This window comes from Thalassophryne amazonica, chromosome 2, assembly GCF_902500255.1.
Source record: "Thalassophryne amazonica chromosome 2, fThaAma1.1, whole genome shotgun sequence".
In the NCBI taxonomy this organism is placed as follows: domain Eukaryota; kingdom Metazoa; phylum Chordata; class Actinopteri; order Batrachoidiformes; family Batrachoididae; genus Thalassophryne; species Thalassophryne amazonica.
The window spans coordinates 13,374,444-13,505,842 of NC_047104.1; the positions used below are offsets into that span (position 1 = coordinate 13,374,444).

At 40.4% G+C, this 131,399-nt stretch overlaps 3 protein-coding genes and 2 long non-coding RNA genes across 5 annotated transcripts; 1 reads left to right on the top strand and 4 right to left on the bottom strand.

The window, feature by feature from the left end:
- The first annotated feature begins 4,536 nt into the window (after window positions 1–4,536).
- Window positions 4,537–41,569, top strand: zgc:153993 (uncharacterized protein LOC767645 homolog). The gene is made up of 6 exons (XM_034183773.1): window positions 4,537–4,731; window positions 17,545–17,593; window positions 25,696–25,857; window positions 27,819–27,951; window positions 33,013–33,117; window positions 41,306–41,569. Exons 1-6 carry the CDS (start codon window positions 4,674–4,676, stop codon window positions 41,402–41,404), a joined length of 606 nt encoding a protein of 201 aa, XP_034039664.1. The 5' UTR covers window positions 4,537–4,673; the 3' UTR covers window positions 41,405–41,569.
- A 2,831-nt stretch (window positions 41,570–44,400) lies between these two features.
- Window positions 44,401–65,951, bottom strand: LOC117522388 (fibroblast growth factor 19-like). Its single transcript, XM_034183784.1, has 3 exons — window positions 64,737–65,951; window positions 64,512–64,615; window positions 44,401–50,142 (listed from the first exon to the last, which is right to left on the bottom strand). Exons 1-3 carry the CDS (start codon window positions 64,945–64,947, stop codon window positions 49,816–49,818), a joined length of 642 nt encoding a protein of 213 aa, XP_034039675.1. The 5' UTR covers window positions 64,948–65,951; the 3' UTR covers window positions 44,401–49,815.
- LOC117522398 lies at window positions 50,266–63,410 on the bottom strand. Its single transcript, XR_004564212.1, has 2 exons — window positions 63,287–63,410; window positions 50,266–50,615 (listed from the first exon to the last, which is right to left on the bottom strand). It is a non-coding gene; the product is annotated as an uncharacterized LOC117522398 (long non-coding RNA).
- A 14,003-nt stretch (window positions 65,952–79,954) lies between the features above and the next one.
- LOC117501790 (fibroblast growth factor 19-like) lies at window positions 79,955–95,365 on the bottom strand. Its single transcript, XM_034160754.1, has 3 exons — window positions 94,926–95,365; window positions 94,701–94,804; window positions 79,955–80,375 (listed from the first exon to the last, which is right to left on the bottom strand). The coding sequence occupies exons 1-3, from the start codon at window positions 95,134–95,136 to the stop codon at window positions 80,049–80,051; spliced, it is 642 nt and encodes a 213-aa protein (XP_034016645.1). The 5' UTR covers window positions 95,137–95,365; the 3' UTR covers window positions 79,955–80,048.
- Window positions 80,499–93,601, bottom strand: LOC117501801. Its single transcript, XR_004558090.1, has 2 exons — window positions 93,478–93,601; window positions 80,499–80,848 (listed from the first exon to the last, which is right to left on the bottom strand). It is a non-coding gene; the product is annotated as an uncharacterized LOC117501801 (long non-coding RNA).
- Window positions 95,366–131,399: the final 36,034 nt, after the last annotated feature.

A 131,399-nucleotide genomic window follows, 5' to 3' on the forward strand; every position in this document is an offset into this window, starting at 1 on the left:
TTTAAGCCTAATCTTAAAAGTAGAGAGGGTGTCTGTCTCCCTGATCTGAATTGGGAGCTGGTTTCACAGGAGAGGAGCCTGAAAGCTGAAGGCTCTGCCTCCCATTCTACTCTTACAAACCCTAGGAACTACAAGTAAGCCTGCAGTCTGAGAGCGAAGTGCTCTATTGGGGTGATATGGTACTACGAGGTCCCTAAGATAAGATGGGACCTGATTATTCAAAACCTTATAAGTAAGAAGAAGAATTTTAAATTCTATTCTAGAATTAACAGGAAGCCAATGAAGAGAGGCCAATATGGGTGAGATATGCTCTCTCCTTCTAGTCCCCGTCAGTACTCTAGCTGCAGCATTTTGAATTAACTGAAGGCTTTTTAGGGAACTTTTAGGACAACCTGATAATAATGAATTACAATAGTCCAGCCTAGAGGAAATAAATGCATGAATTAGTTTTTTCAGCATCACTCTGAGACAAGACCTTTCTGATTTTAGAGATATTGCGTAAATGCAAAAAAGCAGTCCTACATATTTGTTTAATATGCGCTTTGAATGACATATCCTGATCAAAAATGACTCCAAGATTTCTCACAGTATTACTAGAGGTCAGGGTAATGCCATCCAGAGTAAGGATCTGGTTAGACACCATGTTTCTAAGATTTGTGGGGCCAAGTACAATAACTTCAGTTTTATCTGAGTTTAAAAGCAGGAAATTAGAGGTCATCCATGTCTTTATGTCTGTAAGACAATCCTGCAGTTTAGCTAATTGGTGTGTGTCCTCTGGCTTCATGGATAGATAAAGCTGGGTATCATCTGCGTAACAATGAAAATTTAAGCAATACCGTCTAATAATACTGCCTAAGGGAAGCATGTATAAAGTGAATAAAATTGGTCCTAGCACAGAACCTTGGCAACCTTGACACTCTTGGCAATTTCTGGAATCGGGTTGACACATATGTTGGAAAGTATAGGTAACATCAGTTTGACCTCTGTGAGGCTGAAGTCCATTGCTGCAAGGATCACTGGACATACCATAAGGTGTTGACTGGCACTGCCATGCAGCCTTTTCGAACCTAACATATCACAGATCACAGACATGACACAAAACTAAAGTCATTTCAAATGGCAACTTTCTGGCTTTAAGAAACACTATAAGAAATCAGGAAAAAAATTGTGGCAGTCAGTAATGGTTACTTTTTAGACCAAGCAGAGGGAAAAAAATATGGACTCACTCAATTCTGATGAATAAATTATGGAATCACCCTGTAAATTTTCATCCCCAAAAGTAACACCTGCATCAAATCAGATCTGCTCGTTAGTCTGCATCTATAAAGGAGTGATCACACCTTGGAGAGCTGTTGCACCAAGTGGACTGACATGAATCATGGCTCCAACACGAGAGATGTCAATTGAAACAAAGGAGAGGATTATCAAACTCTTAAAAGAGGGTAAATCACGCAATGTTGCAAAAGATGTTGGTTGTTCACAGTCAGCTGTGTCTAAACTCTGGACCAAATACAAACAACATGGGAAAGTTGTTAAAGGCAAACATACTGGTAGATCAAGGAAGACATCAAAGCATCAAGACAGAAAACTTAAAGCAATATGTCTCAAAAATCGAAAATGCACAACAAAACAAATGAGGAACGAATGGGAGGAAACTGGAGTCAACGTCTGTAACCGAACTGTAAGAAACCACCTAAAGGAAGTGGGATTTACATACAGAAAAGCTAAACGAAAGCCATCATTAACACCTAAACAGAAAAAAACAAGGTTACAATGGGCTAAGAAAAAGCAGTCGTGGACTGTGGATGACTGGATGAAAGTCATATTCAGTGATGAATCTTGAATCTGCATTGGGCAAGGTGATGATGCTGGAACTTTTGTTTGGTGCCGTTCCAATGAGATTTATAAAGATGACTGCCTGAAGAGAACATGTAAATTTCCACAGTCATTGATGATATGGGGCTGCATGTCAGGTAAAGGCACTGGGGAGATGGCTGTCATTACATCATCAATAAATGCACAAGTTTACGTTGATATTTTGGACACTTTTCTTATCCCATCAATTGAAAGGATGTTTGGGGATGATGAAATCATTTTTCAAGATGATAATGCATCTTGCCATAGAGCAAAAACTGTGAAAACATTCCTTGCAAAAAGACACATAGGGTCAATGTCATGGCCTGCAAATAGTCCGGATCGTAATCCAATTGAAAATCTTTGGTGGAAGTTAAAGAAAATGGTCCATGACAAGGCTCCAACCTGCAAAGCTGATCTGGCAACAACAATCAGAGAAAGTTGGAGCCAGATTGATGAAGAGTAGTGTTTGTCACTCATTAAGTCCATGCCTCAGAGACTGCAAGCTGTTATAAAAGCCAGAGGTGGTGCAACAAAATACTAGTGATATGTTGGAGCGTTCTTTTGTTTTTCATGATTCCATAATTTTTTCCTCAGAACTGAGTGATTCCATATTTTTTTCCCCTCTGCTTGGTCTAAAAAAAGCAGAAAAAATATATATATTTTCATTTATATCGCGCCAAATCACAACAGAGTTGCCTCAAAGTGCTTCACACAGGTAAGGTCTAACCTTACCAACCCCCAGAGCAACAGTGGTAAGGAAAAATTCCCTCTGAGGAAGAAACTTCAAGCAGACCAGACTCAAAGGGGTGACCCTCTGCTTGGGCCATGCTACAAACATAAATTACAGAACAATTCACAGAACAATTCACGGACGAATATACAATGAATGCTATTGGCACACAGGACAGGAGGATCGCCAACAGGAATACAACTCCCATCTCTGGATGGAGCTGCACCTTAAACAGAGAAAAAACAGAATCAGGCATCAGAAAGACAAAAAATACTGTATAATTTGCCAGCATTAAACAACAAGAAAAACAGAGAAATACTAAGGTGATCGCCGGCCACTAGCCCTAAACTTCACTAAAAGACCCAGAATTTAGGTAAAGTTGAGGCTGCAGCCCGCTCCAATTACTAATAAATGAATTAAAAGAGTAAAAAGCGTAAAACAAAACTGTACCAGTATGCTAGCCATATGAAAGGGAAAATAAGTGTGTCTTAAGTCTGGACTTGAAAATCTCCACAGAATCTGACTGTTTTATTGATGCAGGGAGATCATTCCACAGAACAGGGGCATGATAAGAGAAAGCTCTGTGACCCGCAGACTTCTTATTCACCTTAGGGACACAAAGTAGTCCTGCACCCTGAGAACGTAAAGCCCGGGCTGGTACGTAAGGTTTAATTAGGTCAGCTAGGTAGGGAGGTGCCACCCCATGAATAATTTTATAGGTTAGTAGCAGAACCTTAAAATCTGATCTCACTGGGACAGGAAGCCAGTGAAAGGATGCCAAAATGGGTGTAATGTGGTCGAACTTTCTGCTTCGTGTCAAAAGTCTGGCTGCAGCATTTTGAACCAGTTGGAGACCCCTAATGCTAGACTGCAGTAAACCAGAAAATAGAACATTGCAGTCGTCCAATCTAGAAGTGATAAATGCATGGATCAGGGTCTCATTTACTTCATTTATATAGTGCCAAATCACAACAAAGTTGCTTCAAGGTGCTTCACACAAGTAAGGCCTAGCCTTACCAACCCCTAGAGCAAGCACAAAGGCAACAGTGGTTAGGAAAAACTCCTTCTGATGATTTGAGGAAGAGACCACACGCAGACCAGACTCAAAGGGGTGACCCACCGCTTGGGCTACGCTACCGACACAATTAGCAATACAAATATACAGGACATTTTGGAAATCCATGCTGGTCCACAGAGCGGAAGGCTTGCAGAAGAAGACACCCACTCCCACCTCTGGATGGAGCTGCACCCCAGACACAGGCGGCAGAAAGACAACAAATACAGTATAATTTGTCAGCATTAAGCAACAAGAAAAACAGAAGAAATATAAGGTGATCATCGGCCACTAGCTCTAAGTGGTGTTTCTGAGTAGACTTTCTACACCCAAAGCGATCAAAGGGAATAATGTGATTATTAACCATCAGATGACAAAGTAAAACCTCTTAAATCATTCTAAAGTCACTTTTAAGCAGAAAGGAGGCAGTTTTAAGCAGTAACGAGGCAATAATCTGTGAATCACTACTGACTCTCAGAAATAACACATGCACAGCAAAGGTGGGGGAGCGATTTTTTTGGGGGGACTGTTCGGTTTGTGACAATAAAAAAATGAATAGTCAACTACTGCACGGAAGAATTAACAACATCTTGTGGAGGAATCTTAAATAATACAGATTTTTGTACTTATCCTGAATTTTGTTGGTATGACGACACTTTAAGCCAATTTCCTCCTCACAGTTTGAGAAATAAGTGCCCTGGAGTTTTACGATATTCGCTGATTCAATTTAATGAATACAAATCCAAAATTCCCATGATCTGACTTCTTTAGCTCCTGATCTAAGTTCTTCAAAGGCAAAAAGAAACGGAATAACCTGGTTGTGACGTCACGTGTGCGGAGGAAGAGACGGGGCGTGTCCTGACCGGTATCGGCAGTCTCTGCGCGCTTCCGTGTCACTTCCGTGTTCTGGCGTCCGTCGGAGAGTTTTGTGTGCGTCTACGACAGAAACTTTATGTGACGACGCTCTAAATGATCGTATTCAGTGTGTAGTAACTTAATTTATCTCCGAGTTCGGAGTTAGCGGCTGAACTGATGGCGGACGGTCGAGGAGCAGAGAAAGAAGAGGAGCAGGGCGCTGTGGGAGGAGAAGGTCGGAAAACACGCAACAAACTACTTCACAACTACCGACAAAACCTCACAAACAAACGCCTCCCGACGAATAACCCCACTGCATTGATAAAAGTTTCACCAAAACTTAACTGCGTCAGTTATTCCACTTCTTTTCACCACAGAACACTTAAAAATAAATAAATAATGTCGGTAGAAGTTGTAGAATGTGTGAAGTTCGGTTCGGCTTCTGGCGAAGATTCCAGCGCCGAATTCCTTAAGTCTGATTCCTTTTATTCCCACTTCGGGGAATGTTTAGGAAAATGTCTCTTCACCTTCCATCAGCACGCGTTATCAAGTTAAAACGAGTTGAAACGCAAGTTTTTGTCTTTGCCCTGAAAACTAATTTGCCTGACACCAAGTTCATAAGTAATTGGACAAACGAGTGCGCCATGAATTATGGGTAATCTGCTGCTGGATCTCTGACAATAACTTAAAGGCAAAATCATGATATAACATTCTAATATGGAACTGATTGAGCAGTGGTCTCCCTTTTCCTAATCTGTTTAACCATTTTCTAATATGGAACTGATTGAGCAGTGGTCTCCCTTTTCCTAATCTGTTTAACCATTATAATATCACAGTTAAAGCCACCTCTGAGTTTTTACAAGATTTTGTGGGATTTAAATCCTCAATAGGATTTGATTCCAGTAATTTCCACATAAATTCAGCATTATTTCATAATAAAAGATGGAGGAAGCAATAGAAGGGTTTGCTGCTGTTGTTTACATCCACCTTTCCTGCGCATGCACACATAGAGCTGTAGGCAAAAAAACTCCAGACTCCAAGCAGATGCGGTGAGAAAACAAACGGGAAGATGACTTCAGACTACTTGTCAACTCTTGATCCCGAAGATACACAGTGATATTGTAAGAAATTAAATCTTACAGACAGTGACCATGAAGGTTTTCAAGTTTTTGGAGGCGTACAATTATTTTATCAGTGGTTACGTGAGGGAGTGCCATGATCAGCCTGCTGCTGCAGACGATGTTTGCCTGAGCTCTTTCTACTGTCTGGTCCCTTCTCTGTGAGTGCAGCAGCAGGACGTGCTTTGAAGTTGAGGAACTTTTTAAAGCAGTCCAAAAAGACACTCGTGCACAGTCCGGCTGGTGTGAGCATCCGTGCGTCCGGCTGTAGCAGTTCTGCAAGGTTGAAAAAAATGATGGAGAAAAACAATGAGCCAAAGGTTTCTCTTTGACCAAACAAAAAGCCACCACAAGGAAGTGGCTGCTTTAATAATACACTTGAGCTCAAAAGTTTACATACCCTGGCGGGTATGTAAACTTTTGAGTTTGGAACTTTTTGTTTTTTTTGGCCATTTTTCAGAGAATATGAATGATAACACAAAAACTTTTTTTCACTCATGGTTAGTGGTTGGGTGAAGCCATTTATTGTCAAACAACCAGGTTTATTCTTTTTAAATCATAATGACAACACAAACTACCCAAATGACCCTGATCAAAAGTTTACATACCCCCGTTCTTAATAACATGTATTGCCCCCTTTAACATCAATGACAGCTTGGAGTCTTTTGTGGTAGTTTTGGACGAGGCTCTCTGGTGGTGAAGCTGCCACTGAATATGTCTTGGACTTTATGTACATTAATTACAAAGAAATACAAACAATATGGCACTCTATGGTAAATCTGCATGGAATAGACAGTTCTCAAAAACTGAGTGACTGTGCAAGAAGGAGAAGAGTGAGGAAAGCCACCAAGACAACCCAGGAGAAGTTATGGGCTTATGTGGCTGTGATTGGAGAAATTGTGCACAGTGCAAGCTGTGCATTTTGCATCACTACTCTTAGCTTTAGGGGTGCCGGAAAAAATCGATTCACGTCCAAATCGCGGTTCTTATTTATTGCGATTCTGAATTGATCCAAAATGTCCAAGAATCGATTTTTAAGAAGCGTTTTTTTTTTTTTTTTTTTTTTACATTTTCTTGCTTACTCGCTGCGTGTACCGTTTGTCAGGCAATGGCCTCCGTACTACAGTGTCCCCGTGAGGGGAGGGTTCGGCGTGCTTCAAACATTCGTGAGCTGCACCTTCGCATGGCGGATGAAGAGCTGCTTCAGCCAGCACCGTCTTTGCTGAAGGCAAATGTTTGGGCGCATTTTGGATTTTATTATTTGCTGCGTAAGAAGGAGCTTGACATGACTTATGCAGTGTGCAAAATGAAAGTCAAGTACTTCGGAAACATTTCAAATCCGCAGGCCCACATGCTACGCCATCACCCGGAGCTAAAAGAAGTGGAGCAGCGGTATCTGCCGACTACTGACCAGCGCTTCGCTAAACTGCCAGCCAACGAGCGAAGCAGATAAGTAAATTTGCATCTAGAATCACTTGATTAACCTTGTAAAGATTGCATTTTCTTAAACATAAACATTTTTTAAGTAATATAACTATTTCTCAGAGCTCTTTCAATCGAAAATCGATTCTGAATCGAAGTCACCCCAAGAATCGGAATCAAATTGAATTGTGAGTTGTACGATTCACATCCCTACTTAGCTTCATAGTGGAGTAGAGCAGAGAAGGATTTTCTTTCACCAAAGCAGATCAAATCCAGGCTTGCATCTCAGATGTACCTTCTGGCAGTTTGTAGCTAAACTTTCAGGTCTTCTTTTTAAGAAAATCCTCCTCTATACCACTTCATGAAGATGGATAACTGGTGATACAAAATGCATATGCAATTTGTAGGGGGGGACTGTTCAGTCTGCAACATCGGCTACAGAAAGCAACACTGCGTAGCCGTTTAACGACTATGCCTTTATAATGTAATGTTATAATGTAATATAATAGCCAAAGTAAGTCCTCTTACACTCAGGGAAGAATATCCACTTCAGTTTTTTTTTTTTTTTTTTTTTAGCTGTTGCTTGATGTGCAGATACAGTGGACCAAATACGGGTCCATCCTCAAGCACACGTCACAGTCCATAATTACAGTTACACATTTTTCACATTATTTTATGTACAGTTCAGTCAGCTCAGTGCTAGTTGCCCTCTTGTAACTAACAAGGCTATTCAAACAGGGTGCTATTCTATTACAATCACTCACTGTCCAAAAAAGTCCAAAAACTGGATAAAATCTGACTTGCCTCCTAACAGGCTCGCTTATAAAGTACAAACCTGGCAACCCACCCAAAAACGAAAGAAAAGGTGCTCCTGCTTTGGCTTCAAATTTTTGCCCCGATGGAGCACAATCCAGCCTTTGGTGGATTCTGCTTTTGTACTCAGTCATGATTACAGTCACCTGTCAGTGATGAAAGTTTTCTGGAAATTCCCGGAAATCCGATTTAAACGTTTCTGGGTTATTTTTGATAGCATACATTAGAATCCATTAATTCTCCACACCCAAGCAGTAGGTGGCAGTAATGCACCATTTTGGTTTGTAAACCATCAGTAAACTCGGAAGAAGAAGGGTCATTTTTGTTTTCCTGGCGTGCATCGGATTTAGTCTATGGTCTGTATTTGCAAAACACCACAGTGGAGATTAAGTATCACGTTTTCAGGTCCTGATGAGCGAATGCGAGACGTCGTTGCAGATTTTAAAATGAGATCTGCGTCATGTTGAAACTACAAAGGAAATGGATGAAATGTTGTTCTGCTGCAGGAAAACAGTTTAAACTTTATCATGAATAAATTCAAATGGGGCTGGTTCGACCAAAGGGGCTAAAACGCTGACCCAACTTTTTTTTAGTCATTATTTATCTGGAAACATTAACAGTCTCGGTACGTCGTTGATTTTATTATATCATGGTTTTGATGGAATTCTTTGTCAGTTGATGTTATTCAAGTTAATTCACACAAATCAGGCTGTCTTTGGGATGAATTTACTTCAAACTGTCTCCATGCAAACGTGATTTGATAGCCTGCTAAATCTGCATTTTATCTGTTACATGGGTGTGAAATATTCATGTGGAGGAAAATATAAAAATTTAACACTCTCGTAGAAGTCAGATATTGATGTGAAAAACGTTTGTGCATCATTTTGCAACACTGCGGTTGTGAGTATCCCAGCAATGCTGACATCAGTTGTGGATGGAAAAATCCCTTTTTGCGTTTCCCATTTACAGAAGTGAATAAGAATCTAAACCCAAATCAGTGTTCCTGAGAACTAAAAGTTATATTGGTGACTTCACTTAATGAACAGTAGATGCAGCTTTAGAGACACTATCGGTTGTTATAAAAGCGCAAATTGCTGAAGTCAAATTCTTTGATAAATGTAGAGAGAGAACAGTAACTGTCCAATGTGAGTATGTGGTTTTCCTTAATAGTAATAAAACCGTATTCTAATGTATTCGATGTGACAGACTGTGGATTATACACTCAACAAAAATATAAACGCAACACTTTTGGTTTTGCTCCCATTTTGTATGAGATGAACTCAAAGATCTAAAACTTTTTCCACATACACAATATCACTGTTTCCCTCAAATATTGTTCACAAACCAGTCTAAATCTATGATAGTGAGCACTTCTCCTTTGCTGAGATAATCCATCCCACCTCACAGGTGTGCCATATCAGGATGCTGATTAGACACCATGATTAGTGCACAGGTGTGCCTTAGACTTCCCACAATAAAAGGCCACTCTGAAAGGTGCAGTTTCAAGAATTACAGTGTTTTTGTATTTTCTACCCCATGTGAACTTTTTTGTGATTTGGGGTTGTGTTTATGGAAATATGTATGTTTAAATATGACAGACACAAAACAATACTGACAAAACAGCAGTATAGAGTTGGTTGTGTGACATTATGCAGCACTTTTTCTTTGGAGAAACTGTTAGGAATTGATTTGATTATAGGGGACTAAGTTCACCTGCATTGATGTTATGGGTCTAAATTGTTATTTATTTATTTATTTTATTTAGGTCTAACACATGAGTAAAGGCACTTAAACATGGCTAGCGTTTGACCATGTCAAACATTCTGTATAAGACATGGTCCAGATGTCCTTTAGTCATTGAATTGAATGTTTGTGTTACTGTAACTTCAGTGTAATGCCACGTTCACACCGGACGCCACGCAACGCCACAAATCCGCATCCCTCACCTGGCGATGGACGTGCCACCATCGCCTGGTGTGTCGCTTTGCTTTTGCTGCGAAAATTCGCCCCAATGTGTCATCAAATAGGAGGAGCTTCCATTCCGCTCGCCGTCAAGTCAACATGTTGATCACACGGAGCGAGTTGTTGTGCTCTTTTTGTTGTGGAAAGCTGACAAACGTCGCCAGCAGCACCATCCCTGGGTTCACAACATCCTCAATGAGATGTTCCCAATTCGGGGAGTTTCATTATTTGCTGCAGGAGCTGCGTCTGGATGACGGCCGCTTTCAGCGGTGCTTCTGCCTCTCTAGGACCCAGTTTGAGGACCTCCTGTCCCGTTTGCACGCGCACATGTGAACAATAAAAAAAAACAAAAAAAAAAAACTGGCTGCTGCCACTGCTGCAGTGCTGCTGCTCACTCTCCCCTCAAACGATGTGATAATTGTGTTATAAACCAGTCATTTCTTTTATTATACATCTGTGTAGTTAATAAATAAAATAATCTTCACGGACGATTCGTTCATGCACGCATGTGAAAAAAAAAAACTGGCTGCTGCCGCTTCTGCTCGCTCGCCCCTCAAACTCTGTGATAATTGTGTTATAAACCAGTCATCATTTGTTTTATTATATATCTGTGTAGTTAATAAATAAAATAATCTTCACGGACGATTCGTTCATGCGCGCACATTAAAAAAAAAATTGGCTGCTGCCGCTGCTGCAGTGCTGCTACTCGCTCTCCCCTCAAACTCTGTGATAATTGTGTTATAAACCAGTCATTTGTTTTATTATACATCTGTGTAGTTAATAAATAATCTTCATGGACGATTCGTTCATGCGTGCACGTGGAAAAAAAAAAAAAAACTGGGTGCTGCCGCTGCTGCTCGCTCTCCCCTCAAACTCGGTCATAATTGTAAAATAAAGGACAAAAGGGACATAAGTCCTGCTCACAGGCTGGCTGCCAGAGACAGGACATGTCCATATCAAGTATAAACTCCAGACATCTCCACGTCACTACATACCCAGTACCTGATTGGTAATCGCGACGCGACAAAATGAAAAAGTTCAGATTTTTCAACTTGGGGAGGAGGGCAACGCGAAGTGATATTGCGCCACAAATGCGGCAGTCGCTCAAAATCGCTTCATTTGCATCCTTAGTGTCTCATTGTGTGGCTTGGACTTTTGTGTTGCCACAATCTGTCCTTCCATAGGGATTACATGGCAACCTGTTGCCTCCGTTGCTCGCGTGTCATCCGGTGTGAACGCGGCATAAGATATCATGAAACATTGCCACCAAGCTAGGGAACCAGGGACAAAAATTGTTCATGGATTTCTGGTAGTTGTTTCTAAATATTGACCAAAATAAAATTGTATAAATCTGTAGCCAAGTCCATGTGGTGCTTGATGATACAAGCAGTGAAGTCACCTTTAGTTACAGTTGTTTGCTTTTGTGCATGTATAGTAAGTGCATCCAAAACAGTATGAAGCATTTATGGCATTCCTGATGACGTTAGCATGCTCCCTCATAAACAGGATCATAAAAGTGCACATTTTAGTTTCAGGGACAACAAAGGATTCCACCTTGGCTCCACCTTGTGTTGTCCAATCCTGAAAAACAAAACCAGCATGAGATCTGACGCCAGACGCAGACAGTGCACAGGGCGATGAGTCAGTGGGGGAATTGCCGCTGACCTCATTGTGAAGATGATGTCACTCACAGACTGAAAGTGAAACTCGAAGGGGGTTGGGGTATTGCTCAGTATTTGAATGAGCCCATTCAAATGATTTTTGTGTGTGTTCTGTGGTTAACAGTGCAGTTAGTATTTGTATGGTATCATAGGAAATGCATGGTTAATAACCTGACAGAGGAGCTGTGGTGCAGCTTTCAGTCACAGGACAAAGACAGCGTGGCTCAGACACACACCTGACCTGCAGGTTTTCCTTCAGTAGCAGTAGGATACTCTTTGGAGCTGCAGAGCCCCACAGTGCTCAGTGTGACATCTTATTTGTGTCATTCAGCACAAACTCCTCCCCTCAGATTGTCATGAAATTTTGAATATATGTGAGTTTTGACCCCCAAACCTCAAATCTAAGCGTTGAGGTCAACTGGACGAAGGGTTTCTGAGATGGTGACTTTTATTTATTTATTTTTGTACATTTTGAGGAAGAAAAAGACACATTTTCCTTTTAAAACAAAGACCTTTCTCTACCCACTCCACCCTGCCTGCACTCTCTTCTTCACCTCTTTACCACACTAGTGCAGGCAGGGTGGAGTGGGTGGAGAAAGGTGGCAGGAGTGATTTGTAACTGAAGAATATCAGCAAGCGTGAAGGGCAAAGTTTACGAGACAGTAGTGAGACCAGCTATGTTGTAAGGTTTAGAGACAGTGGCACGAAGAAAAACACAGGAGGCAGAATTGGAGGTGGCGGAGCTGAAGATGTTGAGATTCTCTTTGGGAGTGACGAGAATGGACAAGATTAGGAATGAACATATCGGTGGGACAGCTCAGGTTGGACGGTTTGGAGACAAAGTCAGAGAGGCGAGATTGAGATGGTTTGGACATGTGCAGAGGAGGGACCCAGGGTATATAGGGAGAAGGATGCTGAGGATGGAGCCACCAGGCAGGAGGAGAAGAGGGAGGCCAAAGAGGAGGTTTATGGATGTGTTGAGGGAGGACATGCAGGTGGTTGGTGTGACAGAGGAAGATACAGAGGACGGGGTGAGATGGAAACGATTGATCTCCTGTGGCGCCCCCTAACGGGAACAGCCAAAAGACAAAGAAGAAGAATCAGCTACAGAATGCATTTTGTCTGCACATGTGTAGTGTAGGCCTAATTAATTTTGCATAATTTTTAAGAATAAAAATGGATTCATCTCATCTCAGCCACCTGATATTCATCACTCACAGGTGACAGCAGGTGTCTGTTCATTTTGGCCAAAGGAAGACAAAACACAGAAGAGCTTAGTTGTTTGGAATTATAGTAAAATTCACCAAACATCGTATAACTCGGGTATTCACACTCACCAGACAAAAGCAAATGTCCCACTGCTTTTGTATAGTTTCCATGTAATAAACACCACATATACCGGACAAAACATCCCCTCCAGTCGCAATGCATTTCCATTAAAGAACCCTCACATTTATCGGACAGTGCAGTCTGGACGTGCCCAGTAACAGAGGTACAAAATAAAGTTCAGCACTGACACTTGCCGATGCAAGGAAAGTGGGTACCATATTTCTGTCATTAAAAGGACAGCGTCTATTTTTTCAAACCATGTTCAGACCCGGCACCTAAATGAGGCAGACCGTAATTCAAGGCCAGTGATTATTAACAAAATGCTGCTTGCACTGTAATATGTTGTTTCACACACATCCCTGGGTGTACTGTACAGTCTGGATGTGCCCAGTCGCAACAGAGGTATGAAATGAAGTTCGGCACTGACACTCGCCAATTTGAGGAAAGTGGTACCGTATTTCCTTGATTTTCAAACCATGTTCAGACCCGGGACCTAAAGCCCCTTTCACACTGGGGCTGATCCCAGTTGTGTCGTGCGTCGTTATGACGCCGCTGCATGGAAGCAACCTAGTGCCGAGACGATGCAGCTCAGCGCCACAACAGTGCGAGGGGCGCAAACAAAAATAAAACATGTTTACATTTTTTTTGCGTCCTCTGCTCGACGCAGAATTAAGTGGTTTCAGCACAAGTCAGAGCAATTTATGATTCCTGCTGTGTTCCATTGTTCTCTGTGTGGAGCTGTCTGGTGAAGAGAGGCACTGTGAAGCAGCTGCAGCTTCTTCTCTCACAAATGTGAGAGAAGAAGAGAAGACTCCCCTCAGCTCCAACCTCCCCTCAGCCCCAACCAGTCCCAGCAGAAGACTGCCCCTCCCTGAGCCTGGTTCTGCTGGAGGTTTCTTCCTTGTTAAAAGGGAGTTTTTCCTTCCCACTGTCGCCAATTGCTTGCTCATAGGGGGTCGTTTTGACCGTTGGGGTTTTTCTGTAATTATTGTATGGCTTTTGCCTTACAATATAAAGTGCCTTGGAACAACTGTTTGTTGTGATTTGGCGCTACATAAATAAAATTGATTTGATTTGAAATGTGTTTAAATAAAATCCATCAAAGTCCTGCTCACAGACTGATTGCCAGAGACATCCAGTAAAAAGTCCGGACATCTCCAGTCCACTCACGGATGATTCGTTCACACGCGCGCATGTGAACAGTTAAAAGAAAGAAAAAAACTGTCTGGCTGCAGGCAGTTAGTTCCTTGTTCTTCCCTCAAACTCTCTCATCACTGTTAAAAACTCAAAACTTTCCTTTTTGAAAAAGCTTATAGTTAAGGCTGGATCAGGTGACCCTGAACCATCCCTTAGTTATGCTGCTATAGACTTCGACTGTTGGGGGGTTTCCCATGATGCACCCAGTGTTTCTTTTTATTCACCTCTTTTTGCTCTGTATGCACCACTCTGCTTTTAATCATTGGTGATTGATCTCTCTTCCACAGCATGTCTTTTTCCTGATTCTCTCCCCTCAGCCCCAACCAGTCCCAGCAGAAGACTGCCCCTCCCTGAGCCTGGTTCTGCTGGAGGTTTCTTCCTGTTAAAAGGGAGTTTTTCCTTCGCCAAGTGCTTGCTCATAGGGGGTCGTTTGACTGTTGGGGTTTTTCTGTAATTATTGTATGGCTTTTGCTTTACAATATAAAGCGCCTTGGGGCAACTGTTTGTTGTGATTTGGCGCTATATAAATAAAATTGATTTGATTTGTTAAAAAAAAGACAAAAAAGGACAGTCAAAGGACAAAAAAAAAGTCCTGCTCACAGACTGATTGCCAGAGACAGGACATGTCAACATCAACTATAACTCCAGACATATCCACATTTACTCACGGACGGTTCATACGCGTGCATGCATCTCGCGGTCTATCTCCAGTTGGAGCTGTTCTCGCCTGCACTCGCGCGCTGAATGAGCTGGAGAAAGCATTTGGAGCCGTCTAAAAAGGTAATTATTTGTCATGTTTACATTGTCATGGCTTGGTAAAACAGTTGCATGTTCATTCCTTCTTGGGTGCAGCTGTAAAAGTATGTTTATGACAGCTTTAACATCTCATTATAATTGCTCAGATGAGCTGCACTCTGATATGGTGCGCTGATGCAACCACTCACACTGCAGTAGTGTTCAGAATAATAGTAGTGCTATGTGACTAAAAAGATTAATCCAGGTTTTGAGTATATTTCTTATTGTTACATGGGAAACAAGGTACCAGTAGATTCAGCAGAGTCTCACAAATCCAACAAGACCAAGCATTCATGATATGCACACAGTTAAGGCTATGAAATTGGGCTATTAGTAAAAAAAAAGTAGAAAAGGGAGTGTTCACAATAATAGTAGTGTGGCATTCAGTCAGTGAGTTTGTCAATTTTGTGGAACAAACAGGTGTGAATCAGGTGTCCCCTATTTAAGGATGAGGCCAGCACCTGTTGAACATGCTTTTCTCTTTGAAAGCCTGAGGAAAATTGGACGTTCAGGACATTGTTCAGAAGAACAGCGTAGTTTGATTAAAAAGTTGATTGGAGAGGGGAAAACTTATACGCAGGTGCAAAAAATTATAGGCTGTTCATCTACAATGATCTCCAATGCTTTAAAATGGACAAAAAAAAAAAAACAGAGACGTGTGGAAGAAAATGGAAAACAACCATCAAAATGGATAGAATAACCAGAATGGCAAAGGCTCACCCATTGATCAGCTCCAGGATGATCAAAGACAGTCTGGAGTTACCTGTAAGAGCTGTGACAGTTAGAAGATGCCTGTGTGAAGCTAATTTATTTGCAAGAACCCCCCACAAAGTACCTTCGTTAAATAAAAGACGTGCAGAAGAGGTTACAATTTGCCAAAGAACACATCAACTGGCCTAAAGAGAAATGGAGGAATATTTTGTGGACTGATGAGAGTAAAATTGTTCTTTTTGGGTCCAAGGGCCACAGACAGTTTGTGAGATGACCCCCACACTCGGAATTCAAGCCACAGTTCACAGTGAAGACAGTGAAGCATGGTGGTGCAAGCAACATGATATGGGCATGTTTCTCCTACTATGGTGTTGGGCCTATATATTGCATACCAAGTATCATGGATCAGTTTGGATAAGTCAGAATACTTGAAGAGGTCATGTTGCCTTATGCTGAAGAGGACATGCCCTTCAAATAGGTGTTTCAAAAGACAGTGACCCCAAGCACACTAGTAAACAAGCAAAATCTTGGTTCCAAACCAACAAAATTAATGCCTTGCAGATGTGAAGAAATCATGAAAAATTGTGGTTATACAACTAAATACTAGTTTAATGATTCACAGGATTGGTAAAAAGCAGTTTGAACATAATAGTTTTGAGTTTGTGGCGTCAACAGCAGATGCTACTATTATTGTGAACACCCCCTTTTCTACTTTTTTTTTTACTAATAGCCCAATTTTATAGCCTTAAGAGTGTGCATATCATGAATGCTTGGTCTTGTTGGATTTGTGAGACTCTACTGAATCTACTGGTACCTTGGTTCCCATGTAACAATAAGAAATATACTCAAAACCTGGATTAATCGTTTTAGTCACATAGCACTACTATTATTCTGAACACTACTGTACTTCTTTACTTGACAAGCTGCACATAGTGTTGGTGAGTAGATTGCACAATGTTGCAAGACATTTATGCATGAAAGATTTTTTTGGAACATTTCAAAATTCTCTTTGCACAATTGCATTCAGTCTATACCTGTTAAAGATGAGTTTATGCTTGTGCATGACACAGGGTGTGCAAGTGCGTGCATCAAAGTCGTGCAAGTGTCAGGGGGCCTGTAGTTGCATGTAGTGAGGTACTGAGTTTCCGGGATCAGGTGGGTTTTGTGGGGGAGCATCCCATTGTCTTCTCATTTATCACTGTTGGACTATCAGTTGCCGTTTCAGGGAGTGTGTGCTATCAGAGTGGTTGGGTGACATAAGCAGATACTGTCAAAATCTTTCACAGTACTTCTTTTTTGACAAGCTTTCCAGTCTTGTAACTGGTACCTTTAGGTGTTATTCTGCTCCACTTTATGCATCAGACCTGTTCATTGAAGACCATCTAACATTGAGGTGACTTTAGTGTTTGGACAAATGAATGATTCTTTAACATGGTATTGAACTGGCACCGCAGTTAATGTGATACATGAAAACACTCATTTGTCTCTACCACATCAAAATTTGATTTAGCTTTGTAGCATTTGGTGTGTAAACCTGACTGGATTATTATTATTTTTTTTGTTGTTTAAGGAAGTTTTTTGATAAAATAGAAACACACAATGAGTTTGTTTGTGGTAGAGATTGCTGAGAGAACTTGGTTCCAGGTGTTTGCAGTAGACAACTGAGCTGTGCTGACTCCTGAAGCATAAGTCCTATATAGACCCTGAGGTCCATTGGTGCTGGTGTTTATCCCCGGATACTGAAGCAGATCAGAGTCTTATGACTCCCCTTAGACGGGACACTAGAACATCACAGGTTTCTTACTGCTACCAAGCCTAGTATCCATTTACAGCTCAGTGGACTGGTACAGTGCATATGGCGCATCTACAAACAGGTGGCATGAAAGGGAATAGGAAAGGGAAGTCTGTATGGTCACATAGACTAACAAAGACACACACACACATGCAACCTTACAACACAACAATAATGATAATGGTAAAATTAATGTTTTGCTGCCTGTAACCTGAAAATTATAATGATCAGTGTCATCACTATTTCAGATGTTATTGATGATCCCATCCTAGAAGAAGGAGCAGTGGTCCTCAGAGGGTAAGTTAATTAAAGAAACATATTTTTGCCTCTTTGGTTTGTTTGTTTGCTTGTGAAGAACCTGGAGAACCACAATTTTTCATATCGTTGTGCAACTTTTACTGAAAATATTTTCCATGTGGTTTCATGCAACAAAGGCCACGGACTGTGACTTTACTGTGAATTTTGTCATAGTGGTCGAAGGTACTGTTGTGGCCAGATGTTTACATGCACTCATCATGGACACGAATGTCATGGTAATTTTAGGCTTTAATGATGTTTTTGAAATTTTCTTTGGCCAGGGTGGAATACAGCATACATCATTAATGATTTAAAAAAAAAAAAAAAAAAAAAAAAAAATATATATATATATATATATATATATATATATATATGTGTGTGTGTGAGAATTGGATGCACAAGTTGGAACTCATTTTGGAGCTTCTCTAATCCACACAGTGTCAAAATTATACATACAGGCTCAAATAGAATAGAATAATTCTTTATTGTCCACCGAGGTGGAAAATTGTCTTCATTTCACCAGCACAAGAAACAGACAACACTAAAATACAAAAATACAAACATCATCATACATAAAAACATATAATAGACAATAAAAACAAAAAATATATAGTAAAATACATAGGAATAAAAGAAGTAAAATAAAATCTATTAAATAAAACATAGAAGTAGAGCAGTTCAGGTTATATCTGTGGGTCGGTCACTTTGTTGAGTTCATAATGGCGATGGCATTTGGTATAAAGGATTTTTTTTTAAAAGAACCTTTGGCCAGAGGGGCCAGACTTCAGGAGCTCAAACTGACAGGACAGAGGATGAGCTGTCTGCCGGGACGCTCTTTGCCTTGAGGCTTCATTTAAAGCTGTAGTACATACGCCAGACCTGTATATGGCGCTGTAATGCTCCCACAAAAAAAAACAGAAGAAAACCATAGCGCTAATCAATGTAGCAGGTGATGCTACAAGTTTACAAAGCCACACGCTGAGTAAAATAAAGACTTTTAAGAGAAAGGGTCCACGCGGATCGTCTGAAACGGACTTATTCTGCATTTAAAGTGAAGCAGTGTGTTTTTTATATATATATATATATATATATATATATATATATATATATATATATATATATATATATATATATATATATATATATATATATATATATATATATATATATATATATATATATATATATATATATATATATATATATATTAGATTGTCCACAATAAAAGGCCACTCTGAAAGGTGCAGTTTTATCACACAGCACAATGCCACAGATGTTGCAAGATTTGAGGGAGCGTGCAATTGGCATGCTGACAGCAGGAATGTCAACCAGAGCTGTTGCTCGTGTATTGAATGTTCATTTCTCTACCATAAGCCGTCTCCAAAGGCGTTTCAGAGAATTGGCAGTACATCCAACCAGCCTCACAACCGCAGACCACGTGTAACCACACCAGCCCAGCACCTCCACATCCAGCATGTTCACCTCCAAGATCGTCTGAGACCAGCCACTCGGACAGCTGCTGAAACAATCGGTTTGCATAACCAAAGAATTTCTGCACAAACTGTCAGAAACCGTCTCAGGGAAGCTCATCTGCATGCTCGTCGTCCTCATCGGGGTCTCGACCTGACTCCAGTTCGTCGTCGTAACCGACTTGAGTGGGCAAATGCTCACATTCGCTGGCGTTTGGCACGTTGGAGAGGTGTTCTCTTCACGGATGAATCCCGGTTCACACTGTCCAGGGCAGATGGCAGACAGCGTGTGTGGCGTCGTGTGGGTGAGCGGTTTTCTGATGTCAATGTTGTGGATCGAGTGGCCCATGGTGGCGGTGGGGTTATGGTATGGGCAGGCGTCTGTTATGGACGAAGAACACAGGTGCATTTTATTGATGGCATTTTGAATGCACAGAGATACCGTGACGAGATCCTGAGGCCCATTGTTGTGCCATACATCCAAGAACATCACCTCATGTTGCAGCAGGATAATGCACGGCCCCATGTTGCAAGGATCTGTACACAATTCTTGGAAGCTGAAAATGTCCCAGTTCTTGCATGGCCGGCATACTCACCGGACATGTCACCCATTGAGCATGTTTGGGATGCTCTGGACCAGCGTATACGACAGCGTGTACCAGTTCCTGCCAATATCCAGCAACTTAGCACAGCCATTGAAGAGGAGTGGACCAACATTCCACAGGCCACAATTGACAACCTGATCAACTCTATGTGAAGGAGATGTGTTGCACTGCATGAGGCAAATGGTGGTCACACCAGACACTGACTGGTATCCCCCCCCAATAAAACAAAACTGCACCTTTCAGAGTGGCCTTTTATTGTGGGCAGTCTAAGGCACACCTGTGCACTAATCATGGTGTCTAATCAGCATCTTGGTATGGCACACCTGTGAGGTGGGATGGATTATCTCAGCAAAGGAGAAGTGCTCACTGTCACAGATTTAGACTGGTTTGTGAACAATATTTGAGGGAAATGGTGATATTGTGTATGTGGAAAAAGTTTTAGATCTTTGAGTTCATCTCATACAAAATGGGAGCAAAACCAAAAGTGTTGCGTTTATATTTTTGAGTGTATATATATATATATATATATATATATATATATATATGTATTTTTTTTTTTTAAACACGGTTTGCTCCACTGGCTGCTCTCCACCTCTGCAGATGAAGCGAATGAATGTGCACTTTAAGTGAATCATGTTTAATGATTAAAAAAGCCTTTATTCAGATTTGGTAAGACTTTTTATCAACAGGCAGCTTTTGTGGAAACATTGCAGTCCACAGCCATTTTTCAAAGGCTGTCTTATTCGCCAAGTATCCACAGAAAACAAGGAATTTGACTTTGGCTTGAGATGCTCTCTGTACGGCATGTATAAATATACACTAAACACTGAATAAATCACAGTAATAAAAAGTGCAACTGAAATGTGCAGTAGGAAAAAAAAGTATGTCCTGTCTGCAGACTGAAGATTTCACAGACTGTCTGCTTATGGTTTGGCAAAGCTCTAAAACTCTTAATGTGAAAAAATAAACAATTACCTGGGAAAACAAAGAGAGGAAACATCCTAAACTTAAAAATCTGCATGATGGCACAGCAACATTGTGCCATTGCTTAGGGAGAGCCCTGCCACTACTGATATTGTTTAAAAACACAAAAGTACTTTTTTATCCGATTACTCGATTAGTCAATAAAATAATTGATAGCAAAAAATATTTGATAGCTGCAGCCCTAATATATATATATATATATATATATATATATATATATATATATATATATATACACACACACACACTGGTGCTAAATGCTCTATGTGTCTTTTAACATAACAAGGCCTATTAAATCCTGACCTGGACTGACCAATAGTCAGAACAATGGGAAAGTCCAAGGAACTGAAAATCCAAGAAGGATAATTATAGATTTACACACATTGGGAAGGTCTCTTGTAGCCATTTCTAATCAATTGCAGATTCCAGGATCATCATTTCAAACAATTGTACATAAGAACAAGTTAGTCGGATGTGTCATCACCAGTGTCTTTGTCGTCAGGGAAGCAAGTTTTACATCGCCATGGACTGAGTGCAGAGCAAGAAGGTAGCCCCTGTTCCAAAATTGTCAGATGAGGCAAAAATTGAGCTATTTGTTAATAAGAAAGCAAATCAAATCGTGGCAAGTACCGTGGCCTTTCCTTTCTGTCTGCTGCTGAAAAGATACTGGTACACATCATTCCCAGCCACCTGATCTCTGCTGTCTTCAAAGAAAACCTGCCCAAGGCTCACAGTGGCTTCCGCCCACTTTGCAGCACTGTGGACATTTTTTTTAAAGGTCCAATAAAAATGTAAGGAACAGAACCTAGATCTACATGTGACCTTCATTGATCTGACCAAGGATAGGCATCTGACACATTGGAAATCAGAAAGGGTTTGAAACTAGTGTATTTTGGCTGTGGCGCACTTTAACCTCTTCTTTACCTGTGTTCTCAATCAGTGAGCTTGTGTAGTTGAAGTACAGAGCAGATGGGTTGGGCCTTACCATCTGCTTTGACCAAACAAAATTCCTGTACCAGTCCACCCGGCTGTCTGCTGGTCCTTGCCACTACATTTCCATTGAGGAAACCGAACTGAAGACTGTAGAGGAGTTCCCATACCTCAGTATTACCACCTCCAGATTGTTCCCTCAACAAGGAGATCAACATCAAGATCTGCAAAGGAATCCAAGCGCTCAGTAGGGCTGTCACAATTATTACAATATTCGTCAATTGCGACTATTTTTCATATTCACGATTATTTTTCATATTCGTGATTACCGTGAATGATTTATTTTATCCACAAAGCGTAAAACGACTCAGAATCTGACGTCATTGTGCTGCAGCCTCGCTCTCGTCTTAAGGCGGGACAATAACAAGGAGGCTGACAGGAGGAGGAGGAGGAGGCCGATTAAAACAGTGCCGTCTTCTTCAAAAGCCGTCTAAAATGCGGAGCTGTTGGTGTGTCTGTGCTTGTGTGTGCGCGCGCGTGCGGAGTTAACAGGCTGCAGACTGCGAGGGAGGGGGTGGGTGAGGGAGATTCCTGAATGCAGGCGCGACACGTTCAGTGCGCAGCGAGCGCTGAGCAGAGAGAGGATTTTAACCCGAGTGAACATGTTAGCAAAACGAAAACGTGAAGCTGCCTTTACTTCTCTCTGAACTTTCTCTAAAGGTGTGATTCTGCCGTTACCGTCCTGTTCACACCATGTGCGCGTCGTATGCTGAATTTATGAGATCATGAGATGAAATAAACGGTCAAATATCTTTAAAAACATATTTAAAAAATGAGAATATATGAATGAACTGAACCACAAAAAAAAAAAAAAAACCCTGACATGGAGAAGCTGTGGTGATGTTCAGATGCACAGATCACAAAAAGCAGGTGAGACCTCTGAACTTTAACAGCTGTTACTTTCCAAAGGTATTTATTTGTTCAATATGGGCTTAATGTAGTGTTTAAGCACAAAACGTGACTGATAAGGAGAAACAATTTCAGAAATGCAACAGAAACAACCACAATTCAGAAAAAGTTGGGACTGTATGTAAAATGAAGATAAAAATAAAAATGTTCCACCATTCCCAGTTTCTCCACTCACAGAATCCAAACGGTCTTCCAGAGTTGTGTAATTATACTACAATAGTAGAATATAAAGAAGGGAAAAAAGAAAAAAAAAAATAGACAATATATTCGTCAATCGCAATTATTTGTCTGACAATTAATCGTCTCCAGAAATTCCTAGTCGTGACAGCCCTAGCGCTCAGTACATTGCGATCTTGAGTACTGAGCCAGCACAGTATACTGCTATCAACCAAATTGAAACTGCATGAGGCTGTTCTTATCTCTTACCATCTTATCTCTTACCATCTATATGGTTGTGAGACCTGGACTTTGTATCCAAAACTGATCAAACTGCTGGAGTGTTTCCATGTGCACTGCTTGCACAAAATCCTCTTCATATAATGGCAGGACAACATCAGAAGCATTGAGATCTTTGACAGGGCTGAAACCACAAGTGTAGAAGTAAATCGTCTTAAAGGCTCAACCTTGATGGTTTGGACATGTGATTTGAATAGATGACTGCAGAATCCCCAAGTACCTACTTTACAGTGAACTCTGCCTTTTCAAAAGAAACACAGAGAGAAAGAAACAAAAATTTCAAAGACCAGTTGAAGGTAAACATTGCACATGCTGGCATCCTCACTAAACAGAAGAGCATGCACCGAACTGGGTGAGCTGGTGTAGTACTCTGGTGCAACACATGGTAAATGGACTGCATTTATATAACGCTTTTCCATCTGCATCAGACGCTCAAAGCGCTTTACAATAATGCCTCGCATTCACGCCGATGTTAGGGTGCTGCCATACAAGGCGCTCACTACACACTGGGAGCAACTAGGGGATTAAGGACCTTGCCCAAGGCCCCTTAGTGATTTTCCAGTCAGGCAGGGATTTGAACCAAGGATCCTCTGGTCGCAAGCCCAACACTTAACCACTAGACCATCACCTCCCCTTACACATGTATGTAAACTTTAAAAGCGATACCACCAAAGTATCACTGAGGCCTGTGAGAGAAATAAGATAACATCAGTAGCTAATAAACCCAGGCACACTGTGGATGGTCACGCAGATCAAAACTGGTACTCCAAAGTAGGGGGTCGACCAGTTATTGACTTGGCCGGTTATCGGCACCGATGTTGCAGATATTGGTATCGGCCATTTATAAGGGCCGATATGACAGCTTATTTTTGCAGCACTGCATGTAGCAACTCACTGGTTGCCAGATCCCGCCTTCACGCGCTCTGCCTATCCCATCAGTCATAGGACGTGAGGTGTGGTACACCCTAGACAGGGCGCCAGTCTGTAACAGGACCACATAGAGACAGACAAATGAGAACAATGTACAAAAATATCAAATTAAAGAACAGAGGAGGAAAAAAATTAAATGGATTCATGTTTTATTGTTGCACAATCAGTGTTCATCTGCATCAGATGGTGTCCAACATGTTGTCCAGCACACATTTGTCAGTCTACCTTATTTTTGGAATTTAAAAGTCCTTATGTTCAGTAATGGCACACACTGTGGTGTCCACATGTGCTGCTGACGTCCTGTCCATTGTTAAACACACCCCAATGAAATGGTGTATTCAAAAGCTGAGTTCCACATGCAGAAGAAAACTGCATATTGAGACTTGACCCACCACTAATTGCCAAAAATAAATGTTTCTGGGATTCTCCTCTGATATACCCCAGGAATAGCATATTCAAAATAGAGAACAATAGAAGGGGTGGAAGGGCCCAAAATATGCCAGATATGTTCATTAGGTGTGCGCATGAAAGGAACCAGTCAAACAACTGGGAATACAAATATAAATTCAGTGTTAGAAATACTAACTTGAAATTGGGTGTCCTTTTGGATAATTAGCTGATTATGTAATCATAATTAAGCTAATTAAATATCACCATTATTGAAAAGAACCCCTGTTTTACCATATTGCTTAGAACTTTGGAGAAATACATATAAGTGTCAAATTCAGGCGGTGTTCAAATAACACATGTAAGAATCGTAAAGAGGTTGTAATTATGCATATATGGCTTAAACAAAAAGAACACCTCATACCAGATAAGACAAAGCTGGAGCGAGATAATCTCAGTCACCGAAACACTTTTTGAAGCTCTATGGTCTTTCATTCAACAACTTCAGTCGTAACTTCTGGATCCATTGCATTAGAGTAGCCAGAACCTTTGCAGTCTCCTCAAACAAATGTAGACTCAAGGCCATGCCTGCGACAAGTGCATTTCAAAGTACTGTGTCCAGTTTTATGGTTCAATTTCAATTTAATCAGTTTATAAAGCGCCAGATCACAACAAAAGCCATCTCAAGGCACCTCACACAGAACAATTCAACATAAAAATGAAATAATTAAAAATAAAAAAAAAATAAAATACATAATTAAAAACAGAAGAAAAAGAATAAAACGGATAAAAAAAATATTCATAAGAAAGTGAATCACTTCTACAGAATGGTGTTTTTGCATCCCCTCTGCAGGCTGACAATTTTTGGATGCACAATGGACTCTCAAAGGATGCTGTCCTGTGTAAGGGAACCTTTAGTAGTAGCACTGATGTAAAATACATGTCTGTAGTAAGCAGCAGAGTCACCCTGATGTCAGTATGTATGTTTTTAACCACTTCTGCTCGGTTTCTAATAAGCTTGTAGTGTATCACAATGCACCTCATGGTCAGACATCCCACGCCGAGTGAAGCTGAAGTATTCATGTGCTAGTCACACTCATAACTCAGAAAAGGACACACACACAGACTGAGCGCAATGTTATGTTGTCCTAAAGGTCATAGTGTGGAAACCTTGTACCGTATATGACTACACATATCAATTTTGGAATCAATCAGACAGATGTTCTTGACATTGTTCAGCAATGATATAATTTACAGAGTTCAAAGTGTTTGAAGTGGCTCTGTTGTATAACTCATGACTGATAGATGGGTCAAAGGTTCATAGGTTGAGGAAACCTAGCATGTGACATCTCTTTTTGGGTTTATCTGTCAGGTATGTCATTGGGCGTATAAATACAGAGGACCCAGACCGATACGTGACATCTGAAGACCTAGGAGGAAGGCCAAATGAACAACAAGAACCTCAAGTGAAACAAGTGGTGGAACAGCTGCTCAAGATCGCAGAAGACCTGAACCGAAGTGTTGAACTCCAGCAGTAAGTGTTTGCTCACACTCCTGTTTCTCTGACTCTGATGTGCACCGGTGATCTCTAACCATGTGTTATATGGTCTGATTGATATATCTGATTGCAGCGTCAATTTCCTTTTGTAAGCTAATCAGCCAAGATGTGGTTCTCAAACTGGTCCTCAAAGACCACCGAACCTACACATTTTCCATCTCTTCCTGCACTACCATGACCTGATTAACTTATTCATGTGTCTGTTAGTACGTGATTGGTTGCACAGAAATAATTAATCCGAAATGTCAAGGATAAAATGCACACACAGTTGTCACTCAGCTCATTCAGTTCATTGAGTGTGCGCCATAACATGGACCACCGAGGCAGAGTATTGTGTCTGCTAAAGAGGACTCTCATTTATCTTGACAGTGCTATAGAAGCAAAGTTATTATTATTATTATTATTATTACCCTCTCACCAGACAGTGTAGCCATTTGATGTGATAAACACAGGTCTTCTTATTATTTTCTTTTCTTTTTAATTACTTATTATTATATTAATTATTATGGTGTTGACAAAAGCTACTTTTTTATTTAGTGCTATAGTTCTTTAAAAAATACATAAAGGGAAAGAAAAATTATATTTGAAGAGTTTAGATGCAAAGTCCAAACGCAGAAATTTTTACTTGAGAACAGCATGCTGATTAGGTCACAATTAGTATCCAAAATACAAAAGAATTTGAACACATTTACATTTTTACAGATGTATACGTATGTATAACATTTTGCAGCCCCACCCCCCAAACAAACAAAAAAAAAAAACAGTGACTTTAGTGACTTTACACCTCTGAGTTGCATTTTATTTTTTGGTCGTTGGAAATGTGCTGTGCTTTTTTGCGTCAATCCATCCAGTAACCATGCAACCATGACATCTACCAGAAATATCCTGTTGCTGCCATTATTAAACAAATGGAATTGGCTATGAAACCGGTAACCACCTAAATAGTCTCTGGGACTATGTAGCCGATCATCGGGCATGCAGCCTATATGATGGCATATGGCTATTTAGCCGGGAGACTTAATAGAGGTAATGTATGGGATGTTATTATTTCAAATTGTCAGTTGGTGCACATTTGTAAGAGAAGTCACTCAAAATTGTCAAATATTACTGGATTATTATTCATTGTATTATTTGGATATTATATGGTCCATATTTTGAGTGAAATGTACATAATGGTCAAATCCCACACTTGGGTAACAATGGTAAGTGTGTGTGGTGTTAAGAAGGGACAGTGGGTACTCCTATATTTTTACTTTTATCTCCTCCCCATGATCATTAATCATTTCATACATGGAGATATGAAAAGGTATTATCAAGTAATGATGTGGTGTATTGATAATGGTCCATTGGGATGTAATATCCAAATAATATAATGAATAATAATCCAGTAATATTTTAAGTAACTTTCCTTATAAATATGCACCAACGCACAATTTGCAATGATAACATCCCATACATTACCTCGAATACGTTTACCGGTTAAATCGCCATACACTGACATATAGGCTGCATGACCGGTAACCAGCTAAATAGTATTTAGCTGGTTACCTGTTACATAGCCACTTCCTAAACAAATAGTTTTTAGTAAAGACATTTTACAATCAGAACATTTCTAATAATTCTGAACAGAAATGAACAGTGAAGTAAAATCAATAATCTGCTTCAGCTGGAACTCCAGTCAAGGTGGTCCATCAAACTTCAATGTAACACATATGCTAGTCCTTTTATACTTTGATCAGAGTTCCCATCAGCAAGATCCACTTCAGTGTCATTGTTTACTGATGAATTGTAATCAGATTTTAAACATGCAAAATGTGTAGGAATGAAAGTTGTGTTTGCCACATTCCTGCTTTATGTCAGTCCAGTTACACGAGTCTGCTTTGAGCACCATAAGTATGTTAGAGATGGAACAAGATCTGTTTGTACTTTCTTGTCAGGCTGATCAATGCAGTTCAACCCAACTGTGCTCAGGACATCTTCATGAAAGTGGCCAGGAGCATCTTTGCTGATGGTATCAACTGGGGTCGAGTCGTGGCTCTCTTTCATCTGGCCTACAGACTCATATACAGGGTAACCCATTGATTACTTGTTTTAGTGATCATCACAGAGACCACTGATCTCAAGAAAGGTCAAATAGTTCTCAAATTAGGAAGTTAAATGCTTCCTCTCACTCTCTCTGTTAAATTGAAACTATTTGGTAGGGATGTTCATAGTTGTGTAAGATGTTGTGCAAGAGCTGTTATGGTGTTTTATGTTTGTTTCATTTAGGATGATCCTCTTGTTTGCTGTTTGTTTCACATATCGTCCACAGCTTCATAGGTCTTACAAGATTTTAGACTTGTACGGTGGTTTTTCAGCACATATTTCAGCTATGTTTCTTAGTTAACCTACTTTTTGCATTATCTTGAGGACTTTTTCCATCAAAGTGAAACTTAAAATACAAAGTCATCACACTGAGACCTCAGTGGAAGCATTACACATACGTTTGCTTACTGCTGTCTGCAGTGGAGGAACATATAGCAGATTTGGCCACAACATGATGTATATGCAAAGCTGCTGGCTTTCATTTGTGTCAGTTTAGGTTTTTTGTGAGTAAGAGCACAGTTGGAATATCGTATGTGGCTTGCATGGACAAATAGTACTTCGCAGAACATTATTACATAATGGAGAAAAAGAGGAAAGGGGTGCTATCAGAGTGCAAAATAACTTTAAAAGTGGCATATATGGAACAACAAGTGTCACATTTTGAGGGAAACTCCTCTCTATGCGAGTCGTTCTGTCTTATTGCTGATTCTGTTTAAATGTATTTGACCGCATTTGCTGAAATACCAAGTCTCTGCCATTGCCGTTCGAAATATGCTCCTGTAGTGGAGGTCACACAAACTGGACATGTGTCTAAGCACCACAAGCACCTCTAAGTTTTCCAGACAATTCTAAATTGCAAATGTCTGTGTTCTTTTTATGAGTAGAGCAGCTGGTCAGACAGTTCCTTCTGTCTAATTCAGCCAGTCAGTCAGAGCATTGGTTTGGATGGAGAGGTCAGTGTCTGCAGGGGCAACAGAACCGGTCATCCATAAGGAAAATTATGTGCTGTCTGTTCAGCTTCCTTGTGGATACAAGCTGCCAATGGGTGTTGCCCATTGGTCTAGTCCCCAGCGGTGTAGGTTTATGTTGAAGTGACCAATGCCTATGCAAAAAGGGCTTGACATTGCCATTTGCCCACTGGCCCGGTGGCAATTTGGCCCACTTTTGGGCCACTACGGGTCAGTATAATTGATAAAATCATGGCCCACTCAGCCACTACAAATATTTGCAAAATTCTGTTGTTTTTGTAATTTGTTCCAGCGGCAAAGTCAAATTTCTTCAATGAGTCTGCCATGTTTGTTTTTGTCTCGCGCCACACTCCTGCAGAGTTTCGCACATGCTCCGTGTTCATGGTTTAACATCATGGTTTAGGGGACGGATACAAATAGCTATCTCAGAGATTTCAGCTGTCAGTTTCCACTGTGATGAACATAGTGAGGAAATGGAAGACCACAGGCACAGTACTAGTTAAGGCCCGAAGTGGCAGGCCAAGAAAAATCTCAGATAAGCTATAAAGTGAAGGATGGTGAGAACAGTCATAATCAACCTGCAGACCTACTCCAAAGACCTACAACATGATCTTGCTGCAGATAGTGTCTCTGTGCATCGTTCAGCTATACAGCGCACTTTGCACAAAGTGATGCTGTATGATGCTGTAATGCAGAAGAAGGGTTTTCTGCATACATGCCACAAACAGTCACTTGAGGTATGCTAAAGCACATTTGGGCAAGCCAGCTTCATTTTGGAATAAGGTGCTGTGGAGTTATGAAACTAAAATTATTTAGACATAAGGGGTGATATGCATGGCTGAAAAAGAACACAGCATTCCAAGAAAAACATTTGCTACCTACAGTAAAATTTGGAGGTGGTTCCATCATGCTGTGGGGCTGTGTGGTCAGTGCAGGTACTGGGAATCCTGTTCAAGTTGAGGGTCACATGGATTCCAGTCAATATCAGCAGATTCTTCAGAACACTGTTCAAGAATCAGTGACAAAGTTGACGTTGCGCCAGGGCTGGATCTTTCAACAAGACAACGACCCTAAACACTGCTCAAAATCTACTAAGGCATTCATGCAGAGGAACAAGTACAACGTTCTGGAATGGCCATCTCAGTCCCCAGACCTGAATATTATTGAAAATCTGTGATGTGATTTTAAGCGGGCTGTCCATGCTTGAAAACCAACAAACCTGACTGAACTGGAGATGTTTTGTAAAGAGGAATGATCCAAAATACCTTCAGCCAGAATCCAGACTCTCATTGGAAGCTATAGGAAGCGTTTAGAGGCTGTTATTTCAGCAAAAGGAGGGTCTACTAAATATTGATGGGTTTTTTTTTTTCTGTTGGGGTGTTCAAATTTATGCACCTGCCTGATTTTATTTAAAGAATTATTGCACACTTTCTGTAAATCCTATAAACTTCATTTCTCTTCTCAAATATCACTGTGTTCGTCTGCTATATCATACATTTAGCTGAAATTGCTGAACAACCAATGATTTATAAAGGAAAATCATGGAAATCATCAGGAGTGCCCAAACTTTGACTTACAAGTGTGTGTGTGTATTGTGATTGTGTACAGTGGTGATGGCCGAGTGGCTAGTGCACTTGGTTTCAGTACAGAATGTTCCTGCAGAAGGTTTGTATATTGCAAACACAGGCCGTGCAGGCTGCCATACCAACACACACAACAGGAAAAATAAGGTTGTCATTAGTATCAGGACTGTGACTGTGCACCGGTTAACCATTTAGAATTAATATGATGTTCTCAGCTTGGCTGATAAATAAATACATATTTTACTTTTGAAACTCACCTCCTGTAAAGATGTCCTCCTGTCTCACTTGTCTCAGTGCTCATCACAATGACAGCTGGCTGTGTTTTTCTGTATCCGGGGTACGCGCTCACTGGCTCGCCCCGTGGTTTATATACTTAATGAAGTAAAATATTATCAGGATTCCAGTGGCCTCCAAAAGGTTTTTTCGTTTAGAACCCATGAGCTCTGCTTAACAATCTTTCACATCAGTCCCGCTCGAAATGGCCGCTACACTTTGGAGAAGCTCACAACAGGTGGATCCTTCAGTTTCACCGTGCTTACCCACAGCCCGAGCCCTTCCTTATTTTTCAGCGGTAGCGCATGATAGCTAACATTATTTCTTCTGTATCCCTCATTACTACAGCCGGGAGCCACGCAAAAACACCTATTTTTTTGCTAAAAAGCTCTCTGACTGTTTTGTTGCGAGCACGTAAAATCCACGGGGGGAGACGACAGCGCGCTATCTTGGTGTACATATAGTGATGTCATAAACTGTCTGACCAATCACATGCGTTCTGTATAAATTTTTATTTTATCAATTTATTAATCATCAAAAACAACCAAAAAAGAAAGGTGGGAAATATATGCTTTTAGTATGTTTTAGCATATAAGATGACAATTAAATTTAGGCTAGTCCTCCTTTAAAACTAGACCTGAAAGTTCAGCTACAATTTGCCAGAAGGTGTATAAGATGAAAGCCTAGGTTTGATGTTTTGATGAAAGAATTAAGTACTTTTATTTTTTATAGATTTTATAGCCTTACTTTTATAGACTTAAAGAGAAAAGACAGCATTCTCTCTCTGTCTGTCTCTGTCTCTCTCTCTGTCTGTCTCTCTTCAATTTTCAATTTCAATGAAGCTTTACGAGGTCTGTTAGAAAACTATCCGACCTTTTTAATTTTTTTTAAAAACTATATGGATTTGAATCATGTGCGCTTGCATCAGCCAAGCTTGAACCTTCGTGCGAAATGGCTGAGCGGTTGGAGCAGCGCTGAATCAAATTTTTCCAGAAACTATGAGAGACAGCCAGGTGGAAACAATTCGGAAGATTCAGACGGCTTTCGGTGAGGATACTCTGGGCATCACACAGATTAAGGACCATTACAACCGGATTAAAGACGGCCCACAGTGACGGAGGGGGCGCCGCGTTCTGAGCGGCCATCGACAGGCTGAAACGACCAGATCATTTCCAAAGTGAAGGCTGTGTTGATCCGGGATGTCGTCTGACTACCAGAGAAATTGCAGAAGAGTTGGACATCAGCACATTTGTGGCAGATTCCACTGTTACAAGAGATTTTGTAATGAAAGACGTGCAGAGGAATTCGCGCGTCGGGACGGAGCCGCAGTGGCGCGCAACAAAAAGCACGTCCATGTTGGAAACCATTTGGAAGATTCAGACGGCTTTCGGTGGCTTTTCAGTCGAGTGAGTATCCGCGGAATTGTGTAACAGCTGGGCATGTCACAACTTGTCCTGTGAGACTTCCAACACGGACGTGCTTTTTGTTGCGCGCCATTGCGGCTCCGTCCCGATGCGCGAATTCCTCTGCACGTCTTTCATTACAAAATCTCCTGTAACAGTGGAATGTGCCGCAGAAGTGCTGATGTCCAACTCTTCTGCAATTTCTCTGGTAGTCAGACGACATCCCGGATCAACACAGAGTTCACTTTGAAAATGATCTGGTTGTTTTAGCCTATCGATGGCCGCTCGGAGCGTCCTCCGCCGCTGTGGGCCATCCTTAATCTGTGTGACGCCCAGAGTATCCTCACCGAAAGCCGTCTGAATCTTCCGAATGGTTTCCACCTGGCTGTCTCTCACAGTTTCTGGAAAAATTGGATTCAGCGCTGCTCCAATCGCTCAACCATTTTTCTGACAATAAAAATCCGACGAGGGGGGTGGACCAGTGCTCACTCAAAGCCTGCCTACAGGCGAATGACGCAACCGACAGGTGTGAAAAAAAACACGCATGCGCACGAAGGTTCAAGCTTGGCTGATGCAAGCGCACATGATTCAAATCCATGTAGTTTTTTAAAAGAATAAAAAGGTCGGATAGTTTTCTAACAGACCTCGTATTGATATGGGAGACATGTTTACATTGTCAAAGCATGTGTTAAGAGTAAAAATTAAGGAACAGTTCAAGATTTTAAAGATTTTCCTTTAACATTGTGCTCGAGCATACATAACGTCAGTAACTGTGACATTATCTAAAGTTGTTCTCGTGTGTGTTGTCTCGTCTCCAAGGCACTGACCACCAACCATTTAGAAAACATCCAAATTGTCATCAGCTGGGTCCTGCAGGTCATCAAAGATCAACTCTACAACTGGATCATACAGCAGGGAGGCTGGGTGAGTGAAGTAGTACACAGAGAGGTCTTTTAATAAATAGGGTTGGGTGTCTCATCTGACCTCCTGATTACAGGTAACATGACTATTGTATACGTTTTCAAGTATTTTGTTTTACACAAACAAATGGACACAGAAAATGTGTGGTGGAGTAAAAGGTTTTAACAAAGATAAATGATGCGGCCAGATTCAGCAGCTGAAATGGTGCTGGGTGTCAGTACACACATCTGTTGAGACACTTGCGCGTGTGACGCGTGTGTAGTCTGTTTCAGGCGTGAGGCGTTACATATGTAGCAAAATCTCGTCTGAGTTTTCTTGTTTGGACCTGATTTTACTAGTTAGTTTGGGGTTTTGTGTGTATCTTTATGCACGTGCACACGTGTGAGAGATTCCACAGCTCTCACTATGTAACAAACCCATCTGGAATCCATTTTAAGAGTTCAGACCCAAACAGTTTTGCAAAAATGCATTTTAAATCTTATTTCTTACCAAGAAAAACTCCAGTAGATGTGCACACCACAGCCTGTGCAGTTACATAACATGAGCAGTGGTGGGCACAGCTAACCAAAAAGTTAGCTTCGATAACTGGTAATCAGCTAACTGAAAAGTTAACTTTTTTAGCACAAAGCCGATAAACTGCCTAAAAACTTATTGGAAGCTACAGATAACCGATAACTTTCAATTTTGCCTCAAACACGCTCTCAGCTACTAAGAAGCTGATTTTGAGTTTAAACACCGCCAAAGCTTCTAACAGAACCAATGGTGATCACAAACCCAAACAGCCAATGAGCCAACGTTTCTGTCTTTGTGCGCTCTGCCACCTGCTGTAGGAAAGTGTCATTTATGCTGACAGGATACAGTGGTCCAGCGATGAGGCAGAGGTCTTGAAATGGAAAGCAGGTTTGAATTATGGTTTTGCTTTAAAAATAAAATTATTCCGGATAGAATAACTACATTAATGTCAACTCTTAAAATGTACAAAGTGATATATAACACATCTGTTAATTTTAAAATAATGCACTAATTCTGAAGTTTTGAACATTAACACACAGAAGCCCAAAGGGATTATGGGTAAACTAAGCCTCCGCTCATACTGATTGGTTGATTCATTCATTCTAAGTAAAAACCAACACAAGTGAATCATTGTAACATGTTGGTGTTTACAAATAAATGTGCTTTTGTAAAATGTCATTTCTTTAATTTGTATAAAAAATGAAAGAAATTTTCAAGATCCCGCTAGACAGCGCCTAAGTGCACACGTGATGACATCACAACTCTATCCAGTTAGGGAGACAAGGTTTCTTGCAATAACAAGAACTGTCAAAAAATGTTCTCGTGTGCGGTTGGATTTGTGTGGCAATAGGAATTGCTGTTGGAATTCTTGAATAGCCATGTCAGTAGCACAAAGAAATCAAATAATCACGAAAACACACGGTGCGGTGTCATAATGCATCAGTCGCTGTTGCTATGTGAGGCATCATAACATCCAATCGGTTAGTGCAGGGGTGTCCAAACTACGGCCCGCGGGCCAACTGCGGCCCGCGGTTCAGTTTTTATTGGCCCGCAGCAAATTCTGAAAATATAATTAAATATGGCCCACACAAGAAGCTTGAGGTCAACTTTGTTGCACTTCTCAGTCACTTCTCCATCTAGCCAGCCACAGAAACGAAATTAAGCGAAGAAAACTTTTACAGCACCGAAGAAGAAGAACACAAAATATTAAGTGAATGTAGAAGATTTCAAACACGGTGGGAAAACGAGTATTTTTTCAAAGAAATCAACGGAAAGTGTGTCTGTTTGATTTGTAACGAAGATGTTGCTGTGATGAAAGAGTATAATGTCCGTCGGCACTATGAGACCAAACATCAGAGCTACACATCGTACACCGGTGCCGAACGAACACAGAAAGTCAAGCAAATGGCAGCTAGCCTGCAAGCTCAACAGCAGTTTTTTTTTCGTGCTAACAAAATACAGGAAAACGCCACAACAGCAAGTTATGAAGTCGCTAAACTTATTGCCCAGCACGGCAAACCGTTTTCAGACGGTGATTTCATAAAGCAGTGCCTCATCAAAGTCACAGAAATAATGTGCCCAGAAAAAGTGCCGGATTTCAACAATGTGAGCTTATCCAGAAATACAGTGGTGCGGAGAATCGAGGACTTGTCCGCTAACTTCAAACTTCTGCTGAGAGATAAAGCTTGTGCTTTTGATTTTTACTCGATAGCATGCGATGAGAGCACAGATGCCACAGACACCGCGCAACTGTTAATTTTTTTGCGGGGAGTAGATGATCATTTTTGCTGTACGGAGGAGCTGCTTGATATGATGAGCCTAAAAGGCACAACGACAGGAAAAGATATTTTTGAAGCTGTGTCAGAGGCAGTTAAAAAGATGGGGCTTAAATGGGACAAGCTCTGTGGAGTAACAACTGATGGAGCTCCGGCCATGGCGGGTGAGCGCAAAGGAATGGCATCGATAGTGTGCGCCAAGGTAAAAGAGAGCGGAGGTGAGGCTGTTAGGATGCACTGTATAATCCACCAAGAAGCACTGTGTGCCAAGACTGTCCAGCTGGGTGATGTGATGAACACTGTTGTAAAAACTGTCAACATAATTCGAGCTAGAGGACTGTACCACAGAGAATTTCAGGCTTTCCTATCTGATGTGGATGCTGAATACGGGGATGTACTCTACCACTCTGATGTGCGCTGGCTCAGCCGCGGCTTTGTGCTGCACCGGTTTTATTCGCTGAGATCAGAAATCGACCAGTTTTTAAAAGAGAAGGGCCAACCTCTTCATGAACTAAGTGACCCTCTGTGGCTGGCAGACCTGGCATTTTTAGTTGATCTTACACATCATCTGAATTCACTGAACAAGAACCTACAAGGCAGAGAACAGCTGGTGCCACACCTGTATGCGCACATGAAAGCCTTCTGCGTAAAGCTCCGCCTGTTTGCGACACAACTACGAGGCTTTAATGCTGCACACTTCCCTGCGCTGTCTGAAATCAAGTCTGCTTTTCCAAAGGCCGACCTTTCTGCTAAAAAGGAGAAATATGTGTCTGTGATTGCATCTCTCATGACAGAATTCAACCAGCGTTTCCAAGATTTTTCTGTCATTGAAAAACAAATCAAGCTGTTCTCGACCCCCTTCCTGGTGGAAGCAGAAGAAGTGGAAGAGAGTCTGCAGTTAGAACTGATTGAAATGCAATGTGATGATTCTCTGAAGAGTCAACATCAGCTTCTCTCCCTCCCTGAATTCTATCAGAGTTTGGATAATGCCAAGTTTCCTCTGATGAGACACCACGCAAAAAGAATGATGAGCCTGTTCGGCTCAACATACATATGTGAACAAACATTTTCTCTGTTAAATCAGAACAAAAGCAGACTGAGAACCAGAATGACTGATAGCCTTCTCTGTGAAGTCCTTTGTGTCTCAACCACCAAACTTTCTCCTGACATGTCAGCCATCCTTCAATCCAAAGGACAGCATCACTGCTCCCACTGACTGCAATGTTCTTCACGTTATAGGTGAGTTAGAAATACACACAGTATTCATGTGTCAATATGTCACCTAGTGTGTGGCCTGGCCCTTTGTTTATTTTTCTGTATTTGGCCCTCACTAAAAAAAGTTTGGACACCCCTGGGTTAGTGGCTCAGTGCGGTGTCATAGCTGATCAATCAGTCACTCCATGAGGTGTCATAACATCCAATTGGTTAGTGGCTCGGTGTGGTGTCATAACAGATCAATCAGTCGCTCTGTGAGGCGTCATAACATGCAATTGGTTAGTGGCTCGGTGCGGTGTCGTAACTGATCAATCAGTTGCTCCATGAGGCATCATATAACATCCAGCCTGGTTCACATGGCAAGATAATTAGGCCAATATCGGACCCGATCTTCCCCTTCCGACAATCTTAAGGACGCCCCGACAATCGTGATGACGCTAAATATAATCTTATCAGATATTGCATCAGTTGCTGTCGCTATGTGAGGCGTCATAACATCCAATCAGTTAGCTGCTCGGTGCGGTGTCATAACTGATGAATCAGTCGCTCCGTGAGGCGTCATAACATCCAATCGGTTAGTGGCTCAGTGCGGTGTCATAACTGATCAATCAGTCGCTCCATGAGGTGTCATAACATCCAATCAGTTAGCTGCTCGGTGCGGTGTCATAACTGATGAATCAGTCGCTCCGTGAGGCGTCATAACATCCAATCGGTTAGTGGCTCAGTGCGGTGTCATAACTGATCAATCAGTCGCTCTGTGAGGCGTCATAACATCCAATCGGTTAGTGGCTCGGTGTGGTGTCATAACAGATCAATCAGTCGCTCTGTGAGGTGTCATAACATCCAATCGGTTAGTGGCTCGGTGTGGTGTCATAACAGATCAATCAGTCGCTCTGTGAGGCGTCATAACATGCAATTGGTTAGTGGCTCGGTGCAGTGTCGTAACAGATCAATCAGTCGCTCCGTGAGGCGTCATAACATCCAATCGGTTAGTGGCTCAGTGCGGTGTCATAACTGATCAATCAGTCGCTCCATGAGGTGTCATAACATCCAATCGGTTAGTGGCTCAGTGCGGTGTCATAGCTGATCAATCAGTCGCTCTGTGAGGCGTCATAACATCCAATCGGTTAGTGCTCGGTGTGGTGTCATAACAGATCAATCAGTCGCTCTGTGAGGTGTCATAACATCCAATCGGTTAGTGGCTCGGTGTGGTGTCATAACAGATCAATCAGTCGCTCTGTGAGGCATCATAACATGCAATTGGTTAGTGGCTCAGTGCGGTGTCATAGCTGATCAATCAGTCGCTCTGTGAGGCGTCATAACATGCAATTGGTTAGTGGCTCGGTGCAGTGTCGTAACTGATCAATCAGTTGCTCCATGAGGCGTCATATAACATCCATCCTGGTTCACACGGCAAGATAATTAGGCCAGTATCGGACCCGATCTTCCCCTTCCGACAATCTTAAGGACGCCCCGACAATTGTGATGATGCTAAATATAATCTTATCAGATATTGCATCAGTCGCTGTCGCTATGTGAGGCGTCATAACATCCAATCGGTTAGCTGCTCGGTGCGGTGTCATAACTGATGAATCAGTCGCTCCATGAGGCGTGTTAACATGCAGTCAGTTAGTGGCTCGGTGCGGTGTCATAACTGATCAATCAGTCGCTCCGTGAGGTGTCATAACATCCAGCCTGGTTCACATGGCAAGATAATTAGGCCAATATCGGACCCCATCTTCCCCTTCCGACAATCTTAAGGATGCCCCGACAATCGTGATGATGCTAAATATAATCTTATCAGATATTCCTGCTGTGTGTGGTGTGTTAAGAACGATGTGAGGAGCTAAATGTGACATGCAGCCAATCAGAAAACGAGGTGTCTGACCTGGGAATGTTCTTGTCTGTTTGTGTGTGTTGTTTTTACCGTGTGGCCGACACCACACACTGTACAACTAAACCTGTCAGATCTATGATTTTTTTTTTATCTCCACGTGTGTGGTCTCTCAGGTTATGGAAACCTACAGATAATTTTAAAATCCTGTGTTCTGTCGAGATGAGGTGCGCCGTCGAGATGAGGTGTGTGGCACCTCCGCTCGACAGATAAGTCTGTCGAAATGAGGTGCGTCGTCGAGATGAGGTTCCTCGCGTAACTGCATATGTGTGCACTGAAAAAATTACTTGACGAAGTTCGCTTATTTTGATGGGCAAGTAAATGTATAAATTGCTCATCCGAACGTAGTAATGTATAAAATCTACTCACTATAAAACGATAAGTATTTTTAACCTGGAATTAGCTTATTTCGACAGGCAAAATATACATATACTTACATTTATGCTCCTAACATAAAATACAGAAAATGTTTTACTTACTAGGCTATAAATACACTGAATACAATAAAAAAAAAAAAAAAAAACTTTGATGGAAAAAACAAGAACAAAAAAAAAATGCACATGCGCAGTTGCATGTCGAGAGAGTTACATCATCTCCCCATGTGCAGTTGCGCGAAGCACCTCATCTCGACGGGTGACGTCTTCAAGTCCGGGGTAGAGCGATGTGCGCATGCATGCGCAGTAGCGTGACACACCTCATCTCGATGTTCACCTCATCTCGACGGGACACCTGCAGTCGACAACACTGTGATATAACTGGTCGCCAGTAGATTGCAGTGTTCTATGCATTTTGATGCCAGTTATATCACGGCCTGAATCACAATTTAACAGACCTTTCGGCTTTGAGAAGCAACCCGGACTGCTTCTGGCATTTTTACATAAAACAAACACAATAACAACGTCTGTAAACCCAGAGAATATATTCACAACAGTTTTAGGCATAATATACAAAGAGTTTAATGCTGTTGTCCGTGTGGAGCCTGATCAGAGTGTCTCAGATGCATTTCTCCTGTTGTGGACTTTTACCCAGAATGTACTGCGCACACACCATGTCCACACTAAAACCTTTGAAATTAGTCCAATACTTTAAAACTAAACTATATATCTGATATTTTCACTTTATAAAACTTCAGACGTGATGTTAATTGAAATAACTTGTCCGAAATTGGTTTGGTAAAAATTGTAACCATAAGTTAAAACTGTATGCCTCTGGATGACTTGTGTGATATTGCCAGCGTATCACTATGGGGTCAAAAGAAATGAGCTTTTTTTCTTTTCTATGACCAGTTCTCTTTTGCCTGCAAAGGATAGAGCGGTTTCTTATAGAACTGTCTCTGTTTGTAGAGGATAGAACTGTGCATCTAGTACAAAAAGCTACATCTACAAAAATGTTGGCAGACTAAAAATTATCGGACCAAAACTTACTGGAAGATAATTGGTCCGATGATGGTTTTCAAAGTTATCTGAAAAGCTAATCCGATAATGAAAACATTATCTTTGATAATTAACAGATTAGCGGAACTGTGCCCACCACTGAACATGAGTTCCTGTCCGTTGTTAAACTTGCCCTCAGGCAGGTCCTGTTACAAAATGAGTTCCACATACAGAAAAAAAGTGTTTTTTGACAGATGAGACTCCAGAAAATACATATACTTGTGTGAAGTGCCTTGAGGCAAGTTTGTTGTGATTTGGCGCTATATAAATGAAAATAAATTGAATTGAAATTGAATTTACAGTATGTATTTATTCAAATGAAGAAAATAATTTAAATTATCAACTAAATAATTGTCCTTTTTGAGTCTGTATAGGTAGTGCTTTGTGTAATGTCTGTGGTGGTGTTGCAGGTTGTGGGCTCAGTGTTGGATTGTTGAGGTTGTAATATGTATTATAAAACACCTAAATAGATCCTTGTCATTTGATTGCTGGTTTGAATGTCATGTGATTTTGATAACGATATTGATCACCATTTGCCATATTTTCCATTTACTGTGCCATTTTGGTTCCATACGTTATGCACTACTGCACGCTGCGACAACCTTGACATGGCGACGCCGCTTAGTTTAAAAACAAATATGGCAGAGTTTGTTTTGGTCACAGACGACGATTTGAACGAGCTTATTGACAGTGCTCATTCTTCTAACACAAGTGCCCCCTCGCCCCAATAAAAAAAAAAAAAAAGACAAATCCAGTACACTGTAAGCTGTCTGGAGGCATTTGCTGGGACATTGCTAGCTGAAGTAGAAGTGCTGTCAGATGAAGAGCTCAACAAATTTCTGCCGCGATTTTTCGCTGGACTGAGGAAAGCAGACGGCAGTCTGTACACAAACAATTTAGAATTGGATTGTTTTTGAACTATCTGACTGTTGAGAACAATTTTGGATTGCTATTTAAAGTTTGTGTTGGACTGTTTGGAACCTCTTGACCTTAAAGGATCAATGATGCACACCACAATGTAAGCCCCTTTTCTCTTATTTATAAATTAATAAAATATCAAATGATGAGGATCTCTTTTAGGTGTTATATAAAACAAATAATGAATGTTTTTTTCCATTTGTTTAATGGAAAGAATATTTCTTGAGGTGAAAGATGGAATGCTCCATTCAACAAGGCTCAGCCAAACATTAGACAGTGGAACAACAATGGAACATTTCATCTTTCACCTCATGAAATATTCTTAATATTGCATTCATTATTTGTATACTATTCCACAGTTCTTCTCAAAGGGCAGCAGACATCGACTTGTGTAGAGAAACAAAGACCTGCTGGTCCTAACTTGGCTCTCTCACTCTTCGTAGGAGGGCGTTGTACGGAGTTTTTCTCACTGGCGGACAGCAGCCGTTGTGGCATCGGTGGTGCTGGTAGCGACCTTCGTTTACTACAGGAGGCTGCGTTGAGTCCAGTGGATGTCACTGGTCTGCCTTCAGGATAAACACAGCCAGACAGTTTTCTTTTATTCACGATAACCACTTCCCACCATCTTCCTAAATGAGTGGAGGTGAAGAGCTTGTATGTAGAGGAGGAGAACTTCCTGTCATCTCAGGTTCCTGAGAAGGGAAAAAAGCAGTTCCAGCCAACTATCTCTCCACCTTCACCTGCTGCCTTTACCTTCTGTGGAGTTCAAAGACTCAAGGACTTGAAGGTGACGTAGTCTGACATGATCTCAGGTGCCCCCTGTTGGTGTTTGCCAGCAGCATTAGTTGTTTACCTTTAATTTAGTCTGAAATAATAAACTGTAGATGTCTTCAAATATGGCCATAATGCCAGATGCCCGGCCCGGTCCAGCTGTCAGGTTCACACATTAGTCTGTATTGGTTCTGGTTGGGTTTTTGCTTAAATGTGGATTTTTATACAGAATGTCCACTACCTGTTATTTTCTTTGTCACTGCAGACACCGCCTCTTATGGCTTTAACTGTTCAAAAGTTTTTATTTTATGACATCATAAATAAAAAGCAATCAGTTTATATTTTTAACTTTGTAAAAAAAGAGCTCATTAATCGCAGTGAAAATACATTTATGAAATCTAAACATATCAAACATGTATGGTTTGATATTTTATTATATAAAATATCAAACCATACATGTGTTCAGATTCTTGAACTGAAATAATCACTTTTACAGATGGATACCAGAAAAAAAAAAGCGTCATATTTTACCCCTTTAGTGCCCGCCCTCAAATGAGTCTGTGCTGCCAAATTTGATTCTGGTTCAGTTAATCATGAAGAATTGTTAAGGGAGTGACGGTGTCGTGGTGAATCTCTCTAAAACAGGCTACTTTAGAAACCAAGTGAGGGAAGTCACCAAGACACCCGTGATACCTCTGAAAGGGTTACATGTTTCAGTGGCTGTGATTAGAGACGCAGTTTGATGCTTCATCAGTCGCAGCCACTGAAGCATTTAACACTTTCACAGCCATCATGGATGTCTTGGTGGCTTCCCTCACTCAGTCACAGCCAAATAGTTGTTAAAAAGAAAATGAGAAGTGTGTGAGAGAGACATGAGGCTGCATGGGCTAACAACCCCCCCCCCCCCCCCCCCCCCCCCCTTAGAACACATCAGGTGGCATTAAAGGCGAGCAGAGCATGCACAATCTGTCTAATTTTAATTTTATTCTTGTGGCCATTACAGTAGAATCACAGCCGTTTGTAGCAGCAGAAATTAAACTGTAACAGGGCAACGCAGTAACTCTGCAGTATTAATCACACAAATGATAAATTCAACAGCATTAATGTGGACACAGGAAACGCTGGTTCTGATTAAAGAATCATCATTTAGTGAAGGCAGAGGTTAATTTTCCGCTGAGAGTTTGTCACTGACCGTCGTCAGGGTCAGCCAACGTCTACTTTGTCCACTCTGCTGCATCAAGACACAACTTTCATCATCCTCATTGAAATGAATCACACATCTGATTCGTCGTCCATTGGACATATTTGAATGCAGTAAAATATTTTTTTTTAATTTGTATCAGTGAAAAATGAGTTATTGATTTGATGTCACAAAACAATATTTTATTCTGGGTTTTGTGTGTGTGTGTGTGTGTGTGTGTGTGTGTGTGTGTGTGTGTGTGTGTGTGTGTGTGTGTGTGTGTGTGTGTGTGTGTGTGTGTGTGTGTGTGTGTGTGTTACTTTTTTGGGGCATTGTATAAAATTCTTGAACAGGCTAAGAGCTTTTATTTTTTCTTCTTTGACTTGTAGAAGATGTCACAACATGGCCATATGTGTTATTATGGATGTGTTTTTAGTAGAGCCCGACCGATATAGATTTTTTGAGGCCGATGCCGATAACTAGATACTATTATTTTTTTAAATGAATAAAATGTTCTTTTTTGGACCCTTAACAAAAAAGGTATGAGCTAAAAGCTGAAGCTTTGTCCTCATATTGATTAACTTTATAACAGAAGAATTTTCAAGTAAAAAAAAAAAAATGCAATTGGAGCAGTTAGAGGGCTATTCAAACGGGCCAACTAATAAGATATCACTCCTGAAAATGATCTTTGCCATATCATGTGAGGTAAATCTGCCCTACGATTGGATTTTGGAAAACCATGTGATGGAGAACCAATTCCAATTGGACACTCACATTGCGCACATCGTCACACATCTTCTATGAGGAGTACCAAGATGGCCAACGGAGTTAACTTTTCAGCAAAAAAAAAAAAAAAAGTTTCTATCTCATATCATTAAAAAGTTATTTACAATTTAGTAAAGCTTGGTCCCAGCCGTCGTATGCGACGGCATCGGCCCCAGAGGGTTAATGTAGAACGGCAGTAATTCCCAGAACCCTTCCGGACGACCAGTGAATCTGAATGTTTCAACCTCTTAGCAGTAAACAAAACTTTTTCATGCTAGAAATAAGGTCTACATAACGTGGGCTTAATAAAAAGCGTGACAGACGCAATGAAGCACATTTGACACATTACTACATAAACTGAGTTAATCAAACTAAGTTGAACTGAAACAGGAGAAATGTGGGGTGAATGTAATTGCAAAGTTATTACAAACAACATCCTTATAAACTTACTTGTATGCTTTTGTCAGCTGATTAGTGCAGTGTGAAGGCAAACTGCTGGGGCCGGTGATGAACACATTTATGCAGGGGTGTAAGCAGATCTTAGTTGAATTGAGTCAGAGCTCCATCTACTGGACAAATGGTGCAAGGACATTTTACATTGCCGACAAACATTATTTCAGTAACTGTTCTGTTTGAGAAATTATCCGCATTCTATCGGCAAAATTTCGGCCGATAGTGAGTACTTTGAAAAGGGCTTATATCGTCCGATAATATCGGCCAGCCGATATATCGGTCGGGCTCTAGTTTTTAGTCTACGCCAGCTTCATTATTTACATTTTGTTAGCTCTAGCAGTACTTTGAAGGTTTTTTCCTTCGGCGTGGCCGCACATTCGGCTTCAGTATCACCTGTGCAAACCACTAAATGCCCAAGTACCAAGAGGTAGGAGGGCTGCTGCTGCAAAAATGTTCCAGACAAGTGAAGGTTTTAGAATGCATGAACACAAAACACAAAAATGGAAGCGATTGTACGGTGCACAAGACGGTACGGTGCCACCAAGACATCTGTGACAACTGAAAGCATCTCAAACCCACAAATTAAAGTTGTCACTCTGCACTCTGAGCTCATAGTGTTTGCTTAGTGAGTTTGGAAATGAAAGAAACTGGCAAACTGATTTCAAGCTATGCGTGACTACAAAGCTCCACACAGAGACACAATAAGAAGGGACTATGTTCTTAGCAGTCCTGTCCATAGGTCTGTGTAGATGTCGTGAACACTGTAGTCTCTCCAGCGGTTTTTACGTATGCATATAAGGAAGATATCTTAAGAACTCCTCATCCGATTGACCAAACTGCTCTCTGTGCTGTCTGCGCACTTTTGAACTGATTTTAAAACCTAACCAAAGGCAACCAGAAAGTAACCCTTTGTGCTCTTGCTTGATTTAGTGTATTTCTGAGTGAAAACAGTCTGTCTTACTGCCAACCACACCTGCTCCTAATCCATCATCAGTCTATCAGCAGGTGGCCGTCAGGTCTACGGAACATTATGTAACCAAAACAATGTAACCAGATTTTAAATCAGTAGGGACATGTGACCATGTCTCACATCTAAAAACGCTAACGTCCTGGAGTGATGGATTTGTACTGTTTCTCGGTTGTTTCTTGTAACTTAATTTTTTTTTCCTTCCTCACAACTGAATGTTTGAGCATGCCCAATATGTGGAAATTGGTCACCGTATACATTGTTATTGGATAACCATCTTGTCTGTGTGTGTATGTTTAAAACCTTAATTTTAGTATTCGAGTGTGAGCAGGAGATGTGACTTAGTAGCTGTTGTTGCATTAGTCTGAACTTTGCCGTTTGTGATGTTTAGCAGGTTTGTCTCATCTCGCATTCATGTTTAATGTTCTCAGCTGGCAAATTTAATGTCCACTGTTGAGAGACGCTGACGGTATACACGGTCCTGCACTGGAGTACAGGCAACCCTGTTTTTGAAGTACAAAATTTCAAATATGTTGTCGGGGTGGGGGGGAGATTACAAAGTGTCCAGCTTTGTATCATCAGATTTTTTAATGAGGGGATGAAGGGGATGGATACATGAACACTTCCAAGTAGCTAAATATGTCTTGCACTAAATTTCCATCCATTTAAAAGAAAATACAAACCATAAGATATGTATGTCTGAAGGAGGCAGTTCTCAAAAGTGATTCGAGGAGAGTAGTGAGGGAAGCCACCAAGACAACCCTGAATGAGCTGTGATTGGAGGGACTTCAGTACAAAGTGTGTCTGTTACATCACCCGATGTAGAGCTTCATGTTCGAGTGGAACACAAGAGGACAAAAAAGTTGGATCAGTTCTAGGCTCAAGTCTCCCATGTGCCTTCTGGCAAACCGGTTGAAATTTCACATCTTAGTAAGTTTTGTCATTTTAAGTATTCTTTAATTTGTATTCCTGGTGGTATTAAATTGTGTACTTTGAGTTTCGGGGAGCCGGTCATTGTGAGCAGGACCATCTGCGGTAGAACGGTTTGACGCTGTCGTGTTTGGGATGCAGCGAGCTGTAGGTGTAGAGAAACTAACGAGTGTGACCGCAATACATTTATAAGCAGTTTTGTCCGTATTTGTGTGGACAGTCTGAGCTCATTCATGTAAACGCAGCAATAACTTCACAGTGCACAACTCCGCAGGCATTGCCAGCCCGTTCAGTTTTCTACATTATTTTAACTGTCTCACTTTCCACCAGTCATCTGTAGCTGGAACATATGGTTGGAGCTTTAAACATCTACAAAGTATGTGCTGCTGCAACAAATCGTTTTAATTTTTTTTTTAATTACCTGTCATTTTGGGTACAAGGTTTTGTGATATTTATGCATCAAAGGTGTTTAGTTGAAAGTACAAGAAAATAAACTACTTTATAGGGACGATGGACGTGATTTCTATAAATTTTTTGTGTGATCAGATGTATGTTTGAGTCTGGGGATGGTTTGTAGTTTACAGAAAAAATTAAGGAGAAACCTTTAAGAGGGAAATCACTCTGCCTGCTGGTTGGTATTTTAACTGTGATCTGATCTTTTTTTATATTGACATGTTATTAAAGCTGATTTTATGAATAAATTTTGACTACATTGACTGGTCACGTGTGTTTATTTTGAGAATTTTTCACCTTTTTTTTTAACCTGTCATATGATCTCAGACCGAGTTAAAAAAACAAACTTCCTCTGTCCAAGTAAAATCATGTTTAATCCACGAGAGGTCGCTGTGCTGTACACATAAAGGCATTCACAGATCATGTCTAAGACCAGCATCTTTTTTTTATCACCTCTGACAGTTTAAGAAATGTATGAACTAAAATCTATGCTCTATTATTTAGTGAAAATGGCATTTAAAGTCTTAAACTTTGTCAGTCAAACTTATTTTTAATCACATAATTTAAAGAAGGTGGCACCTGGAGAGTGCAAACCGCCACCAAGGACACAAATTCTGGAAAAAATGACCTGCTCAAAGGAACACTTTCAAAGTGCTTCAAATCTCAATGGTGGTGGGGGATGTTATGCTGGCTGTCTTTCCTGACATGGACTAGGTAATGTGTTGGGGACGAATGGACCGAAACATAATGTCCTGGAGGTGTTCTGTTGGATTTAGATCAGGTGAGCATGGGGGATCAGTCACTGGTATCTGTTCCTTCATCCTCCAGGAACTTACACACTCTTGCCGCATTGCCCTGCACCAGGAGGAACCCAGGACCCGCTGCACCAGCATAAGGTCTGACAATAGGTGCAAGGATTTCATCTCAATACCTAATAGCAGTCAGCGTTTTGTGTAGCCTGTAGAGGTCTGTCCAGCCTTCCAGGCACCCACCACCAAACCAAACCGGTCGTGCTAAATGATGTTCCAGGCAGCATAACGTTGTCCGTGGCCTCTCCAGACTCTTTCACGTCTGTCACATGGGCTCAGGTTGAACCTGCTCTCATCTCTGAAAAGGACGGCGCCACTGGTGGACCTGCCAATGCTGGTGTTCTATGGCATTCGAGCTCCATGGTGCCAGCTAGTGAGAACGGCCCACTACAGGACGCTGGGCCCTCAGACCACCCCCTATGATTTTTTTTTTTTTTTTTTTTGGTCCGAGACATTCACACCAGTGGCCTGCTGGGAATTTGTAGCGCTGCAGCAGTGTTCATCCTGTTCCTCCTTGCACAAAGGAACAGATACCCATCCTGTTGATTGGTTAAGGACCTTCTACCGCCCTGTCTAGCTGTCCTATAGTAACTGGCTGTCTCTTGGAATCTCCTCTGTGAGCTTGGGGCTGTGCTGGGAGACACAGCAAAACTTCTGCCAATGGCACGTATTGCTGTGCCATCCTGGAGGAGTAGGACTACCTGTCTGACCTGTGTAAGCTCCATGTACGGCACCATGCTACCAGCAGAGACCCTGACCCTATCGAAATGCAAACTAGTGAAAAATCAATCAGAAAAGTTGAGGGTGGTAAAAATGTCAATGGCCTCCACCTATAAAACTGTTCCAGCTGCTCCCATTTCAAGGAAGCCACTGTGCCACTCCACTCATGGTGGAGTGGCACAGAGAATGGTTTTGTTTAAAAGATGTGAAATTTCAGCTACAGGTTCTGTTTTCTTATGAACAGATTCTTCTCTGTTCCACTCCACCATGAAATTGAGAATAGTGATGTGACAGACTGGTGCACCGTAAAGAATTTCTCCAGTCACAGCCACAAGCCTATAACTTCTTCAGCTGCCTCTGTGTCTTGGTAGCTTCCCTCACTCGTCTCCTTTTTTTGCATTTTGTATTTCTAATGATTGGTGTAAATTAAGTTCAACACATTCAGTTAATTGGAAGTGTTTATGTAGCCATCCCCTGAGTTGTCTCAAGAAAACTGGCTATAAAAGTGATGATTCTTATAAAAATGATACTTGCACTTTTTACTAAATGCGATGATCATTTTTCATACATATTACTTTTACATTCATTTTCAGAGCCCATTACAGGCTCTGAAAATGAGGCAGTGTGTACAAAAATAACTAATTCCAAAATGCTAAATGTGATATTTTGGTTCGTCCCCTTGAGCTAAAACAAAGTCAGCACTACAAATACATCTTGATTGTATCTTTTTGACTTTATGCTGGCAGTGTACAGGATTTTTTTTTAAAAGTCACTGTCCATGTACTTATGGACCTGACTGTATATATCAGAAGAGAATCAGACTTCAGTGAAACACGTGAGATTGAGGTGTTTTCAGTGGTGGTGCCAGGAAATTTTTGTTGGGGGGGCTCCACAAAATGTCATTGAAATGAACAATATATAGTAAATTGCTTTATAAATACCAAGGTGATACCTCTAAAATGTGGTATCAATGCGCACACACACAACATTTAGAATGATTGCATTCATCACTTGTTATGCAATATTGAGAAATTCTCAGCGTAAAACTGCAGTTGAGATCCACAAATATGTCAGTCGCTATTCACATTTTTGGCAGATTTATTGGGGGGGGCTTAAGCCCCCCCTTGGCACTACCACTGGGTGTTTTTAATGGCTGATGTCAGTGTGGTGTATTTTGTTGCCATATCGTTGACATTTTATCCATTATATAATTTTTTTTTCCAAGAACAGAAATGGCGCAGTTGTTGCACAATCTGCACTTTAAAATGAATGATATTGCATTGAAATTAATTGTAGTTACTGAATGTTGAATCTTATACAGCTACTTCAAAAAAAAAAAAAAATCACTCTGTGTCAAAGATGAAAGTTTTTTACTTTATATGTATAAATGCAGACATAAACTGCTCTATTTTGTTCACCAAATAAATCCAACAGTACTTTGTTAGTAGTCAAGAAAACCTTTGCAAGGTGAGTTTACTGAAGAATATTTTTGTAAATGAATCCAGATCCTCCAGCAGGTCTTTTTAAATTCTCTTCCCTCACATCATCTCTGCGTCCAAACATTCTTCTTGTGTTCAATGAACACTGTATCAAAATGTCTGTTTTTTTTTCCCTCCATCCTGCAGAGGGTCCAAGTATTGTTTTTCCATTTTATCATTCCTCCACTCATACGCTGCTCACCCTCGTCCAGTCAAACAGCTTGCTGGAGCAGCATTCTGGAGCAGGAAAAACTGTTCCAGGTTTGCAGCACGCTCCATGTGCAGTTCATCCCTGGCTTGAGCTGAACAGGTTCTGGTCTAGTAGAGCTGTAGATCTGCCACATGCAGACCGGAGTGCATGGTTTCATGCCTCAGACAAAGAACCAGGGTCCAAATGGTTCCAGGTGTGTCTGGTGCTGCTGCTGTCTCATCTCTTGTTAAAACTTGGACTTTGAATGATCTGCGAGAGTTTTCCAAAGGAGTCCAACATGTCCACAGCTTCTTCATTATACACCTGTGCTGTGGTTGGCTCAGGCTGCTGTTGGACCTCCAGTCCAGGGGTTGAACCCAGATCCAAGGTGCTGATCCTGGGGAGGAACTGTGCCAGAGCTGGAACATCCTGGTCTCGGCCCTGCAGCCTCTGCCGGTGGCTCCCCAGACTCAGCAGGACTCCGTATTTGACAGAGCTGTAGGTGTTGTAGCCATCAGGTAAGATTTGCTCTCTGAAGGTGCACTCGTCCGTGTTGTAGGAGGACTGTGGAAGGCAGGAGGGACAAATGCATCAAACACTCTGCAGAGCTGCTGAACAAAGCAGCACACTACATGTTAACCACCTTTATTTTATTTTGGTTGTGAATTTTTTTTTCTTGTAATTCAGCATTTGTATCACGTGACAGAACTTTCTTGCAGTGCTGCTGTATTCAGTGAGGACACACCATCAGCTCTCTGTGGACTCATTTGGTCAAAGTGCCCCAGCTGGAGCTCCTCCAGAGTACTTTTTCAAGTAGGTCATGTCAGTTCAGGTCTGGCAGCATGGATCTGTGCAGTGTATCACCACAGCCACAAAACCGTATGAACTAAACCAATACATTTGCATCACTTTTAACCAAAATTGAAGCAACATTAATTTTTGACCCCTGTACAAACTGAAACTGACCTTTGTCACCATTCTTGCTGTTTTTACCTCATAAATCCATAACATTCAGACATAGACAGTCCAAACTATACCTTTTTAGAGTCTTTAGGATCAGACAATTTATCAATATGATTGGAGCATTTTTCAATTTTTATTTTGTAAAATGGCTGCCATGGGTGACATACTGAAAACTCATGAGTTAAGATCCAGTTTTATTTGGAAGACCTTTGGCTATAAGTGTCCCAAATTCTATGCTTTATCACAAAATGCCCAATTGATATGGAAGTCTGACCTAAGCTGCACCACGATAAAGTTTTCATGAATCTTGGGTCGCTGCAATCATCTGGACATGATATGAAGACACTGCCACCCAGTGGACGTGTTTGTGCACATGCAAGACCAGCCGTGCATGACTGCAAATGTCATAAAAAACATTAAAGGGGTAAATCACTTTATAGCTGTCATTTACAGTAAGATATGGTTCAGTGACACCACACGGCTGTTCCAAGCAGACTCTCTTCTGCTAGAAATAAAGTTTTAAAAGATTTCACAGACTGCTGAGTCACCTAAAAATAACCAAAGCAGAGCAATAGAGAGCCTAAAGCCTTGTTTGAGTGTGTAAAGTTTGAATATTTGCACCAGATGGAGATCGTAGCCGCTTACCCAGCAGAAAAGTCCAGGGGAGTTGTTTGTTGTTACAGGGATCAGATTAGAGTCAAACTCCAAGCGTAATCCTGGACCGTGGAATTAAAATGGCAGTGTTTGGATTGGGATGGCGTGCCCACAGATAACGGCCTCTTTCATCAAACAAACATACGTAAATGGTTCGCTGTAAGTTGTTCGTGAGCTGTTTGCCTTGGCCACAAAGAGCCGGGCTCAGGTCAAGGTTGTTGCTCTCGCTGCCAGGTCTTTTCATTCAGGTTTTCACTTTGCAAACATCCTGTCCTGCACCGCACCGGACAAAGGTTGGTGAACCGACTGACTGCTTGGGTGAATGACTGAGTGGAATCACTAAAGTGGCTGATAACGCACGAAAAACGTATGTTGGCCACGTGTGTGTGTGTAAAAATCTTTTGCATAATCTTTTGGGTGTCATAGCCAATAGCCAATATATGTGTTCAAACAAAACACTCAGAAAAACATCACTGCAATGTTCAACATCTTTAAACTTTTGCGGCTTTTTATTTACGGTAGTAATCATGACGAGTCTGCATGTAATGTTTTCAATAATTTGTGACTTTGGTCTATCAACTGGTAGAACTAAAATAGCCAAAAACATATAAATGCAGACCATATTATGGAATTAGTTTATATAAATAATTATGAATTATTGTAAAAATTGTGAAAATTTTTTCACAAATCATTTTTTCTTCCTTTTCTATTCAACCTGCAGACTGACCTCCTTGAACACCTTGCGGTCTATTTTACGAGATTGTGAAGAATTCTTTTGCTCAATACCTATGTTTCTAATCCAAATCTGTTTGAGATTTACTTAATGTGCAATGTTTTTATGACCAAGTTGATTGTATTTTATTTATCACCAACATTCTCATGTTGATGTTAACCTGTCCACTATGATGTGTGCTGCTGCCTTTCTTGGCCAGGTCATCTTTGTAAAAGGTTTCGATCTCAACAGAATTCTACCTGGTTAAATAAAGGCTATTATTATCATTATTTTTGTTATTATTATTATTATATGTACTGGTTATAAAAAAAAATACACCCAACCATCAGTTGTTGCACATGACTTGCAAACTCAAACAAAATCCTGCTTCTTTACAACAATCTTTAAAAAATGGTATTTTATTTAATCTAGAAAACAAATCTCTACAATATGATCTAAATTTAGTAAAATATAAAATAATTCAGTGTGTAAGTATGTAATGAAACACAACTAAATCATTTTTTGTGGCCAGATGAGATTTTGAGATACAAGGTAAGTTTCAAAATGTTTAGTTATTTAAATCATTTAAAAAATGTGTGTGTGTGTGTGTGTGTGTGTGTGTGTGTAGAGATGTGTGAGGGAAGCCACCAAATATACACTCAACAAAAATATAAACGCAACACTTTTGGTTTTGCTCCCATTTTGTATGAGATGAACTCAAAGATCTAAAACTTTTTCCACATACACAATATCACTATTTCCCTCAAATATTGTTCACAAACCAGTCTAAATCTGTGATAGTGAGCACTTCTCCTTTGCTGAGATAATCCATCCCACCTCACAGGTGTGCCATATCAAGATGCTGATTAGACACCATGATTAGTGCACAGGTGTGCCTTAGACTGTCCACAATAAAAGGCCACTCTGAAAGGTGCAGTTTTATCACACAGCACAATGCCACAGATGTCGCAAGATTTGAGGGAGCGTGCAATTGGCATGCTGACAGCAGGAATGTCATCCAGAGCTGTTGCTCGCGTATTGAATGTTCATTTCTCTACCATAAGCCGTCTCCAAAGGCGTTTCAGAGAATTTGGCAGTACATCCAACCAGCCTCACAACTGCAGACCATGTGTAACCACACCAGCCCAGGACCTCCACATCCAGCATGTTCACCTCCAAGATCGTCTGAGACCAGCCACTCAGACTGCTGCTGAAACAATCGGTTTGCATAACCAAAGAATTTCTGCACAAACTGTCAGAAACCGTCTCAGGGAAGCTCATCTGCATGCTCGTCGTCCTCATCGGGGTCTCGACCTGACTCCAGTTCATCGTCGTAACCGACTTGAGTGGGCAAATGCTCACATTCGCTGGTGTTTGGCACGTTGGAGAGGAGTTCTCGTCACGGATGATGCGAAGGAGATGTGTTACACTGCATGAGGCAAATGGTGGTCACACCAGATACTGACTGGTATCCCCCCCCCCAATAAAACAAAACTGCACTTTTCAGAGTGGCCTTTTATTGTGGGCAGTCTAAGGCACACCTGTGCACTAATCATGGTGTCTAATCAGCATCTTGATATGGCACACCTGTGAGGTGGGATGGATTATCTCAGCAAAGGAGAAGTGCTCACTATCACAGATTTAGACTGTTTTGTGAACAATATTTGAGGGAAATGGTGATATTGTGTATGTGGAAAAAGTTTTAGATCTTTGAGTTCATCTCATACAAAATGGGAGCAAAACCAAAAGTGTTGCGTTTATATTTTTGTTGAGTATAGTATGTGTGCACTTATGCAGTTCAGTATTTCTTTTATTATTCTTGTGTTTAGCTATTAAATTTAGACCATGACATAGGGATTTATCATGTATTTTTTTGGTGCTAATTTTAAAAACGAAGGCTCTGTTTCTTTTTTTTGGGGGGGGGGGGGGTTGATATCATTAAAAAACATTATATATATTGTGCATACTTTATATAGACATATTTACATCATAGTGTTTGATAAATTGCATTGTATGTCATTGTGAATAGCTAAAAACAAAAATTACACAGGGTATTTTAAAATTATGTATGTGGTAAACTACGTGTGATATCAAATATCTCAGTGAAAATTCATCAGCTGCATTTATTTTAAATATATCTGTCTATATTATTATATTATATAATATTATATTTTCTTTCCTGGTTGGTTTTGCAGATTGTGGACAAAATTTATTGTTGGGGTAAATGGGCTGCATTTATATAGCGCTTTTCCATCTGCATCAGACGCTCAAAGCGCTTTACAAATAATGTCTCACATTCACCCTGATGTCAGGGTGCTGCCATACAAGGTGATCACGACACACCGGGAGCAATAGGGGTTTAAGGACCTTGCCCAAGGGCCCTTAGTGATTTTCCAGTCAGGCTGGGATTTGAACAGAGGCTCTTCTTGTCTCAAGCCCAACGCTTAACCACGAGAGCATCACCTCCCCTAAATGGGGGGGTTATGTACCTTGGCAAAATGGTCTCAATTAATTCTGCTCTGAAACAACAAGTGTAATAATACAGATTTTTGCCTCAGACTAGCTTGCGGCTATGTTTGCAGGTTTTAATAATTGAGCCATAGTTTTCTTTGATGATCTGAGCAACAATAAAACACCAATATTTGGCTAACTTTGAACCTGGTGAACTGGGCTCAAAATATATGCAAAGTAGAATATTGCAACATATAATACTTCTGGTCTATAGAGAATCCTGGTAAGTCGATTTATAGCAGATCAGTGATTAGTTTAAATGTCCAGTCTCTCAGAATTGCTTTTGATACACATCACATCACAATCACAGTATTTTGACTGATAAGCTTTAGCTGTGGGTGGGTATCCCTGGGCACTGCGACAGACTGGCGTCCTGTCCAGGGTTTACCCTGCCTCACTCCATATGAATGCTGGGATAGGAGCCTCCAGCCCATGATCCTTAATTGGAGTAAGTGGATATAGATTATGGATGGATAGATGGGTATCTCTGGGTCAGCCTTGCAGTCGTTCTTCTCTGGACTCTCAAGATTTTCTGTTGGCAGTTTTACACTGTCATCTGATTTGTGGTGCACCCCAAGGTTCAGTCAGTGGTCCTATTTTGTTCAGCCAGTTGCTTCCCCTTAGACAGCTAACTAGCCATTTTAAAGGAATTTTCTGTAACTGGTATGCAGATGATATTCAATTATATGTATGTCTCATTAAAATCTAAAAACAGTCACACTTAAAATCTTACTTACCTGTCTACACGTCATAAAATACTGGATGGCTGCACATTTCTTGCAATGTAAAGGTGGAATTTTTTTTATTATTATTATTTTAATTTATACCCCTCCTGGTGTTATCCTTAAGATATTTGATGGTCTCAGGTGTCTCAGTTCATTCATCTATAGTAATCTAGGGTCCTACATGGGCCACATTCTAACTCTGGACCATGTTGTTTTATTTGCTCTTGGGTGTAGCTGAGAAATATTGTAAAGTAAATGGACTCAATGTATACACCACTTCTCCATCTGAATCAGAAACTTAAAGCGCTTTAAAATTATGCTGCACATTCATCCATTCACACAGACACACCAATGTCAGGGTGCTGCCTTGCAAGGCAGTCAACCACACACTTTGAGCAACTTGGGGAGTTTGGACCTTGCACAAGGGCCGTTAGTAATTTTCCAGCCAGATGAGGGCTTGAACCAAGGATACTCTGGTTTCAAGCCCACCACTTAACTACTAGACCATCACCTCAGGCCCATCACCAAGCTAAGACACACTGTGTCAAAATCAGAGATGGAATTATTATAATTATTATTACTTTTTTTGGTGTCCCATCTTGGTCATTGTAATTCCCTCCTCAACTGCCTCAGCAAAACATCTTTGCATCATCTTCAAGTTGTCCAAAACCTTCCTGCTAAATGTTTTACCAGGTCCTCTATATGTTTATGTGTGACACTGACTGCTCCTCACTGGCTCCACATTAATTTCAGAATTGAGTTTAAAGTCCTTGTGATCACCTATGAGCCTCTCTAGGGTCAGGGTCCTGCCAACATCTGCAGATCTGCAGGTGGATGTTCCCAGCTGACCTCTACGGTCTTCTGATCAGGGTTCTGCTTGTTATTCCCAGAATGAGGTACAAAACTAAAGGTTGTTGCTCCTAAACTTTAGACCTGTGAGTTTTAAGACCTGACAGCACTGGACACATTTTAAAAGAAACAACTTGTCCTTATGTCATTCTTATACCTAATTTTACTCTCTCTTTTGTTCCCCTGTGCACCAATGAAGCAGAAAAGCAGGGTATTGTAATCAGTCCTGTGTGTATGTGAGTGTCTATCTGCCTGTGAACAAGATCATTAAAAACCAGTTACATGGATTTTCATCAAACTGTGTGGGAACATTGCTTTGGCTGATATCTCAAGGTGGTTAACTTTTCGAAAGGATGAGCCAAACATCAAGGTAAGTAAAAACAATGGTGTAAAAAAACATGCTTTCTGCTGCATCTCCACCACCAATACTTGGTGTCATGATGAAATCATAACAGGATGTAGTTTTACATCCTCATTGAAGACAACTTTGGATGCTGTAGCTCCTCTGAAAAAGAGAGCTTTAAATCAGAAGTGCCTGACTCCGTGGTATAACTCACAAACTCATAGCTTAAAGCAGATAACCCGTAAGTTGGAGAGGAAATGGCGTCTCACTAATTTAGAAGATCTTCATTTAGCCTTGAAAAAGAGTCTGTTGCTCTATAAAAAAGCCCTCCGTAAAGCTAGGACATCTTTCTACTCATCACTAATTGAAGAAAATAAGAACAACCCCAGGTTTCTTTTCAGCACTGTAGCCAGGCTGACAAAGAGTCAGAGCTCTATTGAGCTGAGTATTCCATTAACTTTAACTAGTAATGACTTCATGACTTTCTTTGCTAACAAAATTTTAACTATTAGAGAAAAAATTACTCATAACCATCCCAAAGACGTATCGTTATCTTTGGCTGCTTTCAGTGATGCCGGTATTTGGTTAGACTCTTTCTCTCAGATTGTTCTGTCTGAGTTATTTTCATTAGTTACTTCATCCAAACCATCAACATGTCTATTAGACCCCATTCCTACCAGGCTGCTCAAGGAAGCCCTACCATTATTTAATGCTTCGATCTTAAATATGATCAATCTATCTTTGTTAGTTGGCTATGTACCACAGGCTTTTAAGGTGGCAGTAATTAAACCATTACTTAAAAAGCCATCACTTGACCCAGCTATCTTAGCTAATTATAGGCCAATCTCCAACCTTCCTTTTCTCTCAAAAAGTCTTGAAAGGGTAGTTGTAAAACAGCTAAACTGATCATCTGCAGAGGAATGGTCTATTTGAAGAGTTTCAGTCAGGTTTTAGAATTCATCATAGTACAGAAACAGCATTAGTGAAGGTTACAAATGATCTTCTTATGGCCTCAGACAGTGGACTCATCTCTGTGCTTGTTCTGTTAGACCTCAGTGCTGCTTTTGATACTGTTGACCATGAAATTTTATTACAGAGATTAGAGCATGCCATAGGTATTAAAGGCACTGCGCTGCGGTGGTTTGAATCATATTTGTCTAATAGATTACAATTTGTTCATGTAAATGGGGAATCTTCTTCACAGACTAAGGTTAATTATGGAGCTCCACAAGGTTCTGTGCTAGGACCAATTTTATTCACTTTATACATGCTTCCCTTAGGCAGTATTATTAGACGGTATTGCTTAAATTTTCATTGTTACGCAGATGATACCCAGCTTTATCTATCCATGAAGCCAGAGGACACACACCAATTAGCTAAACTGCAGGATTGTCTTACAGACATAAAGACATGGATGACCTCTAATTTCCTGCTTTTAAACTCAGATAAAACTGAAGTTATTGTACTTGGCCCCACAAATCTTAGAAACATGGTGTCTAACCAAATCCTTACTCTGGATGGCATTACCCTGACCTCTAGTAATACTGTGAGAAATCTTGGAGTCATTTTTGGTCAGGATATGTCATTCAAAGCGCATATTAAACAAATATGTAGGACTGCTTTTTTGCATTTATGCAATATCTCTAAAATTAGAAAGGTCTTGTCTCAGAGTGATGCTGAAAAACTAATTCATGCATTTATTTCCTCTAGGCTGGACTATTGTAATTCATTATTATCAGGTTGTCCTAAAAGTTCCCTGAAAAGCCTTCAGTTAATTCAAAATGCTGCAGCTAGAGTACTAACGGGGACTAGAAGGAGAGAGCATATCTCACCCATATTGGCCTCTCTTCATTGGCTTCCTGTTAATTCTAGAATAGAATTTAAAATTCTTCTTCTTACTTATAAGGTTTTGAATAATCAGGTCCCATCTTATCTTAGGGACCTCGTAGTACCATATCACCCCAATAGAGCGCTTCGCTCTCAGACTGCAGGCTTACTTGTAGTTCCTAGGGTTTGTAAGAGTAGAATGGGAGGCAGAGCCTTCAGCTTTCAGGCTCCTCTCCTGTGGAACCAACTCCCAATTCGGATCAGGGAGACAGACACCCTCTCTACTTTTAGGATTAGGCTTAAAACTTTCCTTTTTGCTAAAGCTTATAGTTAGGGCTGGATCAGGTGATCCTGAACCATCCCTTAGTTATGCTGCTATAGACTTAGACTGCTGGGGGGTTCCCATGATGCACTGTTTCTTTCTCTTTTTGCTCTGTATGCACCACTCTGCATTTAATCATTAGTGATTGATCTCTGCTCCCCTCCACAGCATGTCTTTTTCCTGGTTCTCTCCCTCAGCCCCAACCAGTCCCAGCAGAAGACTGCCCCTCCCTGAGCCTGGTTCTGCTGGAGGTTTCTTCCTGTTAAAAGGGAGTTTTTCCTTCCCACTGTAGCCAAGTGCTTGCTCACAGGGGGTCTTTTGACCGTTGGGGTTTTACGTAATTATTGTATGGCCTTGCCTTACAATATAAAGCGCCTTGGAGCAACTGTTTGTTGTGATTTGGCGCTATATAAAAAAAAAATTGATTGATTGATTGATGTTTGTTCAGAATATGCAAGGTTGGGATCAGCTCCCTAATGCCTTTGATGATGTATGTTTCTATTTTTATCTTCTCTTTGAGGCACTTTGTAACATCTCTACATTTTTTAAATAAAGTACTGACTTATTTACAGTGCATCCGGAAAGTATTCAGCACTTCACTTTTTCCACATTTTGTTATGTTACAGCCTTATTCCAAAATGGTTGAAATTCATTTTTCCCCTCAAAATTCTACTCACAACACCCCATAATGAGAACAGGAAAAATTGATAAAAAAAAAAACAAAAAAAACTAAGAGATCATATGTACAGTTTTGCTCAAAAGTTTACATACCCTGGCAGAATTTTTGCTTTTTTTGGCCATTTTTAAGAGAATATGAATGACAACACAAAAACTTTTTTTCCACTCATGGTTAGTAGTTGGGTGAAGCCATTTATTGTCAAACAACTGTGTTTCCTCTTTTTAAATCAAAATGACAAGAGAACTACCCAAATGAACCTGATCAAAATTTTACATACCCCTGTTCTTAATACTGTGTATTTCCCCCTTTAACATCAACGACAGCTTGGAGTCTTTTGTGGTAGTTGTGGACGAGGCTTTCTGGTGGTAAAACTGCCACTGAATATGTTTCGGACTTTATTTACATAAATTACAAAGAAATACAAACAATATGGCATTCTATGGTAAATCTGCATGGAGTAGACAGTTCTCAAAAACCAAGTGAGTGTGCAAGAAGTAGAAGAGTGAGGAAAGCCACCAAAACACCCAGACAACCCAGAAGACATTATAGGCTTATGTGGCTGTGATTGGAGAAATTGTGCACAGTGCAAGCTTTGCATTTTGCATCACTACTCTTAGCTTCATAGTGGAGTAGAGCAGAGAAGGATTTTCTTTCACCAAAACAGATCAAATCCAGGCTTGCATCTTAGATGTACTATCTGGCAATTTGTAGGTAAACTTTCAGGTCTTCTTTTTAAGAAAATCCTCCTCTATACCACTTCGTCATGAAGATGGATAACTGGTGATGCAAAATACAAAGCTGATGAGTGAAATGAGTGAAAAAAAGTTTTTGTATTGTCATTCATATTCTCTTAAAAATGGCCAAAAAAGCAAAAATTCTGCCAGGGTATGTAAACGTTTGAGCACAACTGTACATAAATATGATGCTACAAGCTTGGTGCACCTATCTTTGGGCAGTTTTGTCTATTCCTCTTTGCAGCACTTCTCAAACTGCCTCAGGCTGGATGGGGAGCATCGGTGCACAGACATTTTCAGATCTCTCCAGAGATGTTCAATCGGATTCAGGTCTGGGCTCTGGCTGGGCCACTCAAGGACATTCACAGAGTTGTCCTGAAACCACTCCTTTGATATCTTGCCTGTGTGCTTAGGGTCATTGTCCTGGTGAAAGATGAACTGTTGCCCCAGTAAATGGACTGCATTTATGTAGTGCTTTTCCATCTGCATCAGACGCTCAAAGTGCTTTACACATCAAATGCCTCACATGTACCCCGATGTAAGGGTGCTGCCATGCAAGGTACTCACTACACACCGGGAGCAACTAGGGGATTAAGGACCTTGCCCAACGGCCCTTAGCGATTTTCCGTTCAGGCTGGGATTTAAACCAAGGATCCTGTGGTCTGAAGCCCAACGCTTAAGTATGAGACCATCACCTCCCCTGTCTGAGGTCAAGAGCACTCTGGAGCAGGTTTTCATCCAGGATGTCTCTGTACATTGCTGTATTCATCTTTCCTTCAATCCTGACTAGTCTACCAGTTCCTACTGCTGAAAAACATCCCCACGGCATGATGGTGCCACCACCATCCTTCACTGTAGGGATGGTGCCTGGTTTCCTCCAAACATGGCGCCTGGCATTCACACCAAAGAGTTCAATCTTTGTCACATCAGACCAGAGAATTTTGTATCATGGTCTGAGAGCCTTCAGTTCATTCAAAATGCTGCAGCTAGAGTACTGACGGGGACTAGAAGGAGAGAGCATATTTCACCCATATTGGCCTCTCTTCATTGGCTTCCTGTTAATTCTAGAATAGAATTTAAAATTCTTCTTCTTACTTATAAGGTTTTGAATAATCAGGTCCCACCTTATCTTAGGGACCTCTTAGTACCATATCACCCCAATAGAGTGCTTCGCTCTCAGACTGCAGGCTTACTTGTAGTTCCTAGGGTTTTTAAGAGTAGAATGGGAGGCAGAGCCTTCAGCTTTCAGGCTCCTCTCCTGTGGAACCAGCTCCCAATTCAGATCAGGGAGACAGACACCCTCTCTACTTTTAAGATTAGGCTTAAAAGTTTCCTTTTTGCTAAAGCTTATAGTTAGGGCTTGATCAGGTGACCCTGAACCATCCCTTAGTTATGCTGCTATAGACTTAGACTGCTGGGGGGTTCCCATGATGCACTGAGTGTTTCTTTCTCTTTTTGCTCTGTATGCACCACTCTGTATTTAATCATTAGTGATTGATCTCTGCTGTCTTCCACAGCATGTCTTTTTCCTGATTCTCTCCCCTCAGCCCCAACCAGTCCCAGCAGAAGACTGCCCCTCCCTGAGCCTGGTTCTGCTGGAGGTTTCTTCCTGTTAAAAGGGAGTTTTTCCTTCCCACTGTCGCCAAGTGCTTGCTCATAGGGGGTCGTTTTGGCCGTTGGGGTTTTTCTGTAATTATGCAGCCGACGCGACGCTCTGCCACAGGAAAAACACCTCTGTTGGAAGACTTAAGGACAAGTTGGAACATGTCCTGCCTGTTAAGCAATTTCTCATATACTCACTCCACTGAAAGCCATCAAAAGCCGCCTGGATTTTACAAATGGTTATCAACACGGAGGTGTTTTTCCTGTGCCGCCGCACCGCGTCGGCTGCATCCCGACGCGCGGATCCGTCTGCACGTCTTTCATTAAAAAAATCTCCTTTAACAGTGGAATATCCGGATAAAATGCTGAAACCGACTTCTTCTGAAACTTCTCTATTCTCTCACGACGTCCTGGATCAATAGAGCCTGAAATGTGGAGGTTTTCAGCTTGAACAGGCTGACGACGGCGGCTGAGAGCGCTGAGCGACGTCTCGCACTGTGGGAAGTCCTTAAAGCGACAGAATCACCTCAAAATCTCTCATCAGCCGTTAAAATTTTCACTGAAAACCAGCTTAATTTTTCGAACCGTGTCCACTTCGATGTGTCTCACAGGTTTAGAAAAAATTTTGATCAAACAACGTGCCAGTCTCTCAGCAACTTCTCAGACAAAGGAATTCCGACGAGGGGCTGGACGACTCCTCCCACAAGGAGTGCTCACAGGCGAATGACGTCACCGACAGGCGTGGAAAAACTCACACATGCGCACGAGGGTTCAAGCATGTCTGACGTAAAAACATATGAATGAAATCCATATAGTTTTTGAAAAAAATAAAAAGGACCGTTACTTTATTGACAGCCCTCGTATATATATATATATATATATATATATATATATATATATATATTTGTTTTTGTTTGTCTTTTTTAAAGTGATCCACAGCTGTATATAATTAAAGTGGCCACCTCATTCTGTATGCAGAACGGCACCACGCGCAAAAGAGCGATTTTGCAGAAATAAATGGACAAACAAAGTTAAAAGTGAGATTATGGTGTGAAAATGACTGTTTAAAGCCAGGGAAAAAATAAAGCCAGCAAGCCACGGATGGAAAGGAAGCCAGTGAGAAGGAGCACAGAGGCGGCTGTCCAGGAATGGAGAACAGCTGCGCGCACGCAAAAGAGCGATTTTGCAGAAATAAACGGACAAACAAAATTAAAAGTGGGATCACGATGTGTGTGTTTAAAGCTGCAGAAGAAACAAAACCAGCGAGCCGCGGAGCCAGTGAGGAGCACAGAGGTGGCTGTCCAGGAACCCTTGGTTCGGTTCTAGCTGGTCTGGTGCATTACAGGTGGACAGCAGCCTGGCGCACAGCGCACAACCGCTGTACTGGAGCATCTATTTTTGGACTGCATTTAAAAAATGTGAATCTTTAAATGCTGCTGTGAATTGAAAACCCACAATTTAAAGGGACCAGGTGTGGGAGGGCTGGAGGTTTGGACCAAACCCATGCCTCAACATGCTCCATCACTGCGTTATCACGGCACTATCACAGCACTACGTGGCTTAGAGTGGCTGAAGCGAGCCATTCGAGGTTCTAATGACAGGTCGGTCATGGCTCACGAGAGGCTGCTACGTGACACATGCGGGGTACAGAGTTATTGGTTTGCTCAACCAATAATTTGCAGCATTTTTTTGCCAAAATTGGAGCAACTTTTTAACATTTGACACTAATTCTTGATGTTTTTACCCCTAACCCCATATCACTGAGTCATAGGTAGTCCAAACTATACATTTTTGGAATCTTGATGATCAGACAAATAATGTGGTATACTTTTCAATATGCCTAGAGCATTTTTAAATTTTGACCCATGTGTCATCATCCATTGACCCATACCTGGCTATAGCTCCCACCCCGGGATGTCTATCATACATTTTTGTGTAGGCCATGGTATACTGACGCTTCAATGTAAATGTCTTTTGGCCACCTTAAGTGGTACAGACAACCTGCTTGGTTGTGGTATACTTTTCAGTATGATTTCAATATGTTTGGAGCATTTTCAAATTTTGACCCCTGCGTAATTCTTCAATTTACCACTACCTGGCCGCCGATTGAAAATTCAAGTGGCCAGTCAGTATTTTGAAAAATAATGTATTTTGATCGACATGCTGGACCAACGTTACTTTATTTCCATCCCGTATGAAGAATGCAAAAAGAGGAGGTGTGCTAGGAACTACACGGTGCCAGACCCTCCCAGCCTGTTTGACAGCCACATCTGGCCCATGTATCTGAAACACAAAAAGATATACCACTCTAAGGAGTATATCTAAGGAGGAGTAATGTCTAAGGAGTATTTATACCAAAGTTCGTGTTTGTATCACCGTTTGAAGGATTGTTTTGGTTGTCTGCTGCAGTTGGCAGCACGATGGATTAGTGGTTAGCACTGTTGCCTCACATCAAGAAGGTCATGGGAGCGATTCCGGCCTGTGGCCTTTCTGTGTGGACTTTGCATGTTCTCCCTGTGTATGCGTGGGTTTCCTCCAGGTGCTCCAGTTTCCTCCCACATTTAAAGACATGCAGGTTAGGTGAATTGGAAACTTTATAATTGTCCAGGTCTCCCGTGCAAAAGAGATCCCGATCTCAGTGGGACTAACCTGTTTAAAGGTTAAATTAAACTCCAGTGTCCGCTGTCATGTCTTTGGTTGTTTACAGTACAAAGCAAATTAACCCGTATTCAGGTGAGCGATCTGCCATCAGACCAGATTCTTTTCTCATCCTTTGTGAGGTTTGTACAAAGTGCCATATATTTGCCTTTTTTTTCTAGTAACCCTCTAAAGGTATGAGTGGCATTCAGGCCAAACAGCCTGGTTAAAGTCACCATCACATTCCAGATAATCCTCCTGCATTTATGTGATCAAAGCCTTTGTCACAAAAGCAGCGGGTGAACTGTATTCATTCCTCAATAGTCTGACAGAATTTTGTTTCTAAGAAAAAATGTTTTAGACAGAAATCCTTACCAACGTGTAAAGCCTCCCGTTGTGCTCGATGCAGAGAAACCGTCTCGTTGCTACTCCTTTGATGACAACACAGCCTGGACCCACCGGCTGGATCTCCATCAAGCCTGCAGTCACACATCCATTAAAAATATGAATCTCCCATCAAATCTTCTCCAAATTTGACTTTCCATCAAGCAGCTTGTGGAGGTCTGTTTTAACTTGGGAGTTTGGTCATGGCTGACTTACTGTGCAGGTTCTGGTCTGCAGAACCATGGATCTGCCCGTCCTCGTTGATCAGCAGGTGCATGCCATTCTTGGCAGCGTACAGATGCCTGAGCCGGACCACTTGGCCCCAGCCATGGGTGATGTGGGGGCCCTGGTCAAGCAGTGGCAGGCAAACAACGCCGACAGCAAACAGCATGTTTGCAAAGCAGAGAGTGAAAACTAGAAGCAGCATGATTCCTCAGTAATGTCTCTGCTGCTGGTCCCCTCAGCTGGACGTGTGTTTCATCAGTCCAGCCTTTTAAACATGGCCCTTATCAGCTGCAGATAACCCTCTTTCCTAAAAGGAGTTCCCAGAAACTGACCATAACACACCCCTGCACCGCGTCCAACTGGATCATAGCTCTCTGTTGACTCGAGGCGAGCCCTGACTCAAGCCCTTCTCTGGTCTCACACCTTCCATCATTCCATCATTAACCAGTGCACTGTTCTGTAGTGGGGATCATTTGAGTCAGCTTTTGAACATGGTGGAGAAGGAATTACATAAATTTAAACTATCACTTCATCTTGGTAAAACAAAGTGTATTGTTATATTTGGAAATAAGTCCAGGAATTCAAGTAGAAGCTTAACAATACATGACGCTGAAACTGGAATTGTAAATGAAACTAAATTTCTTGGAGTAATTATTGATGATAAATTAGGTTGGAAAACACATAAATTATGTTAAATCCAAAATATCAAAATCCATTGCAATTCTGCACAAAACTCAAGATTTCCTCTCTCAATATTCATTAATTACTTTATATTATGCATGAATAGCTCCATATATGACATATTTTATTGAGGTTTGGGGAACACATATAAAACTAACACTAATTCAATATTTCTATTGCAAAAGAAAGCCATAAGAATTATCAGTAATAAATCTTTGCAGGATCCAACCAACTCATTATTTATTTGCTTAAATATTCTGAAATTTAGTTAGCTGATTATATTGCAATACAAACTATGTACAAAGCAAAAAAACATCTACCTCAACATGTCTAAAATCTGTTTAAAATGAAAGACTTCAGTTATAATTTGAGAGGAATATTAATATTTGATAAACCAAGGACACAAACTATTGTAAAAAGTCACTTTGTCTCTTTAAAAGGAGTGAACATTTGGAACAACTGTCCCAAACGTATTAAATTATGCTGTACTCTAGTCAGCTTTAAAAGACTTTATTAAAAACTACATAATTTGTGGTTACAGTATGGACAGTTAAGTTGGGGAAGGTGATGGTCTCGCCGTGCTTCAAGCCTTGGGCTTGAGACCAGAGGATCTTCAGTTCAAATCCCAGCCTGACCATAAAATCACTAAGGGCCCTTGGGCAAGGTCCTTAATCCCCTAGTTGCGCCCAGTGTGTAGTGAGTACCTTGTATGGCAGCACCCTGACATCGGGGTGAATGTGAGGCATTATTTGTAAAGTGCTTTGAGCGTCTGATGCAGATGGAAACGCGCTATATAAATGCAGTCCATTTACCATTTGATTTTGTACTATTATTTTTTGGATTGCACAATGTGCGCGATTGCTTATTTTGTTTTGATGGCATATTTAAGTTCATTGATTATCTTAAAATGTTTGTGTTTTGCTTGTACTGCTGGTTTTGCGTTTGTTATGAGGAGTAAATTTTACTGAGGCAAAAGGGATAGGCGTATATAAGCCTTTTCGGTTACTTAGGTCAACTGAGAAATCAGTTTTGTTTTATTTTGTACTGAAAGTTTCTCTTTGTTTCTTTGCACCAAAATAAAACTTACTCATTCACCACTGGAGTGTCATACAAGATGGAATTCTAAAATGAGAGCCAGGACTTTGTCCAGATCAACACAACACTACAGAACTACATATGAATTGTCAGCTGTCTACTTTCAATGCTGTGCACAGCACTGAGATCTCTATTTCTGAAGGTTTATTCTGAATAAGGCTCTTGGACCATAGAGAGAGGCTCAAGAAATGCCTGTGAGCCAAAGATCTTCTGCAACTGGGATTGAAACGAGGTGACACTATAGTTACAGGAAGTACTGAATGAAGTCTATGTGGCCTTCCACTGATATGCTTATGACATGACCAAAACAGAGTTGGTCCATTAATCCAGGAGGGCTAAGGTAAGATAAGGGCAGTTCATCTGTCTTTAAAAGTATATGGCCACTAAGCTTTTTAAGATTCAAGGCATGGAAAGAATTTTCTTTGGCACCACCATAATTGTATTGATTAGCCTTATAGGGGATTCATAGTATGACATTGCCAACATGATCAAACTTCACGTTCTCTACAAAAAAATTATAAAAAGGTTCCTTTGAAGGGGTAAATTTTCAAAAGAACAGATGGTCTTGAACTACTTACGGTGGCGGCAATAGAGACCAATACAGTCTATAACAGTGACAGATCACATGGGGACTTCCCCAGAATTGCAGAAGGATGTTGGGAAGCAAACAGTGACAGTCAATTGGAGTAGAGAGGCACAGTGACATCTGCTGGCTGCTCTCTCTCTGATTACTGATCCAACATTGTGGAAAAAGCTCCAAAACTGCTGTGTTTCTGTGTAAATCTAACATGTTTCTTATATATTATGTAAAAGCTAGAGAGGAAGACACGCTTTTTTATAACCTGATAAAACCTCTGAAGTGATTTACAAGACATATCACTGATGTCAGTGTGCACGCTACGTGCATGCACATCACCCGCAGTCAAAGGTAACTTTTGGCCTCAAAAGCTCCTGCATGCACTCACACGCATGTCATCCTGCAGACTGCATTAAAAAGAAAAGAAAATATTTGTTATGGAATTCCCCAGATAAATATATTCTCTTCACTGAAATGAGCTGTAATTTTATAAGATGTTTTAAAAAATAAGCCTACATTATAATGCATGGAATTTAGTAGAATCTAAATGTTGTCAGTTTAGTGAAATTTAGTTGGCCTTACACCTTTCAGCCTTTTGTGTTCTGCTTGTGTTGGGATTCAGTTGGAGTTATCTTTCTTTGTCTGTTATAAGGTTGGAGTGTGTGAAAACTGTTTTGTATAAGGGTTTTTACACATCTTAATGATACCCATTATGACACAACATGGAAAGGTTATCTTGAACCAGGAACCATCTACTCTGGAAACAAACACATTAACTGCTTTGAAAAACATTATATAGTTCCTTCAGCTACTCCTTTGTCGTCGTCCCACCCCACTTGTGGCCTCCACATTTCACACCCGATGCCCTTCCTGACGCAACTCCACATCACATGGAGAAATGTGGCAGGGGTGGGGTTTGAACCGGGAACCTACACATTGAAACCAAGTGCACTTGGCTACCACCCCTGTCCTGGAAGAACATGATATATGCTTGACGATATACAGTGCATCCAGAAAGTATTCACAGTGCTGCACTTTTTACACATTTTTATGTTATAGCCTTATTCCAAAATGGATGAAATTATTTTTTTTCCTCAAAATTCTACACACAATGTCCCACAATGACAATGTGAAAAAAGTTTTTTTATAGATGTTTGCAAATTTATTAAAAAAAATCAAACAAATAAAAACAACAACTAAGAAATCACATGTATTCACAGCCTTTGCCATGAAGCTCAAAAATTGAGCTCAGGTGCATCCTGTGTTCATCCTTGGGATGTTTCTACAGCTTTATTGGAGTCCACCTGGGGTAAATTCAGTTGACTGAACATCATTTGGAAAAGCACACGCCTGTCTACATATAAGGTCCCAGACTGGACACAAATGCAGAACTCACACAGAGGCGTGGAATGAGTAAACGGATTTACAACCCCAGTTCCAATGAGGTTGGGATGTTGTGTAAAATGTAAATAAAACAGAATACAATGATTTGCAAATCTACTTATGTACATGTGAATACTTTTTTGTTTTTAATAAATTTGTGAAAATATTTTCATGTTGTCATTATGGTGTGTTGTGTGTAAAAATTTGAGGGGAAAAATGAATTTACCTCCATTCTGGAATAAGGCTCTAACAACAAAATGTGGAAAAAGTTAAGTGCAGTGAATACTTTTCCAGATGCACTTTATGTATACACTATAGTTTTTGAACATGTTAAAACAAAGGTTAAGACATAATCTTTCTTTTTGGTCCAGCTTCAGTCGGTGTTGATGTCTAAAACTATGGAAGAAGTACAATGAGTACAAATAGCAGTAAAGCTGGCTTTTAATAGTGACAAAAGCAATACCAACTGTATTAGTAGAAGCAGATGTTTTAGTTTTAAGTTAAGTACCGTCTGGAGGAGCAGTGCTTTATGTGTCCGTAGTGTAACTTTGTGCAACATTGTATGCTGTGTGTGTTGTGGTTCTTCAGTGAACCAGCATTTTTCTTGTGTGTGGGGTAAAGTCCACAAATGACTCTCTACACATCTGTGAGAGTGGGTTACTCCACATGCACAAACAAATTTCTTTTCCGTTTTGTCACATTCTGCCCTGTACTTCCGGCACTCTGCCTAACATTTACAGACAAGTTAAACTATAATAGAATGTCAATATTGATGTTCTCCAATTTCACTCTGAGAGCCAGATTTAAAAGTTGATCTTTCGGCACGTGTTCTGAAATTTCAAATTGTCCGTCTCCTAGAGACAGTGGGTGTGTGCAGTGGCACTGACAGTTCCATTTTCCAACCTGATACCTTTAGACCCCCTGTGGTAAAAAGTCTGACAGTTTCTGTCACTAGAGGGCAGTGTCGAGCATACATCTGTGTAAATCCCTCTGTGGGAAGGTGAGGAGTTGTGTGAATGAGAATGAAATGTGGAGCAGAAAGTCAGAAAGTTTTGGAACTTTAGAAGAAAAACAGCCAGGCAGCATTAGTTTAATAGTAAACAGACGTAAAATTATGAAGATGAAAACAACAAAAGAAGCACACACACTTACAAATGACATGCACACCAACCCTTGCAAAATAACTGATCCAGATTTCTACAGTAGTATACCCCTTTTAAACTAAAAATAAGGGAGTATTCCTTCAGTTTACTTGTGTACCTATCAGTTACATGCACCGGTCACTTTTTTAGGTACACCTGTTCAATTGCATGTTAACACAACTTGCTAATCATCCAATCACATGGCAGCAACTCAATGCATTTATGCATCTAGATGTAGGGAAGACGACTTGCTGAAGCTCAAATTGAGCATCAGAATGGGGAAGAAAGGGGATTTAAATGACTTTGAATGTGACATGGTTGTTGGTGTCAGACAGGCTGGTTTGAGTATTCAGAAACTGCTGATCTACCGGGATTTCACATACCGCCGTCTCGACAGCTGACAGAGAACAGTCCAAAAAAGAAAAGACATCTAGTGAGCTGCAGTTGTGTGGAAAAAATATGCCTTGTTGATCTCAGAGGAGAATGGACGACTGATTGAATGGGCGACTGCATGACGCTGTTATGTCACTATGGATCAACATCTGTGAGGACCACCTTGTTGAATCTATGCCACAAAGAATTAAGATAGTTCTGAAGGCAAAAGGGGGTCCAACCCAGTACTTGCAAGGTTGTACCTAATAAAGTGCCAGTAAGTGTATATACTTAACAGATTATACAGAAAGTATTCATTTTTATACTTTTCCTCCCACATCTAAAGACACACAGGTTAAGTGAATTGGAAACTTTATAATTGTCCAGATCTCTCTTGCAAAAGAGGCTCGATCTCCATGGGACTAACCTGGTTAAATAAAGTTTGTTTTTTTTTAACGGTTGTGATGAGAGAGGATACTTGGTTCAAATCCAGATCACACTGGAAAATCACTAAAGTCTCTATCACTAAAGTTAGTGTACTTTCATGAAGTAAAAAAACTGGGGCCACAGCGTGTTCTACCTATGAGTTCACTTCCACTGTAAAATACTAGTTCTGTATTCAGTCTTTAATACCCTTACCCTTAATGTACAATTACAAGTATACTTTTGTAAAATAAAACAATGGCCAGTTAGTAGTCCCAAGAAGTCTTTAAATAGTACACTTCCAATTACGCTTATAAAGTGTACTTAGGAAATAAACTTAAGTTTCTTCCATTTATTTAATTACAAAAATAAAGTATACCTTTTCACAACTGTAATTGTACTTGTCAGAAGGAATTCCTTTCTTCTCTATGTCCTTCATGCAAACCTTTGTATCTTAAAACTCAACAACCTTAAAATGCTCAAGATTTAATTTTTTTTTTTCTGCATTAATACTGTGAGGTCAAAGCTCTTTGTGTCCAAAATAAATAAATCATGCATTTCTGACATTTAGAAATTCTTTTTTTTTATATATATATATATATATATATATATATATCCCTGAAATGCTCAAATCACCACTAGAAGGTGATAAAAGCTGCTCAAATGTGCAGCAAGCCTTCACTATTTGTTCATTTGAGAAGTTACGTTTTGGCAAAAATCATATGAGCTGACAGTCAAAACCAAAGGTACTGTTGTGTCCCGGCCCTTATGGGCAAATTACTTACTTTGATAAGGGCCCCCTTCACAAATAAGACAATTGAAGCCAGCTAGCGCAAGAATGAGGAATTGCATGCCATTCGTGGAAAAATCTGAGCTGCCTTTAACACCTCGTACACTGTCACTACAACCATCTGTGCACACCAGCAGCCGAAAGACAGAGTGCCCTGTGAGAGCCTGTTTGATCCCTCTTGCAGCAGGTGTCGGCCCAATTCCAGGTGACACATATGAACATCCAACAGCGCTCGCTGGACACTTAGAAAAATGTTGGCCATTCGGACTGTTGGCACAAAAATACTGAACAGACGACCACGTTTGAGATGGATGTGAAATTTGTCTGAAATTTAGGGTCATTGCCTTGTTGAAAGATCCAGCCCTGGTGCAACTTCATCTTTGTCACTGATTTATGAACATTGTTCTCAAGAATCTGCTGATACTGACTGTAATTCATTTGACCCTCAACTTTAACAAGATTCCAGTACCTGCACTGGCCACACAGCCACACAGCATGATGGAACCACCTCCAAATTTTACTGTAGGTAACAAGCGTTTTTCTTGGAATGCTGTGTTCTTTTTCAGCCATGCATACCACCCCTTGTTATGTCCAAATAACTCAATTTTATTTCATCAGTCCACAGCACCTTATTCCAGAATGATGCTGGCTTGTCCAAATGTGTTATAGCATACCTCACATGACTGTTTGTGGCGTGTATGCAGAAAAGGGTTCCTCTGCATTACAGCATCATACAGCATCTCTTTGTGCAAAGTGTGCTGTATAGTTGAATGATGCACAGAGACATTATCTGCAGTAAGATCATGTTGTAGGTCATTGGAGCAGGTCTGTGGGTTGACTATGACTGTTCTCAGCATCCTTCACATCAGCTTATCTGAGTTTTTTCTTGGCCTGCCATTTCAGGCCCTTAACTAGTACTGTGCCTGCGGTCTTCCATTTCCTCACTATGTTCCTCACAGTGAAAACCGACAGCTGAAATCTCTGAGATACCTTTTTGTATCCTTCTTCTAAACCATGATGTTGAACAATCTTTGTTTTCAGGTCATTTGAGAGTTGTTTAGAGGCTCCCATGTTGCCACTCATTAGAAGAAATGCAAAGAGGGGAAACATTTGCAAATGGCCACCTTAAATACCCTTTCTCATGATTGGATTCACCTGTGTAAGGTCAAGGGTCAATGAGCTTACCAAAACCCCTTGCATTAAATCTGAAAGTCTACAATATAATCACACCTTGTCTGTTTCATTTCATCTCATTGTGGTGTTGGAGAGGCAAAGTACCAAAGAATAAAATGAAATGGATCAGTGTCCAAATACTTATGGGCCTAACTGCATACATATTATGAAAGGTTAAACAAGCAAGTACAATTGTAAAAATGGCTAAATAAAATCCTTATGCCATTCAAAGGACATAATCAATCAATTTTATTTATATAGCGCCAAATCACAACAAACAGTTGCCCAAGGCACTTTATATATAAGGCAAGGCCCATACAATAATTACTGAAAATCCTCAACGGTCAAAACGACCCCCTGTGAGCAAGCACTTGGCAACAGTGGGAAGGAAAACTCCCTTTAACAGGAAGAAACCTCCAGCAGAACCAGGCTCAGGGAGGGGCAGTCTTCTGCTGGGACTGGTTGGGGCTGAGGGAGAGAACCAGGAAAAAAGACATGCTGTGGAGGGAAGCAGAGATCAATCACTAATGATTAAATGCAGAGTGTGTATACAGAAGCAAAAAGAGAAAAAACACTCAGTGCATCATGGGAACCCCCACGCAGTCTAAGTCTATAGCAGCATAACTAAGGGATGGTTCAGGGTCACCTGATCCAGCCCTAACTATAAGCTTAGCAAAAAAGGAAAGTTTTAAGCCTAATCTTAAAAGTAGAGAGGGTGTCTGTCTCCCTGATCTGAATTGGGAGCTGGTTCCACAGGAGAGGAGCCTGAAAGCTGAAGTCTTGCCTCCATTCTACTCTTACAAACCCTAGGAACTACAAGTAGCCTGCAGTCTGAGAGCGAAGCGCTCTATTGGGGTGATATGGTACTATGAGGTCCCTAAGATAAGATGGGACCGATTATTCAAAACCTTATAAGTAAGAAGAAGAATTTTAAATTCTATTCTAGAATTAACAGGAAGCCAATGAAGAGAGGCCAATATGGGTGAGATTGCTCTCTCCTTCTAGTCCTGTTAGCACTCTAGCTGCAGCATTTTGAATTAACTGAAGGCTTTTCAGGGAACTTTTAGGACAACCTGATAATAATGAATTACAATAGTCCAGCCCTAGAGGAAATAAATGCATGAATTAGTTTTTCAGCAGTCACTCTTGAGACAAGACCTTCTAATTTTAGAGATATTGCCAAATGCAAAAAAGCAGTCCTACATATTTGTTTAATATGTGTATTGAATTACATATCCTGATCAAAATGACTCCAAGATTCCTCACAGTATTACTAGAGGTCAGGGTAATGCCATCCAGAGTAAGGATCTGGTTAGACACCATGTTTCTAAGATTTGTGGGGCCAAGTACAATAACTTCAGTTTTATCTGAGTTTAAAAGCAGGAAATTAGAGGTCATCCACGTCTTTATGTTGTAAGACAATCCTGCAGTTTAGCTAATTGGTGTGTCCTCTGGCTTCATGGATAGATAAAGCTGGGTATCATCTGCGTAACAATGAAAATTTAAGCAATGCCGTCTAATAATACTGCCTAAGGGAAACATGTATAAAGTGAATAAATTGGTCCTAGCACAGAACCTTGTGGAACTCCATAATTAACCTTAGTCTGTGAAGAAGATTCCCCATTTACATGAACAAATTGTAATCTATTAGATAAATATGATTCAAACCACCGCAGCGCAGTGCCTTTAATACCTATGGCATGCTCTAATCTCTGTAATAAAATTTTATGGTCAACAGTATCAAAAGCAGCACTGAGGTCTACAGAACAAGCACAGAGATGAGTCCACTGTCTGAGGCCATAAGAAGATCATTTGTAACCTTCACTAATGCTGTTTCTGTACTATGATGAATTCTAAAACCTGACTGAAACTTCAAATAGACCATTCCTCTGCAGATCAGTTAGCTGTTTTACAACTACCCTTTCAAGAATTTTTGAGAGAAAAGAAGGTTGGAGATTGGCCTATAATTACTAAGATAGCTGGGTCAAGTGATGGCTTTTTAAGTAATGGTTTAATTACTGCCACCTTAAAAGCCTGTGGTACATAGCCAACTAATAAAGATAGATTGATCATATTTAAGATCGAAGTTAAATAATGGTAGGGCTTCCTTGAGCAGCCTGGTAGGAATGGGGTCTAATAACATGTTGATGGTTTGGATGAAGTAACTAATGAAAATAACTCAGACAGAACAATCGAGAGAAAGAGTCTAACCAAATACCGGCATCACTGAAAGCAGCCAAAGATAACGATACTCTTTGGGATGGTTATGAGTAATTTTTTCTCTAATAGTTAAAATTTTTTAGCAAAGAAAGTCATGAAGTCATTACTAGTTAAAGTTAAAGGAATACTCGGCTCAATAGAGCTCTGACTCTTTGTCAGCCTGGCTACAGTGCTGAAAAGAAACCTGGGGTTGTTCTTATTTTCTTCAATTAGTGATGAGTAGAAGATGTCCTAGCTTTACGGAGGGCTTTTTTATAGAGCAACAGACTCTTTTTCCAGGCTAAGTGAAGATCTTCTAAATTAGAGAGATCCATTTCCTCTCCAACTTACGGGTTAGAGCTACAGCATCCAAAGTTGTCTTCAATCAGGATGTAAAACTATTGACGAGATACTCTATCTCACTTACAGAGTTTAGGTAGCTACTCTGCACTGTGTTGTATATGGCATTAGAGAACATAAAGAAGGAATCATATCCTTAAACCTAGTTACAGCGCTTTCTGAAAGACTTCTAGTGTAATGAAACTTATTCCCCACTGCTGGTAGTCCATCAGAGTAAATGTAAATGTTATTAAGAAATGATCAGACAGAAGGGAGTTTTCAGGGAATACTGTTAAGTCTTCAATTTCCATACCATAAGTCAGAACAAGATCTAAGATATGATTAAAGTGGTGGGTGGACTCATTTACATTTTGAGCAAAGCCATTGAGTCTAATAATAGATTAAATGCAGTGTTGAGCTGTCATTCTCAGCATCTGTGTGGATGTTAAAATCGCCCACTATAATTATCTTATCTGAGCCAAGCACTAAGTCAGACAAAAGGTCTGAAAATTCACAGAGAAACTCACAGTAACGACCAGGTGGATAGATAATAACAAATAAAACTGGTTTTTGGGACTTCCAATTTGGATGGACAAGACTAAGAGTCAAGCTTTCAAATGAATTAAAGCTCTGTCTGGGTTTTTGATTAATTAATAAGCTGGAATGGAAGATTGCTGCTAATCCTCCACCCGTGCTACGAGCATTATGGCAGTTAGTGTGACTCGGGGGTGTTGACTCATTTAAACTAACATATTCATCCTGCTGTAACCAGGTTTCTGTAAGGCAGAATAAATCAATATGTTGATCAATTATATCATTTACTAACAGGGACTTAGAAGAGAGAGACCTAATGTTTAATAGACCACATTTAACTGTTTTAGTCTGTGGTGCAGACTCATATTTTATATTTGCATATAATGATGCTGAAAAAAGGTGAAAAAGTCATCATAGACTACTAGAACAAATTTCTCAACACACTTTCATTGTAAAGTTAACTATAAAAGTGTGAAATTTCCCATTTTTTCTGTTTTTCATACAATATGATCAAAGGACATAATAAGTGCCCGTAGTCTAAGAATCACCCATACGAGTATTTTGAATGTTCATGTTGTCCTGAAAAAAGAGATATAAAACTTGATTGTGGGATGCAGGGAGCTGTTAACAGCAATAAAAATCATTTATGGCAGGTGAGTGAACTGTCCAAAATTGCCCTCAGACCCCAGAGGGTTAAACATTGAATCTTAAACATGACAGTAGATGCATGAAACAATGTGGAATAAGTCTCTTTGCTAAAGGGTATTCCATGTGACGTCAGTGACCGTATGGCCTTGGCGGAGGTTTGCGCTCTCCGAGTGCTTCTAGTTGAATATGCGTTTTTACCTATCTGTCACAACCTTTACAGATTTGTGGTTGTAGACACTTAGAGTAGTGGTTAGTATAATAGTAGTCTTCAGAATAATAGTAGTGCTATGTGACTAAAAAGATTAATCCAGGTTTTGAGTATATTTCTTATTGTTACATGGGAAACAAGGTACCAGCAGATTCTCACATATCAACAAGACCAAGCATTCATGATATGCACACTCTTAAGGCTATGAAATTGGGCTGTTAGTAAAAAAGTAGAAAAGGGGGTGTTCACAATAATAGTAGTTGGCATTCGGTCAGTGAGTTTGTCAATTTTGTGGAACAGACAGGTGTAAATCAGGTGTCCCCTATTTAAGGATGAGGCCAGCACCTGTTGAACATGCTTTTCTCTTTGAAAGCCTGAGGAAAATGGGACGTTCAGGACATTGTTCAGAAGAACAGCGTAGTTTGATTAAAAAGTTGATTGGAGAGGGGAAAACTTATACGCAGGTGCAAAAATTAGAGGCTGTTCATCTACAATGATCTCCAATGCTTTAAAATGGACAAAAAACCAAAGACGTGTGGAAGAAAATGGAAAACAACCATCAAAATGGATAGAAGAATATCCGAATGGCAAAGGCTCACCCATTGATCAGCTCCAGGATGATCAAAGACAGTCTGGAGTTACCTGTAAGTGTTGTGACAGAAGATGCCTGTGTGAAGCTAATTTATTTGCAAGAATTCCCCACAAAGTCCCTCTGTTAAATAAAAGACAGGTGCAGAAGAGGTTACAATTTGTCAAAGAACACATCAACTGGCCTAAAGAGACATGGAGGAATATTTTGTGGACTGATGAGAGTAAAATTGTTCTTTTTGGGTCCAAGGGCCGCAGACAGTTTGTGATGACCCCCAAACTCCGAATTCAAGCCACAGTTCACAGTGAAGACAGTGAAGCATGGTGGTGCAAGCATCATGATATGGGCATGTTTCTCCTACTATGGTGTTGGGCCTATATATTGCATGCCAGGTATTATGGATCAGTTTGGATATGTCAAAATACTTGAAGAGGTCATGTTGCCTTATGCTGAAGAGGACATGCCCTTGAAATGGGTGTTTCAACAAGACAATGACCCCAAGCACACTAGTAAACAAGCAAAAGCTTGGTTCCAAACCAACAAAATTAATGCCTTGCAGATGTGAAGAAATCATGAAAAACTGTGGTTATACAACTAAATGCTAGTTTAGTGATTCACAATATTGCTAAAAAAGCAGTTTGAACATAATAGGTTTGAGTTTATAGTGTCAACAGCAGATTCTACTATTATTGTGAACACCCCCTTTTCTACTTTTTTTTTTTTACTAATAGCCCAATTTCATAGCCTTAAGAGTGTGCATATCATGAATGCTTGGTCTTGTTGTATTTGTGAGAATCTACTGAATCTACTGGTACCTTGTTTCCCATGTAACAATAAGAAATATACTCAAAACCTGGATTAACCTTTTTAGTCACATACCACTACTATTATTCTGAACACTACTGTACATCTAAATGACCATGGTCCTGCCAATCATCTGTGAGAATTTCAATGGTTATTCCTGGTCAACCACATTCATAAATATTAACATCAGACACTCTCCTAGACTTCAGAGGGTCCAGATTTTGATTAATCACAAGTTATGAGGGATTCATGGGATGAATCAAACTGACTGACGGATCAGGTCTGTAGGGCAACAGAAGCTGAGTTTTTTGTAAGTGCTGATGAAACACTCAGAGAATATGTTTTTGTCTATTTGACTCTTTTTTTTTTTTACTTCTACTAGAAGTGTTTTTTCATTTCATTTCTTATTGTTTATGCACCAATAACACCAGATCAAATGCCTTGTATGTGAACTTACTTGGCAATAAATTCATTTCCGATTCTGATTTGCTCTGCAACAACGTCCAGCTTCATAATGAGATGCTGGTAAGTGCTAAGTTATTCTACTCAGTCAGGGTTTGGTGGTGTTGTCAATAACCCGAGCCCGTCACCTCTGTGACTATATGACAGTCCACGTCATTTCCTAAATTCACACTCACACACCACATCGGGTCTCACAAGTGTCAAACGGGCGGGACAGGAGAAAGCTCCTTTAGAGCTTTATGGCTCAACATCTGGAGCATCTCAGACAGACACGTCATAACAGCCTCCACAATGATCGTCAGCAGACGTTTGTCCCAAACTTACCATTTGAGATCAAATAGAGCTGAGTCCATTGGAACAAGGAATGTAGAGTAGCAACACTCTGTTGTAGACCATGGGCTGTGGAATCAGTATGCCTTACTTGCGACCTTGACCTACATTTGGGGTGGGTGGGAAAATGTTGGCAAATGAAAGCCTATAGTCCACAAACAAGTTTTTTTTTCCTCCCTCAAGTGTAAATTTTGAGCATTACTGAGCACAAAATGTCAACATGCATCAAGTGTGTTATTTTAACAAACAACCAAAAAACTAAAGCATTGTAACTGAAAATAAGACAGAAAGCATGCAATTGCCTTTAAAAGAATACTTACTAAAGTAAATACTTACTTTCATAAGTATTTACTGATTACATTATTAAATAAGCCAAAAATTATGTCTTCAAAGGTTTGCAGGTGTAACATGCTGTTGATGCATTTTGCTACAAATACAAGTTTTTACAATTTTGAGCATGCAAATGTCATTAATCCCTAACTATGGCTATTGTTGGAATGGCTAATTTACAGTTGAAAATAATGTTTCACCTTTAGCAAAGACTACTGTATAGATATATAATCACACAATTTTAGGTGTTCACTTTCAAAAGATATCTATTGTGTGTTGAAGCCAATAGGTCAAACAAGTTGAAGGACAATACCAAATATCAAATTTATTACTCATATTAACAGTTTATACATGTTTTAGTACCAATATACATTTTCCAGATTTAATAACAGGCTAATCATTACTCTCCCAAAGACAAACGTTTTACAAGTTCTGTTCACAGTTAAAAGGTCTGGATACAGTTGAGTTATACTTTAGTTACAATATAGTAATAGTGCTTCCTTTGTGTAAGTTTCCTACCGTTTCAGTACAAAAAGTAACTTTGTGAGCATTTCCAAGTTAAGAATGTAAAAGTTAAACTATGATACAAAGCTACAGATGTGCTTTCCCAGGCTGTTTTAGCGGACTACGATCTTCCCACAGAAAGCAATGTACGCGATCACTGGCTTTTATTCATTTTTAACCGCATCCCCAGTACATACAACCGCCGACTATTTCTTTGCTCTGCGCATTTCACGAGAGACTGTTTCACAAACCTTGCATGATTTCGAGCTGGCTTCAGTCGGCATTTAATACTCAGTAGAGGGTCAGTTCCGACTCTGCGACAAAATCAACCCCAGCAATCAGTACAGCCTGTGAGTATCACACTTTCTTTTGTTTTAAATTTGTGTTGCGCCATATTCCTGTTGTAAGTCTGTTTTTTTTTTTCCCTCCATCCTGCAGAGGGTCCAAGTATTGTTTTTTTTTCCATTTTATCATTCCTCCACTCATACGCTGCACCCTCGTCCAGTCAACAGCTTGCTGGAGCAGCATTCTGGAGCAGGAAAACTGTTCCAGGTTTGCAGCACGCTCCATGTGCAGTTCATCCCTGGCTTGAGCTGAACAGGTTCTGGTCTGTAGTAGAGCTGTAGATCTGCCACATGCAGACCGGAGTGCATGGTTTCATGCCTCAGACAAAGAACCAGGGTCCAAATGGTTCCAGGTGTGTCTGGTGCTGCTGCTGTCTCATCTCTTGTTAAAACTTGGACTTTGAATGATCTGCGAGAGTTTTCCAAAGGAGTCCAACATGTCCACAGCTTCTTCATTATACACCTGTGCTGTGGTTGGCTCAGGCTGCTGTTGGACCTCCAGTCCAGGGGTTGAACCCAGATCCAAGGTGCTGATCCTGGGGAGGAACTGTGCCAGAGCTGGAACATCCTGGTCTCGGCCCTGCAGCCTCTGCCGGTGGCTCCCCAGACTCAGCAGGACTCCGTATTTGACAGAGCTGTAGGTGTTGTAGCCATCAGGTAAGATTTGCTCTCTGAAGGTGCACTCGTCCGTGTTGTAGGAGGACTGTGGAAGGCAGGAGGGACAAATGCATCAAACACTCTGCAGAGCTGCTGAACAAAGCAGCACACTACATGTTAACCACCTTTATTTTATTTTGGTTGTGAATTTTTTTTTCTTGTAATTCAGCATTTGTATCACGTGACAGAACTTTCTTGCAGTGCTGCTGTATTCAGTGAGGACACACCATCAGCTCTCTGTGGACTCATTTGGTCAAAGTGCCCCAGCTGGAGCTCCTCCAGAGTACTTTTTCAAGTAGGTCATGTCAGTTCAGGTCTGGCAGCATGGATCTGTGCAGTGTATCACCACAGCCACAAAACCGTATGAACTAAACCAATACATTTGCATCACTTTTAACCAAAATTGAAGCAACATTAATTTTTGACCCCTGTACAAACTGAAACTGACCTTTGTCACCATTCTTGCTGTTTTTACCTCATAAATCCATAACATTCAGACATAGACAGTCCAAACTATACCTTTTTAGAGTCTTTAGGATCAGACAATTTATCAATATGATTGGAGCATTTTTCAATTTTTATTTTGTAAAATGGCTGCCATGGGTGACATACTGAAAACTCATGAGTTAAGATCCAGTTTTATTTGGAAGACCTTTGGCTATAAGTGTCCCAAATTCTATGCTTTATCACAAAATGCCCAATTGATATGGAAGTCTGACCTAAGCTGCACCACGATAAAGTTTTCATGAATCTTGGGTCGCTGCAATCATCTGGACATGATATGAAGACACTGCCACCCAGTGGACGTGTTTGTGCACATGCAAGACCAGCCGTGCATGACTGCAAATGTCATAAAAAACATTAAAGGGGTAAATCACTTTATAGCTGTCATTTACAGTAAGATATGGTTCAGTGACACCACACGGCTGTTCCAAGCAGACTCTCTTCTGCTAGAAATAAAGTTTTAAAAGATTTCACAGACTGCTGAGTCACCTAAAAATAACCAAAGCAGAGCAATAGAGAGCCTAAAGCCTTGTTTGAGTGTGTAAAGTTTGAATATTTGCACCAGATGGAGATCGTAGCCGCTTACCCAGCAGAAAAGTCCAGGGGAGTTGTTTGTTGTTACAGGGATCAGATTAGAGTCAAACTCCAAGCGTAATCCTGGACCGTGGAATTAAAATGGCAGTGTTTGGATTGGGATGGCGTGCCCACAGATAACGGCCTCTTTCATCAAACAAACATACGTAAATGGTTCGCTGTAAGTTGTTCGTGAGCTGTTTGCCTTGGCCACAAAGACCGGGCTCAGGTCAAGGTTGTTGCTCTCGCTGCCAGGTCTTTTCATTCAGGTTTTCACTTTGCAAACATCCTGTCCTGCACCGCACCGGACAAAGGTTGGTGAACCGACTGACTGCTTGGTGAATGACTGAGTGGAATCACTAAAGTGGCTGATAACGCACGAAAAACGTATGTTGGCCACGTGTGTGTGTAAAAATCTTTTGCATAATCTTTTGGGTGTCATAGCCAATAGCCAAATATGTGTTCAAACAAAACACTCAGAAAAACATCACTGCAATGTTCAACATCTTTAAACTTTTGCGGCTTTTTATTTACGGTAGTAATCATGACGAGTCTGCATGTAATGTTTTCAATAATTTGTGACTTTGGTCTATCAACTGGTAGAACTAAAATAGCCAAAAACATATAAATGCAGACCATATTATGGAATTAGTTTATATAAATAATTATGAATTATTGTAAAAATTGTGAAAATTTTTTCACAAATCATTTTTTCTTCCTTTTCTATTCAACCTGCAGACTGACCTCCTTGAACACCTTGCGGTCTATTTTACGAGATTGTGAAGAATTCTTTTGCTCAATACCTATGTTTCTAATCCAAATCTGTTTGAGATTTACTTAATGTGCAATGTTTTTATGACCAAGTTGATTGTATTTTATTTATCACCAACATTCTCATGTTGATGTTAACCTGTCCACTATGATGTGTGCTGCTGCCTTTCTTGGCCAGGTCATCTTTGTAAAAGGTTTCGATCTCAACAGAATTCTACCTGGTTAAATAAAGGCTATTATTATCATTATTTTTGTTATTATTATTATTATATGTACTGGTTATAAAAAAAATACACCCAACCATCAGTTGTTGCACATGACTTGCAAACTCAAACAAAATCCTGCTTCTTTACAACAATCTTTAAAAAATGGTATTTTATTTAATCTAGAAAACAAATCTCTACAATATGATCTAAATTTAGTAAAATAAAATAATTCAGTGTGTAAGTATGTAATGAAACACAACTAAATCATTTTTTGTGGCCAGATGAGATTTGAGATACAAGGTAAGTTTCAAAATGTTTAGTTATTTAAATCATTTAAAAAATGTGTGTGGGTGTTGTGTGTGTGTGTGTGTAGAGATGTGTGAGGGAAGCCACCAAATATACACTCAACAAAAATAAACGCAACACTTTTGGTTTTGCTCCCATTTTGTATGAGATGAACTCAAAGATCTAAAACTTTTTCCACATACACAATATCACTATTTCCCTCAAATATTGTTCACAAACCAGTCTAAATCTGTGATAGTGAGCACTTCTCCTTTGCTGAGATAATCCATCCCACCTCACAGGTGTGCCATATCAAGATGCTGATTAGACACCATGATTAGTGCACAGGTGTGCCTTAGACTGTCCACAATAAAAGGCCACTCTGAAAGGTGCAGTTTTATCACACAGCACAATGCCACAGATGTCGCAAGATTTGAGGGAGCGTGCAATTGGCATGCTGACAGCAGGAATGTCATCCAGAGCTGTTGCTCGCGTATTGAATGTTCATTTCTCTACCATAAGCCGTCTCCAAAGGCGTTTCAGAGAATTTGGCAGTACATCCAACCAGCCTCACAACTGCAGACCATGTGTAACCACACCAGCCCAGGACCTCCACATCCAGCATGTTCACCTCCAAGATCGTCTGAGACCAGCCACTCAGACTGCTGCTGAAACAATCGGTTTGCATAACCAAAGAATTTCTGCACAAACTGTCAGAAACCGTCTCAGGGAAGCTCATCTGCATGCTCGTCGTCCTCATCGGGGTCTCGACCTGACTCCAGTTCATCGTCGTAACCGACTTGAGTGGGCAAATGCTCACATTCGCTGGTGTTTGGCACGTTGGAGAGGAGTTCTCGTCACGGATGATGCGAAGGAGATGTGTTACACTGCATGAGGCAAATGGTGGTCACACCAGATACTGACTGGTATCCCCCCCCCCAATAAAACAAAACTGCACTTTTCAGAGTGCCTTTTATTGTGGGCAGTCTAAGGCACACCTGTGCACTAATCATGGTGTCTAATCAGCATCTTGATATGGCACACCTGTGAGGTGGGATGGATTATCTCAGCAAAGGAGAAGTGCTCACTATCACAGATTTAGACTGTTTTGTGAACAATATTTGAGGGAAATGGTGATATTGTGTATGTGGAAAAAGTTTTAGATCTTTGAGTTCATCTCATACAAAATGGGAGCAAAACCAAAAGTGTTGCGTTTATATTTTGTTGAGTATAGTATGTGTGCACTTATGCAGTTCAGTATTTCTTTTATTATTCTTGTGTTTAGCTATTAAATTTAGACCATGACATAGGGATTTATCATGTATTTTTTTGGTGCTAATTTTAAAAACGAAGGCTCTGTTTCTTTTTTTTGGGGGGGGGGGGGTTGATATCATTAAAAACATTATATATATTGTGCATACTTTATATAGACATATTTACATCATAGTGTTTGATAAATTGCATTGTATGTCATTGTGAATAGCTAAAAACAAAAATTACACAGGGTATTTTAAAATTATGTATGTGGTAAACTACGTGTGATATCAAATATCTCAGTGAAAATTCATCAGCTGCATTTATTTTAAATATATCTGTCTATATTATTATATTATATAATATTATATTTTCTTTCCTGGTTGGTTTTGCAGATTGTGGACAAAATTTATTGTTGGGGTAAATGGGCTGCATTTATATAGCGCTTTTCCATCTGCATCAGACGCTCAAAGCGCTTTACAAATAATGTCTCACATTCACCCTGATGTCAGGGTGCTGCCATACAAGGTGATCACGACACACCGGGAGCAATAGGGGTTTAAGGACCTTGCCCAAGGGCCCTTAGTGATTTTCCAGTCAGGCTGGGATTTGAACAGAGGCTCTTCTTGTCTCAAGCCCAACGCTTAACCACGAGAGCATCACCTCCCCTAAATGGGGGGGTTATGTACCTTGGCAAAATGGTCTCAATTAATTCTGCTCTGAAACAACAAGTGTAATAATACAGATTTTTGCCTCAGACTAGCTTGCGGCTATGTTTGCAGGTTTTAATAATTGAGCCATAGTTTTCTTTGATGATCTGAGCAACAATAAAACACCAATATTTGGCTAACTTTGAACCTGGTGAACTGGGCTCAAAATATATGCAAAGTAGAATATTGCAACATATATACTTCTGGTCTATAGAGAATCCTGGTAAGTCGATTTATAGCAGATCAGTGATTAGTTTAAATGTCCAGTCTCTCAGAATTGCTTTTGATACACATCACATCACAATCACAGTATTTTGACTGATAAGCTTTAGCTGTGGGTGGGTATCCCTGGGCACTGCGACAGACTGGCGTCCTGTCCAGGGTTTACCCTGCCTCACTCCATATGAATGCTGGGATAGGAGCCTCCAGCCCATGATCCTTAATTGGAGTAAGTGGATATAGATTATGGATGGATAGATGGGTATCTCTGGGTCAGCCTTGCAGTCGTTCTTCTCTGGACTCTCAAGATTTTCTGTTGGCAGTTTTACACTGTCATCTGATTTGTGGTGCACCCCAAGGTTCAGTCAGTGGTCCTATTTTGTTCAGCCAGTTGCTTCCCCTTAGACAGCTAACTAGCCATTTTAAAGGAATTTTCTGTAACTGGTATGCAGATGATATTCAATTATATGTATGTCTCATTAAAATCTAAAAACAGTCACACTTAAAATCTTACTTACCTGTCTACACGTCATAAAATACTGGATGGCTGCACATTTCTTGCAATGTAAAGGTGGAATTTTTTTTATTATTATTATTTTAATTTATACCCCTCCTGGTGTTATCCTTAAGATATTTGATGGTCTCAGGTGTCTCAGTTCATCATCTATAGTAATCTAGGGTCCTACATGGGCCACATTCTAACTCTGGACCATGTTGTTTTATTTGCTCTTGGGTGTAGCTGAGAAATATTGTAAAGTAAATGGACTCAATGTATACACCACTTCTCCATCTGAATCAGAAACTTAAAGCGCTTTAAAATTATGCTGCACATTCATCCATTCACACAGACACACCAATGTCAGGGTGCTGCCTTGCAAGGCAGTCAACCACACACTTTGAGCAACTTGGGGAGTTTGGACCTTGCACAAGGGCCGTTAGTAATTTTCCAGCCAGATGAGGGCTTGAACCAAGGATACTCTGGTTTCAAGCCCACCACTTAACTACTAGACCATCACCTCAGGCCCATCACCAAGCTAAGACACACTGTGTCAAAATCAGAGATGGAATTATTATAATTATTATTACTTTTTTTGGTGTCCCATCTTGGTCATTGTAATTCCCTCCTCAACTGCCTCAGCAAAACATCTTTGCATCATCTTCAAGTTGTCCAAAACCTTCCTGCTAAATGTTTTACCAGGTCCTCTATATGTTTATGTGTGACACTGACTGCTCCTCACTGGCTCCACATTAATTTCAGAATTGAGTTTAAAGTCCTTGTGATCACCTATGAGCCTCTCTAGGGTCAGGGTCCTGCCAACATCTGCAGATCTGCAGGTGGATGTTCCCAGCTGACCTCTACGGTCTTCTGATCAGGGTTCTGCTTGTTATTCCCAGAATGAGGTACAAAACTAAAGGTTGTTGCTCCTAAACTTTAGACCTGTGAGTTTTAAGACCTGACAGCACTGGACACATTTTAAAAGAAACAACTTGTCCTTATGTCATTCTTATACCTAATTTTACTCTCTCTTTTGTTCCCCTGTGCACCAATGAAGCAGAAAAGCAGGGTATTGTAATCAGTCCTGTGTGTATGTGAGTGTCTATCTGCCTGTGAACAAGATATTAAAAACCAGTTACATGGATTTTCATCAAACTGTGTGGGAACATTGCTTTGGCTGATATCTCAAGGTGGTTAACTTTTCGAAAGGATGAGCCAAACATCAAGGTAAGTAAAAACAATGGTGTAAAAAAACATGCTTTCTGCTAGATCTCCACCACCAATACTTGGTGTCATGATGAACATAACAGGATGTAGTTTTACATCCTCATTGAAGACAACTTTGGATGCTGTAGCTCCTCTGAAAAGAGAGCTTTAAATCAGAAGTGCCTGACTCCGTGGTATAACTCACAAACTCATAGCTTAAAGCAGATAACCCGTAAGTTGGAGGGAAATGGCGTCTCACTAATTTAGAAGATCTTCATTTAGCCTTGAAAAAGAGTCTGTTGCTCTATAAAAAAGCCCTCCGTAAAGCTAGGACATCTTTCTACTCATCACTAATTGAAGAAAATAAGAACAACCCCAGGTTTCTTTTCAGCACTGTAGCCAGGCTGACAAAGAGTCAGAGCTCTATTGAGCTGAGTATTCCATTAACTTTAACTAGTAATGACTTCATGACTTTCTTTGCTAACAAAATTTTAACTATTAGAGAAAAAATTACTCATAACCATCCCAAAGACGTATCGTTATCTTTGGCTGCTTTCAGTGATGCCGGTATTTGGTTAGACTCTTTCTCTCAGATTGTTCTGTCTGAGTTATTTTCATTAGTTACTTCATCCAAACCATCAACATGTCTATTAGACCCCATTCCTACCAGGCTGCTCAAGGAAGCCCTACCATTATTTAATGCTTCGATCTTAAATATGATCAATCTATCTTTGTTAGTTGGCTATGTACCACAGGCTTTTAAGGTGGCAGTAATTAAACCATTACTTAAAAGCCATCACTTGACCCAGCTATCTTAGCTAATTATAGGCCAATCTCCAACCTTCCTTTTCTCTCAAAAAGTCTTGAAAGGGTAGTTGTAAAACAGCTAAACTGATCATCTGCAGAGGAATGGTCTATTTGAAGAGTTTCAGTCAGGTTTTAGAATTCATCATAGTACAGAAACAGCATTAGTGAAGGTTACAAATGATCTTCTTATGGCCTCAGACAGTGGACTCATCTCTGTGCTTGTTCTGTTAGACCTCAGTGCTGCTTTTGATACTGTTGACCATGAAATTTTTACAGAGATTAGAGCATGCCATAGGTATTAAAGGCACTGCGCTGCGGTGGTTTGAATCATATTTGTCTAATAGATTACAATTTGTTCATGTAAATGGGGAATCTTCTTCACAGACTAAGGTTAATTATGGAGCTCCACAAGGTTCTGTGCTAGGACCAATTTTATTCACTTTATACATGCTTCCCTTAGGCAGTATTATTAGACGGTATTGCTTAAATTTTCATTGTTACGCAGATGATACCCAGCTTTATCTATCCATGAAGCCAGAGGACACACACCAATTAGCTAAACTGCAGGATTGTCTTACAGACATAAAGACATGGATGACCTCTAATTTCCTGCTTTTAAACTCAGATAAAACTGAAGTTATTGTACTTGGCCCCACAAATCTTAGAAACATGGTGTCTAACCAAATCCTTACTCTGGATGGCATTACCCTGACCTCTAGTAATACTGTGAGAAATCTTGGAGTCATTTTGGTCAGGATATGTCATTCAAAGCGCATATTAAACAAATATGTAGGACTGCTTTTTTGCATTTATGCAATATCTCTAAAATTAGAAAGGTCTTGTCTCAGAGTGATGCTGAAAAACTAATTCATGCATTTATTTCCTCTAGGCTGGACTATTGTAATTCATTATTATCAGGTTGTCCTAAAAGTTCCCTGAAAAGCCTTCAGTTAATTCAAAATGCTGCAGCTAGAGTACTAACGGGGACTAGAAGGAGAGAGCATATCTCACCCATATTGGCCTCTCTTCATTGGCTTCCTGTTAATTCTAGAATAGAATTTAAAATTCTTCTTCTTACTTATAAGGTTTTGAATAATCAGGTCCCATCTTATCTTAGGGACCTCGTAGTACCATATCACCCCAATAGAGCGCTTCGCTCTCAGACTGCAGGCTTACTTGTAGTTCCTAGGGTTTGTAAGAGTAGAATGGGAGGCAGAGCCTTCAGCTTTCAGGCTCCTCTCCTGTGGAACCAACTCCCAATTCGGATCAGGGAGACAGACACCCTCTCTACTTTTAGGATTAGGCTTAAAACTTTCCTTTTTGCTAAAGCTTATAGTTAGGGCTGGATCAGGTGATCCTGAACCATCCCTTAGTTATGCTGCTATAGACTTAGACTGCTGGGGGGTTCCCATGATGCACTGTTTCTTTCTCTTTTTGCTCTGTATGCACCACTCTGCATTTAATCATTAGTGATTGATCTCTGCTCCCCTCCACAGCATGTCTTTTTCCTGGTTCTCTCCCTCAGCCCCAACCAGTCCCAGCAGAAGACTGCCCCTCCCTGAGCCTGGTTCTGCTGGAGGTTTCTTCCTGTTAAAAGGGAGTTTTTCCTTCCCACTGTAGCCAAGTGCTTGCTCACAGGGGGTCTTTTGACCGTTGGGGTTTTACGTAATTATTGTATGGCCTTGCCTTACAATATAAAGCGCCTTGGAGCAACTGTTTGTTGTGATTTGGCGCTATATAAAAAAAAATGATTGATTGATTGATGTTTGTTCAGAATATGCAAGGTTGGGATCAGCTCCCTAATGCCTTTGATGATGTATGTTCTATTTTTATCTTCTCTTTGAGGCACTTTGTAACATCTCTACATTTTTTAAATAAAGTACTGACTTATTTACAGTGCATCCGGAAAGTATTCAGCACTTCACTTTTTCCACATTTTGTTATGTTACAGCCTTATTCCAAAATGGTTGAAATTCATTTTTCCCCTCAAAATTCTACTCACAACACCCCATAATGAGAACAGGAAAAATTGATTAAAAAAAAACAAAAAAAACTAAGATCATATGTACAGTTTTGCTCAAAAGTTTACATACCCTGGCAGAATTTTTGCTTTTTTTGGCCATTTTTAAGAGAATATGAACAACACAAAACTTTTTTTCCACTCATGGTTAGTAGTTGGGTGAAGCCATTTATTGTCAAACAACTGTGTTTCCTCTTTTTAAATCAAAATGACAAGAGAACTACCCAAATGAACCTGATCAAAATTTTACATACCCCTGTTCTTAATACTGTGTATTTCCCCCTTTAACATCAACGACAGCTTGGAGTCTTTTGTGGTAGTTGTGGACGAGGCTTTCTGGTGGTAAAACTGCCACTGAATATGTTTCGGACTTTATTTACATAAATTACAAAGAAATACAAACAATATGGCATTCTATGGTAAATCTGCATGGAGTAGACAGTTCTCAAAAACCAAGTGAGTGTGCAAGAAGTAGAAGAGTGAGGAAAGCCACCAAAACACCCAGACAACCCAGAAGACATTATAGGCTTATGTGGCTGTGATTGGAGAAATTGTGCACAGTGCAAGCTTTGCATTTTGCATCACTACTCTTAGCTTCATAGTGGAGTAGAGCAGAGAAGGATTTTCTTTCACCAAAACAGATCAAATCCAGGCTTGCATCTTAGATGTACTATCTGGCAATTTGTAGGTAAACTTTCAGGTCTTCTTTTTAAGAAAATCCTCCTCTATACCACTTCGTCATGAAGATGGATAACTGGTGATGCAAAATACAAAGCTGATGAGTGAAATGAGTGAAAAAAAGTTTTTGTATTGTCATTCATATTCTCTTAAAAATGGCCAAAAAAGCAAAAATTCTGCCAGGGTATGTAAACGTTTGAGCACAACTGTACATAAATATGATGCTACAAGCTTGGTGCACCTATCTTTGGGCAGTTTTGTCTATTCCTCTTTGCAGCACTTCTCAAACTGCCTCAGGCTGGATGGGGAGCATCGGTGCACAGACATTTTCAGATCTCTCCAGAGATGTTCAATCGGATTCAGGTCTGGGCTGGCTGGGCCACTCAAGGACATTCACAGAGTTGTCCTGAAACCACTCCTTTGATATCTTGCCTGTGTGCTTAGGGTCATTGTCCTGGTGAAAGATGAACTGTTGCCCCAGTAAATGGACTGCATTTATGTAGTGCTTTTCCATCTGCATCAGACGCTCAAAGTGCTTTACACATCAAATGCCTCACATGTACCCCGATGTAAGGGTGCTGCCATGCAAGGTACTCACTACACACCGGGAGCAACTAGGGGATTAAGGACCTTGCCCAACGGCCCTTAGCGATTTTCCGTTCAGGCTGGGATTTAAACCAAGGATCCTGTGGTCTGAAGCCCAACGCTTAAGTATGAGACCATCACCTCCCCTGTCTGAGGTCAAGAGCACTCTGGAGCAGGTTTTCATCCAGGATGTCTCTGTACATTGCTGTATTCATCTTTCCTTCAATCCTGACTAGTCTACCAGTTCCTACTGCTGAAAAACATCCCCACGGCATGATGGTGCCACCACCATCCTTCACTGTAGGGATGGTGCCTGGTTTCCTCCAAACATGGCGCCTGGCATTCACACCAAAGAGTTCAATCTTTGTCACATCAGACCAGAGAATTTTGTATCATGGTCTGAGAGCCTTCAGTTCATTCAAAATGCTGCAGCTAGAGTACTGACGGGGACTAGAAGGAGAGAGCATATTTCACCCATATTGGCCTCTCTTCATTGGCTTCCTGTTAATTCTAGAATAGAATTTAAAATTCTTCTTCTTACTTATAAGGTTTTGAATAATCAGGTCCCACCTTATCTTAGGGACCTCTTAGTACCATATCACCCCAATAGAGTGCTTCGCTCTCAGACTGCAGGCTTACTTGTAGTTCCTAGGGTTTTTAAGAGTAGAATGGGAGGCAGAGCCTTCAGCTTTCAGGCTCCTCTCCTGTGGAACCAGCTCCCAATTCAGATCAGGGAGACAGACACCCCTCTACTTTTAAGATTAGGCTTAAAAGTTTCCTTTTTGCTAAAGCTTATAGTTAGGGCTTGATCAGGTGACCCTGAACCATCCCTTAGTTATGCTGCTATAGACTTAGACTGCTGGGGGGTTCCCATGATGCACTGAGTGTTTCTTTCTCTTTTTGCTCTGTATGCACCACTCTGTATTTAATCATTAGTGATTGATCTCTGCTGTCTTCCACAGCATGTCTTTTTCCTGATTCTCTCCCCTCAGCCCCAACCAGTCCCAGCAGAAGACTGCCCCTCCCTGAGCCTGGTTCTGCTGGAGGTTTCTTCCTGTTAAAAGGGAGTTTTTCCTTCCCACTGTCGCCAAGTGCTTGCTCATAGGGGTCGTTTTGGCCGTTGGGGTTTTTCTGTAATTATGCAGCCGACGCGACGCTCTGCCACAGGAAAAACACCTCTGTTGGAAGACTTAAGGACAAGTTGGAACATGTCCTGCCTGTTAAGCAATTTCTCATATACTCACTCCACTGAAAGCCATCAAAAGCCGCCTGGATTTTACAAATGGTTATCAACACGGAGGTGTTTTTCCTGTGCCGCCGCACCGCGTCGGCTGCATCCCGACGCGCGGATCCGTCTGCACGTCTTTCATTAAAAAATCTCCTTTAACAGTGGGAATATCCGGATAAAAATGCTGAAACCGACTTCTTCTGAAAACTTCTCTATTCTCTCACTACGTCCTGGATCAATAGAGCCTGAAATGTGGAGGTTTTCAGCTTGAACAGGCTGACGACGGCGGCTGAGAGCGCTGAGCGACGTCTCGCACTGTGGGAAGTCCTAAAGCGACAGAATCACCTCAAAATCTCTCATCAGCCGTTAAAATTTTCACTGAAAACCAGCTTAATTTTCGAACCGTGTCCACTTCGATGTGTCTCACAGGTTTAGAAAAATTTTTGATCAAACAACGTGCCAGTCTCTCAGCAACTTCTCAGGACAAAGGAATTCCGACGAGGGGTGGGACGACTCCTCCCACAAGGAGTGCTCACAGGCGAATGACGTCACCGACAGGCGTGGAAAAACTCACGCATGCGCACGAGGGTTCAAGCATGTCTGACGTAAAAACATATGAATGAAATCCATATAGCTTTTTGAAAAAAATAAAAGGACCGTTACTTTATTGACAGCCCTCGTATATATATATAATATATATTATATATATATATATATATATTTGTTTTTGTTTGTCTTTTTTTAAGTGATCCACAGCTGTATATAATAAAGTGGCCACCTCATTCTGTATGCAGAACGGCACCACGCGCAAAAGAGCGATTTTGCAGAAATAAATGGACAAACAAAGTTAAAAGTGAGATTATGTTGTGAAAATGACTGTTTAAAGCCAGGGAAAAAATAAAGCCAGCAAGCCACGGATGGAAAGGAAGCCAGTGAGAAGGAGCACAGAGGCGGCTGTCCAGGAATGGAGACACAGCTGCGCGCACGCAAAAGAGCGATTTGCAGAAATAAACGGACAAACAAAATTAAAAGTGGGATCACGATGTGTGTGTTTAAAGCTGCAGAAGAAACAAAACCAGCGAGCCGCGGAGCCAGTGAGGAGCACAGAGGTGGCTGTCCAGGAAACCCTTGGTTCGGTTCTAGCTGGTCTGGTGCATTACAGGTGGACAGCAGCCTGGCGCACAGCGCACAACCGCTGTACTGGAGCATCTATTTTTGGACTGCATTTAAAAAATGTGAATCTTTAAATGCTGCTGTGAATTGAAAACCCACAATTTAAAGGGACCAGGTGTGGGAGGGCTGGAGGTTTGGACCCAAACCCATGCCTCAACATGCTCCATCACTGCGTTATCACGGCACTATCACAGCACTACGTGGCTTAGAGTGGCTGAAGCGAGCCATTCGAGGTTCTAATGACAGGTCGGTCATGGCTCACGAGAGGCTGCTACGTGACACATGCGGGGTACAGAGTTATTGGTTTGCTCAACCAATAATTTGCAGCATTTTTTTTGCCAAAATTGGAGCAACTTTTTAACATTTGACACTAATTCTTGATGTTTTTACCCCTAACCCCATATCACTGAGTCATAGGTAGTCCAAACTATACATTTTTGGAATCTTGATGATCAGACAAATAATGTGGTATACTTTTCAATATGCCTAGAGCATTTTTAAATTTTGACCCATGTGTCATCATCCATTGACCCATACCTGGCTATAGCTCCCACCCCGGGATGTCTATCATACATTTTTGTGTAGGCCATGGTATACTGACGCTTCAATGTAAATGTCTTTTGGCCACCTTAAGTGGTACAGACAACCTGCTTGGTTGTGGTATACTTTTCAGTATGATTTCAATATGTTTGGAGCATTTTCAAATTTTGACCCCTGCGTAATTCTTCAATTTACCACTACCTGGCCGCCGATTGAAAATTCAAGTGGCCAGTCAGTATTTTGAAAAATAATGTATTTTGATCGACATGCTGGACCAACGTTACTTTATTTCCATCCCGTATGAAGAATGCAAAAAGAGGAGGTGTGCTAGGAACTACACGGTGCCAGACCCTCCCAGCCTGTTTGACAGCCACATCTGGCCCATGTATCTGAAACACAAAAGATATACCACTCTAAGGAGTATATCTAAGGAGGAGTAATGTCTAAGGAGTATTATACCAAAGTTCGTGTTTGTATCACCGTTTGAAGGATTGTTTTGGTTATCTGCTGCAGTTGGCAGCACGATGGATTAGTGGTTAGCACTGTTGCCTCACATCAAGAAGGTCATGGGAGCGATTCCGGCCTGTGGCCTTTCTGTGTGGACTTTGCATGTTCTCCCTGTGTATGCGTGGGTTTCCTCCAGGTGCTCCAGTTTCCTCCCACATTTAAAGACATGCAGGTTAGGTGAATTGGAAACTTTATAATTGTCCAGGTCTCCCGTGCAAAAGAGATCCCGATCTCAGTGGGACTAACCTGTTTAAAGGTTAAATTAAACTCCAGTGTCCGCTGTCATGTCTTTGGTTGTTTACAGTACAAAGCAAATTAACCCGTATTCAGGTGAGCGATCTGCCATCAGACCAGATTCTTTTCTCATCCTTTGTGAGGTTTGTACAAAGTGCCATATATTTGCCTTTTTTTTCTAGTAACCCTCTAAAGGTATGAGTGGCATTCAGGCCAAACAGCCTGGTTAAAGTCACCATCACATTCCAGATAATCCTCCTGCATTTATGTGATCAAAGCCTTTGTCACAAAAGCAGCGGGTGAACTGTATTCATTCCTCAATAGTCTGACAGAATTTTGTTTCTAAGAAAAAATGTTTTAGACAGAAATCCTTACCAACGTGTAAAGCCTCCCGTTGTGCTCGATGCAGAGAAACCGTCTCGTTGCTACTCCTTTGATGACAACACAGCCTGGACCCACCGGCTGGATCTCCATCAAGCCTGCAGTCACACATCCATTAAAAATATGAATCTCCCATCAAATCTTCTCCAAATTTGACTTTCCATCAAGCAGCTTGTGGAGGTCTGTTTTAACTTGGGAGTTTGGTCATGGCTGACTTACTGTGCAGGTTCTGGTCTGCAGAACCATGGATCTGCCCGTCCTCGTTGATCAGCAGGTGCATGCCATTCTTGGCAGCGTACAGATGCCTGAGCCGGACCACTTGGCCCCAGCCATGGGTGATGTGGGGGCCCTGGTCAAGCAGTGGCAGGCAAACAACGCCGACAGCAAACAGCATGTTTGCAAAGCAGAGAGTGAAAACTAGAAGCAGCATGATTCCTCAGTAATGTCTCTGCTGCTGGTCCCCTCAGCTGGACGTGTGTTTCATCAGTCCAGCCTTTTAAACATGGCCCTTATCAGCTGCAGATAACCCTCTTTCCTAAAAGGAGTTCCCAGAAACTGACCATAACACACCCCTGCACCGCGTCCAACTGGATCATAGCTCTCTGTTGACTCGAGGCGAGCCCTGACTCAAGCCCTTCTCTGGTCTCACACCTTCCATCATTCCATCATTAACCAGTGCACTGTTCTGTAGTGGGGATCATTTGAGTCAGCTTTTGAACATGGTGGAGAAGGAATTACATAAATTTAAACTATCACTTCATCTTGGTAAAACAAAGTGTATTGTTATATTTGGAAATAAGCCCAGGAATTCAAGTAGAAGCTTAACAATACATGACGCTGAAACTGGAATTGTAAATGAAACTAAATTTCTTGGAGTAATTATTGATGATAAATTAGGTTGGAAAACACATAAATTATGTTAAATCCAAAATATCAAAATCCATTGCAATTCTGCACAAAACTCAAGATTTCCTCTCTCAATATTCATTAATTACTTATATTATGCATGAATAGCTCCATATATGACATATTTTATTGAGGTTTGGGGAACACATATAAAACTAACACTAATTCAATATTTCTATTGCAAAAGAAAGCCATAAGAATTATCAGTAATAAATCTTTGCAGGATCCAACCAACTCATTATTTATTTGCTTAAATATTCTGAAATTTAGTTAGCTGATTATATTGCAATACAAACTATGTACAAAGCAAAAAAACATCTACCTCAACATGTCTAAAATCTGTTTAAAATGAAAGACTTCAGTTATAATTTGAGAGGAATATTAATATTTGATAAACCAAGGACACAAACTATTGTAAAAAGTCACTTTGTCTCTTTAAAAGGAGTGAACATTTGGAACAACTGTCCCAAACGTATTAAATTATGCTGTACTCTAGTCAGCTTTAAAAGACTTTATTAAAAACTACATAATTTGTGGTTACAGTATGGACAGTTAAGTTGGGGAAGGTGATGGTCTCGCCGTGCTTCAAGCCTTGGGCTTGAGACCAGAGGATCTTCAGTTCAAATCCCAGCCTGACCATAAAATCACTAAGGGCCCTTGGGCAAGGTCCTTAATCCCCTAGTTGCGCCCAGTGTGTAGTGAGTACCTTGTATGGCAGCACCCTGACATCGGGGTGAATGTGAGGCATTATTTGTAAAGTGCTTTGAGCGTCTGATGCAGATGGAAACGCGCTATATAAATGCAGTCCATTTACCATTTGATTTTGTACTATTATTTTTTGGATTGCACAATGTGCGCGATTGCTTATTTTGTTTTGATGGCATATTTAAGTTCATTGATTATCTTAAAATGTTTGTGTTTTGCTTGTACTGCTGGTTTTGCGTTTGTTATGAGGAGTAAATTTTACTGAGGCAAAAGGGATAGGCGTATATAAGCCTTTTCGGTTACTTAGGTCAACTGAGAAATCAGTTTTGTTTTATTTTGTACTGAAAGTTTCTCTTTGTTTCTTTGCACCAAAATAAAACTTACTCATTCACCACTGGAGTTGTCATACAAGATGGAATTCTAAAAATGAGAGCCAGGACTTTGTCCAGATCAACACAACACTACAGAACTACATATGAATTGTCAGCTGTCTACTTTCAATGCTGTGCACAGCACTGAGATCTCTATTTCTGAAGGTTTATTCTGAATAAGGCTCTTGGACCATAGAGAGAGGCTCAAGAAATGCCTGTGAGCCAAAGATCTTCTGCAACTGGGATTGAAACGAGGTGACACTATAGTTACAGGAAGTACTGAAATGAAGTCTATGTGGCCTTCCACTGATATGCTTATGACATGACCAAAAACAGAGTTGGTCCATTAATCCAGGAGGGCTAAGGTAAGATAAGGGCAGTTCATCTGTCTTTAAAAGTATATGGCCACTAAGCTTTTTAAGATTCAAGGCATGGAAAGAATTTTCTTTGGCACCACCATAATTGTATTGATTAGCCTTATAGGGGATTCATAGTATGACATTGCCAACATGATCAAACTTCACGTTCTCTACAAAAAAATTATAAAAAGGTTCCTTTGAAGGGTAAATTTTCAAAAGAACAGATGGTCTTGAACTACTTACGGTGGCGGCAATAGAGACCAATACAGTCTATAACAGTGACAGATCACATGGGGACTTCCCCAGAATTGCAGAAGGATGTTGGGAAGCAAACAGTGACAGTCAATTGGAGTAGAGAGGCACAGTGACATCTGCTGGCTGCTCTCTCTCTGATTACTGATCCAACATTGTGGAAAAAGCTCCAAAACTGCTGTGTTTCTGTGTAAATCTAACATGTTTCTTATATATTATGTAAAAGCTAGAGAGGAAGACACGCTTTTTTATAACCTGATAAAACCTCTGAAGTGATTTACAAGACATATCACTGATGTCAGTGTGCACGCTACGTGCATGCACATCACCCGCAGTCAAAGGTAACTTTTGGCCTCAAAAGCTCCTGCATGCACTCACACGCATGTCATCCTGCAGACTGCATTAAAAAGAAAAGAAAATATTTGTTATGGAATTCCCCCAGATAAATATATTCTCTTCACTGAAATGAGCTGTAATTTTATAAGATGTTTTAAAAAATAAGCCTACATTATAATGCATGGAATTTAGTAGAATCTAAATGTTGTCAGTTTAGTGAAATTTAGTTGGCCTTACACCTTTCAGCCTTTTGTGTTCTGCTTGTGTTGGGATTCAGTTGGAGTTATCTTTCTTTGTCTGTTATAAGGTTGGAGTGTGTGAAAACTGTTTTGTATAAGGGTTTTTACACATCTTAATGATACCCATTATGACACAACATGGAAAGGTTATCTTGAACCAGGAACCATCTACTCTGGAAACAAACACATTAACTGCTTTGAAAAACATTATATAGTTCCTTCAGCTACTCCTTTGTCGTCGTCCCCACCCCACTTGTGGCCTCCACATTTCACACCCGATGCCCTTCCTGACGCAACTCCACATCACATGGAGAAATGTGGCAGGGGTGGGGTTTGAACCGGGAACCTACCACATTGAAACCAAGTGCACTTGGCTACCACCCCTGTCCTGGAAGAACATGATATATGCTTGACGATATACAGTGCATCCAGAAAGTATTCACAGTGCTGCACTTTTTACACATTTTTATGTTATAGCCTTATTCCAAAATGGATGAAATTATTTTTTTTCCTCAAAATTCTACACACAATGTCCCACAATGACAATGTGAAAAAAGTTTTTTTTATAGATGTTTGCAAATTTATTAAAAAAAATCAAACAAATAAAAACAACAACTAAGAAATCACATGTATTCACAGCCTTTGCCATGAAGCTCAAAATTGAGCTCAGGTGCATCCTGTTTCATCCTTGGGATGTTTCTACAGCTTTATTGGAGTCCACCTGGGGTAAATTCAGTTGACTGAACATCATTTGGAAAAGCACACGCCTGTCTACATATAAGGTCCCAGACTGGACACAAATGCAGAACTCACACAGAGGCGTGGAATGAGTAAACGGATTTACAACCCCAGTTCCAATGAGGTTGGGATGTTGTGTAAAATGTAAATAAAAACAGAATACAATGATTTGCAAATCTACTTATGTACATGTGAATACTTTTTTTTTTTAATAAATTTGTGAAAATATTTTCATGTTGTCATTATGGTGTGTTGTGTGTAAAAATTTGAGGGGAAAAATGAATTTACTCCATTCTGGAATAAGGCTCTAACAACAAAATGTGGAAAAAGTTAAGTGCAGTGAATACTTTTCCAGATGCACTTTATGTATACACTATAGTTTGTTGAACATGTTAAAACAAAGGTTAAGACATAATCTTTCTTTTTGGTCCAGCTTCAGTCGGTGTTGATGTCTAAAACTATGGAAGAAGTACAATGAGTACAAATAGCAGTAAAGCTGGCTTTTTAATAGTGACAAAAGCAATACCAACTGTATTAGTAGAAGCAGATGTTTTAGTTTTAAGTTAAGTACCGTCTGGAGGAGCAGTGCTTTATGTGTCCGTAGTGTAACTTTGTGCAACATTGTATGCTGTGTGTGTTGTGGTTCTTCAGTGAACCAGCATTTTTCTTTGTGTGTGGGGTAAAGTCCACAAATGACTCTCTACACATCTGTGAGAGTGGGTTACTCCACATGCACAAACAAATTTCTTTCCGTTTTTGTCACATTCTGCCCTGTACTTCCGGCACTCTGCCTAACATTTACAGACAAGTTAAACTATAATAGAATGTCAATATTGATGTTCTCCAAATTTCACTCTGAGAGCCAGATTTTAAAAGTTGATCTTTCGGCACGTGTTCTGAAATTTCAAATTGTCCGTCTCCTAGAGACAGTGGTGTGTGCAGTGGCACTGACAGTTCCATTTTCCAACCTGATACCTTTAGACCCCCTGTGGTAAAAAGTCTGACAGTTTCTGTCACTAGAGGGCAGTGTCGAGCATACATCTGTGTAAATCCCTCTGTGGGAAGGTGAGGAGTTGGGTGAATGAGAATGAAATGTGGAGCAGAAAGTCAGAAAGTTTTGGAACTTTAGAAGAAAAACAGCCAGGCAGCATTAGTTTAATAGTAAACAGACGTAAAATTTATGAAGATGAAAACACAAAAGAAGCACACACACTTACAAATGACATGCACACCAACCCTTGCAAAATAACTGATCCAGATTTCTACAGTAGTATACCCCTTTTAAACTAAAAATAAGGGAGTATTCCTTCAGTTTACTTGTGTACCTATCAGTTACATGCACCGGTCACTTTTTTAGGTACACCTGTTCAATTGCATGTTAACACAACTTGCTAATCATCCAATCACATGGCAGCAACTCAATGCATTTATGCATCTAGATGTAGGGAAGACGACTTGCTGAAGCTCAAATTGAGCATCAGAATGGGGAAGAAAGGGGATTTAAATGACTTTGAATGTGACATAGTTGTTGGTGTCAGACAGGCTGGTTTGAGTATTTCAGAAACTGCTGATCTACCGGGATTTTCACATACCGCCGTCTCGACAGCTGACAGAGAACAGTCCAAAAAAGAAAAGACATCTAGTGAGCTGCAGTTGTGTGGAAAAATATGCCTTGTTGATCTCAGAGGAGAATGGACAGACTGATTGAATGGGCGACTGCATGACGCTGTTATGTCACTATGGATCAACATCTGTGAGGACCACCTTGTTGAATCTATGCCACAAAGAATTAAGATAGTTCTGAAGGCAAAAGGGGGTCCAACCCAGTACTTGCAAGGTGTACCTAATAAAGTGGCCAGTAAGTGTATATACTTAACAGATTATACAGAAAGTATTCATTTTTATACTTTTCCTCCCACATCTAAAGACACACAGGTTAAGTGAATTGGAAACTTTATAATTGTCCAGATCTCTCTTGCAAAAGAGGTCTCGATCTCCATGGGACTAACCTGGTTAAATAAAGTTTGTTTTTTTTAACGGTTGTGATGAGAGAGGATACTTGGTTCAAATCCAGATCACACTGGAAAATCACTAAAGTCTCTATCACTAAAGTTAGTGTACTTTCATGAAGTAAAAAACTGGGCCACAGCGTGTTCTACCTATGAGTTCACTTCCACTGTAAAATACTAGTTCTGTATTCAGTCTTTAATACCCTTACCCTTAATGTACAATTACAAGTATACTTTTGTAAAATAAAACAATGGGCCAGTTTAGTCCCAAGAAGTCTTTAAATAGTACACTTCCAATTACGCTATAAAGTGTACTTAGGAAATAAACTTAAGTTTCTTCCATTTATTTAATTACAAAAAATAAAGTATACCTTTTCACAACTGTAAATTGTACTTGTCAGAAGGAATTCCTTTCTTCTCTATGTCCTTCATGCAAACCTTTGTATCTTAAAACTCAACAACCTTAAAATGCTCAAGATTTAATTTTTTTTTTCTGCATTAATACTGTGAGGTCAAAGCTCTTTGTGTCCAAAATAAATAAATCATGCATTTCTGACATTTAGAAATTCTTTTTTATTATATATATATATATATATATATATATATATATATATATATATATATATATATATATATATATCCCTGAAATGCTCAAATCACCCACTAGAAGGTGATAAAAGCTGCTCAAATGTGCAGCAAGCCTTCACTATTTGTTCATTTGAGAAGTTACGTTTTGGCAAAAATCATATGAGCTGACAGTCAAAAACCAAAGTACTGTTGTGTCCCGGCCCTTATGGGCAAATTACTTACTTTGATAAGGGCCCCTTCACAAATAAGACAATTGAAGCCAGCTAGCGCAAGAATGAGGAATTGCATGCCATTCGTGAAAAATCTGAGCTGCCTTTAACACCTCGTACACTGTCACTACAACCATCTGTGCACACCAGCAGCCGAAAGACAGAGTGCCCTGTGAGAGCCTGTTTGATCCCTCTTGCAGCAGGTGTCGGCCCAATTCCAGGTGACACATATGAACATCCAACAGCGCTCGCTGGACACTTAGAAAATGTTTGGCCATTCGGACTGTTGGCACAAAAATACTGAACAGACGACCACGTTTGAGATGGATGTGAAATTTGTCTGAAATTTAGGGTCATTGCCTTGTTGAAAGATCCAGCCCTGGTGCAACTTCATCTTTGTCACTGATTTATGAACATTGTTCTCAAGAATCTGCTGATACTGACTGTAATTCATTTGACCCTCAACTTTAACAAGATTCCCAGTACCTGCACTGGCCACACAGCCACACAGCATGATGGAACCACCTCCAAATTTTACTGTAGGTAACAAGCGTTTTTCTTGGAATGCTGTGTTCTTTTTCAGCCATGCATACCACCCCTTGTTATGTCCAAATAACTCAATTTTATTTTCATCAGTCCACAGCACCTTATTCCAGAATGATGCTGGCTTGTCCAAATGTGTTATAGCATACCTCACATGACTGTTTGTGGCGTGTATGCAGAAAAGGGTTCCTCTGCATTACAGCATCATACAGCATCTCTTTGTGCAAAGTGTGCTGTATAGTTGAATGATGCACAGAGACATTATCTGCAGTAAGATCATGTTGTAGGTCATTGGAGCAGGTCTGTGGGTTGACTATGACTGTTCTCAGCATCCTTCACATCAGCTTATCTGAGTTTTTTCTTGGCCTGCCATTTCAGGCCTTAACTAGTACTGTGCCTGCGGTCTTCCATTTCCTCACTATGTTCCTCACAGTGAAAACCGACAGCTGAAATCTCTGAGATACCTTTTTGTATCCTTCTTCTAAACCATGATGTTGAACAATCTTTGTTTTCAGGTCATTTGAGAGTTGTTTAGAGGCTCCCATGTTGCCACTCATTAGAAGAAATGCAAAGAGGGGAAACATTTGCAAATGGCCACCTTAAATACCCTTTCTCATGATTGGATTCACCTGTGTAAGGTCAAGGGTCAATGAGCTTACCAAAACCCCTTGCATTAAATCTGAAAGTCTACAATATAATCACACCTTGTCTGTTTCATTTCATCTCATTGTGGTGTTGGAGAGGCAAAAGTACCAAAGAATAAAATGAAATGGATCAGTGTCCAAATACTTATGGGCCTAACTGCATACATATTATGAAAGGTTAAACAAGCAAGTACAATTGTAAAAATGGCTAAATAAAATCCTTATGCCATTCAAAGGACATAATCAAATCAATTTTATTTATATAGCGCCAAATCACAACAAACAGTTGCCCCAAGGCACTTTATATTATAAGGCAAGGCCATACAATAATTACGGAAAATCCTCAACGGTCAAAACGACCCCCTGTGAGCAAGCACTTGGCAACAGTGGGAAGGAAAAACTCCCTTTTAACAGGAAGAAACCTCCAGCAGAACCAGGCTCAGGGAGGGGCAGTCTTCTGCTGGGACTGGTTGGGGCTGAGGGAGAGAACCAGGAAAAAAGACATGCTGTGGAGGGAAGCAGAGCTCAATCACTAATGATTAAATGCAGAGTGGTGTATACAGAGCAAAAAGAGAAAAACACTCAGTGCATCATGGGAACCCCCCAGCAGTCTAAGTCTATAGCAGCATAACTAAGGGATGGTTCAGGGTCACCTGATCCAGCCCTAACTATAAGCTTTAGCAAAAAGGAAAGTTTTAAGCCTAATCTTAAAAGTAGAGAGGGTGTCTGTCTCCCTGATCTGAATTGGGAGCTGGTTCCACAGGAGAGGAGCCTGAAAGCTGAAGGCTCTGCCTCCCATTCTACTCTTACAAACCCTAGGAACTACAAGTAAGCCTGCAGTCTGAGAGCGAAGCGCTCTATTGGGGTGATATGGTACTATGAGGTCCCTAAGATAAGATGGGACCCGATTATTCAAAACCTTATAAGTAAGAAGAAGAATTTTAAATTCTATTCTAGAATTAACAGGAAGCCAATGAAGAGAGGCCAATATGGGTGAGATATGCTCTCTCCTTCTAGTCCCTGTTAGCACTCTAGCTGCAGCATTTTGAATTAACTGAAGGCTTTTCAGGGAACTTTTAGGACAACCTGATAATAATGAATTACAATAGTCCAGCCTAGAGGAAATAAATGCATGAATTAGTTTTTCAGCATCACTCTGAGACAAGACCTTTCTAATTTTAGAGATATTGCACAAATGCAAAAAAGCAGTCCTACATATTTGTTTAATATGTGTATTGAATTACATATCCTGATCAAAAATGACTCCAAGATTCCTCACAGTATTACTAGAGGTCAGGGTAATGCCATCCAGAGTAAGGATCTGGTTAGACACCATGTTTCTAAGATTTGTGGGGCCAAGTACAATAACTTCAGTTTTATCTGAGTTTAAAAGCAGGAAATTAGAGGTCATCCACGTCTTTATGTTTGTAAGATAATCCTGCAGTTTAGCTAATTGGTGTGTGTCCTCTGGCTTCATGGATAGATAAAGCTGGGTATCATCTGCGTAACAATGAAAATTTAAGCAATGCCGTCTAATAATACTGCCTAAGGGAAACATGTATAAAGTGAATAAAATTGGTCCTAGCACAGAACCTTGTGGAACTCCATAATTAACCTTAGTCTGTGAAGAAGATTCCCCATTTACATGAACAAATTGTAATCTATTAGATAAATATGATTCAAACCACCGCAGCGCAGTGCCTTTAATACCTATGGCATGCTCTAATCTCTGTAATAAAATTTTATGGTCAACAGTATCAAAAGCAGCACTGAGGTCTTACAGAACAAGCACAGAGATGAGTCCACTGTCTGAGGCCATAAGAAGATCATTTGTAACCTTCACTAATGCTGTTTCTGTACTATGATGAATTCTAAAACCTGACTGAAACTTCAAATAGACCATTCCTCTGCAGATCAGTTAGCTGTTTTACAACTACCCTTTCAAGAATTTTTGAGAGAAAAAGAAGGTTGGAGATTGGCCTATAATTACCTAAGATAGCTGGGTCAAGTGATGGCTTTTTAAGTAATGGTTTAATTACTGCCACCTTAAAAGCCTGTGGTACATAGCCAACTAATAAAGATAGATTGATCATATTTAAGATCGAAGTATTAAATAATGGTAGGGCTTCCTTGAGCAGCCTGGTAGGAATGGGGTCTAATAAACATGTTGATGGTTTGGATGAAGTAACTAATGAAAATAACTCAGACAGAACAATCAGAGAGAAAGAGTCTAACCAAATACCGGCATCACTGAAAGCAGCCAAAGATAACGATACGTCTTTGGGATGGTTATGAGTAATTTTTTCTCTAATAGTTAAAATTTTATTAGCAAAGAAAGTCATGAAGTCATTACTAGTTAAAGTTAAAGGAATACTCGGCTCAATAGAGCTCTGACTCTGTCAGCCTGGCTACAATGCTGAAAAGAAACCTGGGGTTGTTCTTATTTTCTTCAATTAGTGATGAGTAGTAAGATGTCCTAGCTTTATGGAGGGCTTTTTTATAGAGCAACAGACTCTTTTTCCAGGCTAAGTGAAGATCTTCTAAATTAGAGAGATGCCATTTCCTCTCCAACTTACGGGTTACGAGCTACAGCATCCAAAGTTGTCTTCAATCAGGATGTAAAACTATTGACGAGATACTCTATCTCACTTACAGAGTTTAGGTAGCTACTCTGCACTGTGTTGTTATATGGCATTAGAGAACATAAAGAAGGAATCATATCCTTAAACCTAGTTACAGCGCTTTCTGAAAGACTTCTAGTGTAATGAAACTTATTCCCCACTGCTGTGTAGTCCATCAGAGTAAATGTAAATGTTATTAAGAAATGATCAGACAGAAGGGAGTTTTCAGGGAATACTGTTAAGTCTTCAATTTCCATACCATAAGTCAGAACAAGATCTAAGATATGATTAAAGTGGTGGGTGGACTCATTTACATTTTGAGCAAAGCCAGTTGAGTCTAATAATAGATTAAATGCAGTGTTGAAGCTGTCATTCTCAGCATCTGTGTGGATGTTAAAATCGCCCACTATAATTATCTTATCTGAGCCAAGCACTAAGTCAGACAAAAGGTCTGAAAATTCACAGAGAAACTCACAGTAACGACCAGGTGGATGATAGATAATAACAAATAAAACTGGTTTTTGGGACTTCCAATTTGGATGGACAAGACTAAGAGTCAAGCTTTCAAATGAATTAAAGCTCTGTCTGGGTTTTTGATTAATTAATAAGCTGGAATGGAAGATTGCTGCTAATCCTCCACCCGTGCTACGAGCATTATGGCAGTTAGTGTGACTCGGGGGTGTTGACTCATTTAAACTAACATATTCATCCTGCTGTAACCAGGTTTCTGTAAGGCAGAATAAATCAATATGTTGATCAATTATATCATTTACTAACAGGGACTTAGAAGAGAGAGACCTAATGTTTAATAGACCACATTTAACTGTTTTAGTCTGTGGTGCAGACTCATATTTTATATTTGCATATAATGATGCTGAAAAAAGGTGAAAAAGTCATCATAGACTACTAGAACAAATTTCTCAACACACTTTCATTGTAAAGTTAACTATAAAAGTGTGAAATTTCCCATTTTTTCTGTTTTTCATACAATATGATCAAAGGACATAATAAGTGCCCGTAGTCTAAGAATCACCCATACGAGTATTTTGAATGTTCATGTTGTCCTGAAAAAAAGAGATATAAAACTTGATTGTGGGATGCAGGGAGAGCTGTTAACAGCAATAATAAATCATTTATGGCAGGTGAGTGAACTGTCCAAAAATTGCCCTCAGACCCCAGAGGGTTAAACATTGAATCTTAAACATGACAGTAGATGCATGAAACAATGTGGAATAAGTCTCTTTGCTAAAGGGTATTCCATGTGACGTCAGTGACCGTATGGCCTTGGCGGAGGTTTGCGCTCTCCGAGTGCTTCTAGTTGAATATGCGTTTTTACCTATCTGTCACAACCTTTACAGATTTGTGGTTGTAGACACTTAGAGTAGTGGTTAGTATAATAGTAGTCTTCAGAATAATAGTAGTGCTATGTGACTAAAAAGATTAATCCAGGTTTTGAGTATATTTCTTATTGTTACATGGGAAACAAGGTACCAGCAGATTCTCACATATTCAACAAGACCAAGCATTCATGATATGCACACTCTTAAGGCTATGAAATTGGGCTGTTAGTAAAAAAAGTAGAAAAGGGGGTGTTCACAATAATAGTAGTGTGGCATTCGGTCAGTGAGTTTGTCAATTTTGTGGAACAGACAGGTGTAAATCAGGTGTCCCCTATTTAAGGATGAGGCCAGCACCTGTTGAACATGCTTTTCTCTTTGAAAGCCTGAGGAAAATGGGACGTTCAGGACATTGTTCAGAAGAACAGCGTAGTTTGATTAAAAAGTTGATTGGAGAGGGGAAAACTTATACGCAGGTGCAAAAAATTAGAGGCTGTTCATCTACAATGATCTCCAATGCTTTAAAATGGACAAAAAAACCAAAGACGTGTGGAAGAAAATGGAAAACAACCATCAAAATGGATAGAAGAATATCCAGAATGGCAAAGGCTCACCCATTGATCAGCTCCAGGATGATCAAAGACAGTCTGGAGTTACCTGTAAGTGTTGTGACAGAAGATGCCTGTGTGAAGCTAATTTATTTGCAAGAATTCCCCACAAAGTCCCTCTGTTAAATAAAAGACAGGTGCAGAAGAGGTTACAATTTGTCAAAGAACACATCAACTGGCCTAAAGAGACATGGAGGAATATTTTGTGGACTGATGAGAGTAAAATTGTTCTTTTTGGGTCCAAGGGCCGCAGACAGTTTGTGAGATGACCCCCAAACTCCGAATTCAAGCCACAGTTCACAGTGAAGACAGTGAAGCATGGTGGTGCAAGCATCATGATATGGGCATGTTTCTCCTACTATGGTGTTGGGCCTATATATCGCATGCCAGGTATTATGGATCAGTTTGGATATGTCAAAATACTTGAAGAGGTCATGTTGCCTTATGCTGAAGAGGACATGCCCTTGAAATGGGTGTTTCAACAAGACAATGACCCCAAGCACACTAGTAAACAAGCAAAAGCTTGGTTCCAAACCAACAAAATTAATGCCTTGCAGATGTGAAGAAATCATGAAAAACTGTGGTTATACAACTAAATGCTAGTTTAGTGATTCACAATATTGCTAAAAAAGCAGTTTGAACATAATAGGTTTGAGTTTATAGTGTCAACAGCAGATTCTACTATTATTGTGAACACCCCCTTTTCTACTTTTTTTTTTTTACTAATAGCCCAATTTCATAGCCTTAAGAGTGTGCATATCATGAATGCTTGGTCTTGTTGTATTTGTGAGAATCTACTGAATCTACTGGTACCTTGTTTCCCATGTAACAATAAGAAATATACTCAAAACCTGGATTAACCTTTTTAGTCACATACCACTACTATTATTCTGAACACTACTGTACATCTAAATGACCATGGTCCTGCCAATCATCTGTGAGAATTTCAATGGTTATTCCTGGTCAACCACATTCATAAATATTAACATCAGACACTCTCCTAGACTTCAGAGGGTCCAGATTTTGATTAATCACAAGTTATGAGGGATTCATGGGATGAATCAAACTGACTGACGGATCAGGTCTGTAGGGCAACAGAAGCTGAGTTTTTTGTAAGTGCTGATGAAACACTCAGAGAATATGTTTTTGTCTATTTGACTCTTTTTTTTTTTTACTTCTACTAGAAGTGTTTTTTCATTTCATTTCTTATTGTTTATGCACCAATAACACCAGATCAAATGCCTTGTATGTGTGAACTTACTTGGCAATAAATTCATTTCCGATTCTGATTTGCTCTGCAACAACGTCCAGCTTCATAATGAGATGCTGGTAAGTGCTAAGTTATTCTACTCAGTCAGGGTTTGGTGGTGTTGTCAATAACCCGAGCCCGTCACCTCTGTGACTATATGACAGTCCACGTCATTTCCTAAATTCACACTCACACACCACATCGGGTCTCACAAGTGTCAAACGGGCGGGACAGGAGAAAGCTCCTTTAGAGCTTTATGGCTCAACATCTGGAGCATCTCAGACAGACACGTCATAACAGCCTCCACAATGATCGTCAGCAGACGTTTGTCCCAAACTTACCATTTGAGATCAAATAGAGCTGAGTCCATTGGAACAAGGAATGTAGAGTAGCAACACTCTGTTGTAGACCATGGGCTGTGGAATCAGTATGCCTTACTTGCGACCTTGACCTACATTTGGGGTGGGTGGGAAAATGTTGGCAAATGAAAGCCTATAGTCCACAAACAAGTTTTTTTTTCCTCCCTCAAGTGTAAATTTTGAGCATTACTGAGCACAAAATGTCAACATGCATCAAGTGTGTTATTTTAACAAACAACCAAAAAACTAAAGCATTGTAACTGAAAATAAGACAGAAAGCATGCAATTGCCTTTAAAAGAATACTTACTAAAGTAAATACTTACTTTCATAAGTATTTACTGATTACATTATTAAATAAGCCAAAAATTATGTCTTCAAAGGTTTGCAGGTGTAACATGCTGTTGATGCATTTTGCTACAAATACAAGTTTTTACAATTTTGAGCATGCAAATGTCATTAATCCCTAACTATGGCTATTGTTGGAATGGCTAATTTACAGTTGAAAATAATGTTTCACCTTTAGCAAAGACTACTGTATAGATTATATAATCACACAATTTTAGGTGTTCACTTTCAAAAGATATCTATTGTGTGTTGAAGCCAATAGGTCAAACAAGTTGAAGGACAATACCAAATATCAAATTTATTACTCATATTAACAGTTTATACATGTTTTAGTACCAATATACATTTTCCAGATTTAATAACAGGCTAATCATTACTCTCCCAAAGACAAACGTTTTACAAGTTCTGTTCACAGTTAAAAGGTCTGGATACAGTTGAGTTATACTTTAGTTACAATATAGTAATAGTGCTTCCTTTGTGTAAGTTTCCTACCGTTTCAGTACAAAAAGTAACTTTGTGAGCATTTCCAAGTTAAGAATGTAAAAGTTAAACTATGATAACAAAGCTACAGATGTGCTTTCCCAGGCTGTTTTAGCGGACTACGATCTTCCCACAGAAAGCAATGTACGCGATCACTGGCTTTTATTCATTTTTAACCGCATCCCCAGTACATACAACCGCCGACTATTTCTTTGCTCTGCGCATTTCACGGAGGACTGTTTCACAAACCTTGCATGATTTCGAGCTGGCTTCAGTCGGCATTTAATACTCAGTAGAGGGTCAGTTCCGACTCTGCGACAAAATCAACCCCAGCAATCAGTACAGCCTGTGAGTATCACACTTTCTTTTGTTTTAAATTTGTGTTGCGCCATATTCCTGTTGTAAGAATTGCACGTTAGAATGGCATGTTAGCTCTGGTTTGTTCCTCTAAAGGGAATGAGCTAACCCCTTAGCAGCTAGGGATGTGTATCGAGAACCGGTTCCTTTTGGGTATCATTAAGAAATGACTCGATCCACCGACATCAATAAGCTTTGTGCTTAACGATTATGTTATCAGTCCTTCAGAGTGGCCATTGTTTTGGGGGGGTGTTTGTCAGGAAAATGATAATTTCTGTATTGATTACAGACCCTGCAGCGGGTCCGTAAACAACTTTTCTGCAGCGCGGCTTTGCTTTGAACCTTGAACCAATCGAAGCAGTGCTTCGCAGATTGAAGCAATGCTTCGATTATTCTTTCTTTCTTTTGCTTAATTTTCTCCTGCTAAAACCCTAAAGAGCATACGCCTGTGAGTATTATTGACCTTTTCTATGTTAAACCGACCTGTTATGTTCTTCTGAAACAGTTGATAGATGTATTTTATAACTTAAAAACAGGAGCGATGCTAACGTGTTATGTCATGTCTATGGCATTTTCAATGTTAAAAGTTAGCATTGCAGCTCTCATCACGTTTGGGTGCATTTGTTTTCAAATTGTAATATTTCTTAAATGTATTTTTGTTTATATATTAATAATCTAATGATTATTATATACAATTTTAGAGAAAGAGGCAAAAAAAAAAAACCTGAATAGAAACACAACAGAAAATATAAAAGCAATGAAAATAAATAAATAATGCTTTCTTTTCAGTGAGAGCAAGGGTAGCCAATCAAACAACGGCAACTGATCAGCGCCACCTACTTGCATTTCATAATGAGGTTGCCAAATAAGCTCCGAAACGACGCCATTAAAGGCAAACGAGGCATTCTAAACCCAGCATAGTTAACATAGCTGTTTCAGAGAGCCTTTTAGGAAGGTTCTGAGCCATTACAGACCCAACCAATTTTTGGGGGGCTACATATCACATCACAGAACAAGGATTAATGCCCCATTCAACCTCTCTATCACCTTTAAGATAAAATCTTTCCTCATGAAATTTGAGAAGTAAAAATATAGTGGGCCCTTTTTAACATATGAATGCAAGAAAAACGCTGTCGTCTTCATACATTGTACATTGTAGTAAGATGCAGAGATTGAGGTGCTTGTTGACGAGGTCAAAAGCTGTTGCTTAGTTCACATGGGTGTTTTTGTAGGTTTTGTCACATTGAGACTGCATGCTTGTTTCTAACTCAACATAATTACTAATTTTGTATTCATTAATTTGAGGAAATAAAGAATGAATGTGAATGAGTTCTGACATCACCAATCAATTTCAGTTACAGTTTCCCTGTGTGTACTCACTGTCAGAGCTGTGTGCATACTTACACACTGAACATTCCTAAATATAAGTACAAATTGGGTGAATTCCACACTTTGCAGAGAAATGTTCATACGCACAATATAAGCACAAATTTGACAGATGATAAATGAGTGTCCTGGACCTTGGTCTTGATCCAGAACAATCAATGAGACAAAGTTTTAGCTTGTCAATGCTGCCATTGTCAGGATACGTGATGTGATGTGACAGAAGGTGGGCGGACACAATTTGCAGACTTTCAAACAAAGCATAGCAGGTAAAAGAAGCTTTATCTTACGTATAAACAGGCCAGGGTCCGGTACACAGCAAGGCAGGCAGCATGGCAAAGGTACAGATAAGTACAAGGCAAAAATGTGTGGTCAAAAACAGGCTGGGTTCAAAAGGCACACAGAGACACAATTTCATAGGCTGAAGCAAAATCAAAGTAAACAGAGCGAAGTCAAAAATGAGACAAAAGAAAAGCTGGAACGAGGATGTAAAGATCAATGAGCTGGCACCGCAGTGAGGAAAGTGAAGGGCTCAAATAGCAGGTGAGGCAGTCAGTGGAACAAGACACAGGTGTTAGTGAAGGTTCTGGAAGGAGGTGTGGTCTGGTGATGCAAAGAAGCGGGAAGGGAGGCAAGAGAGTGAGTAACTGAAAAACGAAACAGATCAAAAGCAAAAGGAGTTAGTGATAGAAAAAAACAATGGTAAAAATATAAAGTGCCCAAAGACCAACAAAACGAAACGTGAACAAAATAAAGGGGCAAACTAGGAAATAGAGTGACAGACCTAAAAGAGAACAATAACAATAAAAGACTATAACCAAAACTAGAACAGAACATGGCTGAAGTATAAATGTAATAATCAAATCACAAAATAAGATAGCAAAACAAACTATGGGCTGACCAGAAAATAAATGATGAACAGAAACAAAACCAGAGCCTACAGAAAAACAGATAATGCAATGAAGAACTGGAACAAAAGATAAATTATAACAGATAACAATAGCAAAAACAAAAGGAACACAACAAGATAATAAAACGCCGAAGATACATGATAAACAGAACCAGAGAAAAACATAATACAAACTGATCATAAATGGGCAACAAAGAGGATCAAATAAGGGAAGACAGGCGTCGACAGGGGACAAACCCATCCTCGTCCCGGGCAAGGACCCACCCTGACACTCATAAAACATCAGGGCAATTATTACTCCATCAGTAAATGCACAGTATGTACATCAGCACCACTCAGTCAAATACATACAAAGACCTATTTATTTATTTTTGGCAGGGGGGGTGGCTTGCATTTCTAAAGCATGATGTGGTCCATAAACCTATATTCCTTGTATGTCTTGTTCTGGTAGCCCATTTCCTATCAGTGTGTCCTGCTTCCTCATCAACTGATGTGGATCTTGTTAACCAGCTAATGTGACTAAATTTACAGTGCATCTGGAAAGTATTCACCATGTTTCACTTATTCAGCATTTTGTTATTCCAGAAAAGAGTAAATTCATTTTTTTCCCCTCAAAATTCTACTCGCAACACCCCATTATGACAACATCAAAAAAATATTTTTGAAATTTTTGCAAATTTATTTAAAATAAAAACTAAGAAATCACATTCACACCCTTTTTTCAACACTTTGTTGATGCACCTTTGGCAGTAATTACACCCTCAGGTATTCTTGAACATGATGCAACAAGCTTGGCACACCTATTTTTGGGCAGTTTTGTCCATTCCTCTTCGCAGCACCTCTCAAGCTCCATCAGGTTGGATGGGGAGCGTCGGTGCACAGCCATTTTCAGATCTCTCCAGAAATGTTCAATCGAATTCAAGTCTGGACTCTGGCTGGGCCATTCAAGGACATTCACAGCGTTGTCCTGAAGCCACTCTTTTGATATCTTGGCTGTGTACTTAGGGTCATTGTCCTACTGAAAGATGAACCGTCGCCCCAGTCTGAGGTCAAGAGCGCTCTGGAGCAGGTTTCATCCAGGATGTCTCTGTACGTTGCTACATTCATCTTTCTTTCAATCCTTACTAGTCTCCCAGTTCCTGCCGCTGAAAAACATCCCCACAGCATGATGCTGCCACCACCATGCTTCACTTTCGGGATAGTGCCTGGTTGCCTCCAAACATGATGCCTGGCATTCACACCAAAAAGTTCAGTCTTTGTCTCATCAGACCAAAGAATTTTGCCACTAAGGAGTGGCTTCTGTCTGGCAACTCTACCATACAGGCCCGATTGGTGGATTGATGCAGAAATGGTTGTCCTTCTGGAAGGTTCTCCTCTCTCCACAGAGGAATGCTGGAGCTCTGACAGGGTGACCATCGGGTTCTTGGTCACCTCCCTGACTAAGGCCCTTTTTCTATGATTGCTCTGTTTAGACGGGTGGACAGCTCTAGGAAGAGTCCTGGTAGATCCGAACTTCTTCCATTTATGGATGATGAAGGCCACTGTGCTCATTGGGACCTTCAAAGCAGCAGAAATGTTTCTGTACCCTTCCCCAAATTTGTGTCTCAAAACATTCTTGTCTCAGAGGTCTACAGACAATTCCTTTGACTTCATGCTTGGTTTGTGCTCTGACGTGCACTGTAAACTGTGGGACATTACATGTAGACAAGTGTGTGTCTTTCCAAAACATGTCCAATCAACTGAATTTTCCCCAGGTGGACTCTAATTAAGCTGTAGAAACATCTCAAAGATGATCAGTGGAAACAGGAACCACCTGAGTGCGATTTTGAGCTTTGTGGCAATGGCTATGAATTCTTATGTACACATGTGATTTCTTTGTTTTTGTTTGTTTGTTTTGTTTTGTTTTTTTTGTTTTTTTTTTTTTTAAAGAAATTTGCAAAAAAAAAAAAAAAACCTTTTTCACTTTGTCATTATGGGGTATTGTGTATAAAACTGTTGAAAAAATGAATTTCATCCATTTTGGAATAAGGCTGAAACATCAAATGTGGAAAAAGTGAAGTGCTGTAAATACTTTCTGGATGCAATGCATACTTCTCTCACTCATGTTGCGAAATAGGCTGGGGGAGTACAATGGTGGGTGGGCGGGGGGGTGGGGTGAGGGGGTGTCCAGCCTGGTGATCCTTACTCAATGTATGTCCTGACGGGAGGTTTGATCCTCCGGTCTGTTGTTTCAAAGGCAGTAATTCTACCACTACAGGATGAGGTGAGGTGCACCCATGAATACATCAGAAAAGTGGGCTCCCCCGCCCCCTGAGAACAGCTATGTTATGTTAGTTATCAAATCAAATCAATTTTATTTATATAGCGCCAAGGCGCCTTATATTGTAAGGCAAGGCCATACAATAATTACGGAAAAACCCCAACGGTCAAAATGACCCCCTGTGAGCAAGCACTTGGCAACAGTGGGAAGGAAAAACTCCCTTTTAACAGGAAGAAACCTCCAGCAGAACAAGGCTTAGGGAGGGGCAGTCTTCTGCTGGGACTGGTTGGGGCTGAGGGAGAGAACCAGGAAAAAGACATGCTGTGGAGGGGAGCAGAGATCAATCACTAATGATTAAATGCAGAGTGGTGCATACAGAGCAAAAAGAGAAAGAAACACTCAGTGCATCATGGGAACCCCCCAGCAGTCTACGTCTATAGCAGCATAACTAAGGGATGGCTCAGGGTCACCTGATCACTCAACAAAAATATAAACGCAACACTTTTGGTTTTGCTCCCATTTTGTATGAGATGAACTCAAAGATCTAAAACTTTTTCCACATACACAATATCACCATTTCCCTCAAATATTGTTCACAAACCAGTCTAAATCTGTGATAGTGAGCACTTCTCCTTTGCTGAGATAATCCATCCCACCTCACAGGTGTGCCATATCAAGATGCTGATTAGACACCATGATTAGTGCACAGGTGTGCCTTAGACTGCCCACAATAAAAGGCCACTCTGAAAGGTGCAGTTTTATCACACAGCACAATGCCACAGATGTCACAAGATTTGAGGGAGCGTGCAATTGGCATGCTGACAGCAGGAATGTCAACCAGAGCTGTTGCTCGTGTATTGAATGTTCATTTCTCTACCATAAGCCGTCTCCAAAGGCATTTCAGAGAATTTGGCAGTACATCCAACCAGCCTCACAACCGCAGACCACGTGTAACCACACCAGCCCAGGACCTCCAAATCCAGCATGTTCACCTCCAAGATCGTCTGAGACCAGCCACTCGGACAGCTGCTGAAACAATCGGTTTGCATAACCAAAGAATTTCTGCACAAACTGTCAGAAACCGTCTCTGGGAAGGTCATCTGCATGCTCGTCGTCCTCATCGGGGTCTCGACCTGACTCCAGTTCGTTGTCATAACCGACTTGAGTGGGCAAATGCTCACATTCGCTGGCGTTTGGTACGTTGGAGAGGTGTTCTCTTCACGGATGATGTTGCACTGCATGAGGCAAATGGTGGTCACACCAGATACTGACTGGTATCCCCCCCCAATAAAACAAAACTGCACCTTTCAGAGTGGCCTTTTATTGTGGGCAGTCTAAGGCACACCTGTGAGGTGGGATGGATTATCTCAGCAAAGGAGAAGTGCTCACTATCACAGATTTAGACTGGTTTGTGAACAATATTTGAGGGAAATGGTGATATTGTGTATGTGGAAAAAGTTTTAGATCTTTGAGTTCATCTCATACAAAATGGGAGCAAAACCAAAAGTGTTGTGTTTATATTTTTGTTGAGTATATAAGCTTTGGCAAAAAGGAAAGTTTTAAGCCTAATCTTAAAAGTAGAGAGGGTGTCTGTCTCCCTGATCTGAATTGGGAGCTGGTTCCACAGGAGAGGAGCCTGAAAGCTGAAGGCTCTGCCTCCCATTCTACTCTTACAAACCCTAGGAACTACAAGTAAGCCTGCAGTCTGAGAGCGAATACTGTTAAGTCTTCAATTTCTATACCATAAGTCAGAACAAGATCTAACATATGATTAAAGGGGACGATAGATAATAACAAATAAAACTGTTTTTTGGGACTTCTAATTTGGATGGACAAGACTAAGAGTCAAGCTTTCAAATGAATTAAAGCTCTGTCTGGGTTTTTGATTAATTAATAAGCTGGAATGGAAGATTGCTGCTAATCCTCCGCCTCGGCCCGTGCTACGAGCATTCTGGCAGTTAGTGTGACTTGGGGGTGTTGACTCATTTAAACTAACATATTCATCCTGCTGTAACCAGGTTTCTGTAAGGCAGAATAAATCAATAAGTTGATCAATTATTATATCATTTACTAACAGGGACTTAGAAGAGAGAGACCTAATGTTTAATAGACCACATTTAACTGTTTTAGTCTGTGGTGCAGTTGAAGGTGCTATATTATTTTTTCTTTTTAAATTTTTATGCTTAAATAGATTTGGTTGTTGGTGGTCTGGGAGCAGGCACCGTCTCTACGGGGATGGGGTAATGAGGGGATGGCAGGGGGAGAGAAGCTGCAGAGAGGTGTGTAAGACTACAACTCTGCTTCCTGGTCCCAACCCTGGATAGTCACGGTTTGGAGGATTTAAGAAAATTGGCCAGATTTCTAGAAATGAGAGCTGCTCCATCCAAACTGGGATGGATGCCATCTCTCCTAACAAGACCAGGTTTTCCCCAGAAGCTTTGCCAATTATCTATGAAGCCCACCTCATTTTTTGGACACCACTCAGACAGCCAGTAATTCAGGGAGAACATGCGGCTAAACATGTCACTCCCGGTCTGATTGGGGAGGGGCCCAGAGAAAACTACAGAGTCCGGCATTGTTTTTGCAAAGTTACACACCGATTCAATGTTAATTTTAGTGACCTCCGATTGGCGTAACCGGGTGTCATTACTGCCGACGTGAATTACAATCTTACCAAATTTACGCTTAGCCTTAGCCAGCAGTTTCAAATTTCCTTCAATGTCGCCTACTCTGGCCCCCGGAAGACAATTGACTATGGTTGCTGGTGTCGCTAACTTCACATTTCTCAAAACAGAGTCGCCAATAACCAGAGTTTGATCCTCGGCGGGTGTGTCATCGAGTGGGGAAAAACGGTTAGAAATGTGAACGGGTTGGCGGTGTACACGGGGCTTCTGTTTAGGTCTACGCTTCCTCCTCACTGTCACCCAGTCGGCCTGCTTTCCCGGCTGCTTGGGATCTGCTGGAAGGGAACTAACGGCCCTTAGTTATGTTTAAATTGCCCCACACTCATTTTTTTATGTGGAGTTCAGTATTGAGTTCGTCAGCCTGGCTATGATGTAGGATCGCGCTCGTGTGTGAAACTGACAGCTGTGTGGCAGCAGGTGTGCACTCCCACATTCACTGAACATATTTGCCTGTTTCCACTGAGCCTTATTTGCCTCTGCCCTCCTCAAAAACCAGCTCGCTATTTCAGCACCTGTTTTGCTTTGTTTGCTCAGTGGCTGATGAATTAATAACACTGTCAGTCTGGGATCTTGTAGGCTTCCCTCGCTAGTTTCCTTCTTGCACCGTCACTCGGTTTTTGAGAACCGGCTACTCCAGACAGATTTACTGTACAGTACCATATTGTTTGTATTTGTCAATGACTGATGGAACGGAGGTCTGGGTTATATTCACGAACTGGGAAATGCTCATGTACCATTTCCTGACTCAACTAAAGAAAACTGGCTGCGAATGTGATGATTTTCATTCAAAAATAATCCTGATATTTAGATTGTCCAATTACTTATCAAGTCAAGTCTGGGCGTATGTGTTAACTTTGTATCGCTGCATCCAGCACACCACAGTACACCATGTATCTACCACAGCCAGGTGAAACGTGAGTGCCCCTTGGTCTTCTCCAGCCACTGGTGTCCTCAACACTCCTCTGCACTGGATCATGCACAGAGAAACACACCACATGGCCAGAATGTTGATGCTGAAGCTCCATCACAATGCAACTGATACTCATCATCTTAATCTCCCAAACTAACCACTCATTTGACCCAAAGTTATTCCAGCAGTACTCACGGATCCCCTACAGAAACCTAATGCCACAGACATCCAGTCACTGCCTTGGGTCACTGGTTAGCATCAAAGTCTCAAAACCATACAGTAAGAAAGGAAGAACCAGGACAGTAAAGACTTAGACCTTTGTTACAGTGGCTTGCAAAAGTATTTGGCCCCATAGTATTTCACACATTTTAACTGATTTATGCCATTTAAAATACAAAAGGTAAATCAGGCTTCTCAGTATAAAAAATTCTAAAATTATCTTCTTTAAACTCAAACTGAAAGCAAATATCTACGACTTGATATAAATTAATTAAAATATAAAAGCAAGATGATGGGCTGCATAAGTAATCAGCCCCTTTTGTATAATACCTGTAAATAATCAATTTTATTGCCAGTTTTCTTCAGACAAGTCAGTGGATGGATACATGAACATTTCCAAGTCACCGAATATGTCTTGGACCTTATTTACATCAGTTATGAAGAAATGCAGACAGTATGGCACTCTGTGGTAAATCTATGTGGAGTAGATAGTGCTCAAAAAATAAGTGATACATATACATGGATGACAGTGATGTAATTGTTTGTGGACCCTGGGTTACATGTCATCAGTTCATAGGTTGGATGTCATTTGAAATCCAGCAGGGTGACATAGCAGACCACAGTGCTTGTTCTGCCATGCCCCTTCCCTTTCTTGCCTTCCACCCAGACCATGGGTGGCACTCGAACCGCACCTGTCTGGCAGTCAATGTGCATTCTTCTTATTCTTTGTATGAATACTTAGACTGCTGTCAGAATGCAATGTGTTTAACCTGGGGCCGACGCCGTCGTATACGACGGCTAAGACCAAGCTTTACTAAATTATAAATAACTTTTGAATGATATGAGATAGAAACTTACTTTTTTTTTTTTTTTTTTTTGCTGAAAAGTTAACTCTGCAGACTTTCGAGCCAGCCATCAGCCATCTTTGTACTCCTCATAGAAGCTGTGTGATAACATGCGCAATGTGAGTGTCCAGTCGGAATTGGTTCACCGTCACATGGTTTACCAAAATCCAATCGTAGGGCAGATTTACCTCAAGTGAAAAGCCAAAGATCGTTTTCAGGAGTGATGTGTTACTAGTTGGCCCGTTTGAATAACCCCCTGGGTGCTCCAATGAGTACATACTATTAGTACATACTCAGTGTGCCCTGCGCCATTATGCACAGTGATCAGTGAAAGCAGGAGCAGACAGAGAGCCTCTGATGACAATCTCACATGCTCAAACAAAGAGTGTGTAACTATCAGGATTGCTCCACTAGTTTGCATGTAAATGTTACTGGATAACTCTGTTGCTTTCTCTGCGTAAAGCACTGTTTACCATATCAATGGACAACAAAACGCATAGACCATTTTGTATATATTGTTCAAAATGTGCATTTGTGTTTATTGTTTGAACTTTATTGTTGTACAGTCTTTCAAACAAGACCTCAAATTACCTTCATAAAGTGTCAAAACAGTTGTTTATTATAGTTTGATGTGTGTTTTGAATAAATGTGTGTGGAAAATTATTTTTCGCTTTATTTTTTCCTTTCTTATTTCTGATTGTAAACCTTTATCATACTTATAAAACACAACAAAAACATATATATTCTGAAAGCACAGGTTGTCCTGAAAAAAAGAGACATAACATTTGATTGTGGGATGCAGGGGGAGCTTTTAACAGCAATAATAAAACATTTATGCCAGGCGAGTGAACTGTCCAAAAAATGCCCTCGGACCCCAGAGGGTTAAACTACATTTGGACTGCATTCATGGGCATGCACACAGACTGTGCGTGACTCAGTCGAGGTGGGTTCCACTCACAGTCTAAGTATTCAACCGCCATTTGTACACAGCTGTTGGGAATATTTGTCCCTCTCAACTTTGTCTCGATGTTTGCCTTTTTTTTCCCATTCCGCCTGATTCAGCTTTATTCATGCATTCTTGCAAAGTGTGACGGGGCCCTGAATATGGTCAAGCAATCAACATACTGCTGATGAGTGCAGGAACAGACATCAGCCTTTGAATTTACTTTTTTTGTTGTTTAACTCTGTAATCACCAGGTCTGCTCCTCAACATCACGTCTTCATATTTTCTTCATTATCTTTTCTTGCTGCAGTTAATGAACTCACTGAGGTGTGTTCAGCCAATCAACTGCTGGCAAGCAACAGACTTGACAAACCAGCTGTGGGAAGACCACTGGGTTAACAAACACTCTGGAATCGCTTCACATCATCTCTGCAACCATGGTTTTGACTCAGTGCTTTAGGCCACAACTGTCTGTAAATGATGAGGGGATAAACAATTTATATATGAAGTCCAGGATCAGCTGATCAACCAGGTGCTCGTGGGCATGCACGTGTATGGAATGTGTCACCAAAAGTACTTGACCCTTTAAATCCACACTACATTGGACATGTTTAATTATTATCCTGCACGTCGGTGAAACAGTGACAGCAAGGGAATGACTTCAAAGTCAGGCCACACAGAAGTCACATGATGAAGTCTTACATTATCGTATTTTCATTTGTACATATCGTGTCGCCGTGTGGAGCGTGCACGGTGTGCACCAGCCCTCCGATGCCTTTCATTGAATTTGCATTCACACATGTGCATGTTTCAGTGTGACTTTAAGACACGAGCCAACAGCTGTGAAGTAAACTTTACTACTTTTCCACAGTACTGCTGGTCGTCACCTACCTGTGTGTCCGCTCACACACACTAAACGGCTCTTAAATCCCCTTTCTCTCCTGGCGCAAACACATCGTTGTTAACTTCCTCGTTCGGCTTTTAGGGGTTCACACATTTTTGGCCCACAGGTGTGTGTTTTATTTCAGCATGCAGCCGTGTGTCGTTTGCAGACATTTGGACGGAGGATGCTGCTAACTAGCTTTAGTTTAACAGACCAACGTTGGTTTTAGTCCAACCTGCAGAGTCAAACCTCCACAATGACACCAGTAATGTACCAGAAGAATCCTGCATGTGGTGGGAAGCATAGCAGGAATACAAAAAATAAACAACTACGTAAGTTAAGAACTTTGCTTTATAGGTCTCTTTGGAGGACTCTTAGGTACTACTGGAATGATTTTATAACACATTTCTTTGTGCATGACCCAGCATGAAGGTGCCTTAGTGCTGAGGAACCCAGCAGCTGGAGACGACCCAGAGGATGCCCATATTGTGTTTTTGCCAAGCAGGACTCTAGACCTGGTGGTGACCAGCTCATGCTCTCAGATGTGACTTGACTTGATGATTAATACCACAAATAATCATATAGAGCAGAGGTCTCAAACCGGTTCCAGAAAGGGCCGAGAGGGTGCAGGCTTTCTGTGCAACCACCCACTCCAGCAGGTGATTTCACTGATTAACTGATTTCACCTGCTCAAAGTGATGTTAATCAGTGAAATCACCTGCTGGAGTGGGTGGTTGCACAGAAAGCCTGCACCCCCTCGGCCCTTTCTGGAACCGGTTTGAGACTTCTGATATAGAGTCTGCAAACATTAAGACATGAGACTTGTTTATGTCTAATCTAAGGTCACCACCACTGGTACTGGTGTCAAATCCAGTTTAAGCATGGTCCAGTTCAATTCCTGTGTCCAATTCTAGTTTAGTTCTAATTCCATTCATCAGCAATCACAATGCAGTAAATATGTATGTCTTGGCAGAGCAAATACAAGCTTACTTTCACTAAAACATCAAATCTAAGCTTGCACCTCAAATGTACCTTCTGGCAAATTGTAGCTTAACGTTCAGGTCTTCTTGTTAAGAAAATCCTTTCCTCACTCTTCTCCTTTTTGCACAGTCATTCAGTTTGTGAGAACTATCTACTCCACACAGATTTGCCATGGAGTGTCATACTGTTTGTATTTCTTCATAACTGAAGTAAATAAAGTTCAAGACATATTCAGTGACTTGGAAATGTTCATGTATCCATCCCCTGACTTGTCTGAAGAAAACTGGCATTTAAACTGATTATTTACAGGTATTATACCAAAGGGGCTGATTTCTTGTGCAACCAATCATCTTGGCTTTTATATTTTTAATTAATTTATATTAAGTTGTAGAGATTTACTTTCAGTTTGATTCTAAGGAAGATAATTTTAGAAATTTTATATTGAGAAGCGTGGTTTACATTTTGTATTTGAAATGCCATAAACAAATTAAAATGCATGAAATGCCAAAGGGTATGAATACTTTTGCAAGCCACCGTATTTTGCTCTAAAATCTCAGTGTACTTTTCTGCATTAATGCTGCCATCACAGAAGAGTAAAATTGCCTTTACCAAGGGCACTGACACAACCCCATACCATGACAGACCCTGGCTTTTGGACTTGTTGCTGATAACGGCCTAGATCAGCGGTGGCCAAGTTCGGTCCTCGAGAGCCACATTCCTGACACTCTTAGTTGTCTCCCTGCTCCAACACACCTGAATCCAATGAAAGGCTCATTAAAAGTCTGCTAATGAGTCTTTCATTGGATTCAGGTGTGTTGGAACAGAGAGACAACTAAGAGTGTCAGGAATGTGGCTCTCAAGGACCGAACTTGGCCACCCCTGGTCTAGATGGTTCATTTCATCTTTGGTCCTGAGCATGGTGTATATTTCTTCCAAAAAAGATCTGGAATACTGATTTGTCTGACCACACTACACACTTCCACTGTGTGATGGTCAAACACAGATGCCTTGAGCCCAGAGAAGTCGATGCCACTCCTGGATGAAGCTTACATAAGCCTGGATGAAGCTTACATAAGCCTTCTTTTTTGCACAACAAGGGGCATTAAGAATGTAACTGAATGTTGTAGTGCTTAACAAAGGTTTCCCAAAGTAATCCCTTGCACACGTGGCTATATCAGCTATTGATGAACAATGCACTGTCAATGGAAACAAATGTGCAAACCCCTTCTTTCTTTGAGTAACATTAATTGGAAGCATTTCAATAATTCTTCTATGCATTTATTGACAAACTGGAGATCATCTGCCCATCTTTGCTCCTCAAATAGTGATGGTCATGTGGTTAAACCAGTAGGCTTATGACTAGAGGATCCTGGGTTCAAATCACATCACACCAGAAAATCACTCAGGGCTGTTGGACAACATCATTAATCTCCAAGTTGCTCCCAGTATGTTGTGTGCATCTTGCATGGCTGTACTCTGACGTGGGTCTGTGTGTGAATGGTTGAATGCAAGGCATCACTGTAAAGCCCTGGTTCCACAGAATAATGAAGGATGAATAATGAGCCACGTACCATGTTTTTTTTTTTTTGTATGAGTCCAGTTATTCAATAATCGTGGAAGAATTTTGGCTCTGAGAGGCTCTTAGAGGCAGAATATTCAGCTAACGAGGCTCATCTCTGAGCATGGTACTAATTTCAAGAAGTTCAAAATTTACACAAGATCAAATGAGGATTTTAGAGGCATGTTTGTGGTGAGGACGAGACAGCTCCTGGCAGCTAAGAGGACAGGTAAGGCTATTTTGGACAGGTTATTTTGGCGCCGCCCTCTTGTGCACTGTAATTCCACCTGCTTTGTGTGCCAGATGCTGTATATAAAATAATTGTTTTGTAGAGGATTAATCATTTTCTGTCAGAGCTTGGATGTTGAAAATACCTCTAATCACTTCTGGAATCACAGAGGATGTTTCATTTGCAGCTTTTTTCCTCTCTCTGTCTCGTGCGCTGAGGTGGAGAACATATTTGGAACAGCCTAAAAGGTAATAGCTTGGTAAAATAGTTGCATGTTCATTCCTTTTTATAAGCAGTTGTAAAAGTATGTTTATAATAGATTCTTGTTATAAGGGATCAGATGACTCGCACTCAAGACGAGCATTTACCCAGAACGCAAGCTCGCAAAAGAGTGATTTTGCAGTCATTAACGGACAAACACAACGTTGGATCATGGTGTCAAAATGACTGTAAGCTGCGGAAGAAATAAAGCCAGCAAGGAGAAGCACAGACGTGACTGCCCAGGAACCCGTGGTTCGGTTCTAGCTGGTCTGGTTATGGATGAGTTTTGTGTTGTGTTGTGGGGGGTTTTTTGCAGGGGGGGAGGGGGGTGATTGAGCCACACAGTTGCGGGTGTATATAATTAAAGCGGCCACCTCATTGTGGTGTCTTTTTTTTTTGGTCACAGAGAACTGGGTGCACGCGCAGAACTGCTGCATTTAATGACTCTGGAACACAGGTGAACAGCAGCCTGGTGCACGGATGTGCACACCGGCCCGACTGTACAGGAGTGTCGTTTTTTTGGACTGCGTTTAAAAAAGGTGACAGCATCTTGAATGGATGCTGTGAATTGAAAACCCACACTTTAAAGGGACCAAGTGTGGAGGGCTGGAGGTTTGGACCACATGCCTAAACATGCACCAGTGCTGCATTATCATGGCGCTATATGGATCATATGTGGCTTGACGTGGATCATATGCGGTGACACGAGCCATTTGAGGCTGGACGGGGCTCAAATGACAGGTCGGTCGTGCCTCACTAGAAGCTGATACGTGGCACATGAGGTCCAGAGAGGCACATAGAGGCGGCTTAATACCACTTTTGAACCAAATCATAACAATCACATGTTTGAAATAACATTATTTACCTCATTATTAGCCCTAAATGACCCTTCTACCAATTTAATTTTAGATTGTATTGCAGGCCTTAAATGCAGGAATGGATATATATTAACAAATGAAACAAAGCTGAAAACACAAAACATGAAATATTTTGGGTTCATTACTGTCTGCAGTTAAATAAAAGCCAAAGTAAATGTAAGAAAAATTAGCTTTTTCCACATCGCCTCAACATTTTCTGATTTGGGATTGTATTTCCACATTTTGGAATATCTCTCGGAGTTCGCACTCTGTCTTCAAAAACTGAGCTTTATTTTTACATATGTGTCTCAGTACAAAGCCTAATCTGACATAAATAATAGAAAGTCAACACCCATTTTGGGGATCATGAGTTTATTTTCAGTTTCCCTCAGGTTCGGCTTTAGCCGTGTGCACAGCACATACACGTACATTTTATTAGGCCCTGTATAAAACTACAAGACAGCTGATAAAAACAGTTGGTACAACATTGTCATAAGACCACAGGACTGAGAATCACAGTACAGCATCATATCATTACTTCACAACACAAATCATTTCCCTGAATGTAAAGATACAGACAGCAGGGCAGTCAAAAGAAAAAAGAAAGAAAAAAAAGTCAAGTGTCTACAGTTAACGTCATTAAACGCATTTTAGACTGCAAACTGGTTTGAACTAAGAGACATCTGGAGTGTTACACAAACTATGAGTGCGGTTAAAGACACACAAAATTCTGAATCTGACTAATTTTCACTGCTGACATGTTAACTTTGACAGGTTAAGCACTTTAAGAAAACCTTCAAACTTCAATGTACACATTAAGAAGACGTAAGTCCTATACAGGCCCTCAGGGACATCAGGTCAGCGCTTATCCCTGGATCCTGTAGCGTAAAGTGAATTAAAGTCTACCATTCCCCCTGGACAGGACACCAGTCCATCACAGGTTAGTCCTCCCCAAGTGAAGGCCAGTACCCATTTAAAGCTGGGTGGACTTGGATGTTGCAGATGAAGTGTCTCCTTCAAGGACACAGACAGGTAGTGTGGACCACAGACTTGGAAATGAACCTTGTTCTACAGGTTGGAAGTCCAACTCCTGCTCATTACGACAACTGCTTGTTTCTCACTGCATCCCCAAATCTCACAAATAAGAAACAAGAGGATTTGTTACATTCAGGCACTTTGAGCTAATGACTTCAACTTCATGTTTGAACACCATGGAAGTGATCAGTCACTGCTGAAGAACACCAATGCGTGAGGACTGTCTCAACCATGAGGACCGGTTGCACATTGCTGCCTAAACAACTGTGTCAGTTGGCTTTGGACTCCAAAGGAATAGTCAAATGAGCGTGCAGTGTAATGTAGCACTTGATCACAGGCAGAGGCCACAAAGGCTGCAGGCGTCATGCCCGCCATGCAAAGCAGTGACACACCTGCAAGCATCGCTGCCAACCCGCTGACAGATGCACAGATTTTAACAGCTCCAGCAGGTTTGGACCTGTAGTCCAGAGTTCTGTCAAGTGTATCAATGAAGCCCAGTGCCCGGTTTCATAACGCAGTCTGATCTTATAAATAAACTCAGTTAGTTGATGAAATTTTGGACATTAGTCATTGCACAAAACACTTAGTCAGGTAAAATTTCATGATACCTGACTAAAGTTTTTAGCCTGGTAATCTTATTTTAGTCAACAAAACTTCAGTGTTTTACCTCAAAACATGGCGGCTATCACGTACCAACACTTGATGGAACACACAAGAGCACCCTTATGTCACTCGTCGTATTCCTTCAAAGTCAAAGCTTCCTCCACTTTTGCCCATGGTTGCAGCAAATGACAACTGTCATGATGTGTTTGTGACAGTTCTTACATTAGCCACCGGGTGGCACTGTTATGCACAGCAGCGTTATGTGCACAAAAAGGCCTGACGGAAGTGTAGAAGAAGAAATTGAAGAGGGAAACTGCTAGGCTAAGTGCTAACCAGTTTGTATGGGTCCGTAAATCTTAATAAAGCCAGTTAACGAAACAAAGGTATAGTTGGTGACAACGAACAGCCCGGATTCAAACAAAACTGTCACACATTGGAGCTGACTCTTGGCAACGGCATGCGCAAGGCCGTTATGCTGTGTAAGCTGTTCACTCAAGACAGCCAATCTACAAGTTTAGTCAGTGATGTGAAATGGTGATCAGATGGATAATGTTGGGCGACTAATTGTAGTCAACTACGTAAGTTTAATAGACTGAAAGATTAGACTGCTTTATGAAACCGGGCCTTAATACGGTGCCTGCATGCTTCAGATCAGTCTTCACATCCACGCCGGTTTACAGGCTCCACAGGCTGAATCCACCCCAGTGACACTTTGCATGATATTTGCATGCACCATTTGCAACCTTATCACAGGCGTGGGCATTTAGTGGGCATTTAGTGCCGCTGAGCTCCACACTAATGTGAGGGCCCAACAGTGGAAATGGTATCACAGTGTCCAAGCTGCAGCGAGGGGTCGCATCTGGAATGTTGAAACTCAGATTTAAGCCATTTAAAAAAAAATAAAAATAGTGAATAAAAGAGAAAAAAAACCCTTCAGAATGTAGTTGATTGTAGATTGCTGGATGTAGTCACTGCAGGCCTTACGCCACGCCTTCAGACTGCAAAAAGCACTCAGCACTGAGGGTTTAAAAGTGTCGTCCCCCCACAAGGAAATCCAGCACCTTCAGATACTTGGAGGTTATATTTGCAAAATATATAAAGAAAAATATAGGGTTACTTGCCCAAGCATATAGTACAGACCAACAGCTGTCCGTAAATATTTCTCCCATGATTATCCTTTCTAAAAGTAAATCACAGGGTAAAGATAGCTGGAACGTGACAAGGCGCAACTAGGACAACATGGCCACCAGAGCTGGTCTTCAGTCAACAGTTAGGAAGCACAGACAGGCAGCTGAGGAGGCTGACTTCATTATTAATTCATCAAATAATTTGTTTTAAGTAATTTAATATGTTATATGTAATTTAATGAGAAAAAAAACAATTACAATGGCTAGGAGTCCAACATGAATAAAAATATATATGATGAATGACTTAAAAGACATTAAAATAATTAATGGTTAATTTTTTATTGATTAACTGATTGATTAGTTGAATAATCATTCTGTGGAAAAGTCAAATGTCAAATGCATTAAAAAAAACAGGACAAATTAAAAAGTGATCGTACAAAAACTGTGCTAGCATTTTTCATTTCAAACAAAAGTGTGATTTCAGGAATGATGCCTTATAAAAGGTTCTGAGCACCTTGGTCTTGTAGATGTTTTTGATGTTTTATAGCAAAAAAAAAAAAAAAAATCAGTCTTCTTCATAATGAAAGTTTGGAAATTCATTTCAAAGTGACAACAAATGCCTTCAACACAAAACAGCCTCAAACTTTTTAACAACATTCAAAATTAGCTTAATAAGGAAAGAATTAGTGGGAACAAGGAAATCACTATGGGAGTTATAGAAAATCTCTATACTCAAAATACCAATGAAATAATGCTAGCAACCTACTTTGCTAGTGTTGTACCTTTGTGGTGCAACATTTACTTGTGTTGCAAGTGTTTTATTTTTTCTTTTAATATTATTAATCATATACTGACCATGCAGTATTGGAAATACTATAAAACCAAAATTGGGAAATATAAATAACAGATGGATAACATAAACTATGGTGCTTTCATCTCTGGCAAGCTAGCAACAGTGGAAGTCATACTGGTTATTAGCCCCACCAGCTAGTATATAGTTTGTTTTCATTTTTTTCCAAATTCTATTGAACAACGGACAACAATGCAGATGTTGAATCTTCAGTGGCTGTTAACAGTACCATTAGCACCAGTGTGTAAAATTACCAGCAGTATTTATTGTAAGTATTCAAAAAATGGAAGGGTGCATTCAAATTCAATTTTAAAGTTTTAGTTAATTTTGTAATAATAATAGCTGACATTTCTCTGGTTACAACCTCACACATTTGAAGATTTAGTACTTTTCTATCATTTATGTCTATAAAGCAAGAAGCATCTGTGGGAGTGCGAGTATGTGGCTCGCGAATCTCTCTATTTGTCAGATTGGCATCAGCTTTCAGATATGGCTTGCGCATAGCACGATGAGTGCATCCTTTATTATCAAAATTTTAGGTATTAATTTTCAAAACCTTTATTTTGAAACCTTTATTTTGATTAACATTGTAACATTTGTAGTTCCAAGATGGCGTGTGGCTCGCTGATGTTACTGGTAGCAAAATTAAACAACATCAGATTGTTCATGTTGCTCACCATTTCATAATAAAACATTTCATGCCAACATCCCAGCAAATACTTTTACTGTGAAACACATGCTGTCAGTGTTCCTTGTGACTGAGTTTAACTTGACAACACTGAGGAGACGTTAGCTAAAATACGTTTTTTGCTAACACCAACAAATTTCCCATTATTTGTACAATGTTTCAGTAAGTACATAAGCTGAATTAAATATTGTATTTGCTAAGAGTTCAAGATTAAATAAATTGTATTCAGGAGGTGGGATACTGGATTTGATGTTTCAAATATTCTAAATGTTATGTTTAATTTTGTCTGCGTCTCCTCCAATAACCTGTTTAATAGGAATCCTTTTTGTTTTCATATAATTGATAATAAAACTATTTTTAAACAATATGACATGCTATATTCAAATAATAATAATACAATATAATGTAAGTACACCCCTTTGTATTTCCCACCTTCAAACACACACAGCCTCATACGACCATCCATGAGAAATCTACTTAAGCTCTCAACTTTCTATAGGAAAACAAACTTCGTACAGGCACTGCACTAGTACCTATAAATTGACTAAGTTTGGATTTTGGACTGTTGGACAATTGGACAAAAGACTTCAACATCATCGCTGGAGTCTGAGAACTATAATGTTCTCTCAAAGTCAGGGCAATAATTTGGACAACAGGCGAGTTTCAGTTGCCCTCCAAATTTCACAATTTGAAGCGACATGTTGAAAATACACTTAATGGAAACGTGTATTTTGGGAAAGCTCAAATATCACAAAAAAAAAAAAAAAAAAGCTTGCATGAGGTGTTTTTTCAGGCAGTTTAAGTATTTTGCCTTATTTCACCAAAGTGGAATGGAAACATGTTTGTTTTACTATTATACATCTCATGATGTACAGAAAGCATCACGACATTCTATAATACACCATATGGTACGTGTGGATAGAGATGGAGGTGGAGCGCTTGTTAAATCTTATAAGAGATAACACTATGGCAATACTGAATTGAAAACAAACAATGAGATTGCAGTATTTAGTGGGAATTATAGTCCTCCTCGCTTGAATTACAGTTCTCACGAGAAGACCAACCCAGCAGTCACATTCCATCACTTAATGGAAATGCTGCCATTTAGCTCATGTGCGTTATCAACATAAATATTGCTTAACTTTTGCACTAATCTGGTTACATATTGTTTGTACTTTGCTTCTCAATACCATCATGGTGGAGTTAAAATATCAGTATGTGCTTGTAGTGTTAAATTTCATCTTTAATTCAATAGGTTTAATATATACATAATTTGTCAAAATTATGGTGACTAAACAATATTTTAATCTGACTAGTGTTGTAAAAAAGAGAACTATACAAAATCACTTTTACAGCCAGCTGGTTTTCGATAAGTTGGGATGGATAGGTTTCTGAATCACATTCCTAGACTTTACTCAAACCATTCATTATGGAATTTAAAGACGTTGCAGAGATTTGGTTTCACTTTGAGATGAAAAAGCAGAAGTTTTAACATAATTGTCTGAAGAAGCTGGAATTGTTAGACTTTGATTTGACACCATGACAAAAAAATAACTAATAAATTAAACAAAAAAATGTGTAATAGCTTAAAGGACTGAATGGTTTAAACATGCAATGTATGTTCTTTTGAATGTGGTTGGACCTTGTATATTTTTTAAACACCTGAGATACGAAGAGGCATTTTTGGCACAATGTAACAAAAGTTCTACGGGTACAAACATTGTTGATAAGGCCACTCTGAAAATTCATGTCCTTCCCTTCTGGAGGCAAATCAACTTATTCCCTCAGTGACTGGACGTCACAACTAACCTGGCATAAAGAAGAGTCCACATTGAAAGCAGCAGGCATTCTGATAGATTTGACTGAGATTGACGGCAGAAAAGTTCAGAGTTCACCCTCTGGCAAAGCTATAAACAGACCAGCGGAGGCTGAGGGTTCCACGACTCGCCCCTCCAAACTCACCCCCTTCACTGGCCGTAAGCTGATACCATTTCAGTGGACTTCAGTGGCGCACACAAAAACCACAGTGCCGGCCAATCAGTGACGTGTCTGACAACAACTTCTTTTTTTTTACACTTGGGTAAGACTTAAAAGGCCCTGATTTGTTGAAAACAAAGAAACAAACAAACAAATGTGCACTTACGTGACTCATCCATAAAAATATGAACAATCCAAATATTTCATTCAGCCAGATTCTCATTAGCAGCAAAC

Excerpts from the sequence above, each read along its gene's own strand:
- LOC117522388 (XM_034183784.1), bottom strand. The coding sequence starts at position 64,947 with ATGCTGCTTCTAGTTTTCACTCTCTGCTTTGCAAACATGCTGTTTGCT. Across the intron at positions 64,616-64,736 it reads TGCAGACCAGAACCTGCACA|GCTTGATGGAGATCCAGCCG; the intron begins GTAAGTCAGCCA and ends GTGTGACTGCAG. Across the intron at positions 50,143-64,511 it reads ACGGGAGGCTTTACACGTTG|TCCTCCTACAACACGGACGA; the intron begins GTAAGGATTTCT and ends TGCCTTCCACAG.
- zgc:153993 (XM_034183773.1), top strand. The coding sequence starts at position 4,674 with ATGGCGGACGGTCGAGGAGCAGAGAAAGAAGAGGAGCAGGGCGCTGTG. Across the intron at positions 27,952-33,012 it reads CCTACAGACTCATATACAGG|GCACTGACCACCAACCATTT; the intron begins GTAACCCATTGA and ends CTCGTCTCCAAG. Across the intron at positions 33,118-41,305 it reads TCATACAGCAGGGAGGCTGG|GAGGGCGTTGTACGGAGTTT; the intron begins GTGAGTGAAGTA and ends CACTCTTCGTAG.
- LOC117501790 (XM_034160754.1), bottom strand. The coding sequence starts at position 95,136 with ATGCTGCTTCTAGTTTTCACTCTCTGCTTTGCAAACATGCTGTTTGCT. Across the intron at positions 94,805-94,925 it reads TGCAGACCAGAACCTGCACA|GCTTGATGGAGATCCAGCCG; the intron begins GTAAGTCAGCCA and ends GTGTGACTGCAG. Across the intron at positions 80,376-94,700 it reads ACGGGAGGCTTTACACGTTG|TCCTCCTACAACACGGACGA; the intron begins GTAAGGATTTCT and ends TGCCTTCCACAG.